Source organism: Lepeophtheirus salmonis, chromosome 4, assembly GCF_016086655.4.
Source record: "Lepeophtheirus salmonis chromosome 4, UVic_Lsal_1.4, whole genome shotgun sequence".
NCBI classification, from domain to species: Eukaryota; Metazoa; Arthropoda; class Copepoda; order Siphonostomatoida; family Caligidae; genus Lepeophtheirus; species Lepeophtheirus salmonis.
The window spans coordinates 14,640,044-14,784,222 of record NC_052134.2 but is presented as its reverse complement, the minus strand read 5'-3'; the positions used below and the strand labels follow the sequence as shown (position 1 = coordinate 14,784,222).

Sequence of the window (144,179 nt, the reverse complement as noted above, 5' to 3'; positions counted from 1 at the left end):
AATCATTCATTGAGGACGCTGACTCCCATCACGTTCATTTATACACGTGAATTTATATTTTGTGTATTCATCAAACCACTTTTTTTTGCTGAACATTGTAGGAAGGAATTGAAAGATTATCAATTAAGACTGAAGTTAAGATTTCCCTACATAGCTATTTATGCAAATTTGAACATTTAATATCTCCATGAAAATTTAATTGATTTGAACTTTTACTTTCGACAAGGACACTCATGATGATCGAGATAGTACCTTATTATTATATACTTTAGATATAAAGTACTTTTAATATTAATATTTCTTGCTATATTCATAGGAAAAAGCTAAAAAATGGCGCGTTTGACATTTTCAACTTAGTGTGACGACATTGTTTCCTTTTTTTATCCATACTTCTTTTTTATTTTATGATATACGATACATAATAAAAACAACAAAGGATATATTCTGTACAAATTTTGAGAATCGAACATAAATTTTTAATTCAAAAAATATCATTTTGATATATAGGAGGCTTAATCAAATTTATTCTTGTTTAACAACCATTAAAATAGTCTCTTCTGTAATTACAGTCTAGTTAGTAAGTGGACATGGGGGGACTTGCCGAACCTCTGAAAGTGGCTCTCAGAACTCCTGGGGGTCAATCGAACCCAGTTTAAGAACCACTAAATCAAATTATATATTCTATAGGATTTTATATTAGAATTATTTCTATTTAATGACACAATAAATTAATGTTATTTGATCTATTTTATTTTACATTCAAGACATATCTTCTAGAATCTCAACATTTTTTCGTCTGGCGCGGAACACAACAAAGACATTCTGCCTTTTCCACATTTGTGAAATAAATACGTATTTGCCAAAACAACCAACAAAGTATTCAAATTTAGTTGTTAAACAACTGCCACTCGCTATATATTCAGAATATTTTATAAAAATCGTCTCTATTTGTTACATTACTGAAAGATAAATGAGAGTTACTTAGAAGTACTCAATAATTCATTTTTGTTACCTTATTTCGTTCTAATGTTAACAATGTGAAGATTTCAATATATGTTTAGGCGACTTATATTATTAGTTATTTTATTAAGTCACTAATAATAATAAACTACACGTTAATTAATTATTTTATTAAGTCACTAATAATAATAAACTACATGTTAATTAATTATTTTAATAAAATAATATATTATTTATACTGAATTGTAAGTATGCAATTTAACTGTTTGAAAGGGTGAGAAAAAATTGACCTAAAATCCTTGTCTCTTATGTTCATTTTATATTGTTCATAAGATTTAATTTTATTAGCTTAAAGAAAAACGTATCACTATTTATTGTTAAAATTGAAGCTAATGTTACGAAATGTATCCTAACATAACAAGTATATACATAACCATAAATCAGGCTTCAGTAATAGTGTGGATGTACTAAGTTAATAAATTGATATTTCAAATCAAAAATACAACATAATAAAGGAATGATATATTATTCATATGCAAACTATTTGGAGAAAAACAATCATTTTCTGAATTTCTAAAATTTACGTCTAGGCAAAATCCATATCTGACTGGGAATCATTTATTTAAGTAATCATCATACAGTAAGAAATTTTAATTTAAATCCTAAATATATCAAAGTTAATCAATGAAAGGACATGACTAATAATATTATTGAAGAGAACGCAGGAAAAAAATACCTCATAAAAAATATTCTTGAAACACGACTAGCTTTTTGAAATAAACAAGGCTGCGTTGTTTTTTTTTTCTTTTTAGCGGTTTAAATTAACTTTGATAAGTTGACTCTTACATGCTTTAAAGCCTGGGCTTTGGAATTTTTCTGATAAAAAAATCCAAAAATTAAAATCAAATAAAAATGTCAAAAGTCCATAGTTCTTCCAAAAAAATTGAATTTTTTCGAATTTTTTTTAAAAATCTATAGCTATTCACCAAAAATTTAATTATTTCCAAAAAAAATTCAAAAATGAAACTTCAATTATTAAATTGTTTGAAAATAAAAATCAACATCTATTCACAATTAAAAAAATTATTATCCTCACAAAAAAAAGTCTAGTAAAAAGCAAAAATTTCTTAATTTGGGATGGTCCCTTCCACCCACCCCTACAGACGCCCCTGCAAGTGCTTCCATTAAATTTAGAATCACCAAATACCATAGTTTAATTACACTATGCAACACTATTTGTTAGTTAAGCCGTAGTATACGAAAATGACTATCAAAACTTTCAACCACTAAAGGATTGGCCTTTAAAGCCTTTAAAAAAATCATTTTTTAAGGTATATCAACGATTCACACCCATATTTTGATGAAAATCGATGTAAATAAATAATGATTCAAAACTACTATTCATTTGAAAAATAAATATTAGTTTTGAATATTTATTAAGAAATGAAATAAAATTAGGTGATTAGGTTGTGGGAATATATACTACAATAATATTCCAGTTACAAAATATTAAATCGTTTATATCATCAATTATTTTGAATATCAAGCAAAATATAAACTTGTTTTATGCACCTTACATCTAAACTATTTTTTCATATTTGTATATATTATTAATTAAGAGTTCAAAAATTTTACCCTGGAATATTATTGTAATCTGTATTCAATGCAACCTAACTAGCTTATTTTGTGGAAATTCCTTAATGTTTAACTGTGATTTATGTGTTGTACTTGCTATGCAATTGCTCCGGTTTACTTATATGTGTATGTTCTGTACAATATATAAACCAAATTAAGTATTAGAAAAAAGAGCTCTCTTAAAACTAATATTTAAAACTTAGATAAGATTTATTGGTTGAATAAATATTTTTATGTTCCTTGAGGTAAAAGCAGTCATAAATACATTATCTCAATCCAAAGCGTAAAATATGTTGATTAATTTAATGTTAATTGTAAGAGTTTCTTTATACCAGTTGATGAACCAACAAGAAATATTGCATCGCTCATTCATTTAATGGAACTATATATAATAAAAAAAAACTCATCATAATTTCGATATAAAAAAGATAGCTTTGCACAAATGAGTGTTTTATAGGTACGTGTAATAGGTATAATCTTTATTATTAACTTAAAATCGACTAAATAAAGGGAGTGTATCCAAGAGATACAAATTCTGTACAATTTCATACCCCTATTTTAGATGAGTTTAATATCAAGTTTGAATAATCTTTGATATTGTACGTGATTTAAGCCAAAAAAGTCACACATACAAGGAATTCTAGTTTATGTTAGTGTACACTGTATAAGTTGACCCGTACGTCTTCTATCTTGAAATTAGCGACAACAATAGCGGAAAGTTGAAGTTCAATCCTCGCAAACCTTTTACAAATAAGAAAATAACTGCGCAAAGTGGTACATGATTGGATTAGAAGGAGGCAGAATTCCTGCCATACATTTCCACGTAGGATTAGACAATCAATGAAGTGTGTACTGTTTATTTCTTTTTGTGTATGTTTATAGTCCTTTTTTGCTTCATGAGTTATTGAATTTGATGACAAAGAAGTTCATCTCCATTATACCTATTCCATTCATCCTCTAATGATTCATGGTAGATAAAAGAAAAAGTCGTTGTGTTTTACTTAGTGAGATGTGATTTTCTCGAGCCTCATCCCTCAGTCCAGGGGTCAACTCTGAGTACCCTCACACGGAATACTTCATAGAGGACAAACTCCTTTACATAATGAGATCTTCCATTTACTTTCATGATTATCTAATGTACTAATTGGCCGAATATTTCGATAAAGTACAAATCCCTCTCCTCCGACTCGTATAACATATATTCTTCGCTCTTACGATGTTATTTCGATATTATTAAGAGCTTGCAATATTTGAATTTCAACTATTCGCTGTCATTGTCTCCTATTTCGAGATAGAAAGAGAAACTATGACGTGCAGCAAACTTATAGAACGTACCCTTTATGCTATTTGCTTACATTCCTAACTATGAATGTACAACCTACCTTATAATTATTTTTATACAAACTTTTGAATCACATAAATTAAAAATATAATCAATGTCCTTACATCCTTCAAGAATCCAAATTATTTGGGAAAAATTAGCTTCATTTTTTTTTTCAATAGTATCAGTAAAATCTTGTCAAGCCTTATATATTATTGTAAAACTATTTAGCAAAGGTGGGAAATAACATATTATATTTTTGATCCACTCTCTACATGCTAAGGAAAGGTGACATGTTTTTAAGGAATTATATATGGTTTTGGGGAAGACAATCTTCTACATATAAAATAGCATTAGTCCAGGGAAAATAGTGGAATTATAGGTAAATCAATATATATTTTTATTTTATTATTCATTTTGAAATCAATTTACAGCAAAAATAGGTAAGAATTATTATTTTAGAGGGAGATATTAACTAATTAAATATAATAACTAAATAAACGATTAAATAATTAACAAAAAGAAGAAAGAGTAGACGCAATAACCATTATTACTTTTTAATTTATTAAGGGAGTTTGTTCTTTTAACAGATATCTGACTTACCTATAAGAGATCCATCACCTACTTTTGGATCGAGGCCCACCCATTGATATACATTTCTGACCCACTCTGATCATAGTAATAATATTATGTATATCTATAATTTTTTTTAGACGCATATATGGCCTACGAATGTGTAGGAACCAAAGACAAACATGAGTTTGGACTCCAACCTCTATTCGTTCAAAAAGTAATATTTTTATTTAACTACCAAATTAAAAAATATACTACCTTGTTGAGCCCCAAAAATATTAAAAAATACGCGAATACTTTATTAATTTATTCATACCAATGACCTAAAAAATAACTCATGCAGAATTTTTTATTTTTTTAATCAAATAGAGGTAATTTATATCAGCTTGAGATATAATGTTATCTATTGGCAGAAAAAAAAATACAGAAAAGTCCCTCCCATAATGTAAGCACAGACACAGATGTGTTATCAATAGTGACGCTTAAAGTATGTCCAACAGGTATGTAAAAATGAAAGAACCCGAAAATGAATGTGGCAACCCTAACAATTTGAATAATGTTTGGAAGGAGATCAGCTTGGCTGTCATGATGTTGTATTATTCATACTCTCTGTCTTTCACGTCCACACATATTACTTATTACTGTATCTTAAGATGTCATGTCCTCAAGAATTAAATAATACTGATAACTACTTTGAAAAATAAAAAGCCTGTTCATATTTCCATTTAGAAAAAGCCACTTTCTAGAGGACATATTTGATACACATCTGGTTATCAAAAGCTTGACCATACATTTGTTACAGATTTTCTGGCACATAAATAAATAATCTATTTAAACTGGTACACATTTCAGGAGCAAGTTTCCACGAGTTGTGCTTCACCACTTTCACATAATAATTTTTCTATTAATTACGGCTCATTGAATGTGATTAGCACATCTAACCCTGAACTGTGACACATACTCTGAAATAACATGAATTTGTTTTATTTCATTTCTGAAACTCGAATATTATAGTAAATTCAACACCTATGACACAAGAAATTTACTCCCATATATATATATATAAGAATGGATTTTTCTCTAATAATCCTATTTATCTCCTTCCTAACTGATCCAAAACAAAATTAATTGTAAAAATATAACAATTTATCGATACTTATAAATTAGAATTAACTCAAGTGTCCCTGTATTTCTATGACATCAAGTTATATTCAATACAGGTGCTAATTTATTTTTAATTTTAAGTCATTTGATGGAGTTAAATCAAAATTTATTGCTCTTATTTTTCTCATATTTTTCAATATCAATTATGACTCCACCAGATGGTGTTGCTTTTTGTGGCGCCAGTAAAAACCCCAGGGAAGTAATGATGTTCATATTTAAATGAAATTAAAGGAGGTTTCAAATAGTCTACAGAAACCAAATCTTTTATCCAAAATGAACGTGAATCCTTTTTCATGAAGTTTCACGAGCGTGTCTATAAAAATATTACTTAAATTCCAAGCCTTTTTAATTTGATTTTATGTGAAAGTATTAAAAAAGCTTATTAATTATACTTTTTTGTAATTAATTTTTTTTCTATACATACGATACATTTTAATTGTTATGAAAATTGACAAGGGATTAAAGCAAATCAGAGGTCAAAGTGACGCTAACTCTCCCTTTGAATAAAATACTTTTCTAATTTTGTCCTTGGAACTGGTCCTTAACTGCTTTGAATTTTTCATAAAAATGTCCATGGTTTATTAAGGAAAATAAGGTACAAATTAAGATCATTGGACATATCATTCGATACCTTTGCTCAATCATTCTCCCATCTTGTCACCTCTACGTATTTTTTCTATATGGAATATAATACTAGGTTTCTAGTATTATATGTCTATAGTCTGAGTAATCGATTTGAATATTAATTACACACTCGCTCCGTACAAAAGAGATTTTTATCACGTACCTCTCTAAGTACAACCCACCATATAGGGGCAAAAAAAATAATCAAGTAACTATATCACTTTTGTATGTACAGGCTGAGTTATAAACTAAAAAACGATTTTCATTCCAACTAGCCTCACTCTACACTATCAATGTAGTTGATATTTATAATAGTAATACGTAGATTAATAAGAGCCGTCCATATTTAACAAGGAACTATATGTGTAGAATTTTAAGTGTTAAGATGTATCATCAAGGATATAATATGTGATACGAACCCTATTGAGCTAAAATCAAGAAAAGAAGAATATACAATTTTTTTTACTTCTTAACTATATACAGTCCGATATTTGAGTCAATTACAAGCTTTTTTTAAAAATTTTTTTTGGATGAAATGAGATATCTCAGGGTTTTAGCTATAGCTTAGAAACTTTATTTAATGTAAGTGATATATGTATATTAGCCCCGATCATTGAAAGAAAATGTGTCAACTTTATCGAATTCAACGAAAAGCTGGTGAAAAAAATTAATAGGCAATGTCAAATGTACTTGATGTCTAACGGGCAACTCGAATCATATGGAAAAGAATCAATTCTCCAAAAATTTAAGGTGGTCTTGAAGTTCTGTCGATAGAAACAATTATGTAGGTGCACATCGAAATTTTGACTGAGTTCTAAGTGAATCCTAATATAGAAAATAGAAAATATATATATAAAAATATGCCTAAATGGGTTAACCTCAACGTCAAGTTATAAATGATGTAACTAGAGAAGTAACGCCCATTGTCAATACACTATGGGTCAAACTTCCTACATGTTACACTCCTTGAACGATAAAAAATTCTATCTAAAATATTTCTTCGGTGTAGATGGAGATAGCATAAAAGGAAATTGTTTAAAAAAAACAGAGACCTTATTCTAGGCCTTTATTAATATTGTTTTTGTATTATTTATAGAATGACGTTTTTTTTATAGTGTTTTTTTTTAGAATCTTATTTATTATGGTCATGCCTTCTTATGGCTTTTTTATTGACTGTTTCCATATTTCATTTAATGAAGTCCTTAGTTTGAAAGTAGTTTTTCGTTCAATACTTAAAATTGCCTTTTTTTAAGACAAGGTCAAATTTGGTCTTTTTTTGAATTCATTTATAAAGTATAAATTCATTTTCAGGGAAGACATTTAAATACTTTATCAGTTATTAGATAAATAATTCAAATTTTCATAATCGAATAATTCATGGACGGGAGAGGGGGTCATGCCCCACATGGCGACGGCTCTGCCTCTAATAACTCATAGTAAAGTGATTTCAGCAACTAGTCTTGGTCTCGGATAAGTGTGATCATAAAGAACACCACCCTATCGCCTACTTTCACATAAATTGGTAATAGAAAAATCAAAATATGCCTTCTTTAGAATAGTATTCGCATACATGTACATATGTACTTATTTATAAATACACTGAGTAGCTTTGATGTAATAGAGAGAGAAGATGCTTAAATAGCAAAAAGTTAATGGCTTCTTTTGCTTTCCAAAGAAGTATTAATGCTTTAACGTTATTTCTTTTCATCTCTTCTCTCTCTCTTATTCAACTGAAATAAACATTTACTCTATTTATTCAGTAATTGTAATAATGAAATAATTGAGGAGCAACTGGAGTTATTATCTAGCTACTTCCTTAACTAAAAATAAGAAGCCATTCCTCCCTTTCTCTTTTTGTATGATGAGTATAACGCCATTTTGTACTACGTTTGCGTCTACATTCACATTTTGAAATCATTTGTCAATGTATCATCTGGTAAAAAAAAAAAAAAAAAAAAGAGGGAGGGTAGGTGGGACTGGAATAACTCAATATCCCTTTTTCCCCCAGAAAAACTCATCAAACAGCTATTATCGATAATAATAATATTATCAGATGTTATTTATCCAAAAAAAAAACAATTTATAGTTTTGTAATAAGTATAGAACATTTTTGTGTTTGGGATATAAAAATAGCATAGGATCATTTTTTGTAATTATGTATTGTATACATCAGCCGTTCATAACTGAGGGGAGTTGAGGTTTTGTTTACAACGCCATCAATAGTAAAAAAGAAAATACGGTTATTTTTTATTTGGCTATGGCTTAATGAATAATTTAATTGTTAACTTTTTTATTAAATTTATGAGCAAAATATCAAAGAGGTAACGGCTTTATTTAGATTCTGAAGTCAGATCAATTGAGGTAAAAGGATTAAAAACGTTGGTATAGAGTGTTCTCATGGAGCATGGTCATTCTCTGGAAGTTGTTAATCTTGGAAAAAGCAAGAACAACTAAACTATATTCTAGGCATGGTAAAATTAAATACCTATATATCCAATATATGCCTTTAGTTCTGTATCTCGTGTTGTATATGTGTGGTCCGTTTGCACTGGATAGCGTTCAAATATAATTTCATAATAAAAAAGTTTTTTAGACAGTATTGTGATATTTTGAATCTGTATTGTTTGAGCGCCCCTCAAAAATCGACCATAACAAAGAGAAAATACAGTTTAGAAAAAAACTTTCGAACAAGGCAGAATGCAAGCCAGGCGGCTGAAAACTCGTCGACTCCATTTCGTTAATCTAGACGTCAAAGATGTACCATGCTATGGAATGCCAATTATCAAAAATATGGATAAAATAATGAAAATTGCCGAGTCCGTCCATCATGTAAGCACTGTTTTATTGTATAGAAGATAAACATTAATAGAAAAAAAAAGATTTAACAAATAAAACCCATTAAAAATAATAAGTTCCTTTTTACTACAACTTATATACTCATTAACATTTCTTTTCATTTTTAAATAAAGTTTCCCTTACATATTTTAAAAAAATTTTGTGATGCTTTTCTGAACGTTTATTGGTTAAACTAGATGATGATATTAAATGAAGAATTATCTATATTTCGGAAGAACTCGCTTTATTTCATGGTTTTTTATTAAGTAATACATATATATTACGAATACACACATCATCAGAAATTTGCAAATTACAATCCATAAAAAAACCATTATAGTCTAAAATGAGTCCCCAAGGACAAAGATCCTTTTCGATTACAAAAGTACTCTAAAACCTATACAATAAAAACCCAATTAAAAATACAATGAAGTTCTAAATGTGTATCTGTCTTTAAAATTAATATTTTCTAAAAAATAAAAAAAACACTAAAAGTAATGCTCTCAAGTTATCGGAAATAAAGTAGCTTTATTCAAGATTCATGGCATTACTTGTACACCATAATACTCAATCTTTTTTGTTATATAAAATTTTATTCATTTTGCTAACTTTACATAAATCAAACTGTTAAGTAGCATTCAGTTCCCTAAAGTTATTCTACGTTTGTCGTACTTAATCCCTAGAACCACTAAACTTTCTCATATTACGTATCCTCGAACTTGGGTGAAAGATATCGGACTCCCCATGCTTATCGGATGTATTCCACTTTTATTCTTGTTGACTGAAGGCCAGATTTCATATCAAACTTCTCAAAGCGTCTCAAAATAATTTTGATCCTTTTAACGAGTTGTTCCTCAGATGTATACTACATCATAAGAGTCACATCGTATGTACACAGGTCAATTATTTTCATACTCGACTCTAGTTGAATACCAAATCCGCAATATTTACTTTTGATAATCTTATTAAGTTCTTCAATTAGCACAATGAAAGGCAAAGAAGAAAATAAGAATCTTATTTGATTGAGATGTATAAACCATGTCCTAGAAAGCGGGAACGTCATTTTCTACTTGCTAATCTAAACATATATTTAATATTCCAAAGCTGTTTTCATTATTAATTAATTCTTGAAGAAAAAACATCTGAGTAATAAGCAAGCTTGTAAGCGTTTTGTTCAATTTTTTTTAGCGTTCTGTTCATTATTCAATTCATAAAGTAGCTATATGTAAGGCTGAATTTGTAAGTTGAGGTATACACTCTTATAAAAGCTTAGTGAAATAAAATTATACAGCTGATAATTTGTTTTAATTTTAGGAATAATTATGGTTTGAAACGAATTGAAAAAAATTCCAGTTTATAGAATTTTATAAAGTGAAGTAATTAATTTGCTTTGATTCATTTAGTTCAAATAGGGGTTTAAGATTTAGGAATTAGGCTTCTAGTCGTAAGGCCGATTGATAATAAAGATTTGAACATAAGCTAACTTAATATGTTAAAATTTATACGCATTTTGTCTTAGTCAAACTCCTGTCAATTAAATATTTAACACACATTGAAAGCATTCGTTCCAGTTTAGTTCAAATATTTTGCTGAAATAACAATAAAAACGTACCAATTATTCTGTTACTTTCAAAGATGGGAAGTCGTAGAATATTTTAACTACTCAACATTAAATTTTTAAGATTTTAATTAATTCGATTCAAATTACTTCAAATTATTTATTTACGAATAAATATTTCGAATTATTCTACGCCTACTCCATACCAGCTAAATTAAATTATGCCAAATCTGTGAAAAAATTTGTTAAGACATATTTATATTAGTGTTTGAGAAGTTAGTATTAATGACAACCTTTCCCATCCTTTCCAACAAAAGTTAAAATACGACCAGACCTACCGTCCAATATATTTTTAGATTTTTGATTGAGAAAATAAGTCTCCACCTGACCAATTTTTTTGATGACAAAAATTTGATTTTGGACATAAGTCCACACAAATGCGGTGTTTTCACCTATTGTACACAAAACTTGTTGAAAAGCTTTGAAATGCACAATAAAAATATTTTGGATTTTTAGCGTTGGATTCAGAAGGTATCCTTAAAACACAGTTTTTCAATAGTGGAAACACTGATTGTCTAAGTCGTTTCAATTTTAAGGGCAAATACTGCGATAATTAGTGGAAAGGATCGCTAAAATCCCTTTTTTAGTATTCAAATAAAAAATCTCATTACGTTCAGTGTTCCATTCACAAGAATGATAATAACCATAAAACAAAATCCAGATCCTTAAGCCTAAGAGTTAAAGACCAGTTCAACTGCTTATTCACAATTTATAAATCTACATTTTTACTACATCCCTCAGACTCTTCCATACTCAAAATTAGAAGTTTACAAAAAATAAGGTTTTTTTATGTTTAAAATCTGTTTTCATAATCATTTAATTATTGAAGACAGAACATCTATGCACTAACTAATGCTTGTGTTCATGAAAGACGAAGAGTATAATAAGGGGTTTCTTGGGAGCTAATAAGGTAAGTCTTTGTTCGACTCGGAATAGAATTGATAATCGAATTGGAGTAATTGCAGCATTTACTGCCTATATACGGAGTGGGATTTGTATCTTTTCTTTCCTCTTACGGCTGCTTACAGTTTATATAATAAAACGTGATGATAGCTAAGCTGCTCTCATCTTAAACATTCTTCAAATTGTCCGGGTGAACACATTCATTTCATTATTATTTTATTTTTAGATACCGGTAAGACATATGTTATACATTACTGGCTGTCGGCAACTTCTCTTCTATTCAAATGATTTACTCTATAGCCTACATATATAGATAATGTCTAAGTTCTATTAAAAATAAAGCCCTATTGGCGTATTATCAATTGGTTTTGATTCAGTTTAAGGTTGATAGATACAATATCAATGGATAGATATGGAAATCATGTGTATTTTGGGCATGTTAAAAAAAGAAAACAAAATTAACATGGTAACTTTGTCAATATGAAGAATATTTTTAGGGGAGAGCTGCTACAATCAGCTGTGACAAGGGAGTTAGGGGAGAAGAAAATAAAGAAGGACATGGCAAGAATGGCTACGATGTCAATCCTCAATTCTTCCCTGAATCTAACAAGGACTTAAAATATACGTAACAAATCTTACACTGTTTCTTTTATGAATACACACAAATGTTCAATCAGGTTTTGAATATAATTTAATCTATTTAGGAAAGAATGTGCACTACTCAAGAATTAAAAAATAATGACAACTGCTAAGAATAAAAAATTCAATCTCTAGATTACCAATTCCAAAAAAAAAGGGAATGATAAATAATACACACGATTTACTTCACTATATATCAATTTGTTAATTTAATATATATTATACCCTTTAATAATGTTGTAATCTCTATTGAAATATAAAATGGATTGCATAATACTAACAGATCATCTATAAAAATATCAACAACAAGGGAAATTACCTTTAAAATACAAAAAACTTCATAGGTATTTTAACTAATCCAACATATACCTTACTATATTATATGCATTGAAAGGTAAGTCTTATCAAAACTATTATATCAGAGATTCAGACAAATGATTTTTACAATATCAATTATTCTACAATAATTTTATGGCTAAAGATAATTACATAATTGAATATTGTGACATATCAACATAAAAGTAGACTGTGATGACAATAAGAAAAAACTATTTTTACAGTATAAAAAGTATCAAGAGATTTTTTATAGTCAGACGTAGGAGTATGGACTCGATTTGAACTTGAATGGACCTGTTAAGACTTGCAATTAGACTTGATTTGGATTTGAAAGATAACATTCGTGACTCCACTTGGGCTCAAGATTCGTTTCCATTTTTCATTTGATACAAGGTAGACATTAAAGTATCTACAATTTTTGAGGATTCGAATTAGACTCGATAAAATTATTCAAGGAATTAGACTGCAGAATGAGGACTCTTCCCTACATCTGTATATAAAGGTTTGGGCTGGAAAAAGTCACCTGTTAATTAATTATTATTATTAATGTAGGAAGGTTTTGTGTATATTTGTTGAAACTCTGGTTCAGCCATCGTTTTTGCATAACCAAACTTACCATAAATATTTCGTCATTAAGAGAGATAAAAAGCCAAAACACAGGCTCAGATCTTCTAGATGCTAAAATTGAGGTGGCGAGGGTTATGGAAATTGTGAGGTGCCCGGGAGCCTGGTTTTCAAGGTGGTAAAGGTGAAGATTGATGGAGAAGACCTCTACAGGAAAGCAGGAAGTGGAGGACAAAATTGAAAGAGGGGTTCGGAGTTCCTGTCCATCTGGGAGAAGAGGATCAAGGAGGACCCCGCCAAATCGATGAATCGACTAACCAACTAAGTGGCTCCTAGGACCATCAGTACGGTATTGAAGGATGACTTGGGATTGCCCTTATACGTGAGGATCCCACGCCACGAAGACCAGGAAGTTTGAGAGGCCACGTTATGCAGCTCGACCATATTCATAAAATATTTTTATAGTTTTTTGATAATCATTCTTGTATAAAATTGTATGCCTTAAAAGTTGTACTTTTTCAAGTTAAGGACAGTCACTTGAATTTTGAACACATCTGACTTTTAAATCATTAAATCCGGAAAGGATCATTCATACCAATGCAATGGATTTCAATACTACCATTTTTACATTTCTAATCATCTACGTTCACCATTTTACACCAACTAAATACAAGGTATCTTAGAATTTAGCTTTTTCATCAAGTCAGAAATAGCATCTACGACATATAATGTAAGGGGCAAAAGTTAATTGATCATTTCATGTAGAAAAATAATCACCAGTTTGATTTTATGTTGATATGCTACGTTTGTACCTAAGGGTTCAATGTATGTATGCTGTATATAGATAGAGAAGAATTGATGTGCTGAATGAAAAGAAAATAATTTATGGAGCATCTCTCTTTCAAAAAAAAAATAAATATATATGTACAAGTATATAGGTATATAAAAAGAGAGATCAATGTTCCAAGACTTTCTTTTTAGATGGAAGTTACTATACGGACCATAAAATATGTATTTTTGAATACATTTGCTCAAGGATTAATTTATATAGTTTGTTATTATGTATTTTCCTTAGACTAGAGAGACATGATCCTTTACCCTTCTAAGAACGAATCGAAACACTTTTGTAAAAATATCCATTTAAGACAGCCCATTAAATTCATCTGTTACTTTCCTCCTTCTGGTTCCACTCCTTATTATTAGTTCCTTGATGTTATGTGCCCTGAAATTTTTTTATTATTTCTTCATCAAACAATTGAACTCCCCATTGGAAATGTCAAGAGTCGGGCCAGGTTTGTAAAGTGGCAAAATTATGAGGAATTACAGTGTGTAAGAACCTAACTTCCTTCTTCAAAAAGGTAATAAATAAAGTCATAAAAATAAAAAAGTTTTATTTTTGTTTGTTAATGCGTATTTCAAGTTTTTGTTTTAAACAGTTTTGAAAGATAGGTGACACCTCCAATGATATATATACTGAACAAACCGAACTTTTTTAATTTAATATTATTTTTTTGTTTCTCTTGAAATCACTTTTTTGTGAGGGTTTAGAAGGAAAGTTGTTTTTTACAAAAAGAAGCCTTTAAAAAAAAAAAAAAAAAAACTTGTCTTATGTCATAGTTATTAATAATTTGTTAATATATTAATTATTTATTGACGATTCTACAAGGGTCTACATTTTTTTGAATTTTCTTAAATAGATCCACTTCCAATAACTTGATTTGAACAAACAACATTAATTTAGAGTTCTTGCATGCCACTAAATGTTCTCTCACAAATTTTAGCTCTTTAGAATCATTATTTGTGGAGTTATTTGTGTTCAAATAATTTTTCAAATTTTAAATTATGAAAATGAGCTGAAAAATTGTTTTTATGTATATTATAAATTGAAGCAATTAACTGATTTTCATAAATTCGACCTCTGAAAACTCTGGAACTAAATTAAATTAGTTTAATTTTATAAATATTCTGTCAAATCATTTTTCGCAATTTTTACTTTTGGACGGCAAATTCAGTTATGATATCGACTTAGTGTATTTTCAATTACACTTTATAATCGTGAGTCTATAATTAAATCACACCCATCCGCTACTACTTGACCAGCCTGATTTCTATGCATTATAAAGAAAGAAGTTATGTTACAGCACTTACTTGTAATTTGTGAAATTTTGAAAAGGTTTTGTATTTGCAGTTTGAATAGTTAGCGGCCCATAATTTTTCAAGTGCTCATGGTCCTTATTTGGGTTAGGTATCAGGACAATCCCTCCCTCTGAAGAAAATTAGGGAATGTATCCTACTATTGTGACTTTCTCGTAGAAAACAAAAAGAATGCGGACTAACAGATTTTTATAGAATATAAATGTGAAACCAAAGGGTCGTATTTCCTTATATATTCGCATATTATTTTAGGGTTGTTTATTATCTTTCATTTAGTAGTGCTATTTTGTCTCTTTTTCTCACATGGAATATAGCATGAAGTCGTGAACTTGATAGGTCATTGATGTTATTCATTTAAAGCTTGACTCTGTACTGTAAATCCTTTTACGGGTCATCCCCTACCTCAAATACATAATTTGAGGTCCTCCAGAAGTTTTTGTTGGATCTCTCTGCTTCCAAGTCTTCTGGGTTAGATTCGGGGTAGGAGTAAGAAATCTGAACAAAAAAAAAAATATCTGTTCCTCTAACTTAGTTTCATCAACCCTCTTAAAAGTGTTGATTGCTCTTACTTTAAACTTTTTTTTATTCTCCAATGCGAAATTCTCAATGTTTTTTATCTTCATAACAATAGGCACCATGCCTCCTGTAGGTCTTATAACATCAGTTTTTGTATATTTTTTTCAAGTGCTCCAATCTCGGGTGAATGTCAATAGGGACTTTTGTGTAAAAATATGAGTAGCCGTAGCTCCTGCAACTTCATCTTCAGTAAACTCAGAGTTAAGGGCGGCTCTGTATAATATAAATTGCTTCATATTTAGTTTGTTGAATGCACAATTGTTATCGGACTCGACTAGAGTAATGACAAATATTTTGCATCTGTATTTTGAGCTCAGTTCAAGTGTTCCCACGGCTTCTATATAATTTTTTCTCTCTTTTAAAGAGAACTTTAGCGTAGTTCTTCTTTTTTTTTTTTTTTTTTTTTTTTTTCAGATTGATTAAGTTCAGTTGGTCGATCCGTAGGTAGGTAGTTTGTATGGCTCACGGCCTGAGTGAGGGAGTAGGAGAGCGCTTTCAAATGATGATGACGATCCCAATTAAAGGGATCCTTTGACGATAAAATCACTAATTAACGTCCAATATTACACTTAACACTTTTAAAAGACAATTAAATAAACACTTGTTGTTTCACTTGAAAGTATAGATCGATGTCAATGTTAAAAACAGTCTCAACCCTGCCTAAATATTTTTTTTATACAGCGAGGAAAATATGAGACCTTTACTTTCTACAAATGCACAAATTCATCTTTACAAATACACAAATTATAACACTCTGTATTATTACACAGCCGTTTTTAGAAAATCATTTTGATTATATATAAGAAAATAGTGTAAAAAATATAATTTTACGGTCATTTGATTATAAGTGATGGGAAATAGAATAGTAACAAATTTTAATCTATCCGAATATTGATTGTCTGCAAGTCATTAAATTCGTGATCTCTCGCTATTTTCTGTACATATTCAATATCAATGATCCTTTGATATTTCTTAGAAAAGTAATAAAAAACTGCATTTTTAAAGCAGATTTTGTCACTTTTGATTATTTTAGGAGATTCATGATTTTAACTATGATTTACTTTCACCATTATATCAGATCCCAGAAACTCATTCTCACACCCGTCTTCAAGGTTCTTCCACGGCTAACATGCCTACGTTGTTCGTCAACACAAAAACAGCTCGAACGATTTTTTTTCAAAGTTGAGTGTAGAATACTTTTGTATTCTTGATAAACTATCGTCAATTTATATCATCAAATTACATTGATTAACCCTGTGGAGACGCCCTAATTGTGCTTAAAATAGCAAAAATTGATCATCACCGTATAGAAAAGGATTAATTATTAGATTTTATTTGAATCACCACATTGGGACTCATTTAAGTCAAATAAATCAAATTAAGCCATTGAACTATAGTAAAATTTTGAAATATCTTAACTCATCCCACCAATTTGAAGTCAACACCTATAATGGACACAAATATGTCAATGAAATATTGGCGAGAATGTATATATGAAGTAAAAAAATATATATTTTCTCTTTTCTTGATTTTAGTTCAAGATTATTTTTATAATGACGCACTACATTTTTGCTACGAAGCAATATATAGAATGATTCAGATAAATTAGAAAAATCTTTAAAGGCTTTTACAAACGAACCAGATGGATTAGGACAATATTATTTGAAAGTTACATTTAATGAAATCCAAATATTTACAGTGAGATCCACCTTTCTTTATCATCTTGTCAACAAGGCATCGGAAGCCATGGAAGGCCCGGGCAATCTCGTGTAGATCCAGCTTTACAAATGTATAGATACCGACCATCTTCAAGGCATCCACAGACGAATGATACTTGACACAGACCTCATGCTTGACCCTAACCCAGAAATATAAATCGCATGGATTAGGTCTGGGCTGTTTGTAGGACAAAAATCCGTGCTCCAAATGTGAGGAAATTTTGTGGGAAAAACATTCTGCACTTTTTCGGCCTTTTGGTCCGGTGCAATGTCTTGTTTGGAGGTTTATTTCTTCTTTGGGATACTCCATCCATCCAAGGAATGTAAATTAAAAGTGCAAACCCATAATTAGTACAATGGAAATGCTGGATACGCACCAGAACGTCTGGGCCTGCCAAAGTTTCCAGTGCCATGTGGCCGAACTTATCAAGAAAGGCGGGTCACATTTTAAATACTTTAATATAATCAAATAATTTAAAAAAAATATTGTTCTGCCCACCTAGTTCGTTCTTCATGAGCTTTTTAAGATTTTCCCAATTTGTCTGGACCACACTGTATATAGTAATAAAGAAGAACATGCAATATGAGGGGAATTGTAACAATTGTTGCAACGACCCCTTTGTACTCATATTACAATATCTCAAATTCCTCCACAATAATTGAGTTCCAATGCAAAATAATGAGCAATTAAATGATACAGAAAAAACTATGAGAAACTAAAAGCATTAATACAAAAATATTGCTTCATCAAGGAAATTAAATTTACCTCTCAAATTTTTTTTTTATTCAATAGACTTTTATGTTTGTATATGAAATAAAGAAGAAGAAAAAGGGAGTCCAAAAGAAAAGACGTCATAAAAAAGAATAGTTTCCATGTAAAAAGTATTTTTAATAAAAATTCCGTTAAAAACTATTCATTTTTTTCTATAAAAAATAGAAAAAAATATTTTTTTATTAATCAAGAAAAGGATAGAAATGACATTTATGTTTTTTCCCTTATCTTTTTGTGTAGAACTTACCATTGGACGAAATAGGAAGAAACATCTTGCTAAAATCTTTATCTGCAAAAACAAAGAAAAATAACTGATTTTATAGCCTAAATAATATATCTAAAATTTAATTATGATTAAGTGAATAAATATTTTTATATACTAATCCTAACATAAGTACTTCATTGGGTTGTTGAGCCACCACGATAGTAAAATAGTTAATATGCCTTGTTAGCCTGCTCTAGTTGGATTTGTATTTGATACGGTAGTACCTCTAAGAAGAAACCTCTGGCTAAAAAACATAATTCATATCGATTCATGAGGTTTATTATTTCATCTAGGATTGCCAATTATGTACGCTCACCCGATTCCCAAATATTCAGAAAACCCTTAAAATTCACGCTATTCGAATACTTATAAATGTAAAAAATGTTAGGATATTGATTTTTTGGAGAATTTTCTACCAGAAATGCCACACAAGAGGCTCTAATACTCTCTTGTGACCAGCAAACGTACTCATACTGTGTTTCTTCTAGTGTTATACTTTGACTTGAAACAAGCATTCAGCTAGGGAAAACATAACAAAGATCGTCTCATATAAAATGTTGAAAGTAAATTGCACATAATGCACACTAAATTAGTTGCCACAATAAAAGAATGAGAAATCGATTTGTTTTATTTGAAAGATCATATCGGGAAAGGTAGTAATATATAGATACATTTCTGGATCATCTTAACTTATTCCATAAATTTGAATACAAAGCCTATGAGCTGCACATTTCTCAAACTTACGATAAAATCCAAAGAAAACTGTTAATGAAAATTTTGGTAATCATAGAAGAAGAGAACAAAAAACGATCACAAGAAGGCAGTTGTCGGGAAACTGAAGACCATGATTAAATTATAAATCAGTTTTCCGAATATTTATTGTCGACTAGATGCTTTTTAAACCACAAAAAATGAAAATAATGTCTGCCAATGCTATCTTTATTAGCTATTATTTTATCAAAAAACGAAAAAGGTTACGGGTTATTTCTTAACTTTAGAACAGACATAATTTTTATTTGTGATACAAGAGCTGCCAAAAGTTTTAGTTTGGAATGTATTCTTTTTTGAGTATAATACGTTTTTAATTTTTGCTCAAAGAGGTTCCCTCTAGTTTGAGAAAAAAATACATAATCTCTTTCTGGGAATAATCATACTTATAATAAAACACTCCATCCAAGATTAATATCCACTAATAATTCGGGAAACTAGGGAGTGGTATCCATTAATCGGAATGACTTCATATCCACAGGTGATGCATATAATTCTAGGTGCGACCAAGTTTTAGAAGGAATTCGTAACGCTCATAAAGTTGTAGATGATGGTCTGGTGGATGATGAAAGTTTTGAGGAGCACGGGGAGTGTGTTTGGAAGATTTTGTTAAAATATCGAGAGTACAGTATTACCGAAAGCCAAGAGAAGGTCCGAATGCTTGTGAATATATCAATTTCGTCGGTTACAAGATTTCTTAGGATGGTATCACGTCGAATGGAAAGATTTTATTAGGGATCCGTGAATTCCCTACTACTATAAATAAAGAGAGTCAAAATCATTTGTTTACTTAGCAAATCAGCTTGCAAGTTTCTTATCGAAATTTAGCAAAGTGGCAGAGTTTCTAAGGCATCTGATGAAGTTGATAATGAAATTTTTTCAACAAATCTACATATAAACCATGAATGAAGCGAAGGACTTATTGATGTATTCATCAATAGGGTAATACCCTTGTCCTTGCAATTTTTGACCCAAAGTAGGAGACACGCCTTGAAACGGATGTATCAAGGACTAAAGGACTGGGATTCGATTTTCTAGAAAAACATGGAGAGAAATGGAAAATAGTTTAATGTAGTTCGAGATTTGTAGACGACACAGAGTCAAGGGAAGAAATGGTAGAGCTTGAGGCTCTTGCAATCAAATGGCCAATAAAAAAGTGTTACAAATACTTTAGTGGAGTTTGAAGTCGTCACCGATCACCATTCACTCCCTTCAATATTTAATAAATATTCTCTCAATCAAATTGAAAATCTGAAGTTCCGAAAGAGAAAGATGGTTCTCCAACATTATCAATTTTATGTTAACTGGAAGAAAGGAAAAGATTATTTGGTTGTTGATGCTCTCTCTGGACCACTTTTTGAGAACTTTGAGGAAGAAGAGGAGGTGACAGAGGACGGAGTGAAGGATTCATTCGTTTAGCTACCGCCAGATTCGTTCTGATGGAGAAAAATATCAGGAACATTGGATTTATGGACCCTAGTATTGATGAGATGAGGAAAAAACCCCTCCTTTTTGGAAATTATCAAAGTCTAGTGGCATGTGTCATAAGAGTGGATTTTCAAATCCCTTTGTAAAATTGTTCATGGCCGTTTGGAATGAATTGACAGTTGATGATGGATTAGTATTGAAAGGAAGGAAAATAATTGTTCCAAAGTCATACAACAGAGATGTTTTGACAAAACTCCACTCCAATCATCAATAAATTACGAATACAATGAGACGTGCACGAAAATCCATGTACTGGTCTGGTATGAATAATAAAATTCAAAGGGAGGACCCCAATGGTGATCAAATCACTGAAACGTTCTTAAGATGGTTCAAAGATTTGGATATCCAAAGAATTTAAGATCAGATCTAGGCACTGTGTATGCGTGTAAGAAATTTCAAGATTTTTAGAATAAAAACGGAATTGTTTGGTCACCTTCAAGCCCACACTACCCCCAAAGCTATGGTATACCTGAGTCCACCGTGAAGAATATGAATACACTTCTTAATAAGTGGGGTTCCCGATCGATCAACTCCAAAGAATTTCGTGATGGTTTGTAACAGTAACTTACCAATGTGGATTTTGGCCATAATCTAATCGTTTATGGCCAAAATTTAAGATCCAACATCCCAACACACGAGTCTGCTATGAAGTAGACGTTAAATAATAGAATGGAGTCATTACAAAGAGACAGAGACAGAGTGAAGACAAAGTATTTTTATGGTAGACGATCAAAAGATCTCGAGGTGGAGAAGAGAGCATGTATTCAAAATAGCGTATCAAAGAGAAGAATATCGCGTAATAACAGGAGCTCACAGATTAAGGTCGAGAATGGAAGGATATATTGGAGAAATAGAAAGTTTATATGCCTATTTCATGAAGAGAAGGGGATTGCTGTATATTGACGTATGTCATACGTAGAACTAAACATCTTGAATGTGCATACATCTAGTTCCCCTTCAAGAGGATCTTATGTATTTCAAGTTACCTTTATTATATATATCGAATATATAGTTTTATTATAGACCGTGATAAGAGGATTTTGATGCGTATTCATTTGATATTATTGAATATCATTATAACCACCCATTATTATCTTTTCCAGGGGCTCCGTTCAGGTTAAAACTGGGATTGTGGATAATGGATAATTGGTGAATATGTTGATCACGAATTGGTTTTATTTTCTCTTTTCAAAAAGGAATTGAATAAATTACTCTCCCGTAAATTATAAATGAATAAATAAGCGTTTTCATTTCTTATTCTGGAAAAATAATTTTCTTTCTATCTTTAATGTATTTTTATATTTACATCATCCAAATTCCGATTTTATTTAAATAACTGATAAATATTACTTTCTAAATAGATTTTATTTATAAAGTCTAATCGGATTCTATAACCAATGTACATACATAATTCGAAATCAAAAACAGATTTGAAAAATCCAAGTTCTGTTTTATACATCGGATAGTTCGGTCAGGTGTATCAGTATTGGGAACCAAAAATTTTACTAAGATACTCTATTATTATTACAAGCTTTACTTTCATAAACGGAAAAATATTTTTATTTTTATTTTAGAGGCAATAATTTAAAAAAATACATGGCAAAAGTGTTGGCACCCTTTTAATTAATAGTTAATTGTGTAACCTTTATTTCTGATAACTTCAAGTAATCTTTCATTACAATTTATAAATAAATTCAAACAAATTGTAGGAGGAATATTTTGGCACTCTTCAATACTAAACAACTCTAGGTCTGGGATATTTTTGGGTTTTCTGGCATGAACTCCTTTTTTAACTCATCCCAAAGATTTTCCATAGGATTGAGGTTTGGATTGAACGAAAGCAAGTCCAAAACTTTCATCTTACACCTTTGAAGCCACGAAGATTCAAATTTCCTGGAACGCTTTGGATCATTGTACTCTTGGAATAAAATCTTACTACTATGACCTAAACTTTTTGCGTATTATTTCACATTTTCCTCTAAAATATCGATATAACCCGCTTATTTTCATTCACTCTGACAAACCTTCTTGTACATTTGGAAGAGAAGCAGACCCTAATCATGATTGATCCACCAGCATGCTTTACTGTAAGTATTGTGATACGAGGAGTGAAGGCCTCTCCAGATTTGCTCCATACAAACTGGGTTGAGCTGTGACTGAAACGGCTTGTGTCTTTCTTTGAAGTCTCCCATGATAGCCTTCTTTGTGCAGTATTCTAGAAATTAATTTGGATCCACTGCCTTGCTTAAAAAATTGAACAATCATCTCTCTGACTTGAAAATAATGTCCTTTGGTCTTGGCCATACTAAACAATACTGAGGTAGTTCATCACATCTAAAAAAACTAGTAAAGAAGGTTTTTAAATGCTAAAAAAAAACATCATCAAAGGAATTATTGTGAAAAATATACATCTAGAATGGTGCAAAGGACATTCTGGTTTTAGAGGGATAATTATATTTAAAATTAACTATCCCTCTCAAACCTCTCAATGAAAAATTATTGATGGATAAACAACAAAATGAAAAAACTCCAGAGTGTTAAAATTCCGGAATTCGGTTTATTCAGAGTCTGAACAAAAGGGATCGTCACCCCTCTGATATGATTTTCAAAACTATGTAATACAAAACTTTAAATGTGTACTATCATTACGAAACCACAATAATAAAACTTATTGGATTGATTTTTTAGAAAAAAATAAGTACTCTTGTACTACCCCATATATGATCTGAAATATAACTTTTCTCTTCTTTAGAACAAAGATACCATTTGCTAACTTGATCTTAAAATGTAACAATGATTTGAGCGATTTGAGAAACTAAGGCATTCAATTTCATAAAAAGTATTTATCATGACTAATGAACTTATCTTAAATCATCTACGAGTAATTGGACAAAACGTGTAGAGTTTCAACTGTTTATTATTCCTCTGCAGTACCGGGTGTGGGGAAAACATCTTAAAATTTCAACCTAGAACTTTATTAAGCTGTATTTCAGTAAACAGTTGTAATAGGGTATGTCAATAAAATAAAATAAACTTATATGATGTCTTGGCTTCCCTAATTATTCCACCCCTTGGCAGCAATGATGGCTTCCAGGTGCCGACGGAAGGCCTTGCACCCATTGCGGATGTAGTCCTCAGACATGGTATCCCAGTGCTGCTTGACAGTTCCCTTGAGGCTGTTGATATTTTGGTGACAGATGGTGCAGGCCCTGGACTCAAAATGCACCCAATAAGTGAAGTCCAATGGGTTGGCCTCTGGTTAGTAGGGGGCACATTATCTTTGGCCAGAAACATCAGTTGTCTTTCAACCACTTGTTGCCCTTTTTTGACGTGTTTACTAGCGCATTATCCTACTGAAACTAATCACTTCTTCTCCGTTGGTTTCTTGTCAGCGTCCAAAAGTGCTCGGACCGAAATTTGTTGGTCACGTTCAGATGACATTTTCTGGTCTACTAAGACACTTAGGAAGATCTAGTTTGTTTGTTTTTTTAGTTGTTTTTTTTTGTATGTGTCAAGAATAATTTTACTGCATTCACAAAAGTCTTTGTTTATGTAGGAAAAATGAAGTGTAAAGATTTTTTCGCCGCACTCGGTTTTATGAAAATAGGATGTTGAGTATGGATTTGATTTTATTCTTTATGATGATATTTCAAAAATTGTTGAAATAGTTCAATATTTGAAAAATTGAAGTGAGTCAATTTTACAAACATTGATGTTTAATCAATAGAATTAATTATCTTATAAACCATAAGGAAAGGGATGCTGATAGTTATTTCTCCTTATTTAATCTTAACATTGAAAACATTCTTTAAAATCCATTTGTACTAATAATTGAATAAAATGTAGCTATTGTAATTACATTAAGATAAACAGCAATTTATTTCTGGTTCGAAGTTGGAAAATAACAGTTGAGAGCAGTTTTGAAGGACATCCTAGAATAAAGAAATTTCATTTATTAATCAAATGATAAAACATTGATATCTTTAAAATGTATACAAAAGTTTTGACGAAGCCAACTTTAATTAGACAAATATTGATTAGATGATCTTCTTTTCCCCAATTTTCATATGGATTGAGTACTAGCAAGTGAAAATGCAACGAGTTAGTTAAAATGTAACATGTACTTCACCTATTGTTTACCTATTCATGCAACTTTGATGAAAAAATTGAATAATATTGATTACACTTTGGTGTCCTTTTTTCTGTTCAATATGAAAAAAAATGTATTTTTTCCCATCAAAAATCTCTAACACTGACACGAGACAAAAGTAAAAGTAACAAAAAACAAAAAAAATTAAAGTAGTCAGAATGAAAGGTGATAATCTTTTTTTCCTATGATATGCTTGTGATATCTTCCCTTAAAATCTTTTTAATACTACCTAGCACCATCTTTAGCTTAATTAATTGTTTTTATATTTCTTTAGTCGTTTAACAACCACTTAGTTCATGGATGGAGCGTTATAATTATCTAAGAACGAAAATGTAATGTTTTATAAAAAATCAGCCACACAGACTTTTTAACGAGTCGTAAAGGTGGTATGAGTGAGCTGATTTGAGAATTTATGGAAAAATTGATAAAATGGAGTATCAAATTGTTGGAGCAGTTTTGAAGTAATAAATTCGAGTTTTGTCGCAGATTAATTACTGTAAATGAAACTTGGATAAAACATTATACGCTCGAGGCAAAAATACAGTCAAAACAGTGGACTGCAATAGGAGGTGGGCGGATCTACAAAAGAAACAAAACTGTTTTTTCGCCGAGTAAAGTGATGGTACTATTTGTACGGATTACAGAGATGGGAGCATCGCTCGCTGGGAGAGGTTTATAGAGTTCCAAGGAGACTATGTTGAAAAATAATATAAAAAATTCAAAAAATAAAATGTATTGTATCTTTGTTAGGTCTGACACTTTTCCGATCACCTTGTATGAGGTTTTTGACACTAAAATTTTTCAAATATCTAAAATCGGGGGAACAAAAGCTCATTAATCAAATATTAAAACGTTTTATTTGCTGTATGTTAGTACTATCACGATAGGAACATTTTTGTTCCAGTTACGGTACTAACATTGATATCAGTACTTTGATAATTACCGAATCGAGTGAAATTGATGTACCAATAATCAAAACAAGCAAACTTTTGCTCCTCCTGAGTCTCAATTAAGTCAGACGGGATCGATTACTTAAATACATTTATTAACCACACAATGATAGATATTATTTATGAATTTGACCTCAATTACTGTCTATGACAACCTTCTTGTCTTTAGAACTGTCTTCAAGGTAAACAACCTGATTGTTCTACTTATTAAATACAGGGTCGACAGTGAATGTTTCTTCATCCGAGAAGAAGATCACACGGTTTCCATGATGCTTCAGATCGTTTAAGAAACGTTTGGCCAGCTCAAACGGACATATTGATGGCGTCAAGTCATTAATGATCTGTTCACGTACCTTTTGGACTTTCTCCTGGTGGCCTTGATTCCACTCGACACTGATTTCTTTTTGACAAATATTGCCATGAGCATGGTGGGCTTGACTCAAAAGCCTTATTGGCCACTTCTGGGGTCAGTTTGGGCGGTCTTTCCCTACTGGGTTCAATTTTAAGGCTTTTCCCCTCTTTCATGAGCTTTTTCACCCTGTAGATCCAATTTGAAGTGTGTTGTGCAGGAGCCAATCAAAGTAGCAATCTGATTTCTTTTTTCTTCCATTCTTGTTTACAGAAATAATAGAGATGATTACAATAGCTCATTCAAAATCTTAAAAAGTTAACTGTGGCGTGAAACATACGAAATTTATGAATTACAATCACTATACCTCGAAAAATTAATCTGTAGTAGTAATACATCTATTTTGCACGACCCGGTATATGAGAAAAAGGTCATAAAGAATAATTCACTATAGCTGATTGTGGTGTCTCCAGGATTTTGGTTTGAGAAAGGAGGTGTTAGCACAGAAATTCTATGGCCCATACTCATATATTTTTTAATGAAACAATGGCGCTGCAAGTACTAGACTTAATATCAATTTAGTACCGGTTCAATTATCAAATTAGGATATTACATTTTAAAATTCGCCATTATCCTGGTATCCCTAGAGTACTGGTTTACCAAACGACACTACTGTTAGGAATGTGAAAATTCAAGAAATTATTGTGAACATACATTTAGAAATATTATATGTTGGAAACCTTCAAAATATTAGTGCTCTATATAATTGTTTCTCCCTATTTTGAACATTCAAACGTATTAGTAAGGAAGGACCACTGATGTTTTCATTTGGATCTCTGTCAACATATGTGTTGTCTATTAAAGTTGCCAACATATACTTTTCTTTTTAATTTGCGCACACAAAGATTTAAACAATTTCCAAATCCCTAATAATGATTTATTTATTCAAGGGATTTAAAATCTGACACCAATCTCTGAGCCTATCCAACTTGATACAATTCATGAGAAAGCTCTGTCGATTTCTTTTTATTTCTTTAAACTATTGTAAAAATATTCTTAAGCAGCTTTTTATTTACTTTAACACTTAACACTTATGCAAATGATGAATTTATTATTTTCTCTTACATTAGAATAAGTAGAAAATAGTCAGTAATTTCATGAATGGAAATTCCACATAAAGTTTCAAAACTCAATGCTTTCTAATTGATTTTACTGTTTTTTTATTGACGACTAGAGACGTTGATTTTACAAATACTCGTTGGTTATATTGTCAGCATAAAAAATATTTTCGTATCCGTTTAAGTACTAGACAAGGATAGATTTTTCGTTACTTTTGAACATTTTTGACTATATATATATATATATATAAAGCACCAGGTATTAACAAGGGTCTTAATTCAGTGGTACCATATCTCTTGCTCCCACCTTCTCCTCGGGATTTTTATTCTTTACATAGATTAAGGTACTTTGAGACATAATAGATCAGACATCATTTCTTTAACCGCGCCAGGCAGAAATGATGTCAAGGCGATAAATAAAAGCACTCCCTGAATATAATATGAAAATTACGATATTATATATTTGTTTTTGTTTACAAGTTCATTAATAATATAATTATTAGTTATGAATAATACTAATAGCCAATATGTGTAAGAAAAATAGCATAATAACTAATAACTAAATTTTGATGTTTACCTGTTGTTGAAAAGCCAACACTCTTCGTTTTTTGAGCAAATTTAGAGGATAGATGTAGCCTTATAGTAGTCAATTGTTGGAGTGATAAAGATGACAAATGTTACTCTTTCTCCGTAACTTATGATAACTACTCACATATATTTGATTCCAGAAATAAGAAGGGGGATACCTTGAATAAAGAAGGAATAGTTCATTTGGATTTGAGAGTCTCTAGAATTTACACTCTGGACTCCAATGCTATTTTTTTAAGAAATCTGGAAGCATGTCAACTTGGGATAATTGCACTCAGACACGTAAGATTTGATTATGGCTTTGTTGAATCTCACGTACACTATGAAGATAATAACAATCATCACAATTTAAAAAATATTTTCGATGATATCCATAATTCTCCATGAATAACTTTAGAAGGATTTGGACTTGTTTACTTATCGATATATCACAGATGATTCTGTTAATGGATCGTAAATATCTCTAAGCCACTTCTTTATCACTAGTCCAACCCTTCCAAAAGCTCCTTCACTCATTGTAATAAAAAAAAATTGTACTATTTTAAAATTGGATGTAGATAAGAAGAATGTTTTAATACTATTACTTTTTTTAAATATATATTTACAATGAAGAAAAATATCTGAATCGATAATGGATGAGAATAATTTTTACAAAAATATTGATAATTTTTTTCATAGGTCGAAGTTAGATTTTTTTTTTTTTTTTTTATATATTTTTTTTTTCAATTCTTCAAGAAATAAAGGAATCATCAAAAAACATTCCTTGATGCACTTTATTTTCCTAATTAATAAAATTATTTACATAGAATATAAATAAAAAAAAAAAAAAAATCATTCTTACCAATCTTTTGAAATATTATAATATTCAAACAAGTGATCGAAGAAACTTAAATTGACAAATTTGAAATTAATTACAATCCAAGCGTTCATAAATAAATACTTGCAATTCTAAAATTAGTGAAAAAATTATCGGCTATTTTGATAAATTGAAATGGATTTCAATATATAAAATAAGCATCTGGATGTCATCAAATATGTATTAAATATTCACGTTCTATGAAAAAAAAAAAAAAAAAGAAGAGATTAATATGAAGTATAAGTTAAGAGACTTTATTTCACATCTGCTTGGAAATTTACAAAAATGGTTAAAACATCGATATTTTTTTCCATTGCACAAGAGATCCAAGGGCTCCAATAGACATAGTATTTGGATTTCTAATAATTGTATAAAAAGAAAGTCTCGATAGATGTTGTTGTTGCATTTATTTAGTAGTTAGAAAGTAATTATTCCTTCATAAAAAAAAATATTTTGAATTTGGGGAAAAAAACTTTGCTCCAAATCCTCAAATTGACTTGTTCATGCCAATACTTCAAGTTAAAAAACAACATAAATGTAGAAAATCGAGCATTGAACAATTAAGACTTAATTGAACTCCCTTTAAGTTCTTCACCCCTCACTACGGTCAAGGAGTAATTCATGAATGGACAATATTCATATTTTCTTGAAAGATCCGGATGTGAACCTTCCTTATTTTTGTGAGTCAGTCCGTGGTCACTAAAGAGACAAATTTCAAAGCTTGAACTTCTTTGACATTATCATGTACCATCTAAATTAGAATGAAAGCCGTTCGAAACTCATCTAGGAACTCAATCCGAAGGAACAGAGACAAGGAAGAGAATAGGTGGATGCATCTTAGCAAACGAAAGCTTCTCATAATCACAAAAATATATAATCCCAATTAAAAGACATTTCACCAAATAATTAATTTAATCACTAGCCATAGCAACAAGGCATAATCTTATGAAATCCAAGAGGGATCTTTACTCGCAGATATCCTAAATATGATTCTTTGTTATTATAAGGTTTAGATATATCACTTCATAAAATCGGGTGTGTTTATCAATGAAGTTTTTAAGAAAACAGCGTCTCTGATATACCTTATCCCTAAGTATCCTGACAAAAATGAAATCCTTAGACCCCTGTCACTCTCTTTCAATCTCTTTTTTTCATCGTTGGGGTAAATAAATAACAATGCATGGAAAGACCTTCTTTGAAACCTCGATAATTAATTTCAAAACTTGTTAATAACTAAAAAACTATTTATGTACCATTCCAAAAAAATTGGATATGGAAAGTTTATGATAACTTTAAAATTTACTTACAAACTGGTGGACCAAAAAATACAGGGAAGTAACGGATGGCTAACATTATATCGAATTTGGAAGAAAAAAAATAAAGTAATTACTTACTAAATTGATGTATTGTTTAATTTGAACTTTGGCTTTAAATGTGAATCAATTACTTCACTCGTATTTACTAGCATATATTTATGATTAGTGATATTAATTATTCTAGCCTAGTATCTAATAACAATTAAAAAGAGTAAACCAAAGCATTGTATTTGAGTCTCTTTCTTTTTTCAGGTTCAAGTCTTGATTTAAATAATACAAGTCTGAGTCAATATAATATATAGTATAAAGATATATAAATTTGATTCTAATTAAGTTTGAAAAAATCCAAATATTTCGTTTATTAGTCCATGATTGGCCAAGGCAAGAAATAAAAAGAGATAGTATATTATGCTAGCCTAATTTTAGGAGGAGACTCAAAAATCTGTATCAATATATATAATGTTTCCTAAAAAAATCATTTGAAAAAAATAAATAATTTATCAAAAAAATCGGTATTAAAGTACAGAATAATATATTTGAAATTTATATTTAGAAAAAGGCTCTGTATATTTCTTTTCACAGAAACCCAACCATGAGGACTTGCATAATTATTTCATTTGAATGAACTTAAGAAAAAAGGCAGTTAGTACTACTACTTTGATTATATCTATCAGTATTGTTTATTACTTATTTCCAATAACAAATATCTCATAGAATGAAACAGAGGAATAAAAGGAACAAAAGACACATGTAAGTAGTTGAAAACTGGAATCCAGGCCAGGATAAATTTTGGACAAAATATATCTGTTAAAAAGATTATTAGTACTAAAACAACAAAGAGGCTGCAATTCTAAGTTCATGTGTTTCCAAGTCAATGTCAAGTCCAGGTACATATGGTTCCAAGTTTTAGGGCCGCGACTAAGATTTTTCTTCCTTTTTTGGGGGGCGGGATTGTTTGACAAATCTTTGACCATTTTGAGAAACTGTTATTATTTTTAAGGCCAAATTTGACAAATATAATTTTATAAAAGTGACAAAACACACATTTGACAGTTTATTTAATTTAAAGAAACAACATTTGACCGAATAATCTTTTTTTAAGAAAGACAAATTTAAGGAAAAGCATTTTTGAACATTTTGACAAATAACATTGTTAACGAAAGATAAAATTTTAAATTGAAAAATGGTGACAACATAAAACGTTTTATTTTGAACAAATTTGACCACAAGTCTTTAATTAAGGCCTGTAGAGTCCAAGTCAAGTCCGGGTCAACATGGTTCCGAGTCCTTATGATATCGAGTCCAAGTCCAAAAATATTATCTGCAACGTGGTGTAACGGGAACAGTACATATTTCCCTGACCAAGTACCCCCGTCCTTTTACCCCCTAGAATTTCACTCCCTGACCCCTTTACCCCATTCTTTTTATCATTATTATTGAGAAGTACAGTTAGTAAATGATAGAGGGACAAAGTAATAAATGAATGCTATGGTTCTTTTAAAGTGGTTGTTTGGTAATGCAACTTTCAAGTTCAAATCGGAAAGTAGTTCTATAATTAAATCATCAAAATCTTAAAACTAATTTTGTTTTCCTATAAATTGACATATAAGCATGAATAAATATTTCTACTTAATCCCATGACAAAAAATGGGGAAAAAAATTAGTTTTAGTATGTTATTTTATACAAAGTATTTAGGGATCGATTTTTGAAGGAGTATGTACATGATGTTATAATAAATGTCTGAGAAGGGATTTTCGGATAAGTCCTTAGATACAGTAAATTAGACTCACGAATAGAAAATAAAATATATAAATAGGTTAATTATATCTAATTTTTGATCCTATGAGCTATTTTAACATTACAAAAGTCAAATAGAATCATCGTAAATCTTCTTAAGTAATATCAACGGCATATTCATAGTTGAAAGTTTCAAAATACTGACTTAAATGCATATCGTTCATATTTGGTGATATATGCTAAAAAATTATATTACGAGTATTAAAGGATACGTATAATAAAGAAAATCTAACTTTGAACCCCTTATCCTTGTCAATAGAACCTTTGATGGTCCAAAGTATTAATTTAGAAATGTATTGTCAATAGAGGTGGTGTATAGGATTCGAGACTTGCTACTCAATTTGGACTTGATCTCATATTTTGAAGACTTTGCACTTCAAATTGACCTCATTATCAAAAACTTGCGACTCCACTTTGACTTTCAAGCTAATTTATACTGAACTCAATGTGAGGGGGGGGGGTCTACCTTAATACTATAGGCCCTATATAATAATCATGGATTTGAAGAGTCTGAAGTTTAAGAAATCTGAAGAATTTTTTGGAATAACAATTCAATGGTTGCTATTTTTTGTAATATGGGTAAAATGATGGGGGGTAGATGACTGGGAGAGTAAAATACTGGGGGTAAAATGACGGGGGGTAGTAATCCAGGGGGAAGACCTCCTTACTGGTTCCGCAAGGGACTCAAAATTGTACAAAAGGAGTACGTGGAGGTCTTGCATATGGTCGTCAAGTCTTGGACTGACCCTAATTACTAGGATGTCATTTATGGAAGATAACATGTTAAACAGTTGAAATTCAGAACAACAAATATTTATAAGAATTATAAAAAATCTACAATTACATCGTCTTTATTATATAATAAATTATAGTTAATAGTTAAACAGTATAATAATTTATATTGTATTAAAATAGTCTTATAGAGCTTTATCTAAAAATCGAAATGGTGTGTTGCTCCGCGTTTAACTGCTCATATAAACCGGGGGATAAAAATTTTTGGAAGTCTAAGTTACCACAGTTTCCCTAAGGATGAGTCCCTTAAAAGGTAAATTCATGATTAATTCTTCAACCGATATCTAAGCTATGAAGAAATTGATGTTGTGTCATTATTTGATTTAGAATAGATCCGAAACACCGGTAGGGTCAACTTTAAACCCTCTAAAACTGCAATTATGTGTTCAAGATACCTTATGCATATGGAAAAAAATTGCTAAAATAAACTCTGATTGTCAAAACGAGAAAAAAGGTAGCAAGATTTACTACAAAATCTTCAAAAAAATGTTGTTGTCTATCATTGTTATTCCTTTGGTGATGTTAAGACACTCAAAAAGAAATGCCTGGAAAATGCTGAAAGGGTAGATCACTTGCAAAAAAAAAGTAAAAAAGCTAATAGCCAAAGAGGCAAGTTATAAGAGGCTCCTTGTCCACTAGGAAGTCAAAGGACGATATGGAAACTGGTTGACTGTAGATGACACTAATATGCTTGCTCCCGGAAACTGTAAGAAGATAGACTATGGAGATATTTCCTTAATTAAGAAATTAGATATTCCTCCACTTAAAGAAGAACATGATTACTATGAGATTCCACCTCCTTTACCTCATACACTCTTTTCATTTAATGAATCTGTGATCAGCCATATCACTGGATTTCTTATCCTCAAATTACAAAGACGTCTTTGTTTCATACCTTCGAAAGATTCATCCAAAGTTGATCCCAGCAATTTAGCATTGATTAAAAAAACAACTTTGGAGGCCTTATCTACTCTTCACAAGATGCAATTGCTGTTTGTCATGAAACTGAACGAGTCTATGTTCAATTGATTTTAATGGACAAAGCTTCTCTTTTTAATAAAAAAATAATTCATCTTTCAATTGGCAGCCAAGTATTAAAAAGAATTATTTAAAAACAGAATTAGGTTTTTAATGAACACAAAATTAGATGGAAATCCAACAAACAATCACATTTTTGTATTGATCAAGGAGTTGGCATCAACTTATTCCAGGATCCGACTTTTTCATTAAGGGAGAGTTGATAATCTTAAATTCCACTCGGAATATGTGAGGAGGCAGTTTTATTTCGTGGACAATAGTAATAATAATTTCATTAAATACATTAAAAACTTTAATGTATTTACGCAAAAATAATATTATAGAACGAAAGTAAAACATATTACATAATACTTTAATAATAATATCATAGATACCTATACAATAATTATTATTTTAATTAATAAATATGTTTATAGAACCACAATTTAAAAAATGATAACAAAAAATAAATCATACTTAAACATCAACACTTTACTATTTAATTTGGGTAGATTATTTCTTCTTTTTTTCCTTTTCTCCTACTCTTCATTCGGCAGAAGCCTTGCCCTTTTAGTTCTTTTATGTGTATATTCTTTGGCTCATACCCCATGTAACAGTAAATATCCTAAGGATACACAACTTTTATGAGAAAACAATGTTATAAGTTATTGTATGTTTGCTTCTCAGAAATTATCTTCAATGCTCTTTTTTCTCTTTTATATTGGCTCTATGATAGTAAAGATAAAAATGTTGTCAAAAAAAGATCCAATTAGTTAGCTACATATGTTCACGTAACATTTAAGTCCTTTATCAATAATCATTCTTAACTACCTTAAATTATTGTTATGATTATTAGGGTGATTATGTACTTATGAGGCATTTTGGCTCCTGATTCTATATATAATGGATTATATTAGGATGATGTAAGAAGGATGTGAACATTACTTGTTACATAAATGGAAATGTCAATTGTTATTTCAATAACTTGGAATGTGTGTATGTAGTTAATAAATAAAGGAAAATTGAGATTTTGAAGTTGAATGACATGCATTAATGAAGTTGCTTGAATTATGTAAATATGTATATGCATCGTTTATGCCTACTAGATATATTATATGCATGTATCTTACTTATTAAGTTCAAGTTAAGAGACTTGTAAATAATAGCTAGGGATGTGAACATCGTCGAAATAATCGTGAGTATACATTGAAAACAAGTACTTCTCTTATAAAAAAATACTATTATTTTATAATTCCAAATTCAATACTAATTTGATTCTCAAATTTATTTTTGCATAAGTTTGTACGTATGTTGACAATATTTTGCATTAGTTTTTTGGTGTGCCCGGCGATTTTCTAATATTGAAGAAGCTGGAAAGAAAACACCAATTTTTTGGAAAGTTTTTTTTTCTTTTATTTTTTCTATCCGAAATAGTTTATAATAAAGGAATTATTATTAAATTCCGCGCTTAATCATTATACATTGGAAGAAAGAATTCAGCTAAATATTAATATAACATACAATTATCAAAAATAGGCCAACTGTTATTATTTACTCATCCCTATTATTCAAATTTTGAGAGGTAAAGAGGCATTATTTTTACAATGTTCTGATAGTCAATGTTGTAGAACACATAACTATCTGTCCATTGCTAAGAAAAATATGGTCCTAGATTGAGATCGCAGCACTCCTTCGCACGAGATTGTCTCAGAAGGGCATCTAGTGTGCACACGGAGTTCAAGGCCTGCAAGTGGTGAAGCAACAGCACCCGCTCCCTGAAGACTTCTGTCAACAAAGGCTGGCCCTCCTTCAGCACCGAGTACATCAAGTGGATCTGCAGCAGCTTCCGCCACCACCTAGAGCTCACCATCAATTCTGAGGGCAGATACATTGCCTAAAACATGTTCTTTGGGCTTCAATTAATGATAAATAAAATTGTTTCTTAATTCACCCAGGATTCTACCATGGACTTAAATAGTTTGTGTGTTAAAAAAGTAAATAATAAAGGGTGGATCTTTCGCCAGCTCTGATAAATAATTATTTGTAAACATTACAGTCTTAAACAGAAGAAGCACTCTCAACTGTCTGGCAACGAGTCCTTATTCGTCGTTATTATTATGCACATAGTCCGTTTGAAGTATAATATACATATACCTTTAGTGATGATTGCATCAGATTTTAGGAGAGCCCGAGTCGTTGGTGGCAATCTGACCAAACAATTTTCTTTTTTTGAGCTAAATTCGAAGTGCATAACTAATTTTCTCTTCCACGGTTTCGCTTACAGGTATCACTTTATCACATACATAAAAAAGATGGAAGAATAACTCCATGAGATCCTTGCAGAAGAAGCAGAATCACTTTGTTTCATCTTTTTTTGACTTGTTGTTGAACGTGATGGTGTAGTGAATATCGTGGACATCTCTCTTTTAAATCCGTGAATATATTTTTTATGACCAATCTCAATCCCACTTTATCGATCCCTGTATCCATTCCATATATGTATTCAGCTTTTGGAGTCGTTTGGAAACGAAAAGAAGTGGGGAATCGGATACTTTTATTTTCCTGATCTTCTTTTGAGCATATTGTACAAACTTTTGAAAGATTATTTATTCTTCTAAAAAAGATTTTTTCCAAAATGATAAATCTAGAAGAACAAACAATTTATTAAAAGTTTTTAAAGAATTTTCCCCAATATTGATTTTTTGTTCCTGTTTTTTTTTTTGGTTTTTTTCAACAGTAAAAAATCGCAGAGCACAAACTACCAATAAAAAAGCTGTTGACATCCGGACAACCATATTATAAACTATGTTTGAGAATCAAATTAAAATTGAATTCCAGATTTGGAATTAACGGCAGGTTTTCGATCAGACCTCATATGTAGTTTTTATTAAAAAAAAGTATATATTAGTAACTTTTTTTAACCACACTCATGAGGATTTAGACAATTTTGACATACGTAAAATTGACGTGTAATTGAACTTAGATTTTAAAAATACATAGGCAAAGCGTTACCTCGCAAACACCAAAATATATCCCATGTATTTTATTGTCAGCTGTCGATTCCCTCGTCTTTCTTGAGACGTCATGGCTATTTCATAACTTATTCTTTTTTACAAAATAAACAAATTAATAAGATATTCTATACATATGCTCCGTTTCCAAAAGGACAGAAATACAATTTCTTGTTGATCCTTCGCCGTATATATAATAGAGCTTTGTTTTGACTTAGCCTCTACAAAATGTATGGTATATTGTAGTGAGATGCATGATAAAGTGAGATGGTTAATTATTCTGAGTAGTCATCCTTTGGGTTGCTCCATGGAAGAAGTTGAATAAGATGATCAGGGGAGAATAATGTCTGAGCCGTGTTATATGGTATATTTTATGGTCCCTTGATACACACTGATAAAACAAAGTACATACTCAACTATCAATATATCAAGTTAAATAGGGTTTAACCGTTAATAGATACTGTTCAAAACTAATGAACATATCTTACAATGACAAATAGCATATCTACATCTCTCTGCTTTGTTTAAATATACTTATTGGTTGTTTGTATTCTGTTGTTTTTTCATAAATGGAATTTCAATGGGACCCAGGGATAGTTGCAACAGCTCCAAAATCAATTTTGAGCTAGCAATTACAAAAAAAATACTCAAAATAATATTTTATGGGGAATAAATACCTACGTAAATATTTAAAGTGTTGAATTATACCATGTAACAGCTGTTATATGCTTAGACGCACAATTGATTATATTATTCGAGCCGTAGAATATATGAATATCAATAGTAATTAATCAAACCTTATTTTAACTTTAAGATATTACAAATTGTATTTAAGTTCAAAAATATGACCAGAACTAATTATTATAAACACTTCATCCTACTGATTAGTTTCCAAAATTATTTTACGTGATAAATTAACTGTTAGTTATAAAAAAGAAAAGTTTTTTAGATTCAAAGGAAGATAAAAAAATCTTAAAATTAGAGTTGCCTTTAGGCTACTTCTAAGATATAATGATGTTACGATATAAAAAAAGGTAAAAACAAGCCTTAGGTGCCCTTTTTAATAGAAATGGTTTTGTGAATGAGTCAATTAGTAAATTTTCCATTCTCATTTCTGCCTTTATATTAGTAAATGACTATTTATGGGATCATAACTCGAGTAAAAATACTATAGGAAAACCAAAAGTCCGAGGATTTCTTCCTATAGATCAGTAAAATATCTTCCATCAGTAGGAATATCAAATATTGGTTTAAAGCTCAAATAGTTTATTCTCAACATTTGGCATTCCAGATCTTTTAATATTAAGACAATCTTGTGGGACAATGGAAATATACATCTTTATACTGAACTTTTGTATATGTAAATTTTCAAGTATATTGTATATACTTTATTATGATTAATAGTAATATTGGGAACAGTTACACATTTTTTTTTTTTTTTCACAATTATCATACTACTTATAACCAAACAATTTACACTACAATCCTGTAATTTAATGCAGATTATTGGGGGCTAAAAAAAAAAAAGTGTTGGATGGGTTAAGTGTGTACTAAGAACAATGTTTGGTATATAAAACGTTCAAATAAGTTATACATCAGTTTTGGTACTTATCACAGTATGATCATAGTAACATGAACATTTATGTAATGAAGCATTTACTTTTTATTGCCCGATTTATTTACTATATCCTCTAAAAAAGAGTCCAACTGTTTGGCAGAATAACGTATTTCACCTACAAGCAGTAAATCCCGAGTCTGTTTTCTCTCTTTTTTGACTGAAATATTAAGTTTTTTTAACAGTATTCCAAGCTGGACTTCTAAAAAGTTGTAACCGGTTTCCAGTGCAGTTTTATAGAGGCTTTGGAAGTACTTGGTATCTTACTTTGACGTAATAAATTGGTGGAGCTACGTGAAATTATTATTTTTAAAAACAAGATTCGAAATTATTTATAAAATAATAAAGGATTCGAAATTATTCTCTTAAATAAAAAAGATTTAAATTTCATTTCTAAAAACAAAGAGAGGAGCCTCGCTCACGGTAAAACTGGCGTTGTTTGGGTTTCTAGTTAAATATCCCAAGCCAAGTGGTTGTTTTACTAAGGTATGCGCACATATGCAACTCCCTTTAGGGAGTTGTAGAGGTTTAAAATATGTTCTGGAAAGTGAGAGGGGCTTCTTTTAGTTGGCAATTGTAACAGGTATTTCTACTCCGAAGCTTTTCTAATTATTATTTTATTCTGGAGAAAAGTATCTTAATATTAAATAATTACTTTTGCGTATAATCATGAATGGTGTAAGTCCTTGTGGGGCTCAGATTGAGGATAAAGTAATTAGTACATGGGATTCTACGGAGTGGGATTTGTGTTTCTTTGCATACTCTCATAGCTGCTTGCAGCTAATCTCATAAAACACCATGAGAGATAAGCTGTTCTCCTTCAAAACAACATTCATATTGTCAGGTTTACCATGTCATTTTTCATGAAAATCTCCCAAGATATAAAATAAATTATTGAAAGTAAGTTAAGATATACCAGGTACTTCGAAAAGTATTTGACTGCCTTGATTGTGCTACAAATACCATGCACAAAAGATCAGAATTGTACAGGAAAGTATTATGCATACTTGTTCATTTACACATTATGAAGATTATTATTTATTAATTTGATTTCTACCAGCTTCAATTATAGACTTCCGATGAGGTTTAAAGGTAGTATATACGTTGGTAATGTAAGTCCTGGACATTCTCCTCCAATGGGACTCCACAAAGGCTTTGATATTGGTGATGTTATTGTAGCAGACTCTAGAGGCTTTGGACTCAATATGTCACGATATGTTTACCTTGTACACTATATGACAGTTAATCCTCAGCCTCTTAACAATGTTAAAGTTGCTTTGGCCGTTGCGTACCTATGTGATAATATTTAACCTGTTTACTTCTATTTTTATTAATAATTAAAATATTATTGTGTTACACCACTTTTTCGCTAGCCATGAAGTCCAGCTTCAGCTGGTATACCAAGTGGTACATTAAAGTCTAAACACTTTCAATTTAAAAATACAACAAGATATAATTCATAAATTAAGAATCGAATTTCAACCAAATTAATACTATAAGTAGATGTGTGCGTGAGCTCCCTTAATCATTAATGTAGCCTCGTTTAGCAGCAAGAATGGTTTCCAGGCGGTAGCGGAAGGCCTGGGACCCACTGAAGATGTAGTCCTCTGTCATTGCATCCCAGTGTTAGCTGACAGTACCTTTGAAAGCCTTGATGTTTGGATGGCGGACACTTCAGCCCTTCCCCTCGATATGGACCCAAAAGGTGTAGTGGAATGGGTTCGCATCAGGGATGTAGGGGGCCTATAGAGTTAAAAGAGAGTTCAAAAGAGTCTTGCAACGTTGGAGATGGTTTTCTATTATTGTTGTTGTCAAAAGTACCCTCTCCCCCCCCTCATAAGTATGTTTACACCCTCTTTTTTTGATAGCTCCGAGTACAGTCTGGTATGAAACCCGAGATCTCTTGCATAGGTCCTCATGGACTTGAGGGGATTGGCTTGGGCTGTTTATTTGACTCCTCCAGATACAGTTTGGCCTTTTTGACAGAGTCGCTTTTCCTCTTTAGCGTTTCAGACTTGTTGACGACATAGGCAGTGTTCCTGGAGACCCCCATCTACTTGGATAGAGTGCATGGAAATTTGTCAACCACGTTCACGTCTCGTTTTCTCAACTTTTACGTAAGTTAGAGAACTAAGATTTATTTTGTTTTGTAACTCACTGTTTATGCTCAATCACTTAACCTTAATTAATTATTGAATTAGTAAGTGCTCAGATTTCAATAGACCACTCGGTAAATGAAAAAATATGATTGGAATTTTAGAAAACTACAAATTGTATTGATAAAGGTGCTCAAAGTCTTTTCAAATGCCCATTTAGTGAAGAAAAAAAAAAGTGTTCGACAACTGAAGGTGTTTTTTTTTTTTTTTTTTTTATGTTTACCAAAATTGACTGATTATTGTGGCTTTTAGTTATTTGACTTCTTCTGTCACTGTTATAAAGTTTGTAACATAGCAATAGGTAGAGTCATTTAATCAAGTTCAATAACGGATTTGAATTTCAGTGAACATATCTACTTAAGTAAGTACGTGCCAATATTTTGACCATTTCCTTTGTTTTCTACAAATGTACATAAGTTTTTTTTGTACTATAGTTTGAGTTATTCGTACAAATACTACAGGTATTTGACGTTGATATATTGTGATTTACAGCTTACTCTTAAACACACATACAACCATATACATATAATTTGTTAATGTATATATTGTAATCTAACCCTGTAGAACAAGAAACACAAAGACAAAAAATCTATTATATCAAATATAGAAAGATCTATTGAGCAACATAGCTCAGTCAATGCCTAGGTCAAATGTAGTATTTATAACACTGTAATTTTATTTATATCTAATCAATGAAGCTCCCCCTAACCAATTAAAGGAACATTAATAAAAAAAAAGACCTAAAGAATTGGGAGTCAAAAATTGCAGTAGTTCTTAATAATAATTTTATCACCCTTGTTTTTAATTGCAAGGATTCATTGAGCAACCAAGCAACAGCTGAAACAAAATTAAACAAAAAAGATTTATCACGTGTCTCCTCCACGCCCGTGATAGTGCAGAGGAAGCCGACAGGACCGTTGGCATTTCCATATAGACTGCCTAAAATATCAAGAAATCCATTAAGAATGGGAATTGAGCCATACAGCCGAGAAGAGCCAAAACTTCACCATCAACAATATGGCTACTTCTGGCCTGCTTCCATATGCCACCTTATCCCCAGGACTTTGCCATTTGAGGCAACTTGGGAAAGAATGTCTGCCCAACCTTTCATCCAAATTAGGATTCGCTCGGAGCTGCCATCATGACAGCGTAGCACATCATGGACATGGCCCACACATTCAAAAGTAGCCAATCTAGTCGCCGACTTGTTGAGGCTATTATTGGTTGTGAAAGAGGACATATTGAATAAAAAACATCCCTAAATAAAGGGGGGGTTGAGGCACACAGTTTAATTGGCGAAATTCACTCTTATAAACATTTTCAGGATCCTGCTCCTTCAAAAAATTATTCTACCCCTCAAAATCAGTTTTCAGTGGACACAAAATTTTACTTTGCCCACAATAATAATAGTTTGGTCCTCAATTAGAGCCCAATAAAAAAGTTTTAAATTACTAAAAAGATAATAGTTCTTATTGAAAAATGTATCAATACCTTTATAAAAGTTTAATATTATCCTCCTACTGGCCAATGTTTCAATAAATGTGCTTGTCCATGTTCTAAACAACTTGGTAGAGACGCCTCATCACTGACTTGCATATAGAATGTACAACATTCAAAGTTTTCTCCAATGCAGGAAGTCCTTGCTGAGCCAGGAAACTGCTTTGGCTTTCTTCCGACCATACCCTACATTTCAAAGTCAAGGGGTTAATATCAAAAATTGTCTTTACACCATTCTTGCACCTTCTCCGAGGGGATTATTTTTTCTGATTAAAAGTTATCTGCATAATCTTTGCCTTGGTTAATGAAATCTCTAACTGCATTATTCGTAATTTAACAACATTACGACAATACTCTAATTTTGGACAACCATGTACAGATATAATGTAAATTTTCTGTCTGTTGCTTTTTTTTATATTTGAGAAAAAGAATCTGTTGCAACACCCCCGTGTTGCAAATATTTCCATATCCCTTATACTTATTTGTATTTTAAATATACCTAGGTATTTCCATTTCATCTATGCTATATAAATATATTGTATACCTAAATGTTAAATTATAAAATATATATCTATAATTTTATTCATTTTCTAGCATAGATTGATTTAATCTGATTTTTATATGAAAATCTTGTTGTGCATTTTCAAGCTGTATTAGCAAATACAAATCAAATTAAGTGTCAATCTTCATATGTACAATATTATAGAAAACTTTTTGACAAGTATGTATACATTATCTACAGTTTGTACATTAGAGTCGATCGAAAAACAGGATCGATGTTGGAAGGTAAATTGGAAATTTGTATTACTTCGACAATTTAATATTTTTGATATAAGAATAACAATTTAAATCATAATTGAAACCCCAAACTTAAGTTTTAATAGTAAAATAAATCATAACAAATTGAAATAACGTAATTACTATAATTGTACAACTGGGAGGTCCTTTTTAATCAGCTCACTAACTGAATTATAAAAAGGATAATGACCAACTATGGGTTGAATATTGTGTTATTTATAGTTATATGCATAAAAAGTTAAAAAATAATACTACAATTTTCCCTACTAATATATACTAAATTTCTTTGAATAGAGTAAAGGGGTTAGCCATTTTTATGAAACAAATCAATTATATAAGAAAACATACTAATAATTATAATTTTGATATCTATGTACACCCTTTTCCGATATTCATTTTCAAAACTCTACAAAACTGATGCAACCCTACCCAAAACAACTCACGCTAAATTTGATAATTTTATATCCTAAGCTTTAATTAAAGTAAATAAATAATCAAAGTATATAGCTTGAATTGTATTTGTGTGAATGAAATATTCGGGATCTTCCTATTACATTTTATGGCCTCATTTACCCTGAAAAAAACTATAAAATATACAAAAAGGATCCGAGGTTGTTATGTTTATTTAATTTTATTTTAAAGGATGGTAACCCTCAGAGATAAATTTGGATTGATGAGGCAGATAATATTATATACACTTTTTAAGTAAGAAAAGGAAACAATTCGCTTTATCGGTAATTTTCTACTTTTTTATACTTTAAGAACTCCAATATCTTGTATATAAATTTCAAGCCTAATATAATTATATGTACAATCAGACCTGGTTTTACCGTAATTGGAGCCTGATGCAAATATGTATGGCATTTTCTTTCTTCATGAATCAACATCAAACATATAAATTTTTCGGCAAGTGGTTTTTGGCAAAGAAAAGTATTTCGATAATAAAAAAATACTGCTTTATTCTCTGATGGATTTCAGGGGGGAATACTAGACTTAGGACTTGTGAGCGATAGCTCGATCACTTAAAAAATGGTTCATTTCATATTTTTGGTAAAAATTTATCATTTTACCTTTTCTATGTAAAAATGGCTGATTTTTCTAGACAGGTACGAAATAAATAGAAAAAATTATGAAACCTAAATAGATTAGACTACAGTTTTGATAATATTTTTGGAGGGAAAATCTACCTCCAAAAACTTCCTTTTATTGTGCAGGAAAACAATCGGAACCCCCTCTATCTTTTTGGAGGGTAAATGCTGTCATTTACTCAAGGTGACTCTTTGTAAAGGTAAGGCAACAAGGATCTTCTATGGCAGTCTGGTTGGTGTTAGCTGACTGAGCTGACGTATTGACGAGACTGTCGCGGGAGTTCAGGTAGTTTCATTGAAGTAAAGTGCACTAATTTTGATTTTTTTAGCGAAAATGGCATCATTTCAATTTTCAAGGCGTTTTTATGACATGGTCTGACATTCCAATCTATGGGATGCCCAATATTTCGCATTTTTCAAGAAAAATTTGATGCTCAAGTGTCTGTGGACTTTTGGATTTTTTTTTCTTCGATAATTGAGGTCTCAGGTGACATGTTCCGATACATGTGTTGTTTTTCTTGCGCATTTTCTTGTTTGATGAAAAGTACAAATTACTTCTGAGGATTTGAAATGGACTGGATGAAAATATTTGAGGACTATTACTAGACTCGATGATAATATTTAAAACTTGGACTTGTGGAAGACTTGAAAAGGAAACTCCAGCAAACTTAGTGAAGAGTAGGCTCAACGTCTTGAACCCCTTGCTAATGAAAATGTTATTGAGGGCCAAAATTTTTTTTTTGGAAATCCCATCATAATTCAAAAGGAAAAAAGATTCTGCTGCAGTATAGCAACCTCGTCATTATTCACCAATAAATCTTTGAAAGAGATGAAAAATGGCTCCTTTTATGGTTGGGAGGAGAAAACCTCTTTTCATTTATTTTGCAAAGTTCCAAAAGTAAAAGACGGGGTAAGCATGATTCTGGGGCTCTCAGAGGCTTTGTTTCAAAGATGGATGTCCAAAACTGATTGGTTGGTGATGTCAGCTCCTTCCTATTAAAACTTCAAGAAAATGAAACTAATCATTTGAAAAGTACTACTTGTCCTCTACTACTATGCACTTTCAAATAAGGGCATCATTCCTACAGGGCTCGATAAGTTGGTAGGAAAAGAAATTCATCTTTTGGAGAAGTTTGGGGATTTTTTTTTTGTGTACATATAGACTCAATGATCAACCTGCTGCATAGTCCTCGCTCCTCCTTTAGAATGGAGGTTTTAGCTAGTTTGCATGTACTATTTACCATAGATCCAGCTATCAAATTATAACATTGCTTTTTAAAGAAACGATGTTCAGTTTTAAGCATTTGCTATTCATATAAAAAATTATGTTCTTTTAAAAGTGTTGAAATAAATTATTATAGGTTGAAAAAAAAAGAAAGAACTTGGACTTGTGAACAAAGACGTAACTTGTAAATGGACTTATACTGTCAGTTTGAGGACTTTCTCCATCTCTGCAGCCAATTATAAAATGAAAGCCTCTCCAATCAACATATGTAATTATTATTTGTAAACGCTTTAAAAAATTTGAGTGCTTGTCAATTATGTTGGCTCTAACATGTATACTAACTAATTAGTAACTGAGCTGTTACGTAGGTAAAGCAACCATATTATAGAAGAGTAATTATTTGTTCAATGTGTAATGAGTTATTAATTAATTTATGTTTCTTTATCTAGACCCATTATCATATTATATAGATTGTACATATACATTTATAAATCTTTGCTCTCTGTATGTGTTTCAATAAGAAGAAGGAATAAAACCATCAAATGTAGGTGCACATTCTGAACAGAGTTGATTTGAAAATGAGAAAGCAATAGATGGCGCAAGATTCCCCTTTTTCCCCCTTTTTTTTCTTTTTCCTCTCACCATGAAATAAAGAACGAGGGGGGGGGGAGATCTAAAAGGGATGAGGGACATAGAATTGTTTAGAAGAGCCTTTTGAGCGCGCCCAAGTCGTTGTTTTTTATTTGAAAAAAAATATATTGTTGATACATATTTTTTTTATCAACACTTCTTAGAAACGTTTCTCATTGCAAGAGTGTGGAATAATACCAGTGAGAAGGCTTTTTTTCTTCAAAAAAGAACTATTTCTCTCTTTTTTAATCTACCGATGATATATCTGTTTGTAGATCTTTCAGGACACGATTAAAAATTTACAAAAGGACTGTTGCTTATAATTATACAGCAGAGTCTTTTTTTTTTCAAGAAAGAGAGAAGGAATTGAGAATTACAAAAGAAGAAAATGGGGATATTTGGTAAGTTTAATGCATGTTGCTACTACATAATCACGTACAAATATTCATACCATTGTTTCAACTTTTATTTATATTCCAATTCCCCGTTACCCGTTGTTACAAACAAATATGGATTTTCCATTTTATAATTTATTTATGTATTTATCAAACCAAGAATAGTAAAAAAAAAGGGACCTTCACCAGAATAAGCAATTGAATGCATATACAGTCAAAACTCTATCAACTACTTTAAATAGGTGGCAATTAGATTAAGTTGATTGTATTTACATATGGGGCATATCAATATAAATTAAGATAGGACTATTTTCTTACCAAAAGTGAGCCGGTGTTTTACATTTATATTCTTCAACTAATAATAACGTATCCCCCCCTCCCTATTGATAGACTATTCTGCATCCATTCATACTTAAATGACAACTTTAGTCTCCAAAGAAGAAAATATAATTTCGATGGGAAACAATCCCGTATTACACCTATCATTGAATTTTAATTATTTAGTACTTCAAATTAAATCTTTTAAGATCTAATTAATCTTTTACTGGGATTTTTTTTTTAAAAACATTTTTCGTATTCATGAGTAAATCCATGGCAAACTGTACTTTTAGGTAGCAAAACATTTATCAACATGATTAAAATTAGTTCTGTCTTAAAAAGATATATTTGATTTAAATCAATAAAGGCTCTAGGCTATAGCTAATATTGCTTGAGTATCGCAATCCATCACAGAAATGAGAAGATAAAGTCTGTAATTTATATATACTCGTATATATATTTAAAAAGTACTAACATTAATCCCCTTTTTCCTGAAGATTATTTTTGTTTTGACGAACTTCTTAAATCAACAAAAAAACCAGCTAGAATATTTTTTCTCCAAATCTTGTATTAATATGATTTGTACTTCTATCAGCTAATTAAATTCTTATTAACCCTTTGGATAAAAAATGAATCGATTGTATATGAAAAATTATATCTGGGCCAATAAAAGTCCTTTATATCAAATCAAAGTTCTAAACTACATATAGTTAAAATTCTTGGGTATTTCAACTCATCCAAAAAATTGGAATGCAAGGCTTATAATTAAATCAAATATGTCTATGAAATATTGGGTTATATTAAATTTAATTAGGATTTCCTCCTTTTCTAAGTGTTGTTTAAGATTGTTTGAATGTGAATGTTTTATTATGAATGTATAAAAAAAAGATTACTCTATTAGTTTTAAAAAAGGGTCTTATTAAAATAATACCTGAGATTATATTTTTTACTTATATAATAAAGTCTAGGTATGTATCTACAAAACTTTTAGGAATGATTACCCTTCTGAATTATTTGTACACATAACTGTTGCTAATATAAAAAAATGATACCTTATAGTTCTCTCATTTTTTCTCTCAATAAAAAGTGAGATGAAATAGCCTCTCATAACATTTTATATTCACGAGTTTTACCTTAAACAAAAGTCATTTTTGAAAGTTTTTTAACTATACTTATATAGCAATTATAAATATATATAATATTCTGTCGTCCTTAAATATACTAATTCAAAAGTTTTTATCATGAAAAACAACTTACAAAGATTAATCTATTCATGAATGTCAAATGAACAAGGTTTATATAAAAAAAAGTACTAAGAGTTTAAAGCACTCTTTGAGATAAAGGTTTCCGTAATTTTGGAAATGAAAAAAGAAATACATATATTTTTAAGGTAAACCTACCTCACTCATATTTATATTCATGAAAGGGGCCACTAATTCCAAAGTTAACAACTGTGTTTTCAACTTTGTCGAGAAAGGCAATTTAATTGATCCAATTATGTGAGAGAATACTATCCTTTCCATGTATTCATCCAATATCTGATTCACAGTTAAGTATCTCTCCAAAATCTACTTTTAGTCAAGTATTGTGTGTAACCTCTCCGAGTCCGAGCCGCTTCAACTCATCTGTTAGATAAATGGGGTTAGATCAAATCACCTGGCCCTTAAACTATATACATATTTCCTTCCAAGTTAAGCGTTATAAGGTATTATTTATTTATTTAGAAGCTTTTCTCCATTGAATCTTTGAAATATATATATAGATAGATGTATAATAAACGTAGCTATGAATACTTGGAGAGAAAAAAAAGGAGGAAATGTACAGGAGACATACATCCATAAGAATTTTTGACCCTCATAGGAAGATGTCCTTTTTATTTTTGCTAGAAAGCAATGTTGAGTTTTTTTTTTTAAATTTTTATGCGCTTTTTTACGAGGATCTTATATATATATATATTATATAGTTATAAAAGTTCTTTGAAAATGAAGAAATGACACAAGACTGTGTTTTGTTTTTTCATAAACAAAACTTATTATAAACATTTTGAAATACTAAAAAAATGTTACCATAGGATCATATAAAACATTGAGACAGACATATATACCAAGGAAATATTCAAGATATACGCCTAATTGTATTTAAAATGTCAATATTGATTGTTTTCTTAAGTGTCACGATAGAAGCTAAGAGGTATATCGTGGATGCAAAGGAAGCCAAATAGTACACAAAAAGAAAATTATATGGATTTTACTATTTCATAAGACTTAGATGAAGGACGACCTAGTAGTACTAAATGTTTTTCATCATAAAATTAGACTTACAAGTGACGATCCTTTGATTTCAAACCCATATGCTGTCCCATTTAGGATAAGGGAAGCTCTAAGAGAGGAAATTGAAGATATGTTTAGAATAAATATGGTAAGAGAGCCTAGTTATCTTTATGCATAGTCAGTGGTGATTGTCAAGAACAAAGACGGAAGCAATCGAGTTTGCATGGACCATAGGAAACTAAATCGTAATACAGTATTTGACACGGAGCCAATGATGACGACGGTGTATGTAAAAATGGGTAAATACAAGTTTTTTACAAAAGTAAATCTTAGTAAAGGATATTGACAATTTCCTATAGCAACCGAAGATGTTCGTAAAACTGCATTTGTAACACCGGATGGACATTTTAAAGATGCCTTTTGGAATGCAAAAACTCAGGTGCTACTCTTATGAGAGGACTCTGAGAAGCATTAAACGTATGAAAAACACAGATAATTATATCGAAGTCATAAATATTCTTACATAAATTTAGGAAGATCGTTTTTTAGAAGTTGAAAATTCTGTTTCATAGACTTCATAAGGTTAAATTGGTAGTTAGACTTACTCAATGGTTAATAGGGAGTAGAACAGTTGATTTCATAGTTCATAATTTGGAGGACAGTGTAATAGGTTTGGATGAGGGGAATAAAAAAAATTAATGACGCAGCATGTCAATTGACTAAGAAAGGAGTTCGATCATTCTTAGGATTAACATTATAGTAAAAAGGTTCAATATAACTAATTACACAGCTATTGCAGCTCCTTTGACAGATTTAACAAAGAAAGGCGAAACAAATAAGGGTGAATACAAAAATATCCATGATAAATCGTTCAATAATTTAAGGTTTATTATTATGTCAAGATAAATTTTGAGAGTGGCTAAGTTGGATAAGGTTTTCTTTGTACAAATGGATGCAAGTGCCATCAGAGCGATGTTATCTGAATAATATGATGGAAGATTGTTCCCGGTTACCTTCGCCATTAAAAAGATGCTTCATAAGTTAGTTAAATATTCAACTATCGTGAAAGAAGGTCTGGCTTTCGTATTTGGGATAAAGAAAATTGAAAATTACGTATATATGTCTGAGTTTGTATTACAAACTGATCATCGTCCATTGACCTGCATTCAAGGAGTAAAATTCCAAAACAAGAGGATGATGAGATGGGCATTATATATACAAAAATTCAAATTTAGAATTTAGTCGGTGGAAGGAATCAATGTGTGTTGTCTGATTTGCTTTGTAGAATTTATATGTGAAGGTTCTTGGGAGTTATGGTCAACGAATTTCGTAGTCAAAAGATGCTGTTGAAGCATTTAAAACCTGTGCATTGGAGATGTCACAATCGGAGTGGAAAAAGAGCTTCGACAATTAGTTTGAGCGCATGCAAAAGTAAATCAATCATGCTGGAGAATACTTTGAAAAACATTAAAACCATTTTGATGATAAATATTCGTATTTTCATTATTAGGCCAGAAATATATATAGCAGCCTACGTATATGGAGTTGTTATAAATTAACGTCTATCAAAGTTTGTCCGTACCTGCTCCGGAGTTTGAGTTACAAAAAAAGTCTATTAACACAGATTTATTGTTCATAAGATACATATTATAGATATTAAGAATTTACCACGTTTTTCCGTCTTGGGCGCCAAGGACCTTTGCCTTATGCCTCTTAAAAGAACTATTGCTTCTGAAACACACTGTTTCGTGAGAAATATCAAAACACGCAACCTTTTAAGCTGCCATAATCCTTGCTTGCTTTTTAAAAAGTATCGTCCTACATGGCAAAATATTCAAAACTGGACGCACACCTTCAGTGGGCCGAAAACCATAGGGGCCAAGCGACTATTGCTACCCTCATCCACTTTTACCAAACTTTGTAGTAAAATAAAATTATCGTCTTGTCAAAAAATTAAACCAATCTCTAAATTTTAGATTTATTTTCTTTTAGTAATTTAAAAAAATATAATCATACATTTAACTCTGTAATTTGAAAATGAAAAAACGTAATAAAAATTTGGTTATTCGTTGAAATTTAGAGTTTCCAATAAAATTTAAATATAAAATTCTTCAAAAAGTTTTTTGTCTCTTCAACATTCTTGGCATTTATAAAAAAAGATATTTTCTCAAAAGCCCCACTCATTTTCATCTACATTCCAGTGCCGCTGCACACCATACCTTGCCAGTTTTGGATGTTTGGGCAAGTGCTCAATCCCTTAAAACCAGATTGGGGTTACTGGAACATAGAAGTATCTTACACTTCAACATTCAATATATTGATCTTAAATCCATCAGGAAAACACTAAAAAAATGATTTTTTCAGTCTAATGTACCATAATGTTTGACAGTTTTTAAGGTGTGTTTATTGTTCCTCAGCTTTGAAGAGGAGTAAATTTGAGCTTTTAGTGAAACTTTTTCTGCCATTTTTATAGCAAACTTTTGAAGCAAAAGATGATCATTCAACAATTATCTAAACTTTATTACTTGGTGAAGTCCAAGGACAAGTTCTTTCACTTCTCCGTGATCACGGCCTTCAGGGCATCAACATTCAGCCGAGAAGTCTTGTTTGTCTTACCCTCCAAGACGCACCAAGCAACAAAGTCTAGGGGGCTCACGTCGGGTGAAGTATGCCTTCCAGAAGGTAGCCATATTCTCCATTCAGAAATGATATATCTTCTTGAATGTGTGTGCTAGGGTGGCGTCTTGGGTAATCACATAGTTGTCCCTGGGAAACGTGTTCTTCAACCATGGCAAGACATAGTACCTGAGGACCTTTTAGTAGACGTCTATATTGACTTTGCCATTTGCCTTGAAGAATTAGGAAGGCATCTAGCTGCCGTCGGATACCACAACACCGAGGACCACGACCTAAGCTGAATGTTTGGTCCTGAAGGTTCCCTTGACCTGACATCTTGATTTACCCAAGAAGCGATCATTTCTCTGGTTCAGAACAGCACTTACTGTGAAGATCTTCTTTTCGGAGATTGACTTGTGCGCGTAGGATATTGCGCATCCTCTGCCATTTTTCTTGTTTCTTGGACATTTTTGATTCCCCCCAAAAAAATCTATCAAATCTTAGCTTTTTGTCAGCTCTTTCGAATGCCGTCAAGTACAAAATTGACGTACTTTCAGAACTGAGGCTAGATTGCCTTGATGATAAGTCAAATTTTTTAGTACTCACCCAGTAGGAATCGAATTAAAAAGCTGCAAAATGAATAAGATGGTAATTTCAAACAACTCTTTACCTATTTACTATAAAGAAACAACCTGGACGCTCATAAATTATAAAGTATTTTTTAAAGTACTTCATCAAATATAACGTCGAAAACTTTAATGTAAAATAAAAACAATAGTTGTGTATTTTTTATTTAATTACTCATCATTTTCCAGCAATTATCAGTAATTGGCCAAATATTTTTATGCTAAGAATTGTTTATATTCGTCGCTTAGGCCGGGGAAAAACATAAATGAGTTATTGAAGAAGAATTTACTTTCTCAAGTTTCTCATGTTTGTCTCATACTAATTTTACCATGAAAGTGTCTTAGATAACATTATGTAATACTTGGAAACATATTTTACATGATAGAACTGTAAAGACAAGTAGTACATATTTTTAAAACATCCTACTTTATCCACAATCTCAGAGAATCTCACACCTATAGGGCACATTTATCATTTAATTGTCAAAAAGAGGGGTATTGCTAGCTTTCATCATTGGAGGAGGGGGAAGGGGGGCTCACAAATATATATATGATTAGATTTGTTTTATTTGTATATTATTAGAGAGTGCCCGCGTGGCATGGCTGAATAGACGGGAATAGAAACAAAGAATAAAGGTAGAAGAGAAGAGAGAGGGATGTAGAAAGATACAGAGGGAGAAGATAAAAGGGAAGAGAAGAAGAGAAAGAACGAAAAATAGGTTTTATTTCGGTCAAAAATAGTGTCTTAATTACCTTGGCGGTCAAAGAAAATATCATAGGAACATTTGTGATTATTTTTTAAGTCTACTTGATAAATTTCAGACTGATATGTTCTACCATTTGAATTTCATGTGTGATAATATTAAAAACAGTCTTATATATATATATATATATACAAGAATGTAGGGCATGATAAATACATTATAGGACTTTAGAAACTTTTAGGGGATTTAAGCCTCCAAAAAAGGGCCTAGCGATGCCATTGGTCAAAGCTATATATCAATTTACATACACCAAAGTCTTATTTGTTATCTACACACATTTGATCTTGGAATTATAGACATATAAAATAACCACGCAAGGAGCTTAGCTTGTTTTGTTTTTTTCCTGTTTGCAAGAATTGAGGTAAAAATGATATTTACCCTATGTTTCCTTTTTATTTTAAACCAATCACTCCTTATATATTCCTCTCACGTAAGAATAAAAATTTTGCGTAATAAGTCAATCTCTATAGAGAGAATTTCATGACTTGATTAATCATAGTCTCTTCCTTCTTCAGATTTAATACATATTTCATAAAGCAGAACCTACATATAATAACTAGACTAACTTTATTTGTTTTATAAAACTTATAAGCAGAGAAAGATCTGAGAAAAAAACGAAAATATGTTAGGAATTACTTACATTTGAAAATTTGTCATAGTTAGGAATTTTTTATAAATTAAAAATATTAACAAATTCAAAGTTTCGAGGTAAATGAATTAGTTGACGTCTTTTATTATGACAATACAATTATATTTAAAAACTATTAAATTAATAGTAAATGTTTGGAACACGGGTCTTTAAGAAGATATATGTGATGTGTCAAGATAAAAAAAATATTGAACAAAAATCATGGAAAAAGAGAAAAATCCCAATATATTTTTTTACTACATACCCACAACCCAATATTTTATTGACATTTTAGAGTAAATTATATACTTTGTAATCAAAGAAACTTATATGGGGTCCAATAAAGAAACCTTTAAAATGTAATCTATGAATTTCGCACTCTTTCATTGTGAAGATCAATTTTAGGTATTTTAATTGGAATTTATGACACACGTAAATGGCTAATAAGATTGATAACATTAATAAGATTTAAAAAGTACAATTTTTTTATTTGATGACCCTTTTGTAATATCTTCCATCTACATACAGGTGTTAACTAATATTGAAATGATTACAATTGCTGTTCTTGGAGAAATGCGCCCTATAGACAATTATATAAATTTTAAGGCCTTTGGCGACTGTAATATTTTACAAATACATATGGCGTATGACTACAATGTAATTAACGATTATCTCTTCAAAATTTTATTAGATGTATTACTTTTTATCTTAAAAATTTAAGATGTATTTATATAGATATGGAATTTTTTAGTGCATGAAAACTAAAGAAGGTAAATGAAATGTAACTCTTCCTTTGAACTTGTAACGTTGTAAATAGTACATACGTATCCTCAAACACTTGAAAAAAAGTTATCTACCAGAGGCCACTACACTCATTTAAAGTTATAATATAAAATAGTTTGTTTATTGGTTTGTTCTAAACCGCCAAACTTTGCCCACCTAAACGACTGCCTTTTTCAAAGCCGATTTTGAGTACTAGTAAAAAGTATCATATGTTAGTTTGTAGTAATAACAGTCTCAAATAGCCAAATAAGTATTCCAAAACAATTATCCTGGCTGTTTGAGGTGTATTGTTGTGTTAAGGGTGCTTTAATGAGAGAAAAATTTTTATTAATGGATTTCAATAATCATTTCATCTCTAAATGAGAAAAAAACCAAACTGTTTTCTTTTCATTAAAAAAAAACAAAAACAAAAAACACATTTTTTTTAGGCATGAATGTTTTTGTCTTTGAAATGGATTTAAAAGTTTACTGTTCATTTAAATATGATAAAACGGAGTATGGCGTGACTCATGCCAAAAAGTAATTAAAACTTTATTATTTCCTTACAAAAACTCACTTTCCAACATAATCAGCAAAACGGAGTATGCTCTTTGAATGTGTAATTACATTTATGCAGTTATAATCTTTTTTTTTTTTTTTTTTTTTTTTAATTCTTTACAATTGCGATTACAGCGTTAGGTTACTTCTGTATCCCCACAGAGAAGAGAAAATAGTTTTTGGGCCTTCTGTAAATACAGTCTTTTTTATGCAGTATACGGTAATAATATGTATATGTGTTTTTAGTTAAATATGGTTATAATACTATCGCATCAATCATTCAATTTCAAATGCAGAAGGGTCTCCTCTTTATTCTCTCCCAAAATCATATACCAAGTAGAGTTGTAAAAAAGAAGAAACCGAAAATATTAAAATTGGTAATCGTAACAATTCGTAGAATATTCTGGAAGAAAGCAGCTTAGCTGTCATAACATTCATTATATCAGCTACAAGCAGCTAAAAGAGGAAGGAAACGTTCACAAATCTAATTCGTGTTTAGTAAGAATAAAGGTAGGAATTACTCCGATCTCGATCCTCAATTATACTCCGAGTCCAACAAAAAAAACCACTCATAACTCTCCAACAAATCCTCAATGTTACTCTTCGCCTTGCAAAAACTTGTTATTACTTGATACACTTATGTTCTCTCCTCAATAATAAAAAATAATGATAACTGCATTGAATAGCCAAGAAGAAAAGAATCATTTTTTATACAACTATACAAACTAACTTAATTCGGAAGTATTGTAATTCTCACTCCAACCCTCTTCTTGTATTCTACAAAATGTATATCCCTAATTATTATGGGTACAACTGCATCTTATACCATTGAAATTTATATTACAAAATTTGCTTCACAAAAAGCTAATGCCTTATGTCATAAAGGTTACATAATTGCATCCAATTCATTTTTTCAAAAGTAACAAAGTTGGGAGAAAAAATATGTTTAAAGGCCTTCCTGCTTGGGACAAATAAAAAAATTATGTTCAGTTCAGTGTACCACATACCAAAAATCAGCTTAACTCATCCAGTTGTTTCTGAGTTTTTTGTTTACCGATCGACAGACAAATGAAGCTTACAAATATGTAAAAGGGTCATTCCATTGAAAATTTACACATGATTTTATTTTTTCATTCGATTTGAATACAATTAGTTTGTTCAAATAAACCACTTAACTGACGGGTACATATAATACTTCATTTGATAGCAACGAAATTATTTTATTGCTATTTATAGTGAAAAGTCCCGGACTTATCAAAGAAAACACGTTTTTTTTTTACTTTAAATTATTATTCTTTCTAATTTATTATTGTTAATCCCTTTATGACACTGAGTCATCATAACACTTTTCAAGACATTGCTTAGCTTAAATAGTATTTTTTCCCATCAAGAAAAACAATTAGGACAAGAAATTGTTTTTGATTAATTGTTTTGGAAATAATTAAAGTAGAGTCACACTTAGCACATTAACTCACACACTCAAGAACAGATTTTCATGAAATTTTGATACATATGTTTTGAAGGTTGGTACTAACTGAAAATGAAGTGAATTTTAAAAAAATATTACCATCTGCGTGTGAAACCTGCCACTTTTCAGCCCATATGTTATAAAAATATAAAATCATAGAATTACGCAATTTGCTTTCAGAAATAATTTATTTTACTTATCCATGAATGATTGATATTTATTTTATTGTAGGACAATAAAGTAACAGAATGTATATATATTTTAATTTCTGAATGAACATTAAAAAAATTCATTATGATATTAAACTTAGGAAAATTGTTTATGCAAATGTAAATTTCAAGTAAAAATAATATAGAATATATTTACTAGGTTGCAAATAATATTTGATAGAATACATCAAGAATATTTGAGAAAATATATTTAAAAAAAGGCTTTTTAATTAATAAATTAGTACTAATAAAAATATAAAAAGTTGGGTTTTTTTTGTAAAAAAATTCAAAATTGTATATTTTATTTATATTGTAATTATTTAGAATTATTATATTAGTAAAGATATCATAATGCAAAGAAATTATAATCAATTTGTAAGATCAATGGAGACGATAATTTTCAGAGCCAAACAAAAATTTGTTTTCTTTTTTGAAAAGGAAAAATAAAAGAAAGGCAAGGAAATTTTTTATGTTAAAAAATATCAATACCAATTGCAATATTCCTGACAAATCTATTAATCCCATATTAGGATTCCCTCAGTATGGGTAAAGCAAGATTTCATTAGCCTTAAGGGTTGCCGGGTTGGATCCAAGAAGCGTTTCTTGACTTGGAGAAAGTCGCACACCAAAAGCTCTTGGAGCATCAACCTCAAGTCAATTGATACGAGCTCCAAATTTGGGCATAGTCACTCCCAAACTCATACTGATAAGATGGCCTTTATGAGTCCTTTGAAACAACATAACGAACGTGCAGCTGCCTGTAGTCCTGCTACAGCTTCTGCATCCGCTTTAATAAATTGTTGCAAATATATGTTTTTATAATCTACTAAGAGCAGAAAGTTTTGGAACATGACTTTAATTGTGTTTTCAAAGGGTTTGGTTAATTTTATGCAAAAGTTGTGTTAACAAAAATTTACAACTAGTTGTTTACCTTTTAAACACTTTACGTACCAAGACTCTAGGATAAATATTAACGAAAATTGAGCAAAAAAGGCAACAAATGGCTCGTTTAGTCCGTACCGATTTTAGCAATTCTAATATTGTAAAGACCCTTAATGTCTGCAAAACTATCGTCCGGAGGATCAGGTTCAAGTTCAAGAATAGTGAAGACATCAGTGATCGTTATAAAAGAAGAAGGCCGATCAAATTAAAGCCTTAAAGGGGAAAAAATGAGCTTTTTTGAAAAATCTAAAGATGACAATGACGGACTTGGCGAAGAAGCGGTCGGTGAGCCGTTCTATGGTGTCCAATGCCTTAAAAAAGCTGATAGGAAGTCTCTTCGACATAATGAAGGACCCTTACTCACTCAACAATAACACCAACAATTACTATTTGATGGGTGTCAAAAGCTTTACAATGATCTAAGATATCATATGGAAACCGAATTTTTTTCTTCTTGGTCGAAAAGACCTTTAGAGTGGATCCCGTGTACAATAGGAAAAATGATGATAAACCTTTCGAAAATTTAAAATTTCTCTTCAGGTGTCAACTACAAAAAGTATTGGGCTCTTTTAAGGTCATAGGTTTTAAAACTATACATAACCTGTTCAGCAGTTCGGTTCGGATCTTAGGGGACCGGAGGTAGGTGAAAGGGGAGAAAAGTTTTGGAATTAAATACTTTATAAGGGAAGAAATTTATAGATAAGCCAAAAACATACATCCGTACACTGTAGATGGCTCCTTATTTATCCGGCTTTGGAGCATTAATACCATATGAACATATATGTTATTTCTTACCTTATATTAAATGAGACACGAGTATCGAATGCATTGTGATTTTTGCAAAGTTCATAAGCTGAGTTTAGACTAGGATATGTGTCATTCCTAATAACACCCTAAGATTAGTTAGAATATTATTGATGTTTATTTATTTAAAAAAAGTGATGTAAAGCTTTTTTAAAAGTGTCAATTGAAGAAACTAAAAAGCGTAAATTACCTATAAATATAATTTATTTTAAAAACAAAAATGCATAAAAGATTTAGCAATATATATATACATGTTATGCATTTCTTTTCATGGAAAAACATTTGGAGATGATTGGCATCATCTCCAAATGTAACATCACTGCATCATTAATTTAGTAAAAAAATACATAAACATTATTTATTTATTCCTTCATGTATCAGTGTCCATTTTGTTTGGCATACCGAGAGTAAGACTTCCCTTTTGGGAACCACTTTTAACATGACTTTTTGGGGTTTTAAACTCACCATAAATTTTGTGGAAATAGTGGATTTTAATTATTTCGTAATATACATAAATTCCATTTAATTATACATATAAATACCTTTAAAAGTAAGTTTGTTCATGACTTACTATTTATTTATTTATATTTATTTCAACCAGTGGCGATAAACAAAGCCTATAAAGGTCAACTTATTTTATAAAATATAAAAATTATTATTCTTAATAATAGTGATGCAATTATAACTTAAAAAATCATAAATATAAAAGACAAAACATAAAAAGAACATGAAAGTGCAGAGGGGAAAAAAAACAAAGAAAAAAACAACACCTGTCACACAAAAAAAATTTACTAAAAGTACTCGAGGTCAGCCTCAACTTCCTTTGCGAAAGCAAAGAGGTATTTTGTTCCAAAGAATAATAGATGTGTAATAGACTATGCTTAAAAATGTCAATCTTTGGTTTTGGTAGGTAGATAGTATTTTGAGTGGAGAGTCTCGTTTTGTGGAACAGATAGCTTTTATTTAATATCCATAATAGGTTAATCTTTTTCCTTAAAATTCGGTGTTGTGTAATCATATCTTTAAATGCACGTCTTTGAGACAAATTGATAAGGCCAAGTCTTTTGATTTTGCATTCGTAGTTCTCGTTATCTCCCAATGAAAGAAAAAATGTCACAAACCCGGCTTGCACCTTTTCTAAGGAATCAATCAAGTACTTTCATGAAGTACTCCAGATCTTAGATCCGTACATTAAAACGGGGGACATAAAGTTTATATAGTTTACAAAGGGTCACGAGTTTTGAAGCTTCTTTTAATAATTCCCAGGTTACGATGGGCCTTCTTTATAATGTATTGAATATGCCTCTCAAATTTCAAATCATGAGAGAGTAGATTCCTAAGTCCAAGAAATAATCTACCATATTAAGACTTGGGTGGGTGAACTCTTTTTTGGAGAAAGGAAGCAAGACACATTTGTTGCGGATCGGATGGGTTATGAAATTCCAAAAACAAGATCAATAACAATAGCAACTCCCTTTAGGAAAACGCAGAGGTTTATAAAATATGTTCTAGAAAGCGGGAGTGGTTTTCTATAGTTGGTAATGTGAACAACATTTTTTATTTTCCAAAACTATTATTATTATTGTTCCTTTCTGGAAGACAGAACATCTAAGTATAAAGTAATAGCTAGTGTGTTTGCTCATGAAAGACGTACAGTAACAATGAGGGTTTGCTTGGGAGTTTTAAATGTACCTAAGTCCTTGTTGGACTCAGAATCCTTCAAGGCTATATGGCTTGCTCCATACGTTGTTGGATTTGTGTTTATTTCCTTCCACTCAAGCCTACTTACAGCATATCTAATGAAACGTCCTGACAGTTTAGCTCCTCTCCTTCCCAACATTCTTCGAATTGTCCGGATTACCACGTTGATTTTCGGTTCCATTTATTTTTAAATGCCGGCAGAATATGTTTTATGCATCACATTGAGACATTACTACGAGGTGGTGTTAGGAGGGAATAGGATTCTCTCTAACTATTATGACATAAAAATGTGAAATTTGAAGATTCTGCTATTTTTATAATTTTTTTCTGTAAAGAATTTCATATACACCAAAGTTTTCATCATTATCCTTTTATTTTTGAAGAGAGCTCAATAAGTATAAAATAATCGCTTGTGTGTGGACGACGAGGAAAAACTCTGATGATTTAATGCGGATATTTATCATTGGAAGTCATTGTTGTACTTGGAGTAGAATTGGGGATCGATATCGTTATCATTTCTGTCTATATTATTGCTCGATAGGGAGTGGGGTGTGTGTTTGTTTTCTTCATCTAATAGCTGCTCGGGGGTAATTTAATGGAATGACACCTTAGCTTTTCCCCTCCCAAAGATTCTTCAAATTGTCAGGATTATAATGTTGATTTTCAGTGTCTTACTCTTTAATATAAGGGCGGTTCATATTATTTGAATTTATCCATATAAATATTGAGTAACTACGTGTGAGTTTGCTCATGAAAAACAGAAAGTAAAAGTGATGGTTAGTTTGGGAGTTATGTTCTATGTTAATAAAGCAAAGTATTCATCGACACCTAATAAATACTGCAATTATAAAATAATTTCAAATATTCCATACATACGAATATGTACATACTTGGAAAAATTTCAATTGAAGTTTTTATGTAATTTTCTTTTCCAAGAAACAAAACAAATATTACATATGTAATATTTGTTAAAGTAGTACGTACCCATTATTAATTGTACAAGTCTCAAGTAAGAATTTACATACAGGGTAGGGCAGTAAAATGTGGACACGAGAGATGAATTTAGAAATACATCAATAATGTTATATTATTACCTTCATTATCAAACACAGCCTTTACACGTTGCCTGAAGGCCATACTGGTGTTGATAACAAATTCATATTACAAGTTGTTCCATGCAGCCACTATGGAGGACTTCAATGAGTCTACATTTGGGTGTGAGGTCCTGTTGGTTTCCCTCTCCAATGTGCTCCATATAGAAAAATCCAGTGGGCTCAAATCTGGTGAGGAAGGGGGCCATATCTCTTTGGACCAGAATTAATTCATGTTATCTGTGCAGAACTTTTGGCACTTGACGGAAAAGTGAAAGGGGGTACCGTCCTGATTCAACACTTAGTCACCCTCTTCTTGGTCTTCAGCCATGGAAAGATGGTGTATCTAAGCACCTTATAGTAGGCCTCCTGACCATTTTCTATCCAGCCTTGAAAAAGAAAGGAGGTATCTTCTTTCCATCAGAAGCCACAAGGCTGAGGACCATTGTTTGGGCTGGATATTTGGTTTGGTATATTCTGTAGACCTCTTCTTTGGTTTCTGCAAGCCAGGGATCGTTTGGGTGGTTGTGGAATTGGTCAACTGGGAAAATCATCATGTGAAGATTTTGTTGCACCTATCAAGCCTCCTGGTTTTCATGCCCTCTGTAAGAAGGTAGCGTGGGGTCCTTGTAAAAGAAAACCAATCCCAAGTTGTGCTTTATAGCCCTCTTGATGATCCTAGGAGCCATAGAGAAGTCGTTGGGGCGGCGATTCATCGTTTAAGTGGGATGCTCCTTTATACATATTTTCTCCAAACTTAAAAAGAACTTAGTATCCCTCTATAACGTATACCCTCCACTTCGTGATATCCTGAAGAGATCTTCACCATTGCTTTTTATTTTGGTAAAATTAAAAATTAATCTCCTGTAATATATAAGAATGTCTGTAATCTTCATCACATCGAGGAGATCTGAGATGCGCTGCCTTTTTGCTCGCTTCATGATGATGAAATGAGTGAATGATTAGTATTGTTTGCTGAGGTAAAAAGGACGGCGAAAACAGAATATCAAAAATAATTACAAAACCTTCTCATAATAATGACAAAATAAATATTAATTAACAGTCCACCTTTTGTTGCCTTACCCTGTACATAAACATGTCTAAGGTGAGTTTTCAAAGTGCATGTAAATGCATATAATAATAAGTGCACTTAATATGCATTAAAATGCATCTGAAAATCATTTTGACTCACATTCGTAAATTATTAACTCTATGCAGACTCAAATATCTGGGATAATATTCTGCCTTTTCATATTTTTTCATATTTTTGTTGTAAATTATTAATTTATCATATACAGGGTGCAACGACATAACTTATTGTTCCCAAAAAGCAATAAAACGAGTTTCATAAATGAGAAAAGTTTTATTTTTGCTTCATAATAACGTCCCCATGGGGTTTTAATATACAGTGATATTTTTTTTTTGTTTCTCGTTTAATAACTTTTATTGTGAGGTTTTAACCAAAAAGATAAAAAAAAAATATCTCAGTATAACTATTGTTAAGTTGATTAGGTAATTAGTAATTGGTGATGCAACAAATATTTTGAAATATTGGTCTTTTCGGGATAAATCCAGTTTCAAACCCGATTTGGAAAAAAAACTTCACAAATATTGTATTCTTGGGTGACACTGGATCTAATGGCATCAATTTCAGCCTCCAGCATTATTTCCTGTGTTCATGGTTATTTGCATTGAAAACTTTAAAATAAAATCAATTAACAGTTATGATTTAAGGTTTCAAAGAATGTTATTTGAGTGTTTTTATTATTTACCGAGTGCTTTGTTAAACTCTCAAGTCTTTGAATTATTATCTTCAACAAGATATAATTTATTAATTAACAATAGACTTCCAATAAAATTGTTAATATAATTAGAGGTATGTCTGAACTCTCTTAACAATTAATGTAGCTACTCTTAGCAGCAATGAAGGTTTTTAGGTGGTGGCGGAAGGCTTAGTACCCGCTGCAGATATAGTCATCTGACCAGTGCTGGCTGACAATGGCTTTGATGTGTTCAGTGTTTGAAAGACCTTGCCCTTGACATGCACCCAGGAGGTGTAGTCGAGGGGGTTAGCATCAAGGCTGTATGGGGCCAAAAGTGTTTTTCAAGAGGTCATTCAAAAGAGTCTTGCAACGGAGGAGATGGGATTCTCTTCATTACCAGTATCAAAGGGGACCATCCATCATCACAAGGTTCTTTGCACCCACTTTTATGGTACCTTTCTAGTAGTCTGTTGTGAAACCCAGAGATCTCTTGCATGGCCTCTCAAAACTGGCGGGGATTAGACCGTGAGCTTTTTTAAAGCCCTATGAGTCTCTATTGTTCTTCTCTCATAAGGGGAGAATCCAGAGACTTGCCGTGGGCAAGTACTAACCATTCCTTGCGAAGATTTATTATTCATTTCATTCTTAGTGGTGTTGTTACCTTTGTCAAGGACAATACACATCTCATATCAAGGAACCATCCCTGATTACTTGATTGTTGATTTTATTTGGTTTTTATCTGTATTTAAAAAAGTATCGTAGTCCTGTTAGCAATTTTGGTACTGGAACAGGAACGAAAATTTTGGTATCTTGACAACACTTACATACACTATGAAGGAAAATGTCAAAAAACAACTCATTATTATTGGTACAGAATTATTAATTTTCTTTCAAGGGATATTCTTTATTCTTGAACATTTAATGAACAATTTCATTAAATGAACTACATTCAATTCTTGGTAAATATAAATTACCTTCGATTTTAAATGTATATTGTATATATATATGTGTGTGTAGCAATAACATAAAAGCAATCTGGAATACTTTTTTTTCAATATTGCGACAGTATGATAAACATATCCGTTGATATGAGTCCTTTCATCTATATTAATTTAAAAAAGTGATAAATTCCTTAAGAGCCGCAGTTTTTAAGGCTAACTGAACCTGATAAAAATCGGTTATTTGGTAATACTGATCATAAAAGATACTGAAACGTCAAAACGTGAAAATTATTTTTTAAAGAAGAGTGTATAAGTATTCACGTTGCAAGAATAACGAAGAGAAAATAGGGATTAGCTTGTAAAGAACAGGCCTCACCAACTGAAATAGATTATATTGATAATATCAAAATTCGATTTTTAAAGTTCAAATACAGCACGATCAAATGGACTAAATTTGTATAGGTATAATATGTTCATGTAAAAATTTATACAAATATCTATAATATTAATAAATTTTTGGGCAGCTTTTCAGTCGTTTAATATTGTATTTGCCTCTTTAAAAAATCCTCTTCGGTGTTTCATTGAAGTAAAAAACTATAATGTGTTTTACTTTGTTTTATCAAAAAAAAAAAAAAGAATCCCTATCTTATTTTTATGTTATCGCCACGCATCTGCTGATTTTTGAGCCATGTGTTATAAGTAAAAAACTGCGGTCTTATTAGTCTATTTGTAATAAAATTTGTCAGTCCTAGGACCGGTCTTTTATAGTAACTAAAGCAGAAAAAATAACGTATTTACTAACTATGCTATTTCATCTGTTCAAGTTTTGTCATGACCTCTTTTACAAGATTCATAGAAATACCACGTTATACCAGGAACGAGTGTACAGACTGATATTTGACTACCACCAAACTTTTTATTAGTGACGTCATAGAACATGATTGGTTGCATGTTTTGTCAAAATCTGCTATGTCTTGCCCAGCAGTTGGTACAATGTATCCAATTCAAAATTTTAACAAGCCCGATTACATGATGGTCTAACCTTGTATTTCTATTAATCTTGCTCTTTTAAAGAGACACCTTCATTTTGAAGTTGGAGCTTAATTATTATAACGTATAATACTCGAAGTATTATGCATTCTAGTCATCATTCATTATTTTCTTCACTCTGATATTCTTCAGCCCTAGTTAGGAGAAAATAAAAAGATACCTGGTGCTGTCAGACCAATTAATCGGACCGATAAAGAAGAAGACTTAAAGAGGAGAGGGGGAGGGGGAGTCAGGACAACTGATTAGGAAATGTATCGTAGGACCAATCCACACTAACTATTATATTTTATACGGTCTGTGAAATCATAATCTAAAGTAGTAGTTCCATAAAAAAATATTAAATTGTCTAGATTATATTAGATAATATATTATTTATAAATTAATGAACTATTAACTTACTAAACCTTGTTTCATATTATCTGTTGGCGTAGATAAATAATCAAAATGCATAAATGCCAATATGTTAACCATGAAAAAAAATTATAGTATATAATTTGAACTTTTTTTTTCCTTCCAAAATTCCGAACTACTCACAGAAAATTCTAAAATTCGTGGCATTTCTGAAAAAATTAATTTTTTTCTACAAATATTTCAAAACTACATAGTTACTAACAAAAAGTTCAATTTTTTGGAAAACAAATTTAATAAATCCAATTTCAAATATTAAATTTTTGGAAAAAAAGTTCCAATATTAAATTTTTAAGTAAAAAGCAAAAATTTCCTCATTTGGTTGGGGGCAATGTTTTTTTTCCCCTTAGCTTAGAAAAGTAATAAAAAGGAATCGGAATTGCATAAAAAAAAAAATTCCCCAATGTCAATTCTGGTTCAAGAAAAAACACCCGATTATCCAATTCGCGATTCCGATTAATAGTCCCATCACTAATAATATGTAATAACTTCGTTTATATTACTTCATTTACTCATTACTTAAGTTATTAATAAAGTATCTTAATTCTATCATAAGACGAGCAAAAAAAAAAGTGAAAGTAACTCATTCTCTGATTGCAATAATAATTTCATCTCTTCAGGGTATATCGAAAAATTAATAAGTTGATGTAAAGTAATATTATTAATCCGATTCCAGCTATTCGATTGGGAGAAATTGAACAAATTTAGAGTCCTTGCATGATATCAGATCTCATAGCACGAATTTTATCTCTCTAGCATCCTTATACTTGGAGTTGTTTGCGTTGCAGTAATTTTGCGAATTTCAAATTATGAAAATGAATTGAAAACATGTGTTTTTGGATATTGGAAACTGAAGCAAGTCATAAGATTGTCATAAATCGTATAAATAAAAATCACAGAGCTAAATTGCTATTGTTGTCCATGAAGTCACATATTACAGATAGAGAGAATTAGTTTAAATATAAGTTATATCTAATATAACTGTTTTCTTCTAGATGTAAAAATACACACCCAATTTAAACTGGATAATAGTGGTAATGTTTAACTATATCCAGAATGTGTGTCTACAAACAAAACAGTATTAAATCCTCTTCACAACTGCTGTATCTGTATCCTAAAGCTATTATTTTAATTTCTTAAAGTTGTCTGTCAAACCATTTTTGGCAATACTTATTTTCGACGGAATTAATCCAAATCTTGATAGCAGCTGACTCTACTTCTCACAAAAGTTCAGAATATTGCCTCTAGAATGAAACCCCTTTCACTCTGCTTGATTGCCACTCAATATAAAAAAGGAAATCATTTTTCTTCACCCTCTATAAGAGACAACGTAGTATTTCTAACGAATTTCTAAGAAAAAAGACTGAGCGACAAATCTACATCTATCTATTTTCATATATACTAATATTAATTAAGTAAACAAAGTAGGTCGCCTAAAGGAACATTTATGTATGTAGTTACAATAAACACATGTTCAAAGCCTTTCTTTTAACGTCGTTCTTGAATATTCATCTATATGCATGTAGCATTCATAGAATTATAGTACGGCATTAGGAAATTCAGAGTATGATTCCCTATGGCCATTTATCGTGAATAAAAATAACTGAATGAAAAAATTGTTAAAAGGTACAATTAATAATTGTGAAGATAATATTCAAAATTTGATCAAACATGTTTAATCTTTTTTTGGTGCTGAGTATGGACATAATCAGGTTTTTGAAAAAATTGAAATTTTAAGATTCAGTTCACCTTAAAAGAATTTTTTATCTACCAAAGTTGTCGTCAATATTATTTTATTGTTGAAGAGACAACCAACAGTATAAAGTAATCGCTTTGAGCGTTTTCGATGACAAAGAGTAACTTTGACGATGTGTTATGGAGTTATAAGTCTAGGTTCTTGTTTGTCACGGAGTAGACTTGAGGATAAACAACACTTTAATCATGTCTATATCATTGCTAGACACGGAGTTGAGTTTGTGTTTACTTTCTTCATCTCAAAACTACTCGCATCTAATCTTACGAAACGTAATGACAGCTAAGCTGCTCTCCTCGCAGATGTTCTTCCAATTGTAAGGATTTACTACGTTCATTTTCCGTTCATTTTTTTTTTTTTTTTACATACTGACGTTTCATATTATTTGAGTCTCTGGTCGTAGTGAACATATCTCTGTAATTTTGTTGAAATATATTTAAATACCTTGAGATGAAAGGTATTTGAAATTCTGGGAAAAAAATACAAAAACAATGCAAAACGTATTTGGGGTTTTTGAATATGTCGAACAATTTTTTTTTCTTTTTTTTTTAAATGGATATTTAAGATATAGAAATAATGATTCAATATATTTTAGAAATAACTAACTATAACCAAAAAATAGTATTTACGTATAGATATGTTACTTTTTTTTTATTTCATGTTTGTGTTGCCTCAATATAAATACAATCTTGAACAAAAATTAAGAAAAGGTGACATTCTTAATTCATTTTTTTTTACTTCAATAATAAATACAGCCTAATATTTCATAGACATATTTGAGTGAATTATAGGCCTTGTCATCAAATTTTTGAGAGGATTTATGGTTCCCAAGAATGCAAACTATACTTAAGAGCCTTTCTTTGCTTTAAGAGACTTATATTGGCTAAGATATGACACCTTTCAAATGAAATCTATGGATTACACATTACTTTATTGCTAAAATCAATTTTGTCTAGATGAAGAGCAATTTACGACACACATTCATAAAATTAATTAATAATTTATAATATATATATTAGATTAAGGAAAATATTTTGTTGATTGAAATAGACAAATATTCGTGGAAGAATATTAATGAAATTTTGAAAAAAAAAATAGTTTGTTTTGGCGTGCATAATATGAGCTATTTTAATAGTGTATTCTAAATTTTTATCTTGAATAAAAATATAGAGGAAAACAAATATTTCACACTGAAAAATTTGATTTTTATAGTTTTTTGGACTTTTTTTAAATTTACGAAAAAATAGAAGTAAAGTTTTTTTGTCGAAAAATTTAATATTTCAAACTAAATTATGGAGTTTTTTTTTCCAAAAAATTTAATATTTGTAATTGTTTCATAAAAATGTAAATTTTGAATTTTTTTACTCCAAAAAATGTAATTATTGAAATTTATTTTCAAAAAATTTAACTTTTTGTGAAAAGTTGTGATTTATGAATTTTTTTGAGGACATTTGGTGATGTTTGAAATTTTTTTTTAAAGATTTAATATTTTAATTATTTTTTTCAACAAATTTAATATTGAAAATCAAATTTAGAAATTTTTTTCGGAAAAATTGACGTCCCTGAGATGTGTTTAAGCTTGTTTGGACAAATTAATCTCACCCTAACATTTTTTTTGGATTTTTTTATGAAAATAAAGAAATAACGATTTTCATTAAGCTAACTACATATTTGTTAAAAAAAAAAGTCAGGAAAAGTATTTACATAGAAAAAAAACTCACAAAATAAATCCTTAAGGCAGTTTCATATCAAACGAGACTATGCATACAAGGAACACTTATACGTAGGTATGTGAAAATAGGGATGTATTTAAATTTAGAAATGGTCAAGTTTCACTCACAGTCAAAACGTACAGATGTACCTTATATCTTTTAAACGTTTTATACATTTTACTTTTTAACAAAGGATGCCTTTGAATAAAACTAGGAGTCTTTAGAAAAGTCCCCTCCCTCATTTATTATTTTCTTACCTCATTCGCCCCCCCCCCTTCTTCCTATAAACCATCGTTTAGGACCTCGTTATGACCTTTAATAAATCATATAAAAACATTATAGATCCTTATGAATCCATTAAGAACGACAAGTATGAACAAACAATTCCCAGAGGCCAAAGAAAGAAAAGCCTTTACGAAATAATATTTTCTAAGATGTGTACTAAAAGGAAATTTATTTTGATATGAATGCATACGTTGTTTGACATGATTATAAATCACTTTAGATGTCTACCTATGACAAAAAGGCTATAATGAGGTCAAAATTGAATTCTTTGTAGTGTACTTAATAGAGTTTTTTGTTTAAGCTCCTGCTTTTCCAGGATTTTTTTAAGTTTTAATCCTATAAAAAATGTTGCATTTAATTATGTCATGATATTGGTTAATTTAATTATATATAATCCAAAAAAAAATAATTACTTTGTTCATAACTTACTGATTAGTTATTGACTTATTAAGGTGGCGCAAGGGCTCTAAAAAACAAATTGCACACTATTAGTGGAGAAAATTATGAGCATTTTGAAGGTCACCGGATTTTTGGAGTTGACAAACTGAAGGGTGAATTTTCTTTCCTTTAGCTATTTGCATTATTATTATTGCATCCGTGAGGAGTAAACTTCCTTTTCAACTACTTACATTAATATATACAAAACCGAATTGAACAAAATCCTTTACTCATAAAAGAAGACGGAGAGTAACACTTGGAATTTGTTGCAGAATTATAATTGTTAGTCCTTGTGTGACTCAGAGTAGAATTGAAGTAATTCTTGCTATGTCACTGTTTATTTCCATATCCCCTCTTGGAACAGCTGCATGTAGCTGATCAAATTAAACGTCATGGTAGCCAAGCTACTCTCCTCAGAAAAAAAAATCAAATTGTCGGGGTTACCATGTTGAATTGTGTTTTCTTTTTTTAACATGGCAAAATTCTCCCGATTAGTATCAATGATAGTGGTAATAATGAAAAATATCAGAATTGAGAATACAAGACAAGATTTGAATGTAATATTTAAAGTATAAATAGAAATAATTACAATTAACAGGATGTATTATCTCCTAACCGGATTTGTTTTCCAGAATCAAAATTCCCAATCAAATTTTACATGCCAATTTATTACTTTTATAATATAAAAAACAAATAGATAATGGAGCACAACAAAGCCATAAACCATGTTTGGAAACGAAGACTATGTATTAACTATTTGCCCAAATATAATTGGCTACCCAATAACTTATTTGCAAGAATCCTTTGAATTAGTCTTTAGAACTCTTTTGTGACACTTTTAGCACTCCTATAGCCCTGATAGCAATGACACCTTTAGGGTTGCTTGCAGTGTCTTTCATCCAAAAACCCAGGACTTCAAAGCCACTATCAACCAGCACTGAGACGGCATAATAGATGGAGTCATATGGAGCGGATGCCAGACCTCCCACCCCCACCTTGAAGCCATCATTGCCGCTAAAGGCGGCTGCATGAATGATTAAGAGAGCTCAGACACACATCTATTTATAGTATTAACTTTGTTGAAATTATATTGTTAATTAAAAAGTTATATTGTGTTGAAGTTTCAAATTCTAAGTGTTCAGGCTTTATTGGACGACTCAGTATCAGTAATGTATTTTATTTATTGTCACTAATAAGCAGCTGATATAATAAAAAAATGAAAGACCCACATAGTAATTGCAGGCTTGTTTACTCACCTCCACCAAAACTCGTAATCCTATGGATATTCTTACTCAAATCCAATATTTTTTTCTTTTTTTTTTAATCTTAAAGTCTGACTCGAGCATATAATAATGATATCGATCCTAGATTTTGACCTTGTGTTGTGAGTCTAGCTTTCTTGCATCTAAAACATTTTTTTAAATTATAAATTAGTATAATTTGAATATTATTGCTATAATATGTTAAATACAGCTTAAAATTAGGAACAGTAGTCTAATAATGGTAAATTTTTCATCTTTAAATGGACAAAAATGTTTTAAAATGTCAAATATTTGGTTGATTGTGTTGTTTGACTGTTTTCTCTAAAAAAATTGTGAAAGCAATTAGAATAAATCCCACACAAATACACATAACTAAATGGGGCACTCAAATGTCAACAAATACAACACTTTATATTTAACCCAATGCCCCTTTTTATTACACATCTTATCCAATATTGCACTCTAGAGAATGTGTTATTAAAAGAAAAGAAATCGATAGGCAAGATTTACGTAAATATATATTGTTTTCAGTTGCGTGTTATATTGAATAATACTTAAAATGAAACACAATATTGCTGTCATCTGTTTTTGTCGATATACAGGGGGGTCCCGAATCAGAGTCCAATTAACTTAAATCCAATTAGATACAGTATTGTATGTAGAGGTTGAAGCCTAGATACATACATAAATTAGCTGCCTTTTTATTTCTTCATATAGTCACTTTTTATTAAAATTGTTGTACATTCAACATTGCTTTATTCAATCGATAAATTATGATAGAAACCTAATTACCAAAAAATAAAAAGCAACTCATTATTTTTCCAAAGAAGTGAAGCAATAAATAAATATATAAAAGTTATTTTATCATCAAACTACACCATTCAAGTTGCTATATATCATTCTACAGGGTTTTTCCTGTTTCCATGTAGGTATGTATATATTTCAACTTCTCATAAATAACCTCATTTTTTATTTTCAAGGCACAATTCTGATAGAGAAAATTGTGTTTTTTACATCAAATTTTATTCATCATAATACTATATACTAAGTGTGCCTCATAAGAATAATTGCTCTTTTAATATAGTAAAAAAAAGCCTTTTAATGTACCTATAAAAATATAGATCAACAATTATTTTGTGATATCGTACTTTACACATTATCCCTTAAGTGTGACTTGCAAATTGATTTAGTAATCAAATGAGAATGTCTTTTTTTAAAGCGAGAGTTAAGGCAGTTCTTCTATATATAATAAGTATATTGTAGAGTGTACAAGCTATTTGTGCTGCAAAAAAAAATTAAAACTTAATTTTCTCTCTAACTAATTATCAGATAATAAAATAAAAACAAATATTTGAAAGCTTGATGAATTACGATTCATTTTTTTTTCTTAATAAAATAACCTCCAGCCTCCCTTACAGTCTCTATACAGGCCGAAAGTGGCCTTCACCACTTGGTTTCTTGGCAAATCTTGGAATTTCTTCTTGATCCAACTGATAAATTTGTCTTTGGTATTGTTGGGGTTTGGGTTGGTTTGTCGTTTGATCGCACCCAACAAACAAACAAAAATGCAGCAAATTCATATAAAAAGAGTTTAGAGGCCAAAGATCCAGCGATACGAAGTCGTCAATATTCTGTTGGAGCCATTTGAGATTTTTTTTTTTGTGGTATAGCAGGCAGGTCCTACTTCCGGATTTAAGGCCTCTCATTGTCAACCATGTCGATCCAAGGCTTCACCTTGCTCTCTATCACGTGCAAATAGGCATCATTGTTTACCACAAGGCCTTGCTGTAACACAAGAGGAGGCATGAAGTGGACGCTAAACCCCAAAATATAATTAGTTGGAGTGGGAACTTCGTCTGCATAACCTTTAGAGGCCTCAAATTCCCTCCTAACCTTTCTGACTAGTTCAAGTTTGAACAAGCTGTCTAACAAAAAAAAAAAGCTGCCTGAGTGCCTTTTTTTACTCAAGAGAGCGTGCCAAAGTAGTGGCATATATAGCTTGCGTATAGAGAGTGGGATTCCAAAAATATCTACTTAAATTATTGCATATTTGGTAAGAAAGATCTTAAAATATATTGCGAACACTTGATTAAAATACAACAAAAAGTGAGTGAAGAGTAACGAAAGGACACACAAAGTCCCATGATTGTAGGCCAGGAGCATTGTTAGCCCGTTTTTGTGGTGGCTCAAGTGGCTGAAGTTGCAAAGAATCGTGAAGCTAAAATGGAAACATTCGGAAATTTAATTAAATTATCCCTCCACCCTATCACTGGGTTTTTGTAAAATAGTAATATATTTCATCATTTTTTAGGTTATTATGATGTTTTATTTCTTTTTACTCAGTTTTGTTGATATCAGCATATATTTCTGCCATGAAAGTTTATTTGGTAGGAGGTGATTTCGCCCAGACAATGGAGTATTGTCGAATTGAATTCTTCACACTTTGATTGATGAAAAAATAAACAAATGCAGAAATTATTTCTAATATATAAGAATCCTTATGGATTAAAATCTTACTTCATCCCATCAATCTCTAAATTGAAAAAAAAAATCTATATATAAATAACCGAAATATTATAATTGCAAAATATTTAATTTTTGATTATATATATATATACGTACAGCCCCTCCACCGAACTGTGGTACAACCCCGTATCGTAGCAGCCTATTATTTAAGTTATCAGACTGGACATTTTTGTTCTGTATATATTTTAATCCCATCTTTTACTGTCTTCATAGATGTTGATGATATCTTGGATAAAGATTAGTGTGTAGTATATATTATGCTTTGTTGTCAATCCATTGGAGTATCTTTTACGAAAACAAAATCATTCCTTCTATTCAATATCTAGACAATATGTCCATTGTTCAAAAGGAACAAAAACTTAATAATCAAATAACACCATTTTGGTGAGTGAAAAAGTCGTAAAAATGATTGAAAACGTACGTAGGTATTTATAAATTTCCAATATCGATCATTCAAAGTCAACAAATGGAAATGTATTATATATTTTATTGATTTTTTTTTGGTTTCCCTTCAAAACGTACAAAAGCCCTAATGGACCTTTTATATGAAATATATAGATTATTATTATTATAATCTATTAATTAACTATTGATATGACAAGTCAAAATACGACAAAGATAAGCTTAATTTTATTTAATCTCATTCATCATGACATGATATTATTTGAGAAATACTGAAATCAAATTTTATTACATTATCCCTTCAAAACTGAACTATTTCATTCATTTTAGCACTTGGAAATACCAATTAGATCACTAAAAATGCCTGTATGAACTTGAAGTATGGATAAAAAGTAAATAATTATTTTGGAGATTCAACAAGTTAATATTTTTTTATGAAAATATCTCAAATACGAAAACGTATTGAAACTAGAGTTTCAATTTTAATAGAAATGTCTATGAAACATGGACTACTTCTAACAAATTTTTAAAAGTAATTAATCTCCTCATCAACTTTGATGAGGTTGAGTATGATATATTACAGCTTATAATACATAAAAACTCAATATATGATTTTATTTCAAATATATACAGGGTTCCGAAGCAAAACGTGGACTGAGTGACTGATTTTAGAAAAATGTCAATAATTTTATTTTTTAATAAATAATTTTGAAATTTTTTTAACAAACTTTGAGACAAGACCTTTGTGAATATGATCACTCAATATGGCCTCCCTCAGCAGCAATCACAGCCTCCACACGGTGGCGAAAAGCATTGAGGGGATTTGATTATAACTTCTCGGACAAGTTATTCCACTCCTCCAGAATGGTGACCTTCAGGGAGTCCACGTTCGGGTGATATGTCTAGTTAGTCTCCCTCTTCAAAGTGCCCCACATAGCAAAATTCAACGTGTTTAAATCTGGCGAAGATGCAGGCCACATTTCCTAGGGCCAAAAATCAGCCATGAACTTCTGGTATCTGGATGATGTGTGTGAGGGTGCACCATCTTGGATCCACACATAGCTGTCCTCTGTGTAGGTGGCCTTGAGCCATGACAGTTTGGTAAACCTCAGCATCTTGTAGTAGGGCTCCTGGCTGATTTTCTCCCCGTCCTTAAAAAAAGAAGGTAGGCATATTCTTGCCGTTGGCCCCTGGGACCCTTGTTTGGGCCGGATATTTCGTACAGAACACCCCCTTGACCTCTTTTGATGATCGCCCGAGCCAACACGGTGAAAATCTTCTCGTCAGATAATTTTTTTACTGTGGATCCATTTGCCTTGATCCATGCACGAACTTTCTTGCACCTCTGCAATCTCCTTTCCTTCAGAGTATCCGTTAACAGGTGATGTGGGGTCCTTGTGTAAGAGGACAACTCCAAGTCCTCTTATGCAGCCCTCCTGATTGTCCCCTCGTCCACGTCAAACTCGTTAGAGAGGCGATTCATGGATTTTTGGGATCCAAAAACCAAGCCCCCCTCCCCTTCAAAATATAATCCTGTAGACACCCCTGTCACTGAAGCGAAAAAGACCTTCTGGCAGTAAAGGGTTACTTGGGTTAAATAAATATTTTACAAGTGGTACATCACTAAAAAATGGTTGAGAATCCCTGTTCTAGTCATTAATGGATTTTAATTCTAATTTGTGGGATATATTAACATACCAAAGAGTTGTATATATAGTTTAGAATTTTTTTTTTTAATTCACAACTGTTTACGAATTGTTAAATTTTTCGGAAATAATTTCAAAAATATTCATTTTTTTTTGTAAATAAAATTCATACCCCTTTCCAACAAATTTTATGGAAAAAAGATTTGAAAAATTAAAATAAACTTCAAATATTACCCTTTAAGGCAAAAAAGAAAAATTCTTTTTTTCTTCTTCTTCTTTTTCAGGGGGGTTTTGGGGCTACAGTCCTTCCAACTCACCCCCTGCGGAAGCCCCTGTATGTATACTCCATGTTCTAATCATTTGTTAAAATATTATTTTAACCTAATTTCCTTGTTTATACAAATCATCTATTTATGATTTATTTCATCACGAATGTTTTTATTTCCACGCCTAAATGATATTTTTAACAAACGCGTCGGTATGAACAATACAATGAAATTTCTAACAAAACAAATCTCTATTAATTCTAGGAAATGTATGTATGTTGTAGATATATTTGGATATAATGTAGGGTTTCTCTAGTAATACCATTTTCTCGGGATTTTATACATACAGAATATTCCTGGGAAATCACATATTTAATTATTTCATAAGTTAAGTTTTATTTAATTATATATAATTCATTAAATTGAAACATAATGATGCATTGCAAATGGTATATGCTTTATGTACAAGTTGCAACTTGTACAAGCTGCAATCAAAAATGAGATGAATAATTTTAAAATGATGGATTTTCAGTACTTGGGATGAGGATAATGCTATAATTGAATTTTCCATGGATGATCCATATATTAATGGTGTAATTTTTGACTATTTTAATAAATATGACTAAAATATAAGTCTTCTATGGAACATTATGGATTCTAGTTGACTTTTAGTCCAGAGGGGTGGATTGTGTATTTCACAATTATACAATCCCTGGCTTCACCAACAATTAGTTTGTTCATCAACTAGTCCTTATATATATATTTTTTTTTTATTCCGGGATCCCACACAAAAGACCCGTGAAGTAAGAAGTTCTATTTCAATGTATCTAAGTATAAAGAGAAAAAATTATGCACACTTAAAGAATTGAATAAATTTTTTTTTAAATATGGAGGTCTGGTAAACGCACATCTGAACTATATATAACTACTAAACACATCAGTAAATAGGTATATTTAAGAGAAGGAAATAGAAAGATATGAAAGCCCTAAGAACCATATTTATGGTTAGTTTTTATACGAACATTTAAAGAGCCTTTATCCTTAAATATAATTTACTTTATTATATACTAAAGCGGTAGTTCCTAGCATTGCGAGTTGTTAGGCGTCAACGAACAGACAAACATTGCATTAATAATATAGATTTGTTTTAGGAATATAAAAGACAACTCTGCTTTAAATCATCTGTATTACTATACGTTGTTAATTAAAACTCTCACACGTAATTATTCAATACAAAGAAGTTATCTTCTCAATAAGAATAAAAACAGCTTGAGAAAATAAAAATAAATATTGTTCAGGTTGTGAACAACATAAAAGGTATTTGTATTCTCAAAAAAACTCGGGATTTTGAGCCCTTAGTATATGTACTCTAGACTGTACTCTAATGACAAAAGTTAGGAATTTGGTATTGCCTGATATTTTTTATTTTGGGTTTTATTCCTCTAATCAAGAAAATAACAAATAACCGTCCAAAAAAATGGTCCTTCATGGACACATTTTGATTTGAAAATCTGTAAAATGTCAAAAAAGTGAAACTTTGATGTTGTTTCTTTTTCAATATTGATTTATATCCCGCTACATGGTTTTTATTTTATTAATTATTATAAATGAAATATTTATTTTGCAACATTATGATCACAATTTTTCTCATAGTATGAGTGTTTCAGTTCAAAAATTCCTGCCAAAAAATAAATATTATCTTTCGGTATTGCGCGCACATTTATTTTGATGTTTCTCTTCATTTTTATTACTCAAATCTTGTTTTTTTTATACCAAGTTAATATGAATATTTATTTCCTTTTTTTTTTTTTTGATAATTAACCTTCCTAAAAGAAACTATGAATTAATCATTACTAATTATTCTTCTGTTTCATTAATTGGCACAATCTAACACAATTTCAATTTTGCTCTGATATGGCTGTCTATTTTGTCCATTAATATTTAAGATAACTCCAGAGTGTTACTTTCTGTTTTTAAAAGTGCACTCATACATTCAATACTTCTTCTCTCTTCAAGTATGAAAGAACAACTTGAGAAAATAAAAAACAAACATTGTTCAAGACGCCAACAACCTCTTGTGCATACCTTTTATTTTCTTCTTACATATGACAAGCTGAGCTTTAGCAACACAAGCTCGTTGCTAGACTTCATCTAAAGTCACATTCATTCTTATGTATTTTATACCTGTGCTACTCTTTTCTTTTTAATATTACACGCTGACCCATTGCTATACACGCTTATTCTTAGAAATGGGTCCTCCTCAGACAATCAAACAAGCGGACAGACAAAATTTTCTATACTAATATAGATTACATATGTATATCTAAAAATGTATGTAAATAATCATTTTTGTATTTATGAAAGCATTTTGTATCTGAATACTATTGCTCATTTCATCTATCTAGACGTTACCTCAAAAGGTAAATAAACCAAGTAATAAGATTTTTATACCTATGTTTGGTTTCCGAAAGGACAGGCATACAACATCTTCTTGATCCGTAACTGTAAATATAACATAAGTTGCCCATTTTATTATTTATATGAAGAAATTTTGGCTATCATATACAAATAGGAATGTATAGTTACGCTTTTCATAAAATCAATATTATAATACAGTATCGAAAAAAAAAAATATAATTCATTTAAAAATTGTGCAAAATTGACAATAATAGCAATTAATATATTTGACTTATTTGGCCCACTACCAAATTATATCAGGCCTTTTTCTGTTTATTTTTGGATGAAAGGTTGCGTGATACAATAAAGGTAATGACATTTAATCTATTGTTATATAAATGACGTTTCTTTTTCTAACCATTTATTCGAATATTGAGATACAATTTGGATTAAATGGCCAACTACATATTTTGCCTTTTAACGCATAAGCATTTATTTATTGCAAATTGTTATCAGCTTAATTTCAATTCTTTAAATCAAGAGTCAGAACCGTGATTAGGGGAGAAGAAGCGTACACATCGACAACTCAGGACCAAATACGTAATATAAATTTTTGTCTTAGTGAGGTAACGACATGACTAAAAAGGGGGGGTTTAAGTCTTTTTTCCTCATTATTTTTGGAGAAGAGGTTGCAATATATAAGTATATAGCAGGCACAGACATGTTATATTATAAAAAAGTATAATCCTTCGACATAATGCATATAACATCCAGTCATTCAGTTTTTTAAAACAAAAAAAAAGTTATATTCACATCCTCTGTAAATATATATATATTATAGTAAATATTTCAATTGATCACATCCCTTTGGCAAGAAATTAATTGACAATAAAGAAGAATGATCCATGATGCAATTAATAACGCTCTGGCGTTTGCCGAAATATGCATGTATATATGTTGGAAAACTCGCTTGCCAAATAAATAAAGGAGTAATTCATAAATGAACTCTTTTATGTACAATTAATAAGAAACCTCATTTATTTTATGAGTTTTCTCATTGTGTATTTTTTGGTTGTTGAACAAAATGCAATGTAACGGAAGAAATCAACTTGTCCCATAAAACAAAATCTCTACATTTTTCCTTATTTCTCCATGTCTTATTTTTTTATCTCTTATCTTTCTCATAAAAATGTATGAATATTTCGTAGAATTGTGTTTCATAAGATTTTTTTTATCATGGGGTTCCTTCCTTCATACCCATAATTGTCCTATGTGACGTGCATATGTATAATATATCAGGGGCGTCCCGAGCAATTTATATTACAAAAATAGTTGTTGTTTGTTTTTTTGGGAAAAGGGGGGGGGAAGGAGAAGGGGCATACTTAAAGGCTTTCATTTTTGAAAAAAAAAATGGATCAAGTATAAATTTTTGAAAAAAAATTATAAAATCCATAGCTATTCACAAAAAAATTAAACTTTTAAGAAATTTAATATTATATATTATTTTTTTTTTTTTTTAAATCCATTTTTTCCCATGCTGCAATGATGGAAACCTTCAGGCCATCCACATTTATGTAGGAGGTTGAAAACTCACATAAATTGACATTAGGGCAAATTTTTGACTTTAAGCCTTCAAGTTGGCCCATATGTCTACAGACTGGTGAAGGAGCACCTCAACTAGTTGGCAATGTTCCTGGGTGTTATTACCATGTAGAGAAAAATCACGATGTCGTTACTAATTGTTTTTTCCATGATTTAACTTAAAAATATATATATAAAAAGTTAATAGCAAATTTTTTTCAAAAAATAATAAAACGTCGTTAGAAATATCAAACTTGTAACTTAAATCCTCTCCATTTTAAACCTTTTATACTTGTTCAGATTTTGTTTGTACACACTGTATAATGCACATAAAAAACGGCTTAATATACTACAGGGATAAGAGGAAGGGCCACGTCTTAATTGCAATACACAACCAAATGAAGTTGGATTTATATTTATTTCCTTCCTATCATAGTTGTTTGTAGCTGATCCAATGAATCATGATGACAGCTAACCTGCTCTCCTCCAAAAAAAAATTCCAAATTATCAGGCTTACCATTTTCACTTTCGGTTTATTTTTTCAACTCACTGAAAAAGCTTACAATTTAAAACCCAAGTATTTATATATTTTTCCAAATATATATTCACTAGGTATGCATACATCGTTTATTGCGATCGTTAAGGCAAAGTGTTTATTTCAAATAGAAAAAAAGCTTAGATACATGATATGCACCAATAATGACACAAAGACTTTTATATTTTATGAAAAAGGACAAAAGAGAATTTCTTAAAAGAAGTAATTTAAGAACAGTCTAACTTTTTTAATTCTTATGTATGTTTGAAATATGATTGCATAGACACATATAGGGATGCATCGGTCTTTATATCTTTCGAAGACTATCTAATCGGGGGTAAAAACCGCCCTATTCAATAAATTTATTTTTCCCCTTATAGTTAACTAGCGATAGTACCCGGGATTTCCCAGAGTAATTAGGTGTTGACTTAAAGACTCTTTGTTCTTTAACAATACAGAAGATAATTCCACAAGAAAAACTTGGTGTTGCTCTACATTTTTCATGAGCACACTCACACGTAACTGCTCAATGCAATAATATTTATATCAATTCATATGTATTCTTGCCTCAAGAATAATAAAAGTTTGAGATTATTTTTATTTTCATATGTTGGGTTGACTGATGAGCACTTTAGTCTGAAAAGCACTCACTAATATATATATTATTTTAACATACCACCCCACATGAATTATGATATTAATAACTCTCGTTTCTAACTATCAGGAGAGTACTAGAAACATCAAAAAAAAAAATATATATATATCAACTCCCATATGGTCCAATTATTCATTCTTCCATTATCTTGGAATCCCGTACAAATCATGATATTAGGAATACATTTCTGTCAAAGACTAAATCTTCAAGTTCACACACGATAGTTGAAGAGCGAATCAAAAAACATAGCGGATCTTAGGGGGAAATTTGTGAATACACGCCCAAAATAAAGATGATGAATCAATTCATGAACTCTGGCAAAAAATGGCTCCGGTATCGAATGTCCACCTCCTTGTTATTTCTAAATAAGTCACTCTCAGATGCAACGAAGAGGGAGTTGTTCCTTCTGTGGATTAGAAACCAAGACAAGCAGATACATGTTCTACAAGTACTCAAGGATTCAAGGTATTAGGGAGCTCGTAGAGAGTAATATTCTTGCAGAGTACGGGGTGAAACTAGACGTCCTAGACTGGCTCATAACGATGTCGAGCCGGCTTGCGAACTGCAGAAAAATCGAGAGTTTGGTTGTAAGCGTCCTCTCAATACTTTACAAGATCCTGTGCAGAGGGAAGGGGATCCTAAACGGTTTTGAGAAATATTTTGAGCAATCGATACGTATTCTTGGATACTTCACAGATAGGGGAGCGCGGTTTGGATCGGGAGAATGGACGGACGAATGTGTACAGGAAAGGATGGCGGGAAAAAATATATATTATAAAAGTGTTTTGTGTATATATGTTTTTCTACTTTACACTAATCGTTGGCTTTTAAAATGATAGTTTTTTATTCTTTTGTTTAAAAAGTCGATCTACACTCAACCGGATATTCTTGGAGGAAGGAGGAGAGGGGGGCAGGGGAAATATAAAATTGTGTGTATAACGGTTATATTAATGTGTATTAGATGTTGTTGTGATAAATGGTAATAATAATTTTAAAAAATAAATATATATATATATATGATATACATAAGAGACCAATAAGAAAAACAAACAGAGAAAGCGCTCTTGTTATTCAAGCACACGCCTGCAATATTTCATTAATTCAATTACATTATTTTTTCTCATATCAAAAATATTTATATTTTTTACATCATTTATCACTACATATATACAGTTAACTCCGTACACAATTCCCATGTCATATTTACACGCCTTTAATATTTCATTAATGCTTTTACATTGTTATTTCCTAGATCAAAATATATTTACGATATATATTATGAAGCACTATATACAGAGCAACCAGTAACTTGTTATCATATATTTAGATATTCAGACCGACAAAAAGACAAACCATATATAATGCGTGGAAATCAGGCTGCAGAATTAATAGGAAGATGGGTATAAATATTACCCAAAAATTGACATGATAATTCATAAATTTAAACTAATTGCAATTCCGCTCTTTATTTTTTTTTCGTTCAATTTACAAAAATCAGTTTTAATTACTTCAATTTCTAACATAGGATTTTTTCAATTGATTCCCATAATTTGAAATGTGCAAAGTTCTTTGAACACAAATTACTCCACAGATAATGATAATAGATAATTAGAATTAGTGCCATGAGATTTAATGTCATACCAAAACATTGAATCGGTACAATTTGTTTAAATCAAGTATAAGAAACCGAATTTAGTAGAAAAAACTCAACATTTTTAAGACCTTTGTAGAACAACGAATTACTTAATAAATTGATAATATTTATTATTTAAAAAAAAAGAAAAAATCACTGGGTATTAAAATAACAAAGTTTGGTTTTTTTTCAATCAACAGTGACGTTACATATCTGAAATTATTTTTAAAACTATGCACAACACAATTTTAAATCTCAACTATTATTATTAAATAAAAATTAAGTTTTTTTTACACAAAAAACTTGTCTTTTTTTTGCCTTTTGGAAAAAGGAAACTATGTTAGGGCACCCTCTATACATAAATTGTTTTTCTATAATAGTTGTACTTCGAAAAATTATTTATCCATTTATGAGATAACCAAATTCATAAGGCGCTCCATCGAGTACAAATTTTTGGATTAGCGAACTTTACAGATAAATAAGTAAAAAAACACTTGGTGACATATCAGAAATTGTCTGGGGTGCATAGGTTGAGAAACACTGTTATTGAGTATCCTCTTAAGCGGGTAGATTTTTTAAATATGAAAGGGTTTTTTTATTCTCCCCTCAATCACCATAATAATTTGACATTTTTTACAATCTTTAAAAAATGCAAATTATACATAGAAGTAATGTTCAACTTTTACATGAAGGCATCACTCAAAAACTTTAAAACAAGGAAAAGTATAAAAGATCCCTTCTGACGTAAAAAAAATCATATTCATTCATACTATAACTAGAGTTATAAAAAATAAGACCTCAGACGAACTTGAGACTTTTTTGAAGTTGCAACTTGAACAAAGTTATTTTTCATTTTCTAAAGCCGTTATCAATATTCTTTAATTATTGAGAAGGGAATATCTGAATATAAGGTACGTGAGAATAATTGAATGGCTGGGGTGTTATATGTAAGGGGCATTCCAAGTGAAATCAATCAAGTAAAGGACATTTTTCTCTAAACCATGTTTTCAAATTTGGCACATACTTTAATATTAGTTCAAAACTCAAAAATCCAAAATGTCACCCTTTTATTTTCTTCTTTTCTTTTTTTAATTCATTTGAACAGAGTCGTCGAGTCTAGCTATTTTATTGATTTGTAACCGTAATTTTGTCTCCAAAAATGAGCTAAAATAAGTCATATTATCATTAAACATATTTATGCATAGGTATCGGTAGAATCGGCATTACATCCGATACTTTAAAAAAGCGCAATTCTTGTCCATTTTAATGCATCAGTACACCCCTAATTTTATAAATATTAGATAGTACAAAAAAAACGCATATTCATCTACAAAATTTGTTAAATAAATAGTTGCAATATTGAATAAATGGAATGTGACTATATAAAAGGTGTGACGATAAGAAACTTACAACGCAGTCTGTTTGACGCTAGCTGACGACTTTTTCGATGACGTCACAACAATATTACTGATTAGTATTAAGTGTTAACTCATATTATTACAAAAATTATGTCTTTCCCCAGAGGTACTAGGTGTATTTGTTCTGTGGTCATCCATCAGATGTCCACTATTTTTGTATATTTATTTTTGTTTTGAACTATATTAGATTAAAAAAACTTTTAATTTTATTTTATTAATCAATTTTAGTACTGTAATCATCGGAGGGTAAAAATTTACACAAATAGTATTGTCTGATGAGAAAATAAAATACTATATTTTATATTAATACAATGTGTTTTATCGAACTTCCTCCTAGATTGGCTCCTCTGTGACGTCGTCAAAATAGCCAGTAAATAAGCATAATATCGACACACCTTATATAAAGTCACATTGGAATAAATGGAAATATTATCCGGTTGATACCATTGCAAGTTTTAAAGAAAGATATCGATTGTTCATCGCTATTGACACTTTTATATAGTGATTGGCAGACCAAAATATTTAGAACTTTCTTAAAAATGACATTTTTAGCCTATATCATTTTTTTATTTAAAAAGAGTTTCTTGGTAGAGTCATGGGTAGACAAATTTATACATGAGCTATAAAATGTATATATATATTTTTTAAATAAACCCAACATTTATTAAGAGGGTGCTCCTATTAAGTCGTGAGCCAAGAATATTATCTTCATTCCGCTGATATCCACCTACTTTCCATGCATATAAAACATGAAAACTCTTCCTCCCCTGTCCCTCCGCCCCTAACGTGCTTGATCAGGGGCATTGCCAAAAAACAAAGATATTTTGAGCTGAAGTTATGATTAAAATAACAGTAGTAAGAAAATTAGCTTTTTCTAGAATTATGACTTTTAAAATAAATTATAATGGGGGAAAGGGGGTCAAAGGGGAAGGGCTTGTCCGTGTATTCGTAGATTCTAATTAATTAATATTTGAGCATGAACCGTAAAAGTTACAAAATAGTGTCCTTTTAATTGTCATTATAAATATACGGAACATTTTAAAATCACATAACCTACTCATTTTAAGTAGCAAAGTTTCCATGGAAATTTTCCGAAACTTTCCACCCATTTACAACTCCAGATATAAATAAAAATCCTAGTTGGGCTCGGATTAAAGGCGTGGATCGATATGATGTAATTCCTACATTAACCCTTGCAAGATAGGGAGTGAGATTTCTTTTGTTTTTTTATGTCCTATCATAGCTGATTACAGTAAATGTAATAAAATGTCATAACAACTAAAATGCTCTCCTCTTAAACATTACTTAAAATGTCCGGATTACACACGTCGTTACCTTCACAAGCAAAATTAAATGATTTTTAAAAAGATTTTAAACAAAATGGTAGAAAGTGGCGATTTTCTTGCAACAAAATAATACAACTCTCTGAGTAAACCAATTAAAATACAATCTTACATAGGTACGAATTATTTGGATATTTAGAGGCCTAAAAAATTACTTTAGGAGATACTAGCAGAGGTATACAAGCTTTTCGGATTTAAAAATCTTTATTTGATGCTTACAACAAATAAACCCAATAAATAATATTTTTTTCGCCCCCTTTGAGGACATAAAGGGCCCGAAATCAAATAATGGTCAAAATAAAAGTTCCTTGAAATATTCCTTACTTTATCTTCATAAAAACATTGATGACTTTTTCATTGGAAGATATTTTGACATATAACGGCCTCCCTGAAATCATTCTGATTTACAATGGGGGATTCATGGATACATCATTAACCAATTTTTCATTGTTAATGAAATACATTATTTGGTTCATTTCTATTTTATTATATATTGCTAGGGTTTATGGCAAAAAATTGGGGAATTTTTATTTAACCGGTTTAGCACTTGCCAAATTTTAGACTAATCAGTTCGCCCATTTGCAAATTTACTCCAAAGAAAGAAACCGTGACGTATACAGTGTGGGGATGAAAACATGGACTGTTAATTAATGTTGATTTCCCCATTAATATTGGAAGTCTTCGTGATTATTTTTTAACATTCTGGTTCATTCATCCTTTATGCATAAACAAACTGTAATAAACATCTTGTCATCATGAGTGAACAAAAAGCCAAAAGACATCACATCTCAGATTTCGTAGACGCTAAAGTTGAGATGGTGAGGATTATTCAATGAGACGTGGTCATCTGAACATACAGTTGAACACACTTGAGATTTGCTGTGTGGGCACTTTGGAGAGGGAAAGCAACAAAACTCCACACCCAAATGTGGACACACTGAAGGCCGCCTTAGTAGCTGCATGATAAAAAAATTCTGAGAAGTTTGTCATCAACTCCTAAAAGGCCTTAAGGCGACGAGTAAAGGCTCTGATTGAAGCTGAAGGTGGCCATATTGGGTGACCAAGTTTAAGAAGGCGTTGTTTACAAGTTTTGTTAAAATTAATTTTATTTTTTGTTATTATTGTAAAAATGTTGAAATATTTCTAAAGCAATCTCTTGAGTCCCCCCCGTTTTGCTGCCCCACTCTCTACATACACTGTTTTCATTCATATTAAAATGTTCTAAATTATAAGCGGTCAACTTCTTTAAAAGTGTGCGTCGGTGACAAGATAGACTTTTCTTTCTGGATACTCTATTATTTTTTCCAAAAGGATTTATGATAGTAGTAGTAGTAGGTAAATACTATGTAAAAAACTAATTTGTGATAAAATCACAACCAAAAGAAAAAAGATAATGTAGAAAAAGCAACTTTTAATAGTAGGATATTACAATATTTTTATTTTCATGTCTGTCTTCTTATATAATACTAATACACATATATATGCCTAATTTATATAAAATAGTGTTGGAAAAAAAAATTATTTACACATACATTGGCTGACTTAGTTCTATAAAACATCTTTTGGGACATCAAATTGATGTTAGAGCTATATAGGATTGAAATGTTAATTGTTTTTATCCATTCGTAGAAACTTTAGCAAAACTTTTTTGGCGAACGGAGACTTAATCTCCTAATAAAATTACGGGGTTACATTTCTAAGACAAAAATAAAGGTTTTATTTTGTTTTCATTGTCCAAACTGTCCTTTCAGGTGGACGCGCAAGAGTCTGCTTTGAGAAAAAAAATGGTTTTAGGACACTTTTCCGAATGACATACGGCCGAACGAACACTTTGCTGAATGCCCCCATTGCGGAATAAAGACTTTGTCAAAAGGACAACAAAATAAACCTTATATTTTTGTGTGTGGAAGGTAACCCCGTGATTTTATTGGGAGATTGAATTTCAACAGTTTTGCTACACATGTTCTAATAGCGGTTCAACCCAACTGTTGAAGCATCCTCATAATTTCAATTTGACCAAAGTCCCGTGATAGAGATTTTTCATATCATAATTGACATTCTTCTATCCTCAGGTCAGCTTTGACTCGGTAATTATCAAAATGTATTTGTCTTTGGAGTAGTCTCGTAGATGAATCATCATCAAGTATATTTATTAATTTTTGTCAGCAAAGTATTTGTTCGTCAGAGTGGCTTTCGGCAATGTGCCCTAGGACTAAGTCTACTTGCCGTAGGACAATTTGAGACATTTGACCAAAAAATGATCGCATATGTTGATATATGCAATTGCATAATTTCATTCAATATAAAATGATATTATCGTAAATAAGTTTAACTTGTGTTTCTCATAACTGAATTAGCTATTTTATCTCAGTGGAAGCCAATTAAGGAAACAAATAAACATATCCTTAGACATCCATGTACATTTTATTTGTTAAACGTGTTACAAAATATAACTTTTAAAAGTATTTCAACACAATGAAATTACTTTATCTATAATTGAATAAATGTAAGGAGTAGTTCTAAACGTTACATTTGCGATAAATTGAGTAAAATAAAAATATACCCATTTTATTTTCCTTTTTGACGCATTGCAGGAGCTATTCAATTTTATTATATGTATTCTAAAAAGACAAATACACTACAGTAAAAAAATAACGACTTAATCCCCATTGTAATTGCCCAAGAACAAGGTGTCATAATATGACAAGAAATTATGTTTCTAATTTGACAGAAATAATAAAATTGTTGGAACATTTTTTATTAGTTTATGAAGCTAAATCGCATCCCAAGTCGCAAAACGTTAGAAATCTTATTTTTTCATTTATTTTAACGAAAGATATCTTATTTTTAAAAGTGACTTCTGTGAAGAATAATTAAAAGACGCAAGACGAATTAATATACATTTTTTTAATTATACCAATTTTATAATTTTTGTCATTGCTGAATTAGTAATTAAGCTTATATTTTTACTTATAAAGTAAACATAATACTAAATAAAATATAAAAATAGATATATGTAGATAAATTGAATTTGTATTCATGATTAAACCAATCCTTAACACAAAAAAAATAGTTGTTAATCCATGAGACTTATTTTAATTTTAATGCATTGAGTAAAATTATACAAAAAAAAGATATTATTAAAAGGTTGTGTGACTTTATTCTTAATATTGTTCCGTTAACAAAATAATTTCTTATGTATGGAATGGTGTTGATATTAATTTTTTTATTGGTCTTAACTTTTTATACCTAAAACTAAGTTAAAATAAATATTTTAATTATCATAAAGTACTGTTACATTTTTTAATGACGTATATAAAAAATTAATTATAAATGATATTTTACAGATAAGAAAAAAGATGACGAGGAGTTGGATGATTTGAAAAAGGAATTAGAACTCGATGTACATAGAATAACAAGAGAGGAATTATGTCAAAGACTTGGTACAAATTTAGAAACAGGCTTAACTGAGGCACAAGCTAAAGCAAATTTAGAAAGGGATGGTCCTAATGCTCTAACTCCTCCTCCTACTACACCAGAATGGGTCAAATTTTGCCAAAACTTGTTTGGAGGATTTGCAATGCTTCTTTGGTTAGGAGCTATTTTATGTTTTTTGGCATATTCAATTCAAGCAAGTACATTTGAAGAGCCTCCAGATGATAATTTGTATCTTGGAATTGTACTAACAGCTGTAGTGGTAATTACAGGAATATTTTCCTATTATCAAGAATCCAAATCATCAAAGATCATGGAGTCATTTAAAAATATGGTTCCTCAATATGCCCTATGTCTTAGAGAAGGTGTAAAAGTTAATATCAAAGCGGAACAACTAACTCTTGGAGACGTTGTTGAAGTAAAGTTTGGAGATAGAATACCGGCTGATATTCGAGTTACTGAATCAAGAGGCTTCAAAGTGGATAATTCATCCTTGACTGGAGAAGCAGAGCCTCAATCTAGGTCTCCAGATTTTACACATGAAAATCCCCTTGAAACTAAAAATCTTGCATTCTTTTCAACAAATGCTGTTGAAGGAACCGCTACTGGAATTGTTGTTAACATTGGCGATAAAACTGTAATGGGAAGAATTGCTGGATTAGCATCGGGCTTGGAAACTGGAGAAACCCCAATTGCAAAAGAAATTGCTCATTTTATACATTTAATTACTGCAGTAGCTGTATTTTTAGGTGTGACATTTTTTATCATTGCCTTTATTCTGGGTTACCACTGGCTTGATGCTGTCATTTTCTTAATTGGTATCATTGTGGCTAATGTCCCCGAAGGTCTTTTAGCTACAGTCACTGTCTGTTTGACACTTACTGCCAAGAGAATGGCCTCTAAGAACTGTTTGGTCAAGAATTTAGAAGCTGTCGAAACCCTTGGATCCACCTCAACAATTTGCTCTGACAAAACTGGTACCTTGACCCAAAACCGAATGACAGTTGCTCACATGTGGTTTGATAACAAGATTCACGAAGCAGACACAACTGAAGATCAATCAGGATGTACCATGGATAAAAATAGTCCAGGTTGGAAAAAGCTATTTAGAATTGCAGCTTTATGTAATAGAGCAGAATTTAAGAGTGGACAAGATGGCGTTCCCATATTAAAAAGAGAGGTTAACGGTGATGCATCTGAAGCTGCCCTCCTTAAATGCTGTGAATTAGCAAACTCGAACATTATGGACTATCGGCAAACAAGGAAAAAAGTATGTGAAATACCATTCAACTCAACCAATAAGTATCAGGTATCTGTTCATGAGGCCAGTGTAGATGACGATGTCGATGCTAATTTACTTGTGATGAAAGGTGCTCCTGAAAGAGTTCTAGATCGTTGTTCCTCAATACTAATTAATGGAGAAATAAAAGAATTGACTGAAGAGTGGAAAGAATCTTTCAATTCATCATATCTAGAATTAGGAGGGTTAGGAGAAAGAGTGCTTGGGTTTTGCCACAACGTGCTTGATAAAGATCGATTCCCTGAAGGATTTGCATTTGACTCAGATGAAGCAAATTTTCCATTGGAAGGATTATGTTTTGTTGGTCTTATGTCAATGATTGATCCTCCAAGAGCTGCAGTACCAGATGCAGTCACAAAATGCCGTTCTGCTGGCATTAAGGTTATTATGGTAACAGGTGATCATCCTATCACGGCGAAAGCTATCGCAAAATCTGTTGGAATTATCTCAGAAGGAACAGAAACCGTCGATGATATTGCTACTAGGCTCAATATACCATTGGAAGATGTTAATCCAAGGGAAGCTAAAGCTGCTGTAGTTCATGGGGGAGAATTGAAAGATTTAACAACAGTTCAATTAGATGAAATTTTGTTGTATCATACTGAAATTGTGTTTGCTAGAACTTCGCCTCAACAAAAACTGATTATTGTTGAAGGATGTCAGAGAATGGGTGCTATTGTTGCTGTGACTGGTGATGGTGTCAATGATTCTCCTGCATTGAAAAAAGCTGATATCGGCGTTGCTATGGGTATTGCTGGATCTGATGTATCAAAGCAAGCTGCTGACATGATTCTCCTTGATGATAACTTTGCATCCATTGTAACTGGTGTTGAAGAGGGACGATTGATTTTTGATAACCTAAAAAAATCTATTGCATATACTTTGACTTCAAATATTCCTGAAATTTCTCCATTCTTGCTGTTTATTCTTGCTGACATTCCACTACCTTTGGGTACTGTAACTATTCTTTGCATTGATTTGGGTACTGACATGGTTCCTGCAATTTCCATGGCATATGAAGAAGCTGAATCCGATATCATGAAACGTCAACCTCGAAATCCATTTACGGATAAACTTGTGAATGAGCGCTTGATCTCCATGGCATATGGTCAAATTGGAATGATTCAAGCCTCTGCTGGTTTCTTTGTATACTTTGTAATATTGGCAGAAAACGGTTTTTGGCCTTCAAAGTTGTTAGGTATTAGAAGAGCTTGGGATTCTCCAGCAATAAATGACTTGAGCGATTCCTATGGACAAGAATGGACATATCATGATAGGAAAGTACTTGAGTACACATGTCATACAGCTTTTTTTGCATCGATTGTAGTTGTACAATGGGCAGATTTAATCATTTGTAAAACACGAAAGAATTCTGTATTCCAACAAGGAATGAAAAATCACATGCTAAACTTTGGATTATTCTTTGAAACAGCTCTTGCAGCTTTTCTTTCATACACTCCAGGAATGGATAAGGGTCTTAGAATGTATCCTCTTAAAATCAATTGGTGGCTCCCTGCACTCCCTTTCTCTCTTCTTATCTTTGTGTATGATGAAGTTAGGAAATTCTTACTTCGAAGACAACCTGGAGGATGGATTGAGCAGGAAACATATTACTAATCTTTCATATTTACATAATCTTTATATTCAAACAATTCCTTGGTTATGATTTCTTCTTTTTTTTTCTTTTTTTTCCATAAATTAAAATAACTTTTATTTTGATCAAGTAAAACTCTAAGTTTTTACAATAAATCCACTTAGAATTTGGTCAGAAGCTAATTATATCTCATGTACATAAAATTTGCAAATCTATGTATTAATTAACTATCTTCATATAAACACGATATATATCAATGTATTGTCTTAATTCTGCTTTTTGAATAATACATAACGTGAAATATTTCTCCTTGTTTGACAAAAACCTAATTCCTGTTCCAACTTATTTCCTTCATTTACAAAGTAGGTTCGATGGATACAAGTCAAATGATCAGGTAGTTTGTTACATAAACAAGCATTATTACATTGAATCACAGATATACAGATATTATGTAACAAAAGGAAGGTATTTTTAAATTACACCTATGTATACTTTTTACCATTCTATTCTATGAAGCCATGTGGGTAAGTCTTGGAAATTTTATTCAGGTTTTATTTGTCCCGTACCTATATATATGTTGTGTACAAGTTGTATCTCGTATAACTAAATTGTACTAGTTTTCGCAAAAATATGAGATGAAGAATTAAGGAAAATGTGATGATAACAATGCTAAAACCAAGTTGCTAGATTTTAAAGGTTTGCCGCTCACGACATAATTTAACAAAAGTAAGGAAGGCCATTTTAATGACGTCACATATATGTGTAAAACACAAGCCCGTATTTTGCTCTAAGATTACAAGGAATCTAACTCAAAATGTAAGATTTTCTACTTGCAAACTGTGCCTGGCACTATATTAAGGGGGAATTAGATTTTACTTTCATACTATACCCTTGCAGATATACAAAATAAAAAAAACAGGTGAACATCTATCTACGTTTATGGATATAATACGTAGACAACTATTATTATTAGCTACGTTGTAGTTGTAACTTTAAACAACTGCTCATTTGTGAATATTTTTTCAATTTTCTTGAGAAAAGGATATACACCATTACGTTAATATTAGATATAGTTTAAAAAAAAAACATTTTATAAAAAACAAACATTATAGCGAAGAAATCAGTTATATATTAAAAATAAGTGGATGCTATTTTTTCTTAACATGAAACGCTAATGTGAAAAAAAAATAAACTTACAACTAGATCTTAATTTGTTATTGATGTTGATATAGAGTTTATCTTGCTAACAGAAATGAAGATTATACATTGAAAAAGTGTTTGTTGCCTAATGATGTTTACCTTTCTCTCCCTAGAAAGAGATATATTTTTTAGTAAATTTTTGAATAATACTCGGGAAATCAAATTTTCTAAACATTCCCCGCTTTTATATTGCTTTCAATATAAAGTTTATACTACAGACAAATAATAGTTCTACAACTAATAATAGAAAGGATTTGAAATTTCTACTGGCCAGACAACAATCACAATAACAAAATAGCATTAGCATGTTCAAAATACGACCGATGAAATCAATAAGATAAAAAAATAAAATAACGGAGAACTCATACATAGGGAATGTAAATTTTCAAGAATATCTATTTTTTCAATAAATACTAAAGCAATCGTATCATTATTTTGTTACATTTAAACTATTGTTTTCAGTAAAACAACTTATAATTATCTGATATGGAAAATATTTAAAAATTTATTTATTTCTGTTGAGATCATAGATCTTTACAAGAATAATAATACAATATGGTGGCAAGCAATTTGGCTGTTTGGAGAAGGATTCCTGACTAAATAAGTTTTGGAAGTTCTATGATATTTCAACATAGGTCTACAAAATTTAGGTTTGTCATATATTTTGTAATACACGTAATTACATAACAGCTCCGAATAACTATTTATATGAAATAGCAGCATAGAATATGATTTGCACACCAAAATATCGAGAAAAGAGAAGCACATTATTTTTACCAGTCTAGAATCATGTTCCACTTGTATTCCAATGACAAGTGACTCGGTAGTAATAAAGCAATCAGGCGTGAGCTTGAAGTATCCAGCTTATATAATTATCCATATAAATCGTTTATCACGAAGTCCAACTTATAAATAGAATTGATAAAAATGAGATAGAGATGAGTGATTTCTGCATTATATACATCCAGGAAACTGAAAGAATCTTAAGAATGGAATAGTTTCCTTAGAGTAGGAGACGAAGCAGATTTGACTTTCAATAATTTGAAAGAAGGAGCTGCGTATGGAGGCTGAGATCCCTCTCTCTGTTCCTCACTGGGAATTCAGTTGATTATTTTGTCGTTTTATGGAATGGCTTTTTTTCTATTTTTTAAACAATCCCACTATAATTAAATAAAATTGGGAACCCTTCCCCTATGAGTTAGAAAGTTTTGTTATTTTTCACAAACGAAGCAGAGTTTACTTTCAATAATTTCAAAGAAGGAGCTGTGGTTGGATGATGAGAACTCTCTCTCTGCTCCTCACTTGGTATCTCAGTCGATTATTCTGTCGTTTTATAGGTCTCCTTAGTTCTTATATGTAGAAGTATACGATGATTCCGTGAAAATCTGAATGAATTTATGTATAGGAACAAATATTAACGAGATCAGAAGTCAATTACCACAAGTCACCTTGATATGAAGATGTATCTGCACAATGAACGATATTTCCATTAAAGGAGATGATATTCGCCGACCAAAAAACTCGTTCATTGGATGTAGCCTTACGAGTAGAGATCTCTTGACCAGACCATGACATTGAAGAGAGTTATATCATCCACCACTTCCATAAATTCTCAACTGACGTTGCTATATTAATATTATTGTTTTCATATCTGAGTGAATACAACATTTGTGATGTCACTCAGCTGAGCCAATCAGAATGCAGACGCTAAGCGACACACCCTTATTATCCATTACCTCGGCTAAAACTGAATATTATATAGATGGTCGATATATTACTAATGATGTCATTTTTGTTAGTATTCTGGTAAACATTATGTAATGATGTTGTAATTAAATATGGCGTTATGAGATGTACAAATAGTTACCTGTGCAGTCTGCACATGCAAGTTACAACATCGTAGCATGTACTACTCAGATAAAGAAGAAACCTTATTTGCTGACTTTAAATTCAATTTTCATTGATTATTTTATTCTATTTTTTTATGATGTTGATACACAGGTCTAGTATTAAGTCATTCCTTATTTATTTGGTCCAGTCCATTCTTTGGACCAGTCATATCAGTCCTTAGGATCGATCCTTAGGACTTTCATTACTTTAACTGATTAAAATGAAGTTGATTGACGTCATCAAGGATCGATCATGATCAATTTTAGGTCTGATATGCAGTACTGAATTAGACCAGACCGTGATTCAACCGGAATTGTACTGCAGTCTTCAGTTCTAAATAAGGATTGACAAAACACTACACATCTTCACAACGTATCTTGAGTATATCAGCCATTTGGCATTATTACTTTGTTTAATACAGAACAAAAGGCAAGACGCCTTTTGGTGTGTTCCAGAAAATTTATACTATTGAAAAAAATGGAAAGTAAATATCAATTTAGAAGAAAATACTTTTGACACTTTTGAAAGATTGTTTATTTGTCTAAAATAGTTATTTTTACAAAAAAGTTAGATTTTGAAGAATAAACAATCTTATAAAAGCTTTCATAGAATTTTCTTCTAAATTGATTTTTTTGTCCATTTTTTTACTAGTTGACAATCGTGGACCACATCAAAAGATTTTGAAATCTGAACACTAGCTAATTCAATAATTAATAAATGTTGAGTGTTTGAAACGAATTCATATTTCGATATGTTAAACCATAAATAATTAATTATTTACAATAAAAATCAAATCTGAGTTCACTTAAATGTGATCGACGAATTTTCATTCGCGTACTCCAAGCAGCTGGGCGTCTCCAATTCCACCGTCTATGCCTTCAGCAAGTACAAAACGTTGGAAAGGAAGAAAGTATTTGTCAAAAAATAGCCAGGATCCGGATGAGTTAAAAACACCAGGTCAATAACCTCAATACCCTGAGGACACATGCAATATATCTCTGGGTTTCACACCAGACTATCAAGAAAGTTATCAAAAAAGTGAGTGGAAAGAGCCTTATGAAGTTGGAGAGGCCACTTTTGATACCAGCAATGAATGAACCCCATTTCCTTCTTAACAAGACTCTTTTGAACTCTTTTTCAAACTTTTGGCCCCCTACAGCCCTGATGTCAACATTCCCGAGTACACCTTTTGGGTGTATGTCAAGGGGAAGGCCTGCAGTGTACAGTTATCCAAAAGTTGAGGACCACAAAACTACTGTCAGCCAGCATTGGACACTCCGACAGAAGGTTACATCCGGTACAGGTACCAGGCCTTCCACCACCTCCCGGAAACCAGCATTGCCGATAAGGGCCCCTACATTAATGATTAAGAGAGCTCAGACACACATCTATTAATAATATTAAATTTGTTGAAATTATATTCTTAATTAATAAATTATATCTTGTTGAAGTTTAAAATTCAGAGTGTTCAGATTTTAATGTACCACTCAGTATAGCCTTTGCATCTGTCATAAACAAACTAACAATGCAAACCTTGGTGACATGTGCACCAACATAATACAAAAATAAAGAGCGAATAGAATGGGAATTGAATTTGGAATTAGAAAAAATAGATTTCTTATTTATCAGACCTCGTATATTGTAGGTATATATTGAATAGTGAATACTCTATAGAAACTAACGCAGTTCTTAAGATATTTTGAGGAGATGGGGGAAATTATAATAACAAGTATGACCTACATACTTGACTACAAATCTGCAACATAAATTTAAAACGATGATTTATAAATTGTATTTCATTTATTCTGTGGGTGATAATATAATAATGTATTTGAAGGTATGTGCATTGCATTTATTGTACTATGAACAAGTTGATAAGAATCAATGTTTTTAACCTTCTTATTGGTCGAAGGAAAGTATATTCTGAATAAAAGCAATATGTCTGCACACATGGATTGTATATATGTATATAAATACATTAGACTGTCCCGGTTTTGAGCTAAAATTGTTTTCCCCTGCACAAAGACATCTTCTTCTGGAAATAATCCAAAAACTGAATTTCGAAAGGTTAAGGGCCTCTTTTGCCACTTTTAGCGTGGTATAAAATATTTCAATTTGGGGAAAAGTGTATTTAGGTTTAAAATCAATCATTTTTTGGTCTCTTCTACCGTTCCAAATATGAGTCAAAAATTGTTCTTTTTACATTTGGTATTAGGTTTTTAATTGCATGAAGATATGCTCCTATAATTTCCGTTTCTCCTCATATCAAAATAAGGCCCAAATTGAAGTGATAATTACGGAACAAAATGGAAAAAAACTTTAGTTTATATATTTTTTTTTGTAATAAGTTACAAAAAGGCTTCAATAAGTCAATTTTGAACCGAAAATATGATTTTATCCAAACTAAAATGGCTTGTACAGGGGCATCCTCAGGGGCTGTAGTCCTTCCAAAATTAAGATTTTTTTACTTTTTCCAAAAAATTAAATTTTTCAATTTTTTTGGAAAATTTTAACTTTTCTGTGAGTAGTTATAGATTTTCGAAATTTTTCTCCAAAAAATTTTATATTTAAAATTTTGATTCAAAAATTTATATACTTAAAATTTTATTTTTGGAATTTTTTATAAACAGATTGAAATTTTTTGAGAATGGCTATAGATTTTTTAATTTTTTCTCAATAGTTGTGGATTTTTGATTTTTTTGTATAATAAAAATTAATTTTCGATTCAAAAAATTTAATTTTTCAAATTTTTTTCCTAAAATATTTTATTCTTAGATTTTTTTTCCAAAAATTCTGAAAAAAACAAGTCCACCCCAAAAACAACAAAAATATTAACTATCCTGCGGACACCCCAGAAATGGCGTGAGAGGCCTCTAACTTTGTCTAAGTCTGTTTTATCATGGTCTAAGTACAAGAGATCTTTGTGGATCGGCAGAAAAATATTTGCCCGATAGCGGAACAGTCTAATATACATATAGACTATTGTCAAAGGAAAGCTATGAGCTTCTTTTTTTTTTCAAGGAAACAAGAGAGGGGAATAGGAAGGTAGGTAAAGGGGGGAGGGGGGGTGCTGTCCTAGATATTATTGATGAATTTATCTGTTTTTTAATATTTCTTTAGAAAGTCCGGAATTGACCATATATTTTCTAATAAAAGGCACATCATTGAATATACTACAATATAATATGTACTCACAAAAAAAAAAAATTATTGTAAATGCTTGAACAATCTTTACAATTGCATCCATAAAAACAGGGTATTTTTCTGGCCAAACACCAACGTAAGCATAAATACGTTAGGCTAAGAGGCAAGAAAGGGTAGGCACTATACGAGTGGTTCTAAACATAGTATGATAGAGGGCGCTTATTGTTCTATGGACACAAATAGAAGAACGCTCTGTTTTTTGGCTATTATTTATGCTTTTTAAAAGCTTCTTCCTGTGTGAATTGATTTTTTTATGTACACTTTTTTGTGTCTAAGGGGGAACGAATCAGTAGTAATAAAAACAATAAAAATCATAAAGTATTTACACACTTCTGCATAAAAAGGTAAATCAGGGACTTGCTTTCTCTCTGATGTCATTTTTGTTTAATGACGTCATAATGTGAGCGAGTTAAAAAAAAACTCTTATTTTTCTTCTTCATCCAATTTTGTTTCGTTTTCTTCCTTGACTTGAAAGCTTCTCTTCATCATCATGGCACCGAAAGGTAATTGCATTCCGCTATATTTCTATTTTTATATATGTTATTATAATGTTGTAATTGAGCTATGAATCTACTACATATTAGATTTGGAGCAATGAATTCCCGTTGTGTTTATGTTTCTGGTCAATTTCAATGTGAGATATTTAAAGGGGGCAGAAAATATAATAAATAAAACATTCTTAAAATTCTTCTTTTTTTCTGACTTTGTTTGTATTAGGAATATTATAAATAAACCTTAGGGTGAAATCTTAATTGATATATATATTTGAAAAAATGAAAAAAGGGGGAGGGGAGGACTAAGTGACCCAACATTTGTGGATTGATGGATTTTTCTACATATTATGTAGGTCAAAAATACATTAATTTTTGAAGAGGGAGGAAAAGGTCATTTAGGGGTCACCTTTTTCCTTTCTTTAGAAGAAGAAAAGGTATGGAAAAAGTCATTGCATAAGACGTACTCAATAAAGTACTTTCATTTACTTTATTATATAAAAAGTACTTCAGGGTACACTAAGTACACATTATATGTAGAGGAAAATGCTTTTCTTTCTGGCTTTGTAAATCATAAGTTCTACAGAATTATTATTACTTATTTCTATGTTTTCATTTTAGCATAATAACTTCTTCCAACTTTTGGGAACACGAGATAGTCAAAGAGGGTACGACTTTCTTTTCCCTTTTTTTCCCCTTTCCCTCCCTCTTTTGCTTCCAATCTATGCTGTACTTGCTTTCTCTAAATCCTATAGAATCTTGCCAAGATAATAATCAAAAAGGGGAAAAATATATAAGAAATAAGGAAAAAGTTATAATCTTCCTCTGCCATACCCAGTCATACACAGTTACCATGACTCTTTTAAATCAGCCATTGAATGGAGCATTTCAGCTTGCAAATACCATACCATAAATATGTATTGTTCAAGGTCATACACAAATCATTTGAACATATCATGTAGTTGTGGCCTATCAACACAAAAGCAAGCTAGAACTTTTTTTTTTTTTTCTCCAGAAAATGTAGTCGGAATTAGTTTTAGACGAATAATTATCGTCAGCTTCTATCAACTTTAAGTTGCAAAAATATATTGCAGCGACAATTAATGAATTATAAATTTGCCTATTTCGACAGCCATAATATTAAAGTCAAATTAATCTTCAACATAAATCAAATGAAGGTTTAAACTACCCTACGTTAGTTAACATTCTTCTCATGGGGAATCTCAACTATTTCCAGAAGTTTGAATGCACAGTCTATAATTGACCGCAATATGACTAAAAGTGAATATTGTACTATATATTTATATGAAGGAAAAAGATATATGAGATATGTATCCTTTTTGGATTTTTGTGTTAACCCACAGTTTTTAACCTTATATTAGCTCTAACTTATTAAATTACTTTTAACTATGTAATATACTTTAATATTTAACAACCACTAACATGTACTAGTAGTGTCTATACACTGATAGGTTATATTTAACAAAGTGTACAAATAACTAATATTACTAACATCACACTAACAAAACTTTTTTTTTTCCTATCCCATTTTGTTTAATTAGGAAAGGAGAAGTTAGAGGAACTGAAGAAGGAATTGGAGGTTGATATCCACAAACTTAGTGTAGAAGAAGTATATCGCCGGTTCGGAACGAATCCTAATACCGGGCTAACAAGTGCTCAGGCCAAAGCTAATCAAGAAAGAGATGGTCCAAATGCTCTTACCCCTCCCCCAACAACTCCAGAATGGGTTAAATTCTTACAGGCACTGTTTGGAGGCTTTGCTATGCTTCTTTGGCTCGGAGCTATTCTTTGTTTTATTGCTTATTCCATTCAAGCAACAACTAAAGAAGAACCTTCCGATGATAACTTATATTTAGGCATTGTCCTTACTGCTGTAGTAGTAATAACTGGTATATTCTCCTATTATCAAGAATCAAAGTCTTCCAAAATCATGGAATCATTTAAAAACATGGTACCCCAATATGCTCTCTGTTGGAGAGATGGTGAAAAAGTTACAATCACAGCAGCTGAACTTACTGTAGGAGATATTATTGAAGTTAAATTTGGGGATAGAATACCTGCTGATATTCGAGTTGTTGAATCAAGAGGCTTTAAAGTAGATAACTCATCATTGACTGGTGAGTCAGAGCCTCAATCACGATCTCCCGAATTTACACATGAAAACCCTTTGGAAACCAAAAATTTAGCCTTCTTTTCAACAAATGCAGTAGAGGGAACAGCTAAGGGCGTTGTTGTCAATATTGGCGATTGGACAGTTATGGGACGAATTGCTGGTCTAGCTTCTGGATTAGACACTGGAGATACTCCAATTGCAAAGGAAATTGCCCATTTTATTCATATTATTACTGGAGTTGCTGTTTTCCTTGGCGTGACCTTTTTCCTTATTGCTTTTATCTTAGGCTACCATTGGCTTGATGCTGTCATTTTCTTAATTGGTATCATTGTAGCTAACGTTCCTGAAGGTTTATTGGCAACTGTCACTGTCTGTTTGACACTTACTGCCAAGAGAATGGCATCTAAGAACTGTTTGGTAAAGAATTTGGAAGCTGTCGAAACTCTTGGATCCACATCAACAATTTGCTCTGACAAAACGGGCACTTTAACTCAAAACAGAATGACAGTTGCTCACATGTGGTTTGATAATCAAATCGTTGAGGCTGATACGTCTGAAGATCAATCTGGAGTATCTATGAATAAAAATGCTCCTGGGTGGAAAGCTCTATGTAGAATTGCTGCTCTTTGCAACAGAGCTGAGTTTAAACCTGGTCAAGACAATGTACCTATTCTTAAAAGGGAAGTCAATGGTGATGCATCTGAAGCTGCCCTACTTAAATGTTGTGAGTTGTCTATGGGACAAGTCATGGAATATCGTCGACGAAATAAAAAAGTTTGTGAACTACCTTTCAATTCCACCAACAAATATCAAGTTTCTATACATGAAACAGATGACAAAAATGATAACAGATATCTTCTTGTCATGAAGGGTGCACCAGAGAGAATCATGGATCGATGTGGATCCATTTTAGTCAATGGCGAAGAAAAAGAATTGAATGATGATTGGAGAGATGCTTTTAACAGCGCTTATCTTGAACTTGGTGGACTAGGAGAACGAGTCCTTGGATTTTGCGACTTTATTTTACCTGCAGATAAATACCCTGAAGGATACCCTTTTGATGCTGATGATGTGAACTTTCCCATTGAAGGATTAAGATTTGTTGGTATTATGTCTATGATTGATCCTCCTCGAGCCGCCGTACCCGATGCTGTTGCTAAATGCCGTTCTGCTGGTATTAAGGTTATTATGGTGACTGGTGATCATCCAATCACTGCAAAAGCTATTGCTAAATCTGTTGGTATTATCTCTGAAGGAAATGAAACAGTCGAAGATATTGCAAATCGTTTGAATATTCCTACAAGTGAAGTAAATCCCAGAGATGCTCACGCAGCAGTTGTTCATGGTGGAGAATTGAAAGATATTGCAAAAGACCATTTAGATGAAATCTTGTTGTATCATACAGAAATCGTGTTTGCTAGAACTTCTCCACAGCAGAAATTGATTATTGTTGAAGGTTGTCAGAGAATGGGTGCTATTGTTGCTGTAACTGGTGATGGTGTCAATGATTCTCCTGCATTGAAAAAAGCTGATATTGGTGTTGCTATGGGTATTGCTGGATCTGATGTATCAAAGCAAGCTGCTGACATGATTCTCCTTGATGATAACTTTGCATCCATTGTAACTGGTGTTGAAGAGGGACGATTGATTTTTGATAACCTAAAAAAATCTATTGCATATACTTTGACTTCAAATATTCCTGAAATTTCTCCATTCTTGCTGTTTATTCTTGCTGACATTCCACTACCTTTGGGTACTGTAACTATTCTTTGTATTGATTTGGGTACTGACATGATTCCTGCCATTTCCATGGCATATGAAGAAGCTGAATCAGATATCATGAAACGTATGCCTAGAAATCCATTCTCAGACAAATTAGTAAACGAGAGATTAATTTCAATGGCCTATGGTATGATTGGCATGATTCAAGCTGCAGCTGGTTTCTTTGTGTACTTGGTTATCTTAGCAGAAAATGGATTTTGGCCATCAAAATTACTGGGAATTAGACGAGCATGGGACTCACCTGCAATCAATGACTTAGAAGATTCTTATGGTCAAGAATGGACATATAGAGACAGAAAGATTCTTGAATATACTTGTCATACTGCATTTTTTGTTTCCATTGTAGTTGTCCAATGGGCAGATTTAGTCATTTGCAAAACAAGAAAGAATTCTGTTTTCCAACAAGGAATGAACAACTGGGTTATGAACTTTGGACTTATTTTTGAAACAATATTAGCTGCATTTTTGTCATATACACCTGGAATGGACAAAGGGTTAAAGATGTACCCATTGAAGATTAATTGGTGGTTCCCAGCCATTCCCTTTTCTATTCTTATTTTTGTCTTTGATGAAATAAGAAAATGGTTTCTTCGCAACAATCCTGGAGGATGGGTCGAACAAGAGACCTATTATTAAGCATTTATTACAACAGATTATAATTTTACTTTTTCTTACAAAAAGAAAAGGATTTAGTCCACGAGATAGTGATGATGAAAATACTAAAGAAAATGTAGTATTATTTAATAGAGAGTCGATGACGATTTCATGTTGTCTGTTTAATAAATATTTATTATATGGCAAATTAATCAGTAATTATTTATTGCTTAGTTATGTATTCCGTAAATCCATTCACACTAATAAGTAAGGGATATTGAACACGACACAATGTCTTAATTACATAATAAAATAATGATTTCAGGCAAATTCCCTTTTTTGCAACAGAAAGTACTAATATTGCATGATATTTAATCCTAAATTCTAAATATGAGAAATTAACAAATGAAATGACAGTCCCAGGAAGAAATTTAAATTAATTATTGTATATTATTTGGAAAGAGTAAATAAGCAAAGATGCTGTATAAAAATTTCAAGAACAAATGCTTGGAACATGTAACATTTGTACGTTACTTTGCTGCTTTCTAAGAAAAACAAATAGAATATAAATTTGTCAATCACTGTGACAAGGAACAGATGTTTATGTAGATAGAAGGGAAGGAAATTTAGTTTTTAAATCTTTTTTTTTTCTTTTTTCATCAAATTTGATGAGATATTTCATAGAAAGTTTGTAATAGCTTTTTAAATCTTTAATATTTTGAAATATTCATTGTATCTGCTTTTTAAATACACAGAGATTTGATCTACAGGTATGATATGATGTCTAAATATATAAGGTTGACAATTGATATTTATATATTTTCTTAATTGTAGTCGACTCCTAGATTATTATATAACAAGCCATTAGATAAATTTGCAAACGAGTACAAGGAGTGATGGGACTTTTGAATGTGTAGAAAACTAACTTCAAAAGGGTTTGGTACTTTTGTTGGTTTTTGAAGTTATGTTAGTTCTTTATTTGATTGTTATGGTGGAACCTTGACCCTATGAGTTATTAGCATTCAATAAACTGAATAATAATATTCTTGCACTAATGCTACAGGGGTCCCCGCTTAATCCGGTTTTTGGGGACCAGGATAATCCGCGTTATATCAAATCCATGTTGTATGGGGATTTTTTTGTACTAAAACCAATAAAATGCGTGAAATTATATTTTAAAGTCCACTTTTTCCTATTTGTCCTCTTTTCTTTAGTATGGTTAAGACAATAAAAACATTTTATTCATAATAAATTATTTAAAATAATCTGTGTCAGACAAAATACTTGCAAAATTTAATCTTAAAGGGGTATTGAGTTTATTTTTAATCCCGTGATTTTAATACTGCAAAATTTAAATACACAGAACTTAATCAATATTTATTCAGAAACCTTTTGTGTAATAGTAATAACTAAAAGTTTTATGTTTAGTTATCAAATCAAATATTTCCGCCTATGGAAAATTATACACTTGCATTATTTGAATAAATAGACATTGGATGAGTAAATTCATCCATAACTACAAAAAGTCTTGTTCACCTCAATGTAGAGCTTTTTATAATTTATTATCATAGTATTAAAAAAAGCGCAATTTTGTGGGAATATGCCACACTATAATGAAAGTCAGAATAATTCCAAACACCCCGTAATACAAAATGTGAGGAGCTCCTATATTTTTAATGTAGATGACACTTTATCAATAGTAAGGAAGTCTAAGGATAGTTGTAACACTTCTTGTTTCGGGCACAATTACTTGGGCCTACTTTGACTAGCTAAAATTCAACACAACATACTAACATCATATGTCTTATATTGTTTGTATTTATTAAGCGGTACTTCTACGTAATTTTCACTCACATTATTTTTAGTATTTACTGTTAAAGCATTCCTTTGATTCTATAGAAAGAGTCTCTTACATTTTTTCATGTATCAACAAACATCATGCATCTGACCAATAAGTTCTTTTGAACTAGATTAATCATTCCTGATCTATAACTCCCATTCCTTCATTTTTCCTCACTATTTTCTTTTTGTTTTCTTCGGATCTATAGCTGAGATATACTCCAAGTTAGCTTCGAACCTAGTAGGTTGCCTAAAAAGTTCGTAGGCTGACGCATAGATGTCGCCATTAGAATTAAATTATATTTTATTTAGTTAATATCAACCTTCAAGCATTACTTGTATAAGTTTTTGAGCTGACGGACAGTTGGTTCGTGAGATAAAGCATTGTAAGTGAAGCAACTTTTTTTATTAAAAAAAATATTTTTGTTTATTAATGAAGCATTGCTTTTTGGTCAAAAATAAAATAATACTGAAAAAGCCAAAGCTTGGCTTGAAAAAAATTATTCGGACTAAGCAATCATTGAACATGAGCCTCGTTAACATCGGACACTAAGGACTATCCGAAAGAGGCAGTAGCTCCATCACTATACTCTAGAGTCCAATTCACAATCTACCGAGTAGACGGCACACAATGAGGCAAATCCAAAGCGTGAAAAGATGCAAGAGTTTGCTTTTCATGGTTATAGGATAAGTATTCTGAGATACGGATGGGAAAACATTCATTGATAACCCTGGAAAGGGCCAAAATATCAACCAGGATTATTACATAGCATTGTTGGCACGTTTGAATGATAAAACTACGAAAAAACGACCCAATTCGAAAAAAAGGGAAAACAAGGGCATCAGAAAATTGAATGACTGCTATAATCAGAATATCCCCTCAAATGTTACTATATTGGATAAATAAATCACATGTTTCCAAACAAATATATTTTTCTGTGTCAGCTTACCAACTTTCCAGCTGACCTGTTATCATATAAAAACATAAAAGGTGGCAACTATGTAATAAGGTAGAGTCTTTAAGATGCAAAATTACCTGAGGAAAAAAATACCAAATATATCAGATAGTAGGTTTTCCCCGATTTGCGTTTTATAAAATTATAAAGTAGTGTTTTCGATATTCACGAAAAGTGGTAATTGCATCTCTTTCCAGTCACCTTACGATAAGTATCACTCCCAAATTCTTCTTTCACTATACAAAAGTCATATTCCACATATATTCAAAATAAGATTGCTATAAAGTTTCACAAAATATTACAATATCAAATTTGAAGGCAAAAATACTTTATCGAATTATTGGCCAGTAATCCACTAAAAAAGGGTATGGAGGATAGGAAACTACATTATTATGACATTTTCTTTTCATAAAATGATTTTTAGTGACATTTGTATCGGCTCTACGGAACACTCCACGTCAAAATGTTTAAAAAATATAACCAATTATTTCAAACTATGCACAACCCGTTAGATTCTAAAGTTGAATTTTTTACCAAAGTATAGATGAATGTGTAACGTTTACAAAAATGTACTTTCCTAATTTTCGATCCTATTCTGCCACATACTTCTAATTGGCCTCCAGTGGTCGTTTTGGCGTGAAAAAACACCAATATATATAATATTTTGTTTCAGGGATATTATTTTAATCAAAAAGAAGTCAATAATATAATTCATTTTTGAATTAGCAGAGAGAAAAAATATTTTTTGTCTTATAAAATAGATAAAACAATTAATCAAAAATAATTGTTTAAAGAGAACATACATATGTAGCATGTGAACAAAATCCAAGCTAAAATGTTTTTTCCGCAAATTTGAGTTTGTATTCTATGACGAATTATTGTCCATTTCTATAAAAAATCATTATAATTAATTTTTCTGAGGTGCCACAAAAAAATATCGTCACATTGAAAGAATTTTAAATGAACAGATTTTATTTAAAATTAAGTCAAATTGAACACAATGGCTATAATTGAAATTTTGCGCCAAAGGTATAATTGAGACAAACCTTAAATTGGGCATTTCTTCTTTTCTTAATAATTGTCATGATAGTTTTCACCGATGAAAAGAGATCATTCTAAACGTTATATGTATTCCATATTATAAAACTGTTTTATATTTGGAATTTATTACATTAAAAAAATATTCCAATCCATCTTTGTGTGAGAACATCTTTATGGTACAAAAATTTTATATACAGAAAGACTTAACTGAACATTTCAAAGTAATTTATAATATCTAATATTTTCTAACCTGGGATAGAAAGCCTTATATTTAACATGTGAAACTATGTATATGTTCTATTCACTCTGATGCAAACTCAAATTGGATGTAACAATAAAGTCAAAATGGCAAAACATGTACATATTGAGTCTGTTTATTCGAATATTAAGATCTGTGCTCAATAATAGAATTGATTTGGAAATATATTTAACATGCTTTTTTTTAATATAATTAGTGAAATGGAATACAACATTACCCCAAAAATAAAACAGTTTTTTAATAAACTACACACCCATCGACAATGGCTCAATATTACACTTTTTAATTATGTAATTTTTTTTAATTTCGTAAAATCTAGGAAAATGCTAAAAGTACTTATATGAGCTGAAGGCATTGCTAAAAATATGGTCTTTGTTTAAAAAGGTAGTCTTAACAGTGCTACTATGGAATCTCAACAAGTCATCATTTTCTATTATCATAGTTAAAATATCATAATTCAGTTTATGAAAGATTCATTTTTTTTATATTTAGTACAAAGTACGTACTTATGAATTTGGATGAAGTTTTTTGGGAAGTTATATTAGAATTGCAGTCATTCGAAATAACTACAAGAAAAAGGATTGTCAGAACAACCACAAAATTTATTTTTTCTCGTTAGGGACTAGACCGATCAGGTCAATGTATATTAATGTGTTTTAGGGTGTTAAAAAATTTTGGGTGTAGAAAATCCCATTACACTAACAAAGGGTTAAGTCATACGAAATATGTACCCTCTTCTTGCAGTTTTTAGTAGCTACAATTTAACTACTAACCCTTTACTGCCACAGTACACCCTGTGACAGTTTTTCATCCATACATATAGATGAATTCTTCTCTATTAGTATAGATATAACTAAAGGACATTTCAATTTGAAATGTTAATAATTAATATTTCATTTAAAAAAAGAGTGTCTAGATAAGTATGTAGTAATATTGATTTGATTGGATTATTTATAGCAAAATCACCGTATCAAGTCATAAAAGATGCAATAAACCTTTTTCTTGGAAGTTTTCTAAAATGTAGAATTTAGTTTTTACGATAATTAATTATTTATAGGAAAATAAACTTTTATAATAATTATAGAAACAAAAATTATAGTATTTAAAAAATGAAATGGGTATTGCTCCTATAAAAATAAAGTGTATTAAAATACTGCCATAATTGGATAGGATAATATATCATTTGTACTATGTATGTATAATTTTTTATTCATTATGTATACAATTTCAGGGGCTAATGATAAAATGGCCAGTCTCAAGCAAGAGCTTGAGCTGGATGTTCATAAAATACCTTTAGAAGAATTGGCAAAACGATACAACATAAACTTTCAAAGTGGATTAACTAGCGCTCAAGCTGCTGAACACAATAGAAAGTATGGTTTGAATGCTCTTACCCCACCTCCCACAACACCTGAATGGGTAAAGTTTTGTCAAAACTTATTCGGAGGTTTTGCTCTTCTTCTTTGGCTTGGAGCTATTCTTTGCTTCATTGCCTACTCTATTCAAGCTAGTGCTTATGAAGAACCTCCAGATGATAACTTGTACTTGGGTATTGTATTGACCGTTGTCGTAGTTGTAACGGGTGTTTTCTCCTACTATCAAGAGTCAAAATCATCAAAGATCATGGAATCATTCAAAAATTTGGTACCCCAGTATGCTCTATGCTTGCGAAATGGTGAGAAATTAAACATCAAGGCTGAAGAGTTAACACTTGGAGACATCATCGAAGTTAAATTTGGTGATAGAGTTCCAGCAGATATGAGACTACTTGAATCTCGGGGTTTCAAAGTAGATAATTCCTCTTTGACTGGAGAATCCGAGCCTCAGTCCAGGTCTACCGAATTCACAAACGACAACCCATTGGAGACAAAAAATTTGGCTTTTTTCTCCACGAATGCAGTTGAAGGTACAGCTAGAGGTGTTGTTGTCAATATCGGCGATAACACTGTTATGGGTAGAATTGCTGGATTGGCTTCTGGATTGGAAAGTGGAGATACTCCTATTGCAAAGGAAATTGCCCATTTCATTCATCTCATCACAGGAGTTGCTGTTTTCCTCGGTGTGACCTTCTTTGTTATTGCTTTTATCTTGGGTTACCATTGGCTTGATGCTGTCATTTTCTTAATTGGTATCATTGTGGCTAATGTACCAGAAGGTCTTTTGGCTACTGTTACTGTCTGTTTGACACTAACTGCCAAGAGAATGGCATCTAAGAACTGTTTGGTAAAGAATTTGGAAGCGGTAGAAACCCTTGGATCTACATCAACAATTTGCTCTGACAAAACTGGTACTTTAACTCAAAACCGAATGACAGTTGCACACATGTGGTTTGATAATCAAATTATGGAAGCTGATACATCAGAAGATCAAACTGGAACCTCAATGAACAAAAATGCCCCAGGTTGGAAATATTTAGAAAGATGTGCTGCATTATGTAATCGAGCAGAATTTAAAGCTGGACAGGAAGGTGTTGCTGTCCTCAAAAGGGAAGTAAATGGTGATGCTTCGGAAGCAGCTTTGTTGAAATGTACTGAGCTTACCATGGGAAATGTAATGCAATATCGAGGAAGGAATAAAAAAATTTGTGAAATTCCCTTTAACTCCACAAATAAATACCAAGTTTCAATTCATGAATCTGAAGATAACAAGGACAGACGCTACATTTTGGTAATGAAGGGTGCCCCAGAGAGAATCTTAGAGAGATGTTCTACAATAGTGATTGACGGGCAGGAACTACCTTTAACTCCAGAATGGAAAGACAAGTTTAATAGTGCATATATGGAACTTGGTGGGCTTGGAGAGCGTGTTCTTGGATTTTGTGATCAACCATTAAGTCTTCAAAAATATCCTGAAGGTTATCCTTTTGATGCGGAAGATGTGAACTTTCCTATTGAAGGACTAAGATTTGTAGGGCTTATGTCAATGATTGATCCTCCAAGAGCCGCTGTACCTGATGCTGTCGCAAAATGTCGTTCTGCTGGTATTAAGGTTATTATGGTTACTGGGGATCATCCAATCACTGCAAAAGCTATTGCTAAATCTGTTGGTATTATCTCTGAAGGAAATGAAACAGTTGAAGATATTGCTGAACGAAAGAATATTTCTGTAGATCAAGTTAATTCAAGAGAAGCTCATGCAGCTGTTGTTCATGGTGGAGAGTTAAAAGATCTTCCAGAAAAGGAGCTAGATGATATATTGATGTACCACACTGAAATTGTATTTGCTAGAACTTCTCCGCAGCAGAAATTGATTATTGTTGAAGGCTGTCAGAGAATGGGTGCTATTGTTGCTGTAACTGGTGATGGTGTCAATGATTCTCCTGCATTGAAAAAAGCTGATATTGGTGTTGCTATGGGTATTGCTGGATCTGATGTATCAAAGCAAGCTGCTGACATGATTCTCCTTGATGACAACTTTGCATCCATTGTAACTGGTGTTGAAGAGGGAAGATTGATTTTTGATAACTTGAAGAAATCAATTGCTTATACCTTAACCTCTAATATTCCTGAGATTTCTCCTTTCTTGCTTTTCATCTTGGCTGATGTACCTTTGCCCTTGGGTACCGTAACCATTCTTTGCATTGATTTGGGTACTGACATGGTTCCTGCAATTTCCATGGCATATGAAGAAGCTGAATCTGATATCATGAAACGTCAACCTCGAAATCCATTTACGGATAAACTTGTGAATGAACGCTTAATCTCTATGACATATGGACAAATTGGTATGATTCAAGCCTCTGCTGGTTTCTTTGTGTACTTTGTAATTATGGCTGAGAATGGATTTTATCCGTCCAAACTCCTTGGTTTAAGAAGAGCCTGGGATTCGCATGGCGTAAATGACTTGCAAGATTCAATGGGTCAGGAATGGACCTATCACGATAGAAAAGTACTTGAGTACACGTGCCACACAGCCTTTTTGGCTCCATTGTCGTTGTACAATGGGCTGATCTCATTATTTGCAAGACAAGACGTAATTCCGTCTTCCAACAAGGAATGAATAATATGTTCATGAATTTCGGTCTTATATTTGAAACAGCGCTCGCTGCCTTCCTTTCCTATACTCCAGGAATGGACAAGGGTCTCAGAATGTACCCATTGAAGTTTCATTGGTGGTTCCCTGCTCTGCCTTTCTCCATCCTTATCTTTGTTTACGATGAATGTCGCAAATACTTGCTCAGAAGATATCCACCAGGTAGTTGGATCGAAAGAGAAACCTACTATTAAAAATTATATAAAAAATGCTCAATTATTGTAAAGCTATGTTCGCTTGCTAAGTAGTCGTGTATCAGTCAGGTAGTTATGTATTCTTCTCTTATTTTCATGTAACTTTTATTGTGCCAAAAGCTCCAAAGCATTCATTAGTTTTTTTTTTGTTTTTTTTAAATATTTAAGATAATTGTTATTACTATTGTCAAAGCTCAAAGTAATTATCTTAATGTTTCCAAAGAGAAAAAAAAATTAGAAATGAATTCCTATATTTAATAGAATAATGTTGGTAGTGAATGTTTTGCAGTTATACTCATGTTTAGATTTAAATGTTGCATGCTATAATTTTAAGTTTTCAAATTTCATTCAAATTTTATCCGAAATACAACCCTTTTAAGTATTAAGTTAAATTTTGTGTATTCATAAATAATTTATGTAGAAAACAACTTTGTATTGAAGGTGATGACACGGAGTTATTCCTCTAATTCGACAATTTAGTTGTTGTATTTATTATACAGCTCTGTAGAATAATCCTTGGGAAGAATTGGTAACTACTATTCAATAATTTTTCCCCCTTTTTTTAAGGAAAAATGGCTAAATATAGTCAAGGTAATGACGTGCCCAGTGAAAATCGAATCATATAATGTCATAAGCCTTCCAATTTTTTTATAATTATTGTTCATATACGAGGGAGGTGTTTTCAAAAAGTTAGGTGACTTTTAAAATTTTGTAGGCAACGTACATTCCATATGCTCGATTTGTTTATGTTAGTACACTCAAAACAAACAAATATTTAATGTTTTAGCTATATAATATGTTTAGTTTGTTTTAGAGAGGCATAACGGTTATAAGTATATTGTTTTTGGTGAATTAGCATCAAATTTTGTAAACAAAAAGGATACTAAGTGCTCCAAAACCCTTGAAATGTTGACAATGGTATACGATGAAACTGTTCTGAATAAATAAAAAATGTTTTCAAGGGGTAAAAACTCTTCCAAGTATAGTCGAGATGATGCCAATGACGAGAAATGAAGTTCGATCAAACGTCAAAGCTCGATGTTTTTTTTTTTTTTTTACTACCGTGGCGTAATGCTTCAGGAATTCTTACTATATGGTTGTAAGGTCAATAAAGAGTATTATCTTAAAGTTATGCACCACTTGCAAAAAGCTATACGAAGAAAACGTACGGAATTGTGGAAAAACTATTTGCTTGTGAGATATTTTTGGCCAAAAACAACACCATAATCAGTTGCAATTAGCCTCAGTCACGATATTCACCGGATTTGGCCTCATATAACTTTTTTTTGTTTGTTCCCAAAACTGAAGAGATCTATAAAAGGACGGAGATTTCTAACGATTGATGAGATAAAGACTGTATCACTGGAAGAGCTCAAGGCTATACTACTGAAAAGTGCTTATGAGAAGTACTTCGAGGATTGGAAAAAGCATTGGCACAAGTTAATTGTATCTGAGGGGGTTACAACATAAATAACGATGAATTAATAACTCCTTTTTTTTCTAAAAATACAAAGTCAGTCACCTTAATTTTGAACACCCCTATATATATTGTGGACAAGTTGTGATAGCTATGCAACTCTAAAGTTAGATTTGTTTTATTTTGGGGCAAAAAAGAAGTGATTTTAGCATTTTTTTGATAGGGGATGTCTAGAATTGTTAATATATTTGTAACACTCCAAGGTCATATGTACGAAACTTGAATTTTTTTTCAATATGTATAATATATTTAATCATCGATTGGCTATATATTTACTATTGCATTTATAATCTTTTTTAGCCAAAATATTTTCAAATTTTCAATCTCATGTATCAAATATGATACTTATAGAATAAGGTCAAGGGAAAAATTAGATGTCCGTAATCAATAAGGGATTAAGATACAATCTTTAAAAGGTAGGAATTATTGTGATATTTAGAAGCCTATAAAATTTACATTGGAATATGGAATAAAAATGTTTTAAAAGCTCCGTAACTTTCCTTTCACCTCCAAGATGAAATACTTTTCTAGAGTTTTTTAGCATTACAACAGAACAAATATTAGAATAATTACTTTTTAAAGAATATTCGAGAGCAATGAAACACCTGTGCCAAACAAATAAAGTTTTTCGTTCCAAATTGGCTCTTTTAAATTATTTTTAAAAGGTTAGTACTAACTGTAAATGAGGTAAATTAAACAAAAAAAAAAAAAAAAATAGAATCTATGCGTGAGGATCAGGACTTTTCGGCACATGTGTTACAATTATTGATGAACAGATTGAGCATTTCTTTAAAATTTATTTCAGCTATGTTTCCTAAGAAATAAAGAAGTTTTCTTCGTATTCTAATAGAGATATAATAGCTTCATCATATTTAGGTAAAATGGCCTTTAATTTAGTGTAATTGTATCTTGTATTAATTAAGATGGTGAATTAAAATTTTATTCGAGAAATAAAAACAAAGTAGTTTTATTTCGGTTTTTTTTTAATTTTCAACATTCAAAACCTTGATTAGAAGGAGCCATAAAAGAGAATATTCTATAAAAGGGTTGAAAAGTTAAATATAGAAAAGTGCCGTAATCCTGGCTCTGTTATTTGGAAGATAGAAGGGGCGGGGGGTAATTCGGGGACTATTATAGATGACTCCCTATCAATACATTGATAATGACTATGGTTATAGTACACTTTATCGACAAACCTTTTTAACGAAAGGACACTTTGGGGAATTTGACGAAAAATTAATGAGTAATTCGATATCCGATCCGATTCAAAATTGAAGCTACAATACTAAATAATAAAGATTACCATTCATGTTATACCAACTTCAAAAAAAAAAATCTATAATTATTTGGCACGAATAGCAATGATAAAGTGTCAATTCGTTACTAAATAATTCATTTAATTATGAGGAAGTTTCTAAAGTTGGTTCGAACCGCTATTAGAATCGTTTTTATAGAGATATTGACAACCGCTCAATAAATAAATGAGAAGGATAAAAAAATTTAAAGTAGTAATCAGGTGTTGACTAAAATATGGCTGATCAGCCGGGGAGTTCTTAGCTACACACGCTCCATGCTACAGCCAAAACACCCACGAAATATCATTAATATGACAACATTGTTCTGGCTTTGATAGAAAATTTACTGTTTTCATTCATACATAGCACCGAAATCTAATCCATCTACTTAAAATTAATATAAAATGGTAATTTATTAAGATTTAATCGAAAAACAAAAACAGCATATACTATCATTGGAAAATATATCTCACTCAATGAAACCTCCGTTGGTATAAATAATTGTATAGATTCAGGTCTTCAAATATGCGCAGGCCCTAGAATCTAGAGCCCGATCTAAATTCTTGAATTCTGGGACGATTGAGTCGATCAGGGGCTTTCTGCTGGTGTGAGGAACTCTGTTAATCTTTGATGCGGGGTAGTTCTAGGCATTATAATCAGGGGCGTCTGCAGGTGGTACGCTGGAGTGGCTGTAGCTCTCCTCCCCCCAAAAAAATAAGGAATTTTTGCTTTTTACTAGAAAATTTAATATTTGATTTTTTTGTTTTAATTAATAATAGAAAAATAATTAATTTTTTTGTAAGGAGCTGTGGATTTTTTAATTTTTTTGTAAGGAGCTGTGGATTTTTGAATTTATTTGTAAGGAGTCGTGGATTTTTGAATTTTTTTCTGGAAAATTTAATCTCAAATTGCAATTTGTAGCAAATAATTAAACATTTTAAAGTGTAAAATTGTCATTCACAGGAGTGTCTGCACGAATAGATAGCTATGTTTAGATATATATATATATATATTTTTTTTTTTTTTTTTTGGGGGGCTTAGTTTTGAAAAAAAAAGTAGAAATATGAAGTTTTTTGGAATAAAAATAGAAAAATTAAATTTTTTGGAATAAAAATTGAAATTAAATTTGAAATATTAATTTTTTTAGTTTTAAAAAATAAAAAAAATTGAAAAACTTAATTTAAAATATCAAATTTCAAATCCACAGCTGTTCTTCAAATTAATTTTTTTGGAAAAAATTTCCAAAAATCAATAACTATTCAGAGAAAATGAAAGTTTTAGGAACAATATTAGAAAAATTAAATATTTTGAAAAAATAATTTGACAAATTAAATTCAACAAAAAAAAAAGCAAATGCTCAATTTTCTAGTTAAGATGAAAATTCCTTAATTTGGGTGGCTGTAGCCCCCCAGCCCACCTCTGCAGACACCCCCGATTCAGTACAAAGTGTTCTGCAAGATATACTACAACTGAAAAACACAGACCCGGTGATGACGGTCCTGTCGAATACTGAAGATAAGAATTTCTATTGAAAAGGAGTCAAAAAAGCCAAGAAAATAGTTACTTTTTTTTAAATGATGTTACAAAACAGCCCATGAAAGTAAAGGTGGGTTTAATATAATTTATATCTTTTCTTGCACTCTATATGTATGTATATCTATGTAAATAAAAGAATATGTTACAAAAATATAATTAGAAATGTATTACATTTATACTTATAAATTATGGTAATGACAACATGATAGAAGAAAATTATTAAAAAACTTACATTTGTATAAATAATACTCTCTGCTAAAAGAAATTATCTACTCTTGTTTAAAAAACATATATGCCACTATAAATAAATTTTGTAGAATAAACTATATAAAAAACTCTAAATTTTCATTTGATTAAAAGGTTTTTCCATATTGTTATCATTCAAATTGGACCATCAAATGTACTAAAAGATAAGTATGAAATAGGTTTGTGATTACATATTGAATAAATTTTCCCCACTTGAATTTATATCAATATATTGATATTTAGATTGTAAAAATAAATGGAAGTATATTGTGAGACTTTCTTATCAAGTTTTATTTTATTTTTAACTCCAATGTATGTATTGTATATATGTGTTTAACAAACTCTGTGTTAATAAAGCTTCAAGCATTATTTGTATAAGTTTTTGAGCTGACGGACAGTTGGTTCGTGAGATAAAGCATTGTAAGTGAAGCAATTTTATTAAAAAAAATATTTTTGTTTATTAATGAAGCATTGCTTTTTGGTCAAAAATAAAATAATACTGAAAAAGCCAAAGCTTGGGTTGAAAAAAATTATTCGGACTAAGCAATCATTAAACATGAGCCTCGTTAACATCGGACACTAAGGACTATCCGAAAGAGGCAGTAGCTCCATCACTATACTCTAGAGTCCAATTCACAATCTACCGAGTAGACGGCACACAATGAGGCAAATCCAAAGCGTGAAAAGATGCAAGAGTTTGCTTTTCATGGTTATAGGATAAGTATTCTGAGATACGGATGGGAAAACATTCATTGATAACCCTGGAAAGGGCCAAAATATCAACCAGGATTATTACATAGCATTGTTGGCACGTTTGAATGATAAAACTACGAAAAAACGACCCAATTCGAAAAAAAGGGAAAACAAGGGCATCAGAAAATTGAATGACTGCTATAATCAGAATATCCCCTCAAATGTTACTATATTGGATAAATAAATCACATGTTTCCAAACAAATATATTTTTCTGTGTCAGCTTACCACCTTTCCAGCTGACCTGTTATCATATAAAAACATAAAAGGTGGCAACTATGTAATAAGGTAGAGTCTTTAAGATGCAAAATTACCTGAGGAAAAAAATACCAAATGTATCAGATAGTAGGTTTTCCCCGATTTGCGTTTTATAAAATTATAAAGTAGTGTTTTCGATATTCACGAAAAGTGGTAATTGCATCTCTTTCCAGTCACCTTACGATAAGTATCACTCCCAAATTCTTCTTTCACTATACAAAAGTCATATTCCACATATATTCAAAATAAGATTGCTATAAAGTTTCACAAAATATTACAATATCAAATTTGAAGGCAAAAATACTTTATCGAATTATTGGCCAGTAATCCACTAAAAAAGGGTATGGAGGATAGGAAACTACATTATTATGACATTTTCTTTTCATAAAATGATTTTTAGTGACATTTGTATCGGCTCTACGGAACACTCCACGTCAAAATGTTTAAAAAAATATAACCAATTATTTCAAACTATGCACAACCCGTTAGATTCTAAAGTTGAATTTTTTACCAAAGTATAGATGAATGTGTAACGTTTACAAAAATGTACTTTCCTAATTTTCGATCCTATTCTGCCACATACTTCTAATTGGCCTCCAGTGGTCGTTTTGGCGTGAAAAAACACCAATATATATAATATTTTGTTTCAGGGATATTATTTTAATCAAAAAGAAGTCAATAATATAATTCATTTTTGAATTAGCAGAGAGAAAAAATATTTTTTGTCTTATAAAATAGATAAAACAATTAATCAAAAATAATTGTTTAAAGAGAACATACATATGTAGCATGTGAACAAAATCCAAGCTAAAATGTTTTTTCCGCAAATTTGAGTTTGTATTCTATGACGAATTATTGTCCATTTCTATAAAAACTCATTATAATTAATTTTTCTGAGGTGCCACAAAAAAATATCGTCACATTGAAAGAATTTTAAATGAACAGATTTTATTTAAAATTAAGTCAAATTGAACACAATGGCTATAATTGAAATTTTGCGCCAAAGGTATAATTGAGACAAACCTTAAATTGGGCATTTCTTCTTTTCTTAATAATTGTCATGATAGTTTTCACCGATGAAAAGAGATCATTCTAAACGTTATATGTATTCCATATTATAAAACTGTTTTATATTTGGAATTTATTACATTAAAAAAATATTCCAATCCATCTTTGTGTGAGAACATCTTTATGGTACAAAAATTTTATATACAGAAAGACTTAACTGAACATTTCAAAGTAATTTATAATATCTAATATTTTCTAACCTGGGATAGAAAGCCTTATATTTAACATGTGAAACTATGTATATGTTCTATTCACTCTGATGCAAACTCAAATTGGATGTAACAATAAAGTCAAAATGGCAAAACATGTACATATTGAGTCTGTTTATTCGAATATTAAGATCTGTGCTCAATAATAGAATTGATTTGGAAATATATTTAACATGCTTTTTTAATATAATTAGTGAAATGGAATACAACATTACCCCAAAAATAAAACAGTTTTTTAATAAACTACACACCCATCGACAATGGCTCAATATTACACTTTTTAATTATGTAATTTTTTTTAATTTCGTAAAATCTAGGAAAATGCTAAAAGTACTTATATGAGCTGAAGGCATTGCTAAAAATATGGTCTTTGTTTAAAAAGGTAGTCTTAACAGTGCTACTATGGAATCTCAACAAGTCATCATTTTCTATTATCATAGTTAAAATATCATAATTCAGTTTATGAAAGATTCATTTTTTTATATTTAGTACAAAGTACGTACTTATGAATTTGGATGAAGTTTTTTGGGAAGTTATATTAGAATTGCAGTCATTCGAAATAACTACAAGAAAAAGGATTGTCAGAACAACCACAAAATTTATTTTTTCTCGTTAGGGACTAGACCGATCAGGTCAATGTATATTAATGTGTTTTAGGGTGTTAAAAAATTTTGGGTGTAGAAAATCCCATTACACTAACAAAGGGTTAAGTCATACGAAATATGTACCCTCTTCTTGCAGTTTTTAGTAGCTACAATTTAACTACTAACCCTTTACTGCCACAGTACACCCTGTGACAGTTTTTCATCCATACATATAGATGAATTCTTCTCTATTAGTATAGATATAACTAAAGGACATTTCAATTTGAAATGTTAATAATTAATATTTCATTTAAAAAAAGAGTGTCTAGATAAGTATGTAGTAATATTGATTTGATTGGATTATTTATAGCAAAATCACCGTATCAAGTCATAAAAGATGCAATAAACCTTTTAAGTTTTCTAAAATGTAGAATTTAGTTTTTTAATTAATTATTTATAGGAAAATAAACTTTTATAATAATTATAGAAACAAAAAAGTATTTAAAAAATGAAATGGGTATTGCTCCTATAAAAATAAAGTGTATTAAAATACTGCCATAATTGGATAGGATAATATATCATTTGTACTATGTATGTATAATTTTTATTCATTATGTATACAATTTCAGGGGCTAATGATAAAATGGCCAGTCTCAAGCAAGAGCTTGAGCTGGATGTTCATAAAATACCTTTAGAAGAATTGGCAAAACGATACAACATAAACTTTCAAAGTGGATTAACTAGCGCTCAAGCTGCTGAACACAATAGAAAGTATGGTTTGAATGCTCTTACCCCACCTCCCACAACACCTGAATGGGTAAAGTTTTGTCAAAACTTATTCGGAGGTTTTGCTCTTCTTCTTTGGCTTGGAGCTATTCTTTGCTTCATTGCCTACTCTATTCAAGCTAGTGCTTATGAAGAACCTCCAGATGATAACTTGTACTTGGGTATTGTATTGACCGTTGTCGTAGTTGTAACGGGTGTTTTCTCCTACTATCAAGAGTCAAAATCATCAAAGATCATGGAATCATTCAAAAATTTGGTACCCCAGTATGCTCTATGCTTGCGAAATGGTGAGAAATTAAACATCAAGGCTGAAGAGTTAACACTTGGAGACATCATCGAAGTTAAATTTGGTGATAGAGTTCCAGCAGATATGAGACTACTTGAATCTCGGGGTTTCAAAGTAGATAATTCCTCTTTGACTGGAGAATCCGAGCCTCAGTCCAGGTCTACCGAATTCACAAACGACAACCCATTGGAGACAAAAAATTTGGCTTTTTTCTCCACGAATGCAGTTGAAGGTACAGCTAGAGGTGTTGTTGTCAATATCGGCGATAACACTGTTATGGGTAGAATTGCTGGATTGGCTTCTGGATTGGAAAGTGGAGATACTCCTATTGCAAAGGAAATTGCCCATTTCATTCATCTCATCACAGGAGTTGCTGTTTTCCTCGGTGTGACCTTCTTTGTTATTGCTTTTATCTTGGGTTACCATTGGCTTGATGCTGTCATTTTCTTAATTGGTATCATTGTGGCTAATGTACCAGAAGGTCTTTTGGCTACTGTTACTGTCTGTTTGACACTAACTGCCAAGAGAATGGCATCTAAGAACTGTTTGGTAAAGAATTTGGAAGCGGTAGAAACCCTTGGATCTACATCAACAATTTGCTCTGACAAAACTGGTACTTTAACTCAAAACCGAATGACAGTTGCACACATGTGGTTTGATAATCAAATTATGGAAGCTGATACATCAGAAGATCAAACTGGAACCTCAATGAACAAAAATGCCCCAGGTTGGAAATATTTAGAAAGATGTGCTGCATTATGTAATCGAGCAGAATTTAAAGCTGGACAGGAAGGTGTTGCTGTCCTCAAAAGGGAAGTAAATGGTGATGCTTCGGAAGCAGCTTTGTTGAAATGTACTGAGCTTACCATGGGAAATGTAATGCAATATCGAGGAAGGAATAAAAAAATTTGTGAAATTCCCTTTAACTCCACAAATAAATACCAAGTTTCAATTCATGAATCTGAAGATAACAAGGACAGACGCTACATTTTGGTAATGAAGGGTGCCCCAGAGAGAATCTTAGAGAGATGTTCTACAATAGTGATTGACGGGCAGGAACTACCTTTAACTCCAGAATGGAAAGACAAGTTTAATAGTGCATATATGGAACTTGGTGGGCTTGGAGAGCGTGTTCTTGGATTTTGTGATCAACCATTAAGTCTTCAAAAATATCCTGAAGGTTATCCTTTTGATGCGGAAGATGTGAACTTTCCTATTGAAGGACTAAGATTTGTAGGGCTTATGTCAATGATTGATCCTCCAAGAGCCGCTGTACCTGATGCTGTCGCAAAATGTCGTTCTGCTGGTATTAAGGTTATTATGGTTACTGGGGATCATCCAATCACTGCAAAAGCTATTGCTAAATCTGTTGGTATTATCTCTGAAGGAAATGAAACAGTTGAAGATATTGCTGAACGAAAGAATATTTCTGTAGATCAAGTTAATTCAAGAGAAGCTCATGCAGCTGTTGTTCATGGTGGAGAGTTAAAAGATCTTCCAGAAAAGGAGCTAGATGATATATTGATGTACCACACTGAAATTGTATTTGCTAGAACTTCTCCGCAGCAGAAATTGATTATTGTTGAAGGCTGTCAGAGAATGGGTGCTATTGTTGCTGTAACTGGTGATGGTGTCAATGATTCTCCTGCATTGAAAAAAGCTGATATTGGTGTTGCTATGGGTATTGCTGGATCTGATGTATCAAAGCAAGCTGCTGACATGATTCTCCTTGATGACAACTTTGCATCCATTGTAACTGGTGTTGAAGAGGGAAGATTGATTTTTGATAACTTGAAGAAATCAATTGCTTATACCTTAACCTCTAATATTCCTGAGATTTCTCCTTTCTTGCTTTTCATCTTGGCTGATGTACCTTTGCCCTTGGGTACCGTAACCATTCTTTGCATTGATTTGGGTACTGACATGGTTCCTGCAATTTCCATGGCATATGAAGAAGCTGAATCTGATATCATGAAACGTCAACCTCGAAATCCATTTACGGATAAACTTGTGAATGAACGCTTAATCTCTATGACATATGGACAAATTGGTATGATTCAAGCCTCTGCTGGTTTCTTTGTGTACTTTGTAATTATGGCTGAGAATGGATTTTATCCGTCCAAACTCCTTGGTTTAAGAAGAGCCTGGGATTCGCATGGCGTAAATGACTTGCAAGATTCAATGGGTCAGGAATGGACCTATCACGATAGAAAAGTACTTGAGTACACGTGCCACACAGCCTTTTTTGGCTCCATTGTCGTTGTACAATGGGCTGATCTCATTATTTGCAAGACAAGACGTAATTCCGTCTTCCAACAAGGAATGAATAATATGTTCATGAATTTCGGTCTTATATTTGAAACAGCGCTCGCTGCCTTCCTTTCCTATACTCCAGGAATGGACAAGGGTCTCAGAATGTACCCATTGAAGTTTCATTGGTGGTTCCCTGCTCTGCCTTTCTCCATCCTTATCTTTGTTTACGATGAATGTCGCAAATACTTGCTCAGAAGATATCCACCAGGTAGTTGGATCGAAAGAGAAACCTACTATTAAAAATTATATAAAAAATGCTCAATTATTGTAAAGCTATGTTCGCTTGCTAAGTAGTCGTGTATCAGTCAGGTAGTTATGTATTCTTCTCTTATTTTCATGTAACTTTTATTGTGCCAAAAGCTCCAAAGCATTCATTAGTTTTTTTTTGGTTTTTTTTAAATATTTAAGATAATTGTTATTACTATTGTCAAAGCTCAAAGTAATTATCTTAATGTTTCCAAAGAGAAAAAAAAATTAGAAATGAATTCCTATATTTAATAGAATAATGTTGGTAGTGAATGTTTTGCAGTTATACTCATGTTTAGATTTAAATGTTGCATGCTATAATTTTAAGTTTTCAAATTTCATTCAAATTTTATCCGAAATACAACCCTTTTAAGTATTAAGTTAAATTTTGTGTATTCATAAATAATTTATGTAGAAAACAACTTTGTATTGAAGGTGATGACACGGAGTTATTCCTCTAATTCGACAATTTAGTTGTTGTATTTATTATACAGCTCTGTAGAATAATCCTTGGGAAGAATTGGTAACTACTATTCAATAATTTTTCCCCCTTTTTTTAAGGAAAAATGGCTAAATATAGTCAAGGTAATGACGTGCCCAGTGAAAATCGAATCATATAATGTCATAAGCCTTCCAATTTTTTTATAATTATTGTTCATATACGAGGGAGGTGTTTTCAAAAAGTTAGGTGACTTTTAAAATTTTGTAGGCAACGTACATTCCATATGCTCGATTTGTTTATGTTAGTACACTCAAAACAAACAAATATTTAATGTTTTAGCTATATAATATGTTTAGTTTGTTTTAGAGAGGCATAACGGTTATAAGTATATTGTTTTTGGTGAATTAGCATCAAATTTTGTAAACAAAAAGGATACTAAGTGCTCCAAAACCCTTGAAATGTTGACAATGGTATACGATGAAACTGTTCTGAATAAATAAAAAATGTTTTCAAGGGGTAAAAACTCTTCCAAGTATAGTCGAGATGATGCCAATGACGAGAAATGAAGTTCGATCAAACGTCAAAGCTCGATGTTTTTTTTTTTTTTACTACCGTGGCGTAATGCTTCAGGAATTCTTACTATATGGTTGTAAGGTCAATAAAGAGTATTATCTTAAAGTTATGCACCACTTGCAAAAAGCTATACGAAGAAAACGTACGGAATTGTGGAAAAACTATTTGCTTGTGAGATATTTTTTGGCCAAAAACAACACCATAATCAGTTGCAATTAGCCTCAGTCACGATATTCACCGGATTTGGCCTCATATAACTTTTTTTTTGTTTGTTCCCAAAACTGAAGAGATCTATAAAAGGACGGAGATTTCTAACGATTGATGAGATAAAGACTGTATCACTGGAAGAGCTCAAGGCTATACTACTGAAAAGTGCTTATGAGAAGTACTTCGAGGATTGGAAAAAGCATTGGCACAAGTTAATTGTATCTGAGGGGGGTTACAACATAAATAACGATGAATTAATAACTCCTTTTTTTTCTAAAAATACAAAGTCAGTCACCTTAATTTTGAACACCCCCTATATATATTGTGGACAAGTTGTGATAGCTATGCAACTCTAAAGTTAGATTTGTTTTATTTTGGGGCAAAAAAAGAAGTGATTTTAGCATTTTTTTGATAGGGGGATGTCTAGAATTGTTAATATATTTGTAACACTCCAAGGTCATATGTACGAAACTTGAATTTTTTTTCAATATGTATAATATATTTAATCATCGATTGGCTATATATTTACTATTGCATTTATAATCTTTTTTAGCCAAAATATTTTCAAATTTTCAATCTCATGTATCAAATATGATACTTATAGAATAAGGTCAAGGGAAAAATTAGATGTCCGTAATCAATAAGGGATTAAGATACAATCTTTAAAAGGTAGGAATTATTGTGATATTTAGAAGCCTATAAAATTTACATTGGAATATGGAATAAAAATGTTTTAAAAGCTCCGTAACTTTCCTTTCACCTCCAAGATGAAATACTTTTCTAGAGTTTTTTAGCATTACAACAGAACAAATATTAGAATAATTACTTTTAAAAGAATATTCGAGAGCAATGAAACACCTGTGCCAAACAAATAAAGTTTTTTCGTTCCAAATTGGCTCTTTTAAATTATTTTTAAAAGGTTAGTACTAACTGTAAATGAGGTAAATTAAACAAAAAAAAAAAAAAAAAAATAGAATCTATGCGTGAGGATCAGGACTTTTCGGCACATGTGTTACAATTATTGATGAACAGATTGAGCATTTCTTTAAAATTTATTTCAGCTATGTTTCCTAAGAAATAAAGAAGTTTTCTTCGTATTCTAATAGAGATATAATAGCTTCATCATATTTAGGTAAAATGGCCTTTAATTTAGTGTAATTGTATCTTGTATTAATTAAGATGGTGAATTAAAATTTTATTCGAGAAATAAAAACAAAGTAGTTTTATTTCGGTTTTTTTTAATTTTCAACATTCAAAACCTTGATTAGAAGGAGCCATAAAAGAGAATATTCTATAAAAGGGTTGAAAAGTTAAATATAGAAAAGTGCCGTAATCCTGGCTCTGTTATTTGGAAGATAGAAGGGGCGGGGGGTAATTCGGGGACTATTATAGATGACTCCCTATCAATACATTGATAATGACTATGGTTATAGTACACTTTATCGACAAACCTTTTTAACGAAAGGACACTTTGGGGAATTTGACGAAAAATTAATGAGTAATTCGATATCCGATCCGATTCAAAATTGAAGCTACAATACTAAATAATAAAGATTACCATTCATGTTATACCAACTTCAAAATAAAAAATCTATAATTATTTGGCACGAATAGCAATGATAAAGTGTCAATTCGTTACTAAATAATTCATTTAATTATGAGGAAGTTTCTAAAGTTGGTTCGAACCGCTATTAGAATCGTTTTTATAGAGATATTGACAACCGCTCAATAAATAAATGAGAAGGATAAAAAAATTTAAAGTAGTAATCAGGTGTTGACTAAAATATGGCTGATCAGCCGGGGAGTTCTTAGCTACACACGCTCCATGCTACAGCCAAAACACCCACGAAATATCATTAATATCACAACATTGTTCTGGCTTTGATAGAAAATTTACTGTTTTCATTCATACATAGCACCGAAATCTAATCCATCTACTTAAAATTAATATAAAATGGTAATTTATTAAGATTTAATCGAAAAACAAAAACAGCATATACTATCATTGGAAAATATATCTCACTCAATGAAACCTCCGTTGGTATAAATAATTGTATAGATTCAGGTCTTCAAATATGCGCAGGCCCTAGAATCTAGAGCCCGATCTAAATTCTTGAATTCTGGGACGATTGAGTCGATCAGGGGCTTTCTGCTGGTGTGAGGAACTCTGTTAATCTTTGATGCGGGGTAGTTCTAGGCATTATAATCAGGGGCGTCTGCAGGTGGTACGCTGGAGTGGCTGTAGCTCTCCTCCCCCCAAAAAAATAAGGAATTTTTGCTTTTTACTAGAAAATTTAATATTTGATTTTTTTGTTTTAATTAATAATAGAAAAATAATTAATTTTTTTGTAAGGAGCTGTGGATTTAATATTTGATTTTTTTGTTTTAATTAATAATAGAAAAATAATTAATTTTTTTGTAAGGAGCTGTGGATTTTTTAATTTTTTTGTAAGGAGCCGTGGATTTTTGAATTTTTTTTCTGGAAAATTTAATCTCAAAATTGCAATTTGTAGGAAATAATTAAACATTTTAAAGGGTAAAATTGTCATTCACAGGAGTGTCTGCACGAATAGATAGCTATGTTTAGATATATATATATATATTTTTTTTTTTTTTTTTTTTTTTTTTGGGCTTAGTTTTGAAAAAAAAAGTAGAAATATGAAGTTTTTTGGAATAAAAATAGAAAAATTAAATTTTTTGGAATAAAAATTGAAATTAAATTTGAAATATTAATTTTTTTAGTTTTAAAAAATAAAAAAAATTGAAAAACTTAATTTAAAATATCAAATTTCAAATCCACAGCTGTTCTTCAAATTAATTTTTTTGGAAAAAATTTCCAAAAATCAATAACTATTCAGAGAAAATGAAAGTTTTAGGAACAATATTAGAAAAATTAAATATTTTGAAAAAATAATTTGACAAATTAAATTCAACAAAAAAAAAAGCAAATGCTCAATTTTCTAGTTAAGATGAAAATTCCTTAATTTGGGTGGCTGTAGCCCCCCAGCCCACCTCTGCAGACACCCCCGATTCAGTACAAAGTGTTCTGCAAGATATACTACAACTGAAAAACACAGACCCGGTGATGACGGTCCTGTCGAATACTGAAGATAAGAATTTCCATTGAAAAGGAGTCAAAAAAGCCAAGGAAATAGTTACTTTTTTTTCAATGATGTTACAAAACAGCCCATGAAAGTAAAGGTGGATTTAATATAATTTATATCTTTTCTTGCACTCTATATGTATGTATATCTATGTAAATAAAAGAATATGTTACAAAAATATAATTAGAAATGTATTACATTTATACTTATAAATTATGGTAATGACAACATGATAGAAGAAAATTATTAAAAAACTTACATTTGTATAAATAATACTATCTGCTAAAAGGAATTATCTACTCTTGTTTAAAAAACATATATGCCACTATAAATAAATTTTGTAGAATAAACTATATAAAAAACTCTAAATTTTCATTTGATTAAAAGGTTTTTCCATATTGTTATCATTCAAATTGGACCATCAAATGTACTAAAAGATAAGTATGAAATAGGTTTGTGATTACATATTGAATAAATTTTCCCCACTTGAATTTATATCAATATATTGATATTTAGATTGTAAAAATAAATGGAAGTATATTGTGAGACTTTCTTATCAAGTTTTATTTTATTTTTAACTCCAATGTATGTATTGTATATATGTGTTTAACAAACTCTGTGGCTGACATTTCTAAGCCTTGACTAATACATGTTGTATGAGTGGCTGTTATTCATAAGATACATTTTTAATTCTACTTTTGCCATCCATTGCAGAAGATATTTTCAATAGCTTTTTTTCTTTTCTTTTTTTAAATACACTGTTCATCAAAGTAATATAAATATAAAATAAAGTGGGGAGCAATCACTTAGTTATTAGACAAAGATTAGGGATGAACCCCTACTCGGAACTAATACTTGCATATTACCCGTCAACGGGTATCTGTTTTTACTCCAGGATTCGTCTTTCTCTTTTTGTATGAGCCCTAATGTATAAGGTTTCAAAGTTTTTACCTTCACAACGAAGTTGAACAGAGGTGATGTTTTGTCTCTGTCAGGATTATGGCAAAGTTACATATGGATTTTGATCAAACTTAGTGCGGAGATTATATATGGTCACAGTAAGAGGCCATTAAATTTGAAAAGGTCAAGGGTAATGTAACACAAAACGTAAAAAATGCATAATCGACCACAACTTTGAAAAAATTGAGATACAAAACTCAATTTGACTTTAGGAAGAGATTTTCTACTATACTGAGTGTCCATTTTAGTTTGTATTGTCATCATCTGTCATGAAAACTCAGCAAGAAATGACTACAATTACTTCTCATACAGTCATAAGTCATTTGTCTGCCCGCACTCTCATTCATTTAGGGTCTTTGTGGAGAGTATTTATATGAATTGGACATTCTTAACATTTTTATTTTAATAATGTTTGTAAAGTTCAAGTCTTCAAAGTCTTGTAACTCTATGGCAATTAAGAAAATGACAATTTTTAACGAAATTATTTGTTTATAATGGGATTCAAAAGTTTCGATTTTAAAGTTATGCTGTTGAATTTCAGAAGTTGAATTTTAAAGTTATACTGTTGAATTTCCAAAATTACAATAAAGCTCATTTTCTCAAATGATAAATAAATTTTATAAAATTATAATCCTTATTTTTCATTGCAAAGAAAAAAAATTGTAGCTGAATTCCTGCAGAGAATATTGTTAAAAAAGTCATTTTCAAATGGTATAGAGGTCAAAAAATGATTTTTGAAAACTAAAACTTTTCAAACATATTTTTATCACTAAAATAGAACAGGAAATTGAATCAACAGATCACCCTTAAAATTGGACAACCTAGTTCACACGCTAAACCCTGAATAACAATGGATTTTTGCTTTTTTTTCAAAAAAATTAATGATTAAAATTTAATTTTAGAATTTTTTTTTCTAGAAATTTCATATGGTCTGAGTAGTTCTAGATTTTTGAAATTTTTTCCAAAAAAATTATTTTTTTATAAAATAGCTATGGAATTTTGAATTCGTGATTTTATTGTGTTGAAACCGGTTTATACTTCGAGGCAAGGGTCTTGACTAGTAATAAACAAAACTCCATCAAAATCTAAATTGCAACAGTGAAACAACAATATGGAGAGACATTGAGTCGCAATTTTAGAACTTTTCGCGCGGGGGAAAACTCCCACTGAAATTGCCAAGGTTCTGAACTGCAGCCGCACTACCGTTTACAGCGTGGTAGCCAAAGGGACTCCTGAGGCGACCACAAGATCTAAGTCAAGGCCTCGCAGGTCGGACGAAATGGTTGCTGCCGTGAAAAAGTCTGTCGAAGACAAGAGAGGCAAGGTCACCGTCAGCAGCCTCTCCAGAGAGTTCAACGTCAGAAGAAGGACCATAGACCAGTTAGTTCAGAAATATCTTGGCCTGAAGGTCTACAAAAGAACCCCTTGTCAAGCCCTCAAACCTGTATAGAAGGAAAAAAGCCTCACAAGTTCGACGATTCTTCTCAACAAGCTTACGAACAAGCCAGCCGATGTCGCCGTTTTGTTCAGTGATGAGACACCCTTCAGCCTAGGCGAGATGGTGGGCAACGACACCAGATTTTATCTGGCGGAGCCTCTCGATGCCAGGACTGATGACGAGGTAAATGTGGGTAAGGAACAGCACTTTGCCAACCTCCAGGTCCTGGCTGTTGTTTGCGTCCGACGGTCAGGAGTGTGATCTCATCTACTAGGAGGGCCACGAGAGGTTTAACTCCGAGAAGTACTGGCAATACTTGAACGACAAAGTGTTCCCTTGGGCAGGGCTAATACGGGGACAGGTCGTGGTGGTAGCAGGACGGTGCTAGCTGCCACACTTTCAACTTTACCCAAGAGTTCCTTCAGATTGAGACTTCAGCCTTCTTCGATCGGAATTCTTGGCCGCCTCACTCGCCTGATTGTTCGCCACTTGATTTCGTAGTGTTTGGGCCGTTCAAATGGGATGCTGTTGGGAGTCCAATAGAAGTTCAAGGACCAGCTGAAGTCTGCCCTCAAGAATGTCGGAGCCAATCTCTACCAGAGTTTCATCGCCAAGTCATGCAGCAAGTTCCAGTCCAGGCTGGAGTTGGAGAACATGGACGGCCATATTGAATAGACACGCGTTTAGGACTCTCATCTTTCATGTTAAATAAATTAATTCGTCTACCACTTTAAAAATTACACAATTATTTAACTATTTTTAAAAATTTCAGAGTGTTCAGTTTTAGACGCACACACATGTATAATCTTCTTACTAGGGTTAATCAAAACTAATCTGTAACCTTTGCCATCATAAGCCCGGTGACTTAGAAATAAAAAAACAAACAGAGAAAAAAAAATTAACCTCCCCTCCACTTTGTTGGCAGAGCTAATAATAATTATAAGTGAAAACAAAGTAATGAAAATTGAGAAATCCAATCTGAAAGCAGAGATCAACTGACAAATGTAGTTGTTGTGTTAGTTTTCTATCACGTCAATGTTGGGAATATGTTCGCTTCTCATCTTTTTTTAAACATAATATAGGGTAGGCTGAAAAATGTCAAAAAGCTATCTATATGCAAAATCAGGATAATTTTGAAAAGTATCTTCGATATTATACCCTAATATGGCTTCCACTTCATATCAAATGAACCCAGTAATAATCAGTATCATCCAGATTATCTTCTAAATATTCGTAACTTATACAAAAAGCAATGACTAAAGAACGTTATGAACGCACTTGTAACAGAGTCAAGTTTGTCAAGTTTCTCCTATCGAGGTAAATCAAGAGGGATGCTGCATAATGATTATCTAATGTAGCTAAAGTTTTTATTTTTTTAAAATTTAATCACACCTTCTTTTTAATTTACTTATTTTACGTACAGAATTAGGTATTCTGTTTAATTACAATAAATTTGATAACATTACAGATTAAAAAAGATTTAAAATAAAACCATATAATTCTTCGAGACAATTGAAATAACAATTTGTATATAACAATGAAATTGAAACCAATCAAGATCCTGTTCTCCAAAAAATTGAAAAGCTATAGAGACATTCCACTGTTTTACTAAAAATTATTCTGCACACATCACTTTTAAAGAATAATATCTTCTATCGAGCTTCACATTCGTTTCTGAGACGAGATTCGTGCTTCTGCAATAACTCGACCTTTTTCTAAAACTGTATCAAAATGCCTTTAGTATAGAAGAGAAGAGTGATTCTTTTTTTTTGTAAAAAATTGAAGATTAATCAATCATTTATCCTAATTGGACTCCACTATGATATCAATTACAAGACAGTATAAAATATTTTACAACATGTGTTGGGTGCCCAATATGAAGTAGCTCAACATGCTACACAAAGGGAAAAAATTGAAATATTGAGTTACTGAGAGAACTCATTGATCGACAAAGTTAATAGAATTATTTCTATTATTCCTTATTAAACTAACAAAATGACAAAAAATTGAAATTTGGTATGACAGGATATTTTTTTATTATGCTTTTTATTCATGTAAACAAGAAAATAACCCAATTATCAAAAAAAAAAAATTGCTCCTTGATAGACTCATTTTGATTTGAAATTCTGTAAAATATCGGAAAAAATGATTTCTTCATATCGTTCCTTTAAACTCAGATACGTGATTTTCATAAAGTAAAATAATTTATATCAGAAGTTTATCCTTCAACACTTTTGAGCATTGTACTAACGATGTCGAAGGTAAATAATTATACTCGTAAGTACTGCGTATTACGCGCATATATATATTTTTTTCTCTTCAATTTTACTAATCAAATCTCATTTTTTGATACCAAGTATCCAATATATTAATATTAAATATACTTCCAGAGTTCATTTATGACAAATAAGCAACACTATTAAAAGTTATGAGTAACTTAACTCATCCCACAAATTAGATTAAGCCTGTAATTGACTCGAATATATTTATGAAATACTGGACTAAAAAAAGTAAGTAAGTAAAAAAAAATCTTTGGGATTTTCTCCTTTTTGATGTTTGTTCAAGATTGTTTTTATGTTTACAACCCCCATAAATCTCCTTAAAATAAGAATTTAATATAAGAATTATTTTCCTTGTTATGGGAAATTTAACTTATTATAATTATTCAACGAGTTGAAAGTACTTTTCCATGGTTGAAAAATTCTAGGTAAGTTTATTTTTAAAGTATTGTAGTTTTTTATAGAAGTTTTTTGTTTAATATTTTCATCTTTATATTTTAAAAGGATACGAATACTATATTAAATATGATTATACGAGGAAACAAAGAGAACCAGAGTAAACAATAAACTTTGCTATTTGAGTGCTATATTCTGGTTACATAAACGAAATAAAGAAACCTTTTCAAAATGTGTAAACATGGTATTTGAACATATGAACTATAAACATATTTAACCAACCAACTTTTAGTGATAATGCATCTTGAATTATTACTCAAGTAATGACTCAACAAATTATTTGATTATTCTTAACAAAATCGTCTTTGTTCCACGTTTCCGTCGTTATAATTTATAAAATAAAAGAAGAATGTGACAGCCTCTTGGTGTGGAAAAAAGTGAGTGCGATTTTATAACAGATTTCCAGTTGTTTAGTATTCCTTGGTTGTACAGACCTGGCACCAAGTCTGTACTTTAAGAAGAATAACGAAAATAACGAAAAGGGAGGGCAGTGAAAATATATTATTACTAAAATTACGGGAAATTTGCTTTTACACAGGGATGGAGCATAACGGACAACAGTGATGCTAATTGTGAGCATTTTGGCCTGCTAAAAAAATAAAATGAAAATTAACATGATAACCCTAAAGAATGTTGTGAAGGAAAGCAGCTTAGCTGCCATGACTTTTCATTAGATCACCTACAAGCGGATGTGACAAGGGGGAGAACAAAATTAACTCAGTTGTCGATCCTCAATTTCACTCTGCGTTCAACAAGGACTTACAATTATAACTCTGCAACAAATCCTGGAGGTCTATTATGAGCACACATGAATGTTGAATGAGGTCTGGAATATTAATTGAATGTTGTAGAAAAGGAAGTTCACTCCTTAACAATTAATTACTAATGACAACAGGTTAGGATAAAAAAAAATTCTTTGGTTTTCCAACTCGAAAAAAAAAAAAGTGAGCTAAAAAATACACTCAATTTTCATCACTACTTCTCCGTTCTAAGTATATTTTTTTAATAAAAACTTGCTCCAGTTGAGATAGACACTATATTTATAGGCTCTTGTACTAATTGCTCTCTTCACTGAAAGACAGTATGCTCATGATGCATTACCTAGAAACACAAAATGCCTCTCTAGATGTGATTTTAAATCCAATTGAGACCCCTTTTTCTAGTAGCCTTCTAGTATTATACATGGATTACTAATGATATGGAGTGCACATGGAGAATTATGGTAAATAGAATACTTGAGTACTCTAGTCATAAACAACAGCTTAGTGTAACATTATTAATTATTAGATATGTAAAACAAAGTTGTGAAACACTAAACACTTCATAACCTCTTATAAGACGTTTTTCAGGACTAAAAGTTAACTCATTCAGGACGATGAAAAAACAATGTGAGCTTAGTAAACTTATTTGTAATATGAATAAATAAGTTAACATATAACTTTTAAGAGCTGTTTCACTCTTAACATATATATTCAAATATACACCTTTAATTTTTGTGAGAATGGCAGATTGTTGTATTACTCCGGCATGAAAAAACGTATATTATATAAAATATGTAATGGAGGATAATCATAAATGTTATTTTTAGTTGTTTATTTGTAAGCACTTTCTATGGAGACTTTTAGAAAAAACTTATCTTCTGGAAATTAATTATGAACTCAGAAATAAATCAATGTTTATTTGATGCTGTCGCTACTCAGCAAATGGATATGGAAGACTTTTTATTTTATTTTAAAAGCCGAAAGTATTTCTTTATTCGTGGGCGTCTACAGTAAAGCATTAAACCAGGTAGTACATTGAGCAACATTAGCCTGAGGAAATAGTATTTTCAATATTCTCATAATATTTCGCAAGATGTCGCTTTTCTTTGACGTCACTCATTTATTTATTGTACGTACTAAGTAGTGTTAATGAGTTTGAATAAGTAATAACACGTATATATAATTTACTCTAGTCTTAATAAATATTTTATGTTGACATATTATTATAAAGCAAATTTGAAACAAATTGCTATTCAAAATAAAGGGATCTCAAAATGTAGCTATGTGGCGATGATTTGGTATAAATTGTGGAGTTAAATCTCAATTTCTTGATTATGGGTATAATTATAAATAGTGATAGTGATAGTTTGATAGCTTTGATAGTGGCTAAAATAGAATTCATTTAGTCTAACTTTTTTCAATCCATTGCTGCGTTTAATTGCACCATTCACGGGAATATAAGTCATCTAAAGATAGCCTTCAATATCACGAATATGGTGTAATGGATCAAATAAAAGGTATAATACACGCTAATGCATTTATTTATCTAGTATCTTCTAAGTTTTTATCCAATCAGTCAATGCAAAGTACATAATCTTTTAATCCGACATTAGTACTTTCAATCTTTATTACTGGGCAAAATGAAAGTACTTTGTCTTAATTTTTAACCTTTCCTTTTTTTTCAATATCTATCATTAATTGTCTGGAGAGCGTGGGAAGATATTCATATACCCGAATTTCGTATTTTACAATTCAATTGTAGGTATTTAAAAACATCAACTTTTGCACAATACTGTACTCAGTAATTCCTGAAAATTGAATTCAATTCTCTTAATGTTTAAGATAGTTGTGTTGCTTTATTGAAATATCATATTTTATTCAATCACAGATTTTGGTGTAGGAAATCTTAATAAACAAATTGCTTCATAATCAAATTAATCACAACAGGGGCGTCCCACAGGATTATATATATGTTACGGGCATTTTGCAAATAGCACGTAACATATATATAAAATCCTGCTATTTTAAATGATAAAAACAACAAATAAATTAAATTAACTGAGTAAAAAATCATCTTAATATTAATGTAGCAAGGAGGAAAATAAAAACCGGTATACCCAGCTTGAGATCTGATGAGCAAATTACAGGGTGAGTGAAGGGTGGTGAGCTCAAGAACCTCTCTTCTAGAATATCTAGAAGAGATGATCTTGAGCCAGTTATAATAAATAATTGTTTGTAAACATCTACATTTTGTATTTCCCATCGATGGAGAGTGAGAAAATTGAGGATCACAATTACTTGAGAGACGTAATTATGGAGCGACGAAGGAAGTTCTTGTGCTTCACTGTATATATGATATTTTGTATTTTGGAGATAACCCACTCAATTTCCCATCTATCCGTAGACTGTCAGAACGTTACAATTAGCCAATCCGAAGGATTCATTCTTACACCAAAGTTTATTCAGATCTCTTCTTCCTCTATCATAAGGACTGGAACTAATTTTGGGACATAAGTAGAATAGATTGTAGGATTTTCCAATTCTTCATGGCAAAAATAACATTTTCTCTCTATAGGATCTGTATGGGACTTGTTTGTAAAGATAAAAGATGTTCCTAGTCTATATCTCAACCATTTTTAGACGCGTATAAGTAAATGGGCTCTTCAAAATGACTTTTGGATCCGTAAGATACATGCCATTTCCAAGACCAAGTCTGTTGAACCTTCGCCTTGCGATAGATGATGAATTTTTCACTTCATAAACAATGCAAATACTGGAATCAGTATCACACTTAATCATTTTGTTGCTATGAAGGACTTCTAAGTTAATGAAAGCCTGTTTTGAAGGACTGATATATTTACTTTTAAAATCTAGTCCTGAATAGATCAATGGGACAGAAATGAGTCATTCAAGACGGGGCTCCGATCAGGTTCATATTAATATAATAAGCACTACCGTGGCTTTTCATTTATTTTCTGAATTTTAAGGGTGGAAATGGAGTTGATAATCTCATATAATCCATTTATTACTATTAGAAACAGGAATGACCATAAACGATCTCCTTGCCAGGCCCCACGCTGGCTCCAAAACTTTGAATGAGCACCAGGAATGTCAATGATCGATGATGAGTTCCTATGAATCTCGTTACTATTTCAACAAATCCGCCCGACTGTCTGCACCTATATAGTTGTTCGACAATGAACCTGTGTGAGCCAATATCGTACACCTTTTCGATATCTACAAAAAATAGACGTGGAAGACTTAACAAATATAATTTCAAAGAAGAAGGCAGATTTGAACATAGTTTCCGTAACATAGCGAATATCATTGTCGTCAAAAATGATAAATTTTGTTTCAGAAAAGAGGGATCATGTTCGGCAAAGTAATACGTGAAGAAACTTGGATAATAAATATTGTATTACTGATCAAAGAATCGCATCAAATTTAAATGGTAACATGCATTTAAATATTTTTAGTATATTAAAGTATGGATTGCTTTACATCTGGATAGCCACTAAGTTATATAACAATTATTTCATTAAATAACAATCGTAGAAGAGAAGAATCAAATTCTTGTGAAAAAGTGAACGCGGAGACAGAGACTAATATCATCGTCCATTGAAACCCCTCATTTGTGATCTAAGTTATTAATCCTGAAATTGTGGATCGTCTGGTGAAATATTTTGTAGGAGAATTTCATTTTCAGATGTGAAACTTATAGAGTGTTCCAAAAGGAATGATCAAGTATGATTAAATTATGTCGAAGAAAGAGCTCATTTTTATATGGGATTTCTTTCTATCCCTTTTAGATCTAACTTCTAATCGCAGATCGCCTTTATTAGTTGCTTATATAGGAATTACCTCTTATTGAAGTTCTTCAAAGAGACACATTTTTCAGAGAATATCCATGAGATTTTCAGTTCCTTTGTAGTTTAGCATATTTCTCTTGTATTGGAGATGAGCGTCTCTTGGTGAACTATGTTTTCATCTATAGATGACTTTAAATTAACTAATATATGTCTCACCGCTAGTAAAATTTATTTGATCTCCCTTTCCTAATTGATTAAAGGTGTTAAAAACAGTGTTTTTGATTTCATTTCCAAGAGGAAAATATGTTTGCTGTTCATTTTTAAAGAACTTATTATTAAGAATGCCTCATCTTCCCCTGCATATATATATGTGGTCTTATAAGTATCTTTAATCTCATAAATCTTAAAATTATATTATGGATGTATGTGTGGATTATTCTAAATGTGAAGTATGAATAAGTTAATATTTTTCATCTTTTAATGCAACAAATCGTTATTATCGCCACTACTTAGTTTGGGTTGATATTTCTTTCATTTCGAATTGATTTTGACAACAAGTTCAACTTTTACTTCCTGATAATTATGGATTACAATATATTTAGACATAACTTCCATGAATCTTCTTCAATTGGAATAAATCATGATTATATTGATCAATGATCGCTCGATGTAGACTAATTCTTCCATAAAATAAAATTTTATTATAAACTTGTAATTTATTTTCCTATTCTATTTTTTTTACTCAACATCAGTGTTGAGTGATTCATTATTTTCTGCTGGGATGTTGAGTTTTTATTTTTTTAGATTGAAGAGACATTTCTCTAAAGTGATCCATGATTAAAAATAAACATAATATAAATTAATAATATATTTTCTATTAATGTTTTTTTCCCGAGTTTTTGTTAGTAATTTATATTTTTTTTATTCGTTACAAATCATTATATTACTGATTTAATTTGTCGAATATAAAAATTTCTGACACAATTCTAAGAATGATCTTAGTCATGTTTGTTATAAAGAGAAGTGTATTTGCTAATTTTTACTGTTACGTTAGTGTATTCCATGAATAAAACAGATAAAAAAATATTGTATATCTGAACATTTTTTTGTCAAGAAAAATACCTTTAATTATATGATAGTTATCCAATTATCGACAGTTCTAGGAGTATTTCTGTTTCAATAACTTATGAATTGTTCAAAGTTAAAAAAAACAGTTCATTTGAATGACATAATCTTAATTTTTATTCTCAGTATTAGATAATTTCACATGAAATGTTAGAAATTTGTTATAACTAATATACTATGTATTTTAGAAATTTATTTTACATAAAAATTGTCTCGAACATGCAAAATGATTAAAGACACTTTGTATACTCATAATTAACGCATCAAGTACAATTAGTATAAGATATCAAACTTTGAAATATTTTTTGTGGTTGACTTGTGAACTTTTTTTTAATATTTTCATGTCATTTCAATTTCTGGTAAAATATATCATCATTACATTTTTTAAATATGTACTGAGTTATATTATTCTTATTGAGTTTGTATTTCTTTAAATGCATACAGGGGAGGGATATGACGACTTACGAGTCATATCTAGCCAGTAAATCAATATAATGAGATCCGTGTAGTGTTATATTCTTCAAACAGGGATGCTTAACGGACAGAGTATTCCAAAGTAGTGGATAGTATTGGTGTGTATGCTAGCGTCTGCATTCTGATTGGCTGAGCTGAGTGACGTCACATATGTTGTATTCACTAAAAAATTAAAATATTAATATTAAAACGTGAATTGAGAATTTATCAAGGTTATATAACTCTGCAATGTAATGGTCTCGTCAAGGGATCTCTACTCTTAAGGCGAGATCTAAAACTATACCTAATATTAAGATAATGGTTAATATCCTATATCTAAAGAATATTACAATATATTCACAAATGATTAGATGCAGTTGTTTAAAGGTACAACCACAAGGCAACTAATACTAATAGTTGTCTACCGTATTATATTAATATATTAGTTCACCTATTTTTTTATTTTGAATACCTGCAAGGGTATAGTATGAAAATAAAATGTAATATAGTGGCAGGCCCAGTTTGCAAGTAGAAAATCTTACATTTTGAGTTAGATTCCTTGTAATCTTAGAGCAAAATAAAAGTACGGGCTAGTGTTTTCCACACATATGTGACGCCATTAAAATGGGATGCTTACTTCTGTCAAATTCTAAAAGTAGTGAGCGACATACCTTTATAAATAGTACAGTAGCTCGGAGTATTCTCACTTAGATGTATGAATAAATGCATCTGTTGATGAGTTGGCAAACTGAAGAGTAAACTTACATTTCCTGAGCTGTTGTGATTAATATTTAATTTCTGAGGATTGAACTTCCTTTTCTACTATATTTAGTTATATTCAAAACCTGATTGAACATTAGTGTACTTATAAAGGAGTACGAAAGTAACCTTGAAGATTTGTTGAGGAGTTATAATTGTAAGTTCTTGTTGGACTCAGAGTGAAATTGAAGATCGACAACAGAGTAATTATTGTTATGTCCTTGTTTATTTCTTTCTCCTAATCCCCTCGTCACAACTGCATGTAGCTGATCTAATAGAACGTCATAAACAGCTACTTCTGGAACATTTGTCGAATTATTAGCGTTATCGTTTTGCTTTTGGGTTTCCTTTTTTTTGTCATGTCCAAAATGCCACCTACCTTGCATTTTTGCAACCCTGCCTCTCAATGTGCGCCCAGATGCTGAAATCCAAGGGGTTCAGGTCGGGGGAGGAGGGGGCCTGAAGTCCTTAGGCCATAATTCCGCATTCTCCTTCAACCACTTCTGGGTGTCCTTGGCTGTGTGTGGGGGTGCCCCATCCTGCTGGAAACACACCCTCTTGCCAGGATACTCCTTCCTGATCCACGGGACCACCTTGGTCTTGAGCACCTTGATGTAGTCCTCCGAGGTGAGCCTGTAGCCCTCTCGGAAGAAGACTGGAGGTATGGCTTTACCATCTGAGCCAACAACTTCAAGCATCATGATGCTGGCTGGGTGCTTGGTCATGGACACATATTTCTCAGATCCCACATAACCATTAAGGCTTATGTAGCAATCAGTTTTTTCGGTTGAAGACTGGATCCACTGTAAAAGTTTTCTCATCGGAAAAAATGAGAATTCTGTCCCATTGCTTTTCATGTTGTTCAAAATCTTCTTGCATCGGATGTATCTGGCCTCAATGTTGGCCATGTCCAACATTAGACGGGTGGCGTGGACCAAGGACTTGCCCCCAATGTCCTTGACAATGTTGGCAGCAGTAGTCTTACCCATGTTGTTCTTCTTGGCAATTGTTCTGATGCTCAGAAGAGGGGTTATCTTGATCTGGGCCCTGATCTTCTTCTTAGTGGCCTTTAAGACAGGTCTCCTACTTCGAGGCTTGTTTTCAAGGCCTTCCCCCTTGTCCAACCTCCTCTTGCTCCTACCAATGGTGCTGGCAGGCATGTTGGTGGCCTCAGAGATCTCCTTGTGGCTGATTCCTGCACGAAGCAGAGCAGCTACTTCATGTCTTTTAGACTCCATGTCAAAAACAATAATGAATTTCGAAATGTTATTGAAACAAAACTTGTTAACCTGAAAACGGCCTTTAACTTTTATTTACGCAACATTTACGTAAAAGTCTCTGAAACCTCGAAAAAAGCCATGGAAGGTACCGGTCAAGATTTTCGGGACACCCGGTATAAGCATCACCATAAGCTTCATAAAAATAGTTTCACACAAAGTATGCTTCCTTGCTCATTACATTAGTTAAAAAATTCAAGATGAGATTTATTCATCTTTAAGTTTAGTCAAGTTTGTCTTCCATAAAAATTTCTCTTTTTTTTAAGGGGTCATCTTGCTAACATTACTAAACTGGGATCAAATGGATAAATCCATACTGTATTGCTCAAATATGTTGTATTCAAAATAAATTTGTCCCTAATAAGTCAGAATTTTAGATTAATCATTAAGTAAAGAATTATCTAACAATTAAATATTGTATCCTTAAGATATGCAGCTGTTGGCGATATAATACTCAAAACCTATAAGTGAAGCCTTAAGTACGCTCATTACAAATGGGGTTGAAGAACTGATAAATTACTACAATGATATAACTTCAGTTAATGAGGCCATTTATCATAATTTTATGAAAAAAAGCACACATATATTAGATTCAAATAGTTGAATGTATACCTACATCTAAAAAAAGAGGCCTGTGACAGGCTTGATATTGGAATAAAATAATCTCATAAAAAGTGATTTATGAATTTGAAAGGCCCCATTTTTTTAAAGGTTTATGTTTTTTATATCATAAAAATATGACAAATGGCCTTTGGTACTAATGTTCAGTATTGCCAGGTGGGTTTAAGCAAAATCAGCCTGATGTACTCCTGAAATCGGCTAAATATTTTTTATTATTATCATATATTATATGAAGTTGTACATTTACTGCTTCAGGAACCATTTTATTCCTTAATTGTGTTTTTATTAAATTCATTTGGCTGAATACCCTTTCAACTTCAGCTTTGGAATGAGGCAATTTCAATATTGTTGAGGCAAAAATAAATTTTGGTTAGACGCATCCTTGTATAAGTCTACCTCTGCCAAAAATGTTATTGTATCTTTTGTTTCTAGCCATTTGACAAGGGTTATATTATACCATTGAGTTTCTATTTTTGTTATGCCCTCTGGGCTCTGAAGGTAAACCAAAGATTTTACTAAGAGTAATATTGACTTTTTCACGACACACGAAGTGCTTCCAAAACTAAACATTTACATTTTTTTAATGTTATGTATTAAGGTGGAAAGTAAAATAGATCGTCGCCAATTTATGAATAAAAGGGGAGTTGTGAAGGAGTATCTAGAAAAAGGGTATATTCTCGAGATCAGAGGAATTCAGTACTAAAAGGTAAAAAGATTACGTACGTATATAAAAGGATAAAACTAAGTACATTTATAAAACAAGGAAATCTAAAACTGGGATAACAATCCCACCCATGTAATCAGGGTAACAAATAAAACACATGACATTTAATACTTTCACACTGTCGGAAAGCCTATTTCTAAGTTATTTAATAAGCTTCATCAAAAATTTAGAACATCGATCCCTAGGTTCTTATCTTGATCATCCGACAAGTGATGGGTCATATTAGAGGGGAAATTTTTAGCTTCATACCTTAAGTACAATTTAGGAACAAGACATTCTTCCAGATTACAGGTCAAAGGATCAACCCGATGCTGATTGGTAGGAAGTATAACTCTATTTACCAAATTTTCAACCAAAACATTGAAGTCTTCAAGCAATTTGAAAAGATCACTATTATCAGAGTCAAAAATCTTGTTGACACTTTGGACATAATTCAGCACGGATTAAAAAATTACAAATAATCTTGATAATATTCTTCACTGAATATAGAGTAGAGTATTTTCGAAGTGTAATACCTTTCGGTTTATGGTATGACTATAATGAGTTTTTAACTCCAACCATTGGTCACAAACTCTTTGTACATCAGAAGCTATAGATAACCATCTTGTCTAGATAGCTTGTACAATTTTCAAAGGTTCATGTCCATCATTTATTAGTTTAAATAAATTAACATAGTCCTGCTGTCCTGAGGAAGATCTAGCAAATCAGTTATAGGTTTCGCTAACCAGGAATTCTTGATTTCTGGGCATTGTGTCAGAAGTAACAGTCAAATGCGAAGTGTGCCATTCACAGCGAATGTCCACTAATACAGGAACGTCTTCATTAGTTTTCTGTTGACTCAAAATCACACAAAATCGGTAGAATTATTGCAAAAATTAGCTAAGACTTCCGGCCATTAGCTAGATGAAAAAAATCAGCTAGATATAGCTGGATATCAGGATAACCTGGCAACACTGCTAATGCTATGTCATTAAAGTAATTTCTCAGTTCTTCTATCATATTTGTAGCGGGTGCACTTGAGCTTTCGCTTACAGATTTTTAGTAAAACCCCTTTGAGTTATTTTTGTGTCTAGTATTATAATTTATATGTCTTGGCAAACCAAATCAACCAATTGTGACAAGAAAAAAAAAAACCTTGAGGATTATGAGTTAATCGAATCATTTGTAGAATATCGGATCAGGAAATATTTTCATACCAGCCCATGTCTAACAGACACATTACGTTTTACTTCAATTATTTTCATTTAAATTGATGTTACCCTAAATTAACCAATAAAAATTTGTTTTTCCATAGAGCATTTTTATTAGGATTTAAAAAAAAAAATGGGCAATAATCGAAATTAAATGGAGTAACAAAGTATGTTGTACATCGTACATACATTAAACATGTTTTTTTTCCTCAATTGATTTCTTCAAATATATTATAATAATATGGACATACTATGTCCATATTATTATATATTTTATCATTTGTCCTTTTAAATTTGTCTGATTGATTCTATGCTTATAACTTCTACTTATAATCAATATAATTGTTTTTTTAGTTCTATTTAGTTTCTATTCTTTTTAAATTTCTTATTTAACTTACTATTTTAAGCATACGTTATAATACTTTAATAAATAATCTTAATAATGTTCATTATTTCTTTTTTTTAATTGTTCACAAAATGACAAGCTATATAAAAAATGTGGAAATGACAATCAAAAGATCATTTTTGTCCGCTAGAGACGTTGATGATATCATGAATGATTATATTACCAACTACGTAACTTGTATACATTCACAATATGAATTCTGCCCCCACCTAAGAAAAAAAAAAAAACTCTCGAAAATGATATATTTAATGATGTTATCTGTGGTAACTAAAAATGGAGATCTCACGAGGATTCGTTTTTTTCGTAGGCAATTAAATTTGAAGAAAAATGGATAACGTGGTCAATATTTTCTTAAAAAGATATGAGTAATTTAACGAATAAACACCTCTACAAAAATGCTTCAGAAATGAACGGATGAACGTAAAAAGTGTGAACGGATTTTTAACAAGTATTTATACATTTTTTCCCCTTTGTTAAAATTAGTTAGAGTGTTTAAATGCTATTTGAAGAGCATAAAGTTTAAGAAACACTGCCCTTGGGGAACAAATTAAATGTATTAGACACATCATTTGGAAGTTAATTAGACACAACGATATATGTAAAATAAGCACCATTTGATGTTACCAAACTTTAAATTATTAAATAAATATTATATTATGGTATCCAGACTTGAGAAGAAATAATTTGGGTCATGTTAAAAGTTTTATAATCTTGATGGATTGATTAAGATATCACATACCTTTATGTATTTAGCCATTCATTCATTTCTCTATAAAAAAATAATAATTTAGTGGACATTGGTTATACAATAAATATTAATATATTTTTATTGTATATTATATATCCATTACCTACAAAATTGGTAAAATATAGCTGCAACCATTAAAATATTCGCCCCACTTTAATAAATTAAAATAAAACACAGTGACATAGAAAAATTGCAAAATCACATTTTTTTTTAAATTAGAACTTGCTACTTAATAATCATATTTTCTTATGCCTAACTAACTACATGATGAAAAGGTAAAAGTTATTTTTCGACCCGGAATAATTTTTGAAGGAGAATCAACATTAATCCCCTTATTATATCACGCAGCTTTTCATCCAAAAAGAAACATAAAAAAGATCCTAAAGCAGTTAGTAGTTACACGAATAAGTCGAACCATGGATTACTTAACAATGAATAATTTTTAAAATAAATTAAGCATATATTTTTCACAATTTAAAAATCCTACATAGTATTTTATTCGAAGCTATATTATAATATTGGTCCGTAATATTTTATTAAAAGCGTAGCTAAACATTTTTATATAATAGCCAAAACGTCAATTCATTTTTGACCTCTGTAATGTTATGTTATTGCCCATGTTTGTTTGTTAGTCACCAAAATTAGACCATAAGTTACAAATCGAGAGCATTAAATTTTGACAAGTCAAAGTCAATTTGAGATACATAGCTTAATTTGATTTAGGGGAGGTTTTTAATTTGCATTAAACAAAAGAAAAATAGTAAAAGCCTTATTAAAAATATCATTATTAATTTGTTCTCTCTCATAATTTTA

At 31.1% G+C, this 144,179-nt stretch overlaps 2 protein-coding genes, 2 long non-coding RNA genes and 1 pseudogene across 5 annotated transcripts; 4 read left to right on the top strand and 1 right to left on the bottom strand.

Annotated features, from left to right (window-relative positions):
- The first annotated feature begins 45,940 nt into the window (after positions 1–45,940).
- Positions 45,941–91,691, top strand: LOC121116860 (sodium/potassium-transporting ATPase subunit alpha). Its single transcript, XM_040711157.2, has 2 exons — positions 45,941–46,268; positions 88,381–91,691. The coding sequence occupies exons 1-2, from the start codon at positions 46,256–46,258 to the stop codon at positions 91,383–91,385; spliced, it is 3,018 nt and encodes a 1,005-aa protein (XP_040567091.2). The 5' UTR covers positions 45,941–46,255; the 3' UTR covers positions 91,386–91,691.
- Positions 91,692–92,940: 1,249 nt separating this feature from the next.
- LOC121116859 (uncharacterized) lies at positions 92,941–94,570 on the bottom strand. The gene is made up of 2 exons (XR_005863964.2): positions 94,011–94,570; positions 92,941–93,947 (listed from the first exon to the last, which is right to left on the bottom strand). It is a non-coding gene; the product is annotated as an uncharacterized lncRNA (long non-coding RNA).
- Positions 94,571–98,005: 3,435 nt separating this feature from the next.
- LOC121116858 (sodium/potassium-transporting ATPase subunit alpha-like) lies at positions 98,006–110,981 on the top strand (annotated as a pseudogene).
- Positions 110,982–118,768: 7,787 nt separating this feature from the next.
- Positions 118,769–122,420, top strand: LOC121116857 (sodium/potassium-transporting ATPase subunit alpha). Its single transcript, XM_040711156.2, has one exon. It carries the CDS (start codon positions 119,017–119,019, stop codon positions 122,026–122,028), a length of 3,012 nt encoding a protein of 1,003 aa, XP_040567090.2. The 5' UTR covers positions 118,769–119,016; the 3' UTR covers positions 122,029–122,420.
- Positions 122,421–134,344: 11,924 nt separating this feature from the next.
- On the top strand, positions 134,345–137,581 carry LOC121116886 (uncharacterized). Of its 2 annotated transcripts, XR_011779670.1 has the most exons (4): positions 134,412–134,600; positions 134,659–134,780; positions 134,830–135,998; positions 136,064–136,929. It is a non-coding gene; the product is annotated as an uncharacterized lncRNA (long non-coding RNA). The 2 variants fall into 2 exon arrangements; XR_005863974.2 differs by having other exon boundaries at positions 134,345–134,600; positions 134,830–137,581.
- The last annotated feature ends 6,598 nt before the right edge of the window (positions 137,582–144,179 follow it).

Excerpts from the sequence above, each read along its gene's own strand:
- LOC121116857 (XM_040711156.2), top strand. The coding sequence starts at position 119,017 with ATGTATACAATTTCAGGGGCTAATGATAAAATGGCCAGTCTCAAGCAA.